Source organism: Poecilia mexicana, unplaced genomic scaffold (assembly GCF_051168715.1).
Source record: "Poecilia mexicana isolate PSO_F unplaced genomic scaffold, ASM5116871v1 scaffold_5, whole genome shotgun sequence".
Taxonomy (NCBI): domain Eukaryota; kingdom Metazoa; phylum Chordata; class Actinopteri; order Cyprinodontiformes; family Poeciliidae; genus Poecilia; species Poecilia mexicana.
This window is the reverse complement of record NW_028263374.1, coordinates 27,008,299-27,115,525: the sequence shown is the minus strand read 5'-3', so window position 1 is coordinate 27,115,525 and position 107,227 is coordinate 27,008,299. Positions and strand designations below refer to the sequence as shown.

Sequence of the window (107,227 nt, the reverse complement as noted above, 5' to 3'; positions counted from 1 at the left end):
TACAGCTCATACAGTTTTCCCGGCACCGCTTCATTGAGGCTCAGGCTCACGCAGGCTGGAGGCAGCCTGGAGGCCAGTCTCTGCTTGGCTGCCATGCTGTGAACCACAATCCCCACTCTGCTGAGGTGGTGCTCAGCCTCGCTGGCCCCACGGGTGATCCAGGAGGCCTGGAGCAGACGGATCTTGCCTCTGATCATCAGGGAGTAGGCCGGGTCTTCACAGCTGCTCTCAGTGTAGTAGTGCTGCAGTGCCTGGAAGTGACGGTTGGAGTGAAAGGTGTAGGATCGGGTGAGGAACTCTGGACCGGGCCGAACTTCACATCTAAACACACGGCAGAAATGAAGTTAGTCTTTAGAGAATAGCTTTATGTTGGTGTTTTGCATCTCTTAAGGGGTCATTTTTCATGATTCCATTTAATTTTAACCATTGTATGTCTGTTAGAGGTTAGAGCCACCTTCCTAGACTTAAACCTACTTTATTGTCATTCCACAAAGACACAACAGTAAATTTGGGAACAAAAAGTTGTTGCTTGGCTACCGTAATAAAGAGAAAAAATACTGACAATAAGTGTGACTAAATGCATATAAATATATTAAAGTGTTATTGGTGCAAAAAAATAAACAAACCTAGAATAAGTATACAAATAATAATATATTGCTGAACATATAACTTAGCATTTAGCATAACGTCGAGATCACATTTTGCACATTTTTTACTTCCAGTTGGGTTTCAACTGCTTCCAAAAAACAGCCCGAATGCTTAAAAAACCAGCCAAGTTTTGCTTTTTGGCGTCTCTAAAATGAGCTGTTACAGGGACTGTACTGTAACCATTACCGAGCAACCGCAGCCGTTGCCTAGCAACCCAAGCAGCGCTGGAGAACGTTTGGTCAGCTGGTTTTACCATTGCACTGCACAAGAGCTGCTGGAAAAGTCAAGAGTTTTGTTTTTGACTCACCATCCAGGAAGTGCTGCACTCTTGTTGGTTGTGAAAAAGGCTCTACTAATGTTTTATGGTTGTATAATTGTGCATCTTTTTGCAAACATTTTCACGTGGGAGTGTAAAAGATTGAGTTAGGGGGCGTGGCTGGCAGGGCTTAATTTTATTTAAAGTGACAAGATGCCCTAAAACAGCAAATTCTGAAAGGAGTTCACAATAGAGGAAACTGACCACATTTAAGAATAATTCTGTACAAATTGAGGATTTTTCCATCTCTTTCAATGCCAATTTTTCCTTTTTGAATCATTTTTCTCGCTTTCTAGCTTAACACAAAACAATGATTTTCTTGCTTGAGGCGAGAGCGGTCAGAACAAAACTCAAACCAGACCAAAGTTAGGACAAATTGAGACAAAGTGAATAAGGAAAGAAAAAAAAGAGTTACATGGGTGTTCAACACATTTCTACTGTTTTGCTTGAAAGAGATATTTTGTGCTGTGAGAACTTTATGAACATCTATACCTTGTCGACACCCATGTCCCATCCAGTTTGGGAGGGATATCTGCTGTGACTTTTACTCCGTCCTCCGTCCACTGGTTTTGACAGCGTTCCAGTGGGACATTCTCAGTTTGATTGGAAGAGGATGTGAAGTGACCAGTGGGCACCTCCCAAAGTTTACTGCTTGCTCCAGCTACAATTACAGCTGCTGCTGCAGAGAAGAAGAAGCGGGCAGTCATTAAAATTCGTAAATAACAACAGTTGTTTAATAAACACTGAGGCTCCATCATGGTAAATTCCAGGCTGATTTGGGACGTGGGCTGATGATTATCCACCTCCATCATTTGAAATTGAAGCTAAATATTTACATTTCTCCCAGTTACACCTAAACATGAGTCTGGCTGAGTGCAAACTGTTACAGGACTGGTAATTTTGATACATTATTCATGCAAAGAGAGCCAAGATGGTACTATAGAAGCCATATATAAATGTTGGCTTCAGTGAACATTTCTTTTCCACAGCTGCAACACATTTCTTGTATCTGGATTTGTTCTGTGGTAGGAAATGTGTGTGAACTGCATGCTTTCTGTATTTGTGTTTTTTAATAGACAAACAGCAGGCCGACTGAGCCAAACACATGTGGATGATATGATTTAAAGTAACAAAGAAATTCTTATGATGATGAATGTTTCTTTCCCAAAAGCTGACACTGAATTCAACTAAAAGCCTTTTTTCACTCTTTGACAGTTATGGCGCTCACACATCTGCAGCCTGTCTGTCATTGGAAGTCTTTTCGGAAGAAAAACCTGCGTGACGTCGGAGCGAGGCTGAGTACTGACGTCTGGTTTCAGACAAAAGGTACGGCTCTATTTTCAAATGAAAAGAAACTGCAAAGAATTTCTAAGAGAAGTAGAAATTTCTGCTGGAATGTACATTTTTAAACTTGCTACCAAGTTACTTAAAAAAAGATGATTTAAGTCAGTATAATTTGTTTTTGTTTTTCAGATACTTGTCTTGGTTTAAGCCACAACTTCCCACAGATCAATTTGGTTTTCTTTGGTCAAGCACAGAAACCTTAAGGCAAACAGGGCCGACTGAGTGGAAAGTATGCACAGCTGAATTTTCTTTAGAAGAAGCCTAAGATGGGGGCTGACTGATGGGCATTTATTAACCTTGTTAATGTCAAACAGAGGATATTTTTTTGTTCCTTTCACTCTTGGAATGCTGCTTCCCACATGCTGACCACAACCGCAGACATGTGTGCAGCACAGTTGTTCTCCAGGCTCTGCCCACCTGATCTGAACACACACACACACACACACACACACACACACACACACACACACACACACACACACACACACACACACACACACACACACACCCACACGCACACACACACACACACACACATATTGAGTTATTCAAGCTGTAACAGTCACGGACCACAGATCCAGGTTTTAACCGAAAGCCCATGTGCCCTCCATGCAGCAGCCTGTCAATTTGTTGTAAAAATTATGGCCTATCTTTGGCATCCACGGTTTTGGAGCTTTGTAATTTCTTGCATGAGGTGATGTGTTTGCTTGTGCTGCATGTGGTTATAACTAATGAACGTTGCTGGTCAGTTGAACCCAGGAGACTATTCATGTTCAATTATTATGTAATGCTTCATGCAAGTCCTCCTTGCAGTTTGTTTTTTGTGGTGGCTGCATTCGACGTGCTGCCTAGTTAGCCTCCAACACACACATTCAGAAAAAGCCTCGGATAGAGGCACATGGGTGTTTTTAAAGCATTTTTAAATTGCTTCTTGAGGTCACTTGTCATTCAGCTTCTTCCCTTCCTCCGATCTCTTCCCAACATATGGTTACATTTACTTATAAAGTGCTCATAAAAGCAGATTTTACTCAATTGCTCATTGTGGTGAATCTTCTAGAAAGAAGACCATTCTAACCACAAGTTAGCTGATGGCTTAGTACATCCAGTATGATAATGTCCAGCCCCTTCAGGCACCAGAGGGACTATTTGATTTGATTTGCTTCCTACACATGCAGTGGGATATCATTAAATTTACCCTTCAGATTGGGCCACTGAGTTCTTTTTCCACCAGGGGCTCTAAAACGTGCCACTCATGCAGTTCGCACCTCCATGTCACAGAGCAGATCTTGATTTTCTGAAAGCAGATTTAACTTATCTTTACTCTCATAGTTGATGTAAAAAGTGAAAATCAAACTGGTGCATCTGGGATTTTACATAAAGAAGATAAGTGGGGATAATTAGGTTTTGAATATATTTTAATAGTGAGGTGTTTAGTAAGATTTATAACTCAGAAAAAGCAGTCAATACAAAGCATTTCCATAGAGAGGAGCTGGACTAATTAACTCATTAAATTATTCTAAGGTCAGAATGTGAAAGACATAGTCAGCATGTAAAAATTCTGCCTAACCTTTTTAGGTTATGAGCATGTTTTTTTAAGTGAATTATAATGTAACTATTTAACTTTTTATTGATTTTAAAGTCTGTAAAACATTTTTAATAATCAAATTTGAACTGATGATATTTTCTCCATGTAAAACTTTATTATTTGAAATGATGTTGAACTTTTGAGAAACTGCATATATAAATCATAGAATTTTATTGTGAAGTCCTTGATTTTATGCAGCTTAGAGCTTGGCAATTATGTTTATTTATTTGATCAAATATTTAATTTTTGCAGTTTTCAGTTGTTGAATTGCTGTTGTTTTTTTAAAAATTGTGGTCAGAAAATGTATATTTTCACAAATAAAACCGTATAAATGCAAATCATTAGTCACAGTGACACTGACCATCTTCTTCATAGAAAGACAGAGTGTCTTCAGTCAGAGGCTTCTTCAAATTGGTTGTAATACAGACTGCTACAGGAGATTCCTCCTGCTCACAACCATCACCAGCTACAATAACTCCTTGAAGAATGTTGAATTAATATGAGTTACAACATTTAATTTCCCTTTGGGATCAATAAAGTATCATTGAATTGAATTGTATGAAAATGTAATACAGTGATTTCATCCAAGCAATGTTTCTCCTATGTAGTGTTGATTTTGGATTTATTCAGTTTATACTAAGCAAAATATTTCATGTGAACATATTCTGAAAGAATGAATTTTTTGCATTTGAGAATAAAAAACATCTTGTTAGCTAGGTGGGGATATTTATTGTATTCATATCCATTTAAATTGATTTATGTGGTGCTATTCTGCTTTCCAAAAGCTTTGTGGTAAAAACCACAATCCCTTCTTTTTTAAAACACACAATCATACAGAACATGTTGTTCTTGTGTGTTATATGCTGATTACAAAGCCATACTGTAAACACACTCAAACAGCTATAAATCCATCTGCATTGACCATATAACATGTGGATCAGGTAAACCTGAGAGAGATTAATCAACTTTAATTATGACCAAAGCTGTTAGCTAGTTTTGCAAATGAGAACCAGAGTTATTTGTGACAGTGAGATCAGTGGGAGGGAGCACCAGTCCAACACAAGTCCATGCTTCACGTCAGTTCAGTGTGAACAGCTGGACAACACACTCCTGATCCTGAACTTCTGCCAATAAACAATAATCCAGTCCAAGCCGTCTTCCTGTAATACTTCAGGCATCCCAGCAGGGGTCAGTGCTGCAGCCTGCAGCTGTGTGTGGTCTGGACGGTCAGTCTGTCATCAACAACACTGCTGCTGCCTCCGGCCCGTATTTCGTCTGAGTGATGGCCGGCCAAGGTAATCTACCTGTCTTTGAGTTCCTGCATTCATTCAGGGTCTATAAATGCACAGACAAACAGACACAAACAGACACACACACACACACACCCCCCCCCACACACACACACACACACGCATGCACACTGTTTGGCTAAAATGCACTGCACACACTGATTTACTGTGCCCTGTAAAAGGATAGCATTTATGGAAAAAAAAAATCCTCCGGGCGGCCCTCTGTTTGTTTGTTTGTATTTGTGATTACGGTTTGGCAGCCGCGGCCATCATCTCTGCTGGTCAAACACGAAGCTTTATGTGCAATCCTCCGAAAACAAGAAACAGATCCAGGGAATTTGGAATTAAAACCTGCATGAAATCAAGTGCTTGGCATGAGTTCAGGCTTCATTGAGAGAGTGGGACATCTTTATTTGCCCCATTATGAAGCCTTCTGTCAGGTAAACAAAAGAGTTGAATTTCCCATCATAAATTCAGTTATGTCAAAAATAAATGTTCACATATCAAGGTGTAATCTTTTCTCCCATTTCTCTCTGATTTAAGTCATTTAAAAAACAAAAATGATCCTTTCCTTTCATTCCTTAAACAAAAATGATTTAATGGTGCAAAATGTTCTTTCTAACTTAAGAAAAGATTAGGACACCCAGAAGCTTGGAAGCTGCGTCTCAAAGGTGTGGTTCAGTTTTGGACAGCTGGATGGTTGTGATGGAGATGAAAGGATTTCTCAAACATGCATGAAAGAATCAAGGTAACACCCCAGGTAAGTTTTTGATCAAAGAATAACATTATAACATGATGTAAATCTCAAAAAAGTTGATTTTACATGATACTGCCCCTTTAAAGATCCAAACTCTCAGGCTGTCGTTGGATCTCTTAATTTTTCACTTGAATGTTTGTTTTCCCTAAAAAAATGACCATAACCATTCCCCCATCCAAGCTGCATTTCTGAACCCTCCAAACTGTCCATGAAACAACTGCGCCCTGTTGGCTCTCCTCCTCCTCCTCCTCCTCTTCCTCCTCCTCCTCTCTGATGAAAAAGCCACGATTTTTTACGCCTCATTTCTCCTGGATGAATGTCAGATTCCTCCCCTGTTTCCCCCTCGTCTTTGTTTCTTTTCTCTCTGTCTCTCGGTGTCTGTCTGTGGTTGATGAGGTGAATGAAGTTAGTTAGAAGGCTAATGGCTGGACGTGAGAGGAGTGAGACGTCTCGGTGCGCTGGATCGACAAGATTAGTGAGGTGCATGTGTGCGTTTTTCCTCGGCAGAAGAATTAAATGCTACAGTAGCCCAGAGATGCACATATTTCTGTTGAGTGCTGCCCATTATTCACAGCTTGCAGCTGCTCTTTTATGCTCTTGAACCCTCTGAGCTGTCCTGCAGACCTTGCATGAGTGTTGCTGAGTCTATAATTCCCAAACATTGAAGCTTGTGTTACCTTAGAATAAAACCATCCATCGTCAGAAGATAATCTCTAGAAATCTGCAGCCTGAGCAAATTTACACATGATAACATCAGTATATTATGTATGATCAAACTAGTACAAGTGATACAATAAGTGAAAAACAATTGATTTTCACTCTTCTAATATGAGCAACAATTATTTTAGCTTTATTATTTTCTTCATTGCTGAGTGTGGAAGATTTGGCCTAATAAAATGCAACGTTTTTGGCTTCGCTTCAAAGAGTCTGCTTGGCTTTTATGTGAATCAATGAAAATGACTCAAACCTCGTTTTACTGTAAACTATATAAGTGTTACTTTAAACTTTAATTAGGAGCTTGGACATTTTTTAACTCCTTTAGATTTGAATTTTATCTACTGAGCATCAATTTTTTTTACTCCCCATTCAGCATTGAAATAAAGGGGAAAATGCATTTTTTATAAGCAGTTCAAGAAACTCTGAGTTTATACTCATAAAAAACATGAACAATAAAAGTAAATTGTGAAGCATCAAATAAACTATAAGATACTTTCTTTGAATGGTAACACTAAATAATTAAACATTGCCTCATCCATTTTAACTCCTTATGTCCATTGGGATGGTCATTCAGCTTCGAAAGAATCCTACAACTTAACAATAAAAAATATTTTCAAAATAACTACAAATACTACCACTGGAAATCACTAAAATTATACTGAGAGCAATTTTATTAGGCTACCATGAACTTAAATGTATGTTTTTGATGGAAAATAGAAACTTGCTCCTCCTCTGGCTTCAGAAAAAAGTTTATTCTTAATGCCTGAATCTCACATATCTAGTTAAGATTTAGATCTTCATTGGTCAATTAGAAACTAATCAGTTGCAAGAATCATTCAAATGATAAAATCCCTAAATTTCCTGTTGGTTTAAGCCCATAAATATAATGTCCAATCCAGTGGACGTACGGTCTGAAGGACGGAGGCTGTAATCACTGAGCTGCTGCAGCTTTGATGGAGTTTAGTGCTGAAGTGTAAAGGGAGAGAAGATGCTCCTTTTTTATATTTATCTTGGTTACTTTAGACATATTGAGACACGTAAATACAATTTCTTACAGAATGCTCCCTTATGGACACGCCTTATGTTTTGAGTGTTCAAAAACATTTCTGAAATATTTGGTTGCCTTAGTATAACTTAAATGTAATTGAAAAAATCTCGACAAAAGCGTAGCGATACGTTTATATATTTTTTATCGCAGTAGTATAGTGTCACATTTAATTCATATGAAAATTCATCTTATAGTTTTTTGAGCAACACATAGTAATTCCTATAAAACAACTGTAACTGTGACAAACAAGGCTTACAGTGATAGAGGGTTTTATTTAGAGTTTTATTTTATCTTAATGCAAATGTCCCAATAAAAGTATAAAGTTGATGTAACTAATCTCAGCATTTCTGGACTCAAACATTCTGGTGTCACTGCTCACATACTGACACTGTCTTGTGAAAAAATATAATTCAGACTAAACTATGATGTCGTCTCAGCCCTAAATAAATCATTTTGCCGACTAAACACAATCTAACTGTGAGTGAGAGCAAACCAAACAAAATAATCATCTTATTTGGGTCACAAATATGAGTTTCCAAGACAAACATTTCACAACTACTTCTCTGGCGACGTGAAATGTCTGAAGCAATGTCATAATTTTGATGATGATGATGATGATAATTTATTTCAGACAGACATGTCACCAACAAACATGTTTATTTATTTGCTCTCTGAATCAACTTCTGGTTTTATTTGTTTTTATGTCTACAGATGGGTAAATAATTATCCATATGGTTTAGTCTCACTGCGACTTGAAGAATTTCTCCGCTTGGAGATGAATTTGTCTCCTCTATTATTTTCTCTTAAACGTTTAATCTAACAGGCAGGAATTTTAAACAAGCATTTTAATAAAATGAACATTAATTACTGTATTATAAATGGCAATCTTTCATAAATGAGTTAAACAAAAGCACTGATATAAAGAAAGAAAAAAGTGATTTGTTTTACACTTTGACTAGTGAGTTACCCATCATCAGGTAAGGAGAGAAGATTTAAATTTACCAGTACCTGCTGCCCCAACTCCCCGCCACCATTGTCACCACAGTCAAGCGAAGGTCAGGTTGATTTAAAGAACACAGGGTCCGTTTTGTTATTCTAACCCTGAGCCCCCCTCCCCAGCCGTCTTCCTTATTTCTGCCTCCACCCCCACATACGATCGCGGCCCTGCAGACCTGCAGCATCACTCTGTCCTCAGGGCAGAGCAAGGACAACTACTGTTGTCTTTTCATCACCGCGTAAGCGCCTTAATCCGACAGCCTTGTTTATTTAGATAAGAGATCTACGGGAGTTTGCTTGGTTGAGTTGCTTTTGTGAACTTTGAATCAAACAACAGGCAAGAGTTTTGTGTCTGAAGACGACACATCCACTCATTTCAGTTTTCTCAGAGTTTTTGCTGAAAGCTAATTGAAAGAATTTGTGCGTAATGAACCGGAGTAAATCTTCTAATAAAGCGGCTCCTGATATTGTGGATGTAGTTGACGGTTCACTGTTGGAAACCGTGTTCAAGCTAGAAGGAGGCACAATCTGAACTTTGAGTAAAAATATTTAAAACTTGTTCAAGTTTACATCTGCAACACCACCTTCTTTGGATTGATTATTTTTCAGCGTTTACTCAGAATTAACATTACATCTGTTAAAAATCAAACGGTCTGGCACTCTGACATCTGTGACCCATTAAATTAATTTCAATCCAGGTCGGTTAGAGTGATCTGCTCAGAGCGAGCAACCATAACCTCGCCTGTCTCCTCAGCTAAACTTGAATTGTGACAAAGAAAACAGGCCACAGATACCATTGTGCCACTGAAGCAGTGAAAGATGGCGGAGCAGAGCACCACTGAGCTGTTAAATGATGATTAGAAGCAGACAGATGCTTCCTCCTGTCTGCATCCAGCCTCCTTTAACACTAACTTTCCCTGACGTTACCGGGAACGTTGCGTCTCTGGGTGATCGGCTGCAGCCTGCGGCGGTGTTGGAAATGTCTGCCTCCTGTTTTTCTAACCATTACCATAATGGTAACATTAGTTCCAGGGCCACACTTCTCTGCTCCCAGGGAACCATTGTTTAAACGCACCGAACGGCTCAGCCAAGAAGACTCCTCCTGTGGCCTCGGATCGCACTGAGCTTTGAAGACACACACGGTGACAGAGAGGGAAACACAGGCTGGCCATTCATCAGACTAATGTCAGCATCATTTGTGGTTTTAGCTTTAAACTGGGTGATCCACAGTTGTGAATTACATAATGACTTCCTTGCAATTATGAATTCATCTGCTCTGTCACACTGCGCTGCCATCTGTTTTCTGAGCCGCAATAATCCCACAGATTTTAGCTGATTGCTCACATGAGACAATCTTTGTTTTCACACAAGAAATTCTTTGGTTTGCAGAGAGAAAGCTGCGCCTGTTGGATTAACAATAAGGATTTGCATCTAATGAACGTAAAGTTTATATTTGACTGCAAAGAAATGGATTCTCTGCATCTTTAACTTTGCAGTAAAATGTAAATCTGGACTCACCTGGAAGGAGCAGCAGGACTCCCCTCAGCAGGTGACTGAGCTGTGCGCTTGACATATTTTCTGCTTCTCACACAAACCGCTCAAAAAATAGAAACCTTCACCTGTTAGAAATCCAAAATCAAAGAGACATTCCTGTCACCAAGAGACGAGAGAACGGAAAAAAATAAAAAAAAGACCAAGACAAAAATTCAAACATGAGAAATCCAGGATTTCCTCAGAAACTGATAAAACTTTGGTCCCTTCTACCTCCTCCTCTTGACTTCCATACTTTGATTTGCAAAATCAGTCTTTCTTGTCCATGCAGGTGTTTTCCTTTGGCTGACGAGAGGAGCAAAGATTTCTGATCTGCTCCACTCGATGTATGTACAACGAGTGTGTCTGTGCACGTGAGCAGGGTGGACTTTCTGTGTGTGTGTGTGCTCCTGTCTCACTCTTATAGTTTTGAGCTGAGAGGAGGGAGCAGACAGGGAGACAGAAAGGGAGGGCAGACAGAGAAAGTTGTAGTGTGTTTGGAGGAGGAGGAGGGGAGCAGCAGGGGTTCAGCTTCAGAGAGAAGTGAAGGGCTGACGAGCTTTTAGGAAGGTGCAAAAGGGCAACGCAGCAACCCATGAGTGAAATGTCTGAACTTCCTTACCATTCTGAGACATTCAGTACCTAATCATGATGTAAGCTTTTGTTTCATTTGCATTTTATTCACTTTTCAGATCCATTTGTGACTGGAACAGCCACAAATAATAACAAAATATCAATAATACAGTTTTAACTAAACAAATTGATTAATAAGTGATCATTTTCTTTATCAATTTGGAGATTTACTGTCTCTGAGTTTACAGTTGCAGCTTTTTCCCATCTGTGTGTTCAGTGGACCGACTCATTCATTTTACTTTTAGGAATAGCTTTACTACGATGTACTTTTCACTTTTACCTTAGTCATTTATTTTCTTATGAAGTACCTTTACTCTTACTTGAGTAAAATTCCTGGACACTCTGCCCAATGTGAGTAACTTCACTGAATAAAAGACTTACAGCTTTTGTTAAAGTTTCCTAAGTTTTATGTAGAAAGAAATTGATTTAAAAAAAAAATGTCAGAATTTTTTTTTGTTTTTCAATTTTGTTAGAAAATAAATTATTTCATCTTTAATACCAAAATGTTCACATCAATTTATATTTTGCTCAATCTGATGAATGATTGATGTTTGAATTGATTGATTTTCTACCATTATTCTTGCTTCAGTCATTTACTGGATGGCTTTTTTTTTTTTTACTTTAACTTGAATAAAAATATGTTGAAGTAGTGCTACTCTTATTTGGGTACAATTTAAGGGTATTTACCCAAGAACTGTATGTCCATAACAGGAAAAGCTGCAGAGGAATTAGGAATGTGTATCATATGATGTTGCTTTGTTATATTTTACATAATTTGCATAACCCAGCGATCAACCAGTGTTATTTTACATGGCTAATTACTTTATTATATTTAGGAAAAACAACAAAAAGACAACAGCTCAGAGGAAAGTCGCTCCACAGTGACACTCTTCAGTGGGTCCCAGGAGGCTTTCCTGGTTTCATTTACTTTCAATGAGAAGAGAGAAGATATTTGGTCTGTTAATAATGAGCTTAATTCTTGATTCCATTCATGGTGTCACTCACATTTGAAAAGATGCCTATTTTGAGCTTAAAATGATTTTGATAACCATGAAAAAGTCAGAGGATCTAAATTCAGAGCAGAAAGAGTCAAACATGTAAGGAAAAAAAAGGTTTTATTACAGCAGCAGGGTAAAAGTGTTGCAGACTCAAATAAAAGTCAGTTAGAAATCTTAACAGGGGTCAGACAAACAAAACTGCCAACTAGGATGGAGTAAGGCAATAAAACAGTTACAGAACGGGTAAAAGATCCTGGAGTGAGCAACTGAAACATTGTAGCTTAGCACTGGAAATAAACCGTATGGATTTGGATTCAAACAAGATCCAAAGTGAGAACTGACTGGATTTAAATAAATATAACTTACATCACTTCCAACGTGTTGCAAAGAGTCAATATGATTCTTCTTAAGGCCGTATTCTGTGCTGCTGCACTGTTATACTTTGTTCTGTTGTTGCTAATTTGATTGTTGGAAAAAACAACCTGCAGAGTTTTGAACATTATTAAACATCTGCATCAGACCGAAGATATTATAACTATCAAAAATTAAAGAAATGGTCAAAACTCAAAATGAGAATACATTTTCGTTAATTGAAATAAATAAAAACAGTAATTAATGGGAAAAATTATAACTATGTGAAATTATTCTGTGCTTTTATAAAACTAAAACATACTGAAATTAGAGACATAATATCCTTCATTTTTGTGTTTATGAATCTATTTTCAACTGATATGAAACTAACTTTCTAATTTTTTTCCCCACACAGGCAGTTTATGTCAGCTGTCGGTAAATTATGAGGAAAACTTCCTGTAAGATAGAAGAAGTTGTAATAAATCTTGTTTTTTATAAACTAATCTGATGTAAGTGAGCTGCATTTTTGTTTTGCAGCCTCACTGTATTTCTTCTCTGTTGCCTGTTCCGGTAATCACACACTCATGTAAACATCTCTGCAAATCTCTGGTACTTGTTGAGTTTCACATACAAAGATTAGCATATGCGTGATGCTTGCACTCAAAGTGAACTGGGATTAATCCTTAAACCAGTGGTTCTGTCTGCTTTGAGGAGCATGAGGTTTTACCCCAAAATCCTTTAACAAACACATCCAACCCTCTCAGTGTGTAAGTACTGATAAGCCTCAGTTCCAGTTGAGTGATTGGATGTAGCCCACATAATTCATGCAAAGCATCATGGGTTGTTGGAAGAAAGCACAAGCAAAAACCCAACAAAACCACGGGAGGTAGAGAATTTTTTTTTCCTGTTTGGTGAATAAAATGCATGCATACGATCAGAAAATCTGGCGCACATATGCAGACATTTCACACAAACCTGTATCACGCCGCATTAGGAAGGCTAACGCACAGCACAGTGTCACTGAATCACACTACACATGTGGTCTGTTGACACTGCTGACCACTGGAGAAGTAAAAAAAAAGGGTTTCAAATCTCCAGCCAAACCAAACCTGGCAACACATCTACGAAGAGTGGGCCGACTGGAGCGTTGGCACTCGGTCAAGGCTGCACACATTCCCAACACCATTACACATACACACTGCTAATGGTCAGTGCAACTGGACGCAGTGATTTTACCACCAGAACTGTGTTTTATATGGCACATTTGGAATACATCATCTTGCTTATTTTAATATTTTTGTGCCAGTTGTCATCCTGCCTAAAGATTTTCTTCCTGACTTCTTAAAAATACTAAAACAGTTTCTCACAACCTTTACACCACATTCTCATTAGCCCTAAGAACTACATTAACAGGCAAAGAGCATACAAATTAAAGCTTTTTTTATAGGTTTATATTATATTTTTGGTCATTTTATCATTTTTCTGCAAAAGTATGTTTTAGTATCTAAAACCTCTATCAAAACCATCCCTCGAAAAATTAAGAGATTCAGATTCGGAGAGGAAAATAACTTCCAGGCCTTAGAATAGAAGACGTCTCATACCTCTCTGATGTTCGATTTGTTCTTTTGACTGATCTAAAAAATTTGTTTTCTGGATGATTTCAATATTTTTAACGTCAAAATTGTTGAATTTACATCTTCTCTATTCAAATATGTGGGAGAAAGTGATGAACAAGTCATTTCTGGTCGGACTGTGTCACACATTGAATGATGGAAACAGTGGAGACGTGCAAAACTACAAGCACAGATTAGCTGGATCTCTGTTTAATTTGGTCAAAAAATGTTCAAACAGAATAGAATACAGTAGTATATATGCTTTTATTATTTCAGACAAATCAATATTAATAAGAACAGGAATACAAATACATTTAAACACATGCACAAACCCTACCCCCCGATGTTTTGCAACATCAGTCATTTTAGCTACTGTACTTCTTTGAAAAGGAGTGAGAAGTTCACACTTCTTATAGAATAGAAGAGAAGAGAATAGAAGAGAAGAGAAGAGAAGAGAATTTTCCAAAAGGAAATTTGTCTTTGGCAAAGTGCTGCAAACAAAAGACAAAAAAAATTTAAAAATTAAAAAAATCAGAATATCTATGCAAAATCTATTAAATCACTTCAGATTTGTATTTAGTTGTAGAAATCAGTTTTCAATTTGACATTAACATTTTTGTATTTATTTGCCAGAACAATCAAATTTAGTTAATCATGATAACGATGAAAAAAGGATTGTAATGCTTTCAAAATGAATAACTTCATCATCAACCTCAGCAAGATCTGAGTTTGTAGGGTTCATGCCATTAGGATTAATTAATCCAGAGATTAAGTTACAAAAGAAAGTATTGCTTTTGTTGTTGTTTTAATTCAGAAGTTATTTGTGATTAAACACACATGCAACCCACCGACCCCTTAGACCTACTGGATCAGATTACAAAAATAGCTTCATAAGATTTGTATTTCAGTGTGTAAGAAGGAAACCTCTTGTTTGGCCACTTTTCCTTTGAGCATTGTTATCCCTGCTGCCAAATGTCCCGGCTATAATCTGAGTGGAGCCTAATCTGATTTCTGATCAGTGCCGGTGGCTAAGTGCTAACTTGCTGTGACAGACCCCTCAGAGGGCGAAGAAGAGGATCTCTGATCTCAGATCTGACAGCTGGCTCCCTCCGGAGGACACCGCCTGAGGCCCCAGCAGCTTTCATCCATTGAGAGTCCTCCAGGGAATGCATAAACACGCAACACACACACATTTTAGGTCACACAAATAGCTGGGAGTGCACCGATGATGATGTAAATTCATGATTTCACAATTTCTTTCCCTCTCTGCAACACACGTTCTCATGTTTCCACATAAACCCACATAAACAAACACTGACAGACTACTGGGCTCGGCCCGCTGGCACTAGAGCGCTCGGGCTGGCATGAGCTGCTGAAGAGTACACAGCCAGCGCTATTTTATAATCAAATAATTTCTCAATCTTGTAACCTATACCCCTCCACTGAGCGTGAGCTATCAACCTCGGTGGGCTCTGTGTGTGGTGGGTGTTTTCTTGGGAACAAATCCCACGCCTCAGTTCACACACACACACACACACACACACACACACACACACACACACACACACACACACATACACACACGCACACGCACACGCACACACACACACACACACACACACACACACACATGCTTGATATGTTCACATGGAGAGCATACATATACGCAACCTGAGGCTGCATCCATTGATGCTGGTGGGAGTCTTCAGCGCCCTCAGTAGGGCTGTGAGCTGATGTGCATCTGACATTTTATTCTCTTTTCCTCCATGTTCACATTTTACTGTTTTATATCTAAGAACAACGAAACACACACCCACATATCTAAATTGTAAAAAGCTTCACTGTGGACCTGTTGTGGTTGAATTTATGACTTTGTGTGATTCTTAAATATCAACACCATAAAAACTAATGACATGGTAATAAATGGCGCTGCCACTGAACAGGTGGACAGTCATAACTAATGGGGAGTTGTTCTTAATAAAACTCTCTGAGCTTCATTCTGTTGCTACAACATAAACAGGTCCAACAATGGCTGAACTATTTAGGGAAACGAGGAGTTTTTAAAGGGGCAGTGTTATGTATTTTCCAGGCATTTTGTGCCATTTTATAGCACAAGCAAGTAACTAAATTACATTCAGTTGTTATAGAAACTGCTGCGTATATCAAACATGACTTACAAGAAATTTAACTTCACAATTTAAAGCTTTAAAATTGGGCCTCTGTCTCTTTAAGAACCTCCTGCTTTTTCCTACACTCCACATTCAGCACAGCACTCGACAACTTTTCTCCATTAAAACTACAGGATTCTATTTTATATCTGCTGCTATTGTTATAGTTAATCACATAAAATCATAAACAATGTTAACAGTATCGTTGTGCATTACAATAAGTTGATCTTGTGTTTGTTAATGCATATGCTGCTAATGAATTTTCTTTTGGGGCAACAAGACTATTGATCACGTACTTACATTGGCCATTTAGATTGAATCTTAAATTGGACGTCAAATAAATCAATTTCATTTTTATCAAAATATTAGTTTCACTCGGTTGTGTGAGATGAAGGACTAGGTGGCAAGACAGGTTAAAGGTTTTTATTAATAACTTTCCTGCAAGTCTACATTCCTCATTGAATCTATTTTCTTGGATAGGCACCATTGTTCAGATTCCTGTATTTATTTTGCTAAGACACAGGAATAGTCCAGATGTGCTGCTTTACTCGTGTGTCATAATAATCTTGTTGAGAGCCAATGAAAAACATTCAACTTCATGAGCTTCCTGCATACAGTTTTTGCATTTTTTTTGTGGTGCATCATAAAGGCAGTATAACAAATATGGGCTATTTAGTCTTTAAAAAATATATTAAGAACATTAGTTGAAGCTGCACTTACAAGAAAAGCATGTAAAAACATTTTATGTAACTGTTTGAAGGTTATAAAATAGCACAGAATGATCAACCAAATTCACATCATCACACTTTGATTAAACAAACTAAAATTTAATTTTTCATATGTTTGTAAACCTAATGAAAAATATGATGTTCCTGATATAATTTGCTGCCAGAAGGGTGTGGTACATGAGAAGAATGGGAGTTAGATTGGCCTAACGTTGATGTCCCATACTTTATTCTAATTAATGTCAGGATTATATTCAAAGCACAGTTTCACTTCTACAACTTTTCTTATTTTGTGAACCTTAGAAGCAGGAACATTTCTTAGTTCTTGAAGTAAAAAACAACAGAAGAAGAACATTAAACATGAGGTTAAGTCCTTTGAGAAAAATGTTTTGGACATAATTTTCAGGAACAAAAGTGTAATCACTATGGGTTTCTCTGTATACAGTTAAAAGGAAATTATTGAGAGCAAGCAAATTTCTGACCAATTTACTAACCGTTCCCACTTTGATTAAATAAATACTGTATTACACTTTAAAAAAATAAAACTATTAAGATTAAATTATGTTAAAAAGCTATAATTTTACAAACAAGCAATGATTCATATTTATAAGGCCTCCTTCCACTCCTATTTGGAGACAAGATAGTCTTTCCTTCCTGACTTTCAAACACACAGACGCTGAAACCTTCATCTGACAGCTTCTCATTAATCATCACACATTCATCTGCTTCTTATCTACAAGATGCATACCTCCAGAAAAGGACAGACACCTGCATCTATGGCACATTATTCTTTACCGTTTGTCCACATAACCGCAACGTGCCGAGAAACTCACCCATGAGCTAAACCGTGCACGACCCTTTTTGGAGCTTTGGTTATGCTGACAACGCTGGGTGGTGTAACCAGGTGAGGTCTGAGATATGACGATGTTTTGATGTTTTCTAAATGTGCTGATGGGAAGATAGGCACTGTGTTTGTGTCTGATGTTGTAATCTCACCCTTCTGAAGATGTCTAAACACGTTACAGTGTAATAAAGAGGAGGAATGCAGTGATGGCTGTTATAGCCGCCGCTACCTGGTAACACGCAAACACGATGCAAGGAATCTATCTATCTATCTATCTATCTATCTATCTATCTATCTATCTATCTATCTATCTATCTATCTATCTATCTATCTATCTATCTATCTATCTATCTATCTATCTATCTATCTATCTATCTATCTATCTATCTATCTATCTATCTATCTATCTATCTATCTATCTATCTATCTATCTATCTATCTATCTATCTATCTATCTATCTATCTATCTATCTATCTATCTATCTATCTATCTATCTATCTATCTATCTATCTACTTCTTGCTGGACTTTGTTCTGCCATTTTTCTCATCCACCCCCCAAAATACAGAGTTTCTTCTTCTATGGTGTTTTATGTGTACATGCTTCTGTCCAGGCTTCCAAGCTTAATGAAGCTGATGTTATTGGTCATTAGTGTAAATTAATTATTCCAACAAAGATACAGGAATGATCATTTATCATTTAAAATGTAGCAAAAGTTGCAAGCTCAAAGTTAGCCTGTCTCTGTAGTGATGCCAACTCTTTGTTTATACTCGTTCTTTTACATTGAAATCAGTCAAAATAGATTAAAGCTACAACAACAATGATCAAAAAATTTGGCAGAGCAAAAAGCCAACGAACAAATCATAAAACTGTCATAAATTGATTGATTTTTGTTGAGGCAAAATAATCTTTGTTCCAGTGAAACAACATGTTGTCTCATCATTATCATTTTAAGATATCTTCATGTAAAGAATCATCAGCTTTGATGTTTGCTCTTTTAACACACATAAAGGCCAAAACATAAAGGTTCATATTAATACATTATCCTGTGCAGGTCAAGCATACAGAGTTTCAAACATGCACAGTAACAGCTTCAAAACCAAACACTGTGAGCTGAAACATACTGTAGAAAGGGCAGTTAAGTGTATTTCTGTGTGTGTGCGTGCGTGCGTGCGTGTGCGTGTTAGTGGAAAGTGTTTTATGCCACTGAGTGTGTGAGCCAGATGAGTGTCTCTGGCACAAATGTGCACAGTAGAGAAAAATATTCAGAAGCACTGATTGCTGACAGATGATTGTCAACCACAAGCTTATTTATTCTCTGAGCGGCTGGTTGCCACAACTGCTCCTCTGTCACTCCAATTCTGTGAAGTTTCCATCTCAATAATTACACCCAAACACGTCAGATTTCTTTTTTTTTTTTTTTTTTTACTTTTAGAGAAGTCACCACACTTCTTTAAAAAAAGCACTCTTTATAACAGCACTGCAAAAATAATTATTTTTTTAACCTAAAAAACAGACTAGTATCACACAACAGTAGGTATATTTAGTTTTTCTGTTAATATTTAACTGTGTTTGGAGATACACTTTTTTCTGCACACACACACCCTTTACATGGTAGCTGTCAATGTTTTAATTTATTTAGTTACATTTTTTTTCCCTCTAGGATAGACTTTTATTTTTCTCAAATGATTGCTGCCTTCAAAAGCTGATGCAATTATTAAAAGAAATAAAGTGCTTTCTCTTAAATTATGGCAACAATGAAGAACAATTTTGACCAAAATGGGTTCCATGGTTCAACTGTCTTGTCTGGCTGGTGTTGGAAAAAAAAGATAGTGGCTACAGTAGAGAGAGGAGCTTCTGTGTTTGCATGTCTCCAGTGTTGTATTTCCAAAAATAAAAAAAGTCTTTTGTCATTTTTCGAGGTCTATGCTTCTTCTTGGCCTTGCTCATTCTCAAGCAAGACATGAGCAAACATAAGTTTTTCAAAGGTGTTGTCTCTGTTTTCTCCTCAGGCTCTGTCTACATGCATGAATAAAAAATAGCACCAAAGAACAATGGCAACAGCAAGCAACTATTGAAAAAAATAGACATACAGAAACTCACTCAGGATCTGATCAGCTGCTGCACAGACTTACATGCTTGATAGTGAAGCATAAGGCTCAAAGGAAGACGAAGGCAAAGCACATGGAGAAACATGCACAGTATGATCTTCATTTCACAGATGTTTTTGGAAATGCACTATGAGCTTTGCAGCACTGAGACTAAATATCTGATATGTTATGCAGATGCTCTGTCTGCACTGATGAATTTTAAGGACGCTGAATAGTCAAAGCAGCCCCATCTAACACACGCTGGCCTTCTTTCTGATTAATTAATATTTGACTATTGAAAGGACTGTGTACTTTTAACTATTGTCTACAGATCATTAAAGAAAACAAGACAATAAGACAGCAATGTTAATTAAACTGCAGAAATTTCAGCAATTCAGTCATCAGCCGAGACAAATACAGGCAGTCTAATAAATTATGTTTTTACATTGAAACCAGCTTTTTCCACTCTATGATTCATGCACATGTGCTTAGCCAATTTCCATGCGGATACCTTGTAATTCCATTGAACATTTCCTGAAGCCAGAGTACCAATGAAATATATTTCTTAAATAAAACTATTCACTTTAAAAGTACTGAAAAGCATCGATGAAAGCACTTTTAATTTGAATGTGCTGCTGCTGAAATATCTGAATGTGGAACAACATGTTTCGCACCATGTCAACATAATAAAATAGCATAAGAACATGGATGAATGGCATCCTGGTCTATCACTCAACATTGTGCTGTAAGTGTTTGATAATCTGTTGGTATGTGGCGTGTCTCTATATGTGTTATTTTCCATCTTAGAGAAGAGATAAAAGGTGGTTAAGGGATAATCTTATTGAAGAAAGCATAAAAATGCAACAATCCTCTTAGAAATGTTCCCAGAAGAGCTCCAGGTTTGTTGTCCTGAAATGTATAATCACCATATCTTAACTGGAGTTAAGCCACTGTGAAATAACTCAGATTTTATCCTGTATACAACATTACAAAACTAAATAGCATGTTTCCCCACTATTATTTTAATCTTTAAACAAGTCTGCGCATGGATTACACATGTGTTTTAATTTAGACCAAGTAATGTTTTCTTGATTTATACTGCTTTATGCAAACACCCTGCACTCTGTAATCATATTCCTGAGTAGAAAACCAACTTGTGTGCAAAGACTTGCTTGGACAGTTTCCAGGCTATAATTCATATAAATGTGTTTTTGTAAAAATAATCTATAATAACTCTATTATTACCTTTAGCTTGCAGCTGCATTATGAAGGACTTCTTTAGCATGTGGTAAAAAAATAAAAATTAAATAGGTGAAGTTCTTACTTTAAAATTGAATGAGCGACCCAAACCCAGGTAAGGGTGAGGAGTCGTGTCTGTGACAGATTTGGAGTCACATCTGGTTGGTATATTGAACAAAATGGAGCTAATGGGGTGAGAGGGTGAAGGTTCGAGCCTGGCAGATGTCAGAACAGGCTGCGTTTGTTATTGACATAGCTGCCATTTTGGTTCTTCTTTTCATCCATCAGCCAGAATTGACCAAAGATCCCCACCGCTTTGTAATCTGACCCAGATGATGGATCTCCTGTAGCAACGGGGAATGTGAAGGAAACACTTTAAAAAGAGAAACACGCTCCCCACTCTGTGGATGTTGTCATCTGGATCCATAAAAGCTGCCCTCCAAATCTGCCCACATATTATTTTACTTGACCTCAGCCGGCAGACAAGATTTCGTCATGAGCTGCAAATGAGAACCTGACATAAAAAAGTCAAGTTGGATTGAAACCACAGGCAGAGGAAGACCTTAAACGGCCTAACTGGAGTTGTTGACACCACCTGCTCTCTGCCACTGTTGATTTATGATCAATGCACCACAAATTCATCACATTTTTTTCTCCATCAGCCTCCCACTAAGCAGCAGAGGTAGCTTATTATGCTACACATGCAGCACACATTTAGAAATTACAAATGCCACATCTTGGATTGGAGAATGTTTGCTTCATTTGCATTGCCTAGCTTTTACAAATAGCTGTCACTGTAGTATATGTTGTAAATTAATATATTCTTGGGTCAACCATGCAATAGGCTGACCTTAGTAAAGGGGGTCAGCCGCTGTTGCACGTCACACCCTTCAGTTTATAACTGGTTTCTTGTCTGTGCATGAACGTGGTGGAAGAGGGAAGGAGGGAGGGAGAGATGCAGCGATGGCGGTCTCATGACTTGTCACATTCCACTGGGGGTCTTTGCAAGGTCTCTTAGTCTCAGTTTGAGAGATTAGAGAAAGACACGAAGAGGCCGGCTGAGGTGAGAGCTGATCCCGACCACAGATATCACCTCTGAGGGCAACGCCAGGCGTTTCATGATGTTGTCCTGCTTTAGAGCCTGTTTTCACAGCCATACAGCAACAAGGCTTTCATAAAGGACATTTAACAGCTGTATCTCTAAAGAAATGAGAGCATAATGAAATTAAATCTGCCTTGCAATGTGATTATTTGTCAGAAATGGAAATGCAATAGTGTCTCTTTCTGCCAACATTTGTAAATAAAAAATTGCATACAATATTATGCTTCTTTGTTCATATATATATATATATATATATATAAAACACCAGGGTTTGAAAATGGCTGACAAGGCATGTGTAATTATACTACTGTATATCTTTGAAAAGCATTAGGAGAGCCTCCTGCACAACCAGTAAGAATGTAGAAACTGGTTTCTTGATGGTAAGTCAAAAACAAAAGTCTTGTCTTTTCCAGCAGCCATTGTAAAGCGCATACAGTGATAAACCCAGCTGAGCAAACATGCTGGAGCTCAGCTGGGGTTGCACTTGAAGCCGTCAGTGTTGACCAGTTTGACCATTGGATGGACAACATACTTCTAATCAAATACCATCAACTGCAACTGAGCAACAAAGCTGCTCCAACCTGGACTCTGCTGTTTTAAACTATTTCCTTCTCAAACTCCACGAGTGATGCTTCTTCAGCTTGACTACTTGAGTTTGGAAAACAAACCCGTTCTGTCCTTTGGCTTTTCTTTGTTCTCAGCAGGAGATAAATGGCCCAAAGAGAGATTGTTGTCTTACTCTTATATTGAATTTTTAAGCAGCGAGGGTCATGGTAAAGGAAAAAAAATAAAAGGCAGCTGCAGCCTCTTCAAGCTTTGACTTGTCCCCCCTTTGAAAACAGCATGTGTTTGCTTTGAAACACCTCTGGATTGCACATCTCTTGTCTGATTGTAATCATCATTGCCTCCATTTTGTGCCACTCAAAGTCTGTAATTTAGTTGGAGATATTGATGCTGACTGATGTGGTGAGAGGCAGCTAAGGCTGGACAGATAAGCTTTGGGGTCAGGCAGGAGAGAGGAGACAAAGTGTGCAGGCTGACCCTCCCTCTCTCCCTATCGCTCTCTCTCTAAATTCATACCTGCAGACAGGTGCTTGGCAGGGTGGAACCTGCATCAGAGAGGTGGAAAACGAGCGGAGAGGGAGGAGTGGGAATGACGAAGACCTTCAGAGGGGATCAAAGAAGGTCACACTATTCCTGCACTCCTCTCCCTCCTCGTTCTCCCTCCTCCACTGATCTGGAAACGATAGATTTCATTCCTGCGTTTTGTTCCTGTGGAGGGGAAGCAGTGTCAGATTGTCTGGGTGGGGCGCTGAGGATGTGACGGGTAACTAAGATCAAAATGAAGGACTTGTTTTGATCAGTACAACAGTCAACAGGGAACAATAACTTTAGAAAAAATGTTAATAGTAAAACTAAGAAAGCACTTTTTTGTTATTAAATCCAAAGGAGTATTAGGGCCACATTAGGAAAAAAATATAAAGACAAAACATTATGATATGGCAATACGAGAATAAAGTTGAAATAATACAAGAATAATATTTGTAATAATGTGAGCACATAGTCATAATATTTTGAGGATAAAGTCATAGCATTACAAGGAGAAAGTCATAATATTGCTAGAATAAAGTCATTCAACAATAAAGAAACAATATGAGAACAAATATGAGAACAAAGCTGTGTGAAGGTAAAATCAGAATAACATGAAAATAGTAAAGTCATAATACTAAGAGTATATAGTCGTAATATTATGACTTTATTCTCATTTTAGTTTTTAATTTTCTTAGCATGGCCATAATAAACCATAGTAGTTATAACTCAGCCGTGTAATTCTAGTAGTAAATGTAGCGCTTACCATTTTCATTTTTTATTAATTGGTACATTTTACATCTTTGGCCTGTGGGGCTTGACTTTGACCCATGTGGAGTCGTTGGAACACACCTTCTTAGAAAGAGTAACAAAATCTGAAAGTTATTTCAATTAGCAACATCCTCTTCCTCTTTTGTTACCTGCTTTGCTCCAGCTCTTCCAATGGGTTACGTTGAACCTCACTAAAACAATAGGCATCCGATTTCAACTTTCGAAAGAATAATTCTTGCTGACAGGTTTGCGCAGCCATAATTCTCATCAGCGTCGTCTTTAGAGCTGTTGGATGAAATGTATTTATGGCTTCAGCCTCTTTATGATTTTCTACTGTAAAGGAGTAACGACCTGCCAAGCGGAGGTGGAGCCCCTGGCCATCATTTACTCTGCTGTTGTACCTTGGAGACACGCAGCCATGATACGGGACAGGAGGCATGCAGGAATTAGATTACACCAGAAATTTAGTGGTCCTTCAAAAGAATAGGCTCCCTTGTTGGCTAGGTTTACCCTTTTTTCAGCAAAGTGGCCCTAACTTATGTCTGTAGCAACAAATGGCAAAAACAGGTCAAACAGAGGAGTGAGTGAACCAAAATGAAATCAAGTGTTGAGGTGGTTTGTGGGGCACAGCGAGGGCCTGACATGTTGGCTCTCACATTTCTGCGCTTTTGAAAAGACTCTGCTGTAGGTTGAGCTACAGAGAGGGAACGGCTGATGTTTAATTACCTGCTGAGATGTGGTTTGGATTGAAGCAGCTCTTGTGACAGCATGTCTTTCTTCCTGATGAGGAAATTATAGCATACAGGCAGGCTCATATTCCCATGATTTGCATCTAGAGCACCTCACCTGCTCCCATTCCTCTCTGTGAAGTGAAATTATGCGGTAAATACATTTCTTCTCATCAGGAGTGAAGTGGGATTCTCTTTTACTGCTGCCCGGAGGATCAGGAGGATTTTATAAAGCGCATGAGAAATATTTTGATTGCCTTTTTAAAATTGCCCCACAATTTAGATAGATTGAAAGTGTAGACTCTTTGCATTTTACATCGGTTGTGCCAAAGCTTTTCCAGAAAGATCAAAAAGTGTGTTCGTTGTGTGTTTGCGCGCGCGTGTGTGTGTGGATGCAGAGAGGGCACGTACAGGGCAGGGAGGATTATAAGGCCGGCCTTGATAACACACAGGTGGCTGATCTTGGGGTTTAGTGTCTGAAGCTGTCCCTAAATCCACCACTTCCTACTCTGCGCTCACACAGCTAGACAAACACCAATCCTGTCCGGAGAGTTCATGCAATATCATGACAGAGCTCAGGTTACCATCCGGTTGAGCAGCTTAAGGCTTGTGCCGAGGTTGGAATGGGATGAAATAGATAGTCGGTGTAAAATTCTGCCAGTTTGTGAAGAGGTGGGGCATTATTAATGGAGGGGCTTTGTGTTTAACTGCCTCAGGATTCCTGTTTGACCCAAAGTTTAACAGGCTGTTGCTGGAGAGATGAATAGCGCCATTAATGAGGAAGAAGTGGGAAAATAGAGGATTTTTAACATGTCTGTAGTGCATTCTTTAGTGACAATGATTCATCATCAATTTCACACCCAAGTTTTTCCATGTAAGACCCTCATAAAGTGGTGCTGCGGCGAACTGAAAACCCTCTGAGGCGGCTGTTGGTGTTAGCAGCGGGGGCCTGCGAGTGAACAAGTTGACATTTATGGATGAGGCTTTCCACCGACTCTACTATCAGGTTTTAAGAGTCGTTCCCAGCAGGGAGCCAGCCCCACTGCGTATGGCATTAAAGGCTGAGCGAAGGGATTCAGCTGACAGAATCTGGGGTGGCTGCGCTGCATTCATGGACTCTGTGTAAACTGCGGCTGTGATGTGGACATCCATCACTGACCGGCGGCGTGCTGGGTTCCAGAATGAGCGCGCATTTGTTATGCTGACACGGCCAGCGGGACAAGAGGGGGCTTAGAAGGAGGTCAGGATTAGAGGGGAGAGGGACAGATTGAGCTGGGGTCAAGATTAGGGTGTCGAGATTGAGTGGATGAGCCGGAGCGGGGGATGGTTCCAGATAAAAAAAGAGTTTTTTGTGGAGTTGAAGAAGGAGAGGGCTCTTCAGTAATGAAAACTCATTTCTTCCTCCAGAAGTCTTTTCTCCAGTGGGGGGACATTTAAAAGGGGAGAGATTTTGTGTTGAGGATGCAAAAAACTGAAGTTTGGGAATTTCTTTTTAAAAGTACAACTAAACTTTGTGACAACAAAGTTTATAACTGCAAACATTCCTTCAAAAGAAAGCTCATGTTATTTTTAAATTTAAGGGCTGGGCAATCATTTTATTTTTAATATTTTTGGGTTTTGAAGATTTAATGTTTGGAAAATCTGGATTTTTTTTTTCACCATTCCACTCTGAGTTTCAGAACACCGAGGGCGGCCATCTTGTTCGACAAGCGTGTTTTACAGCTTCTACTTATTTATATTTTGACTTTATGTCAATGCTGATGCAATATTAATGCTGGACTATGATTTCTTTTTCAATTACAAGAAAGGCTGCACATTTAAATAGTTCTTTTAAAATTAAATAACATATGCATAGAAAATGACATTTATAATAACACAGAACGTGGAAGCTTCTTGGTTTAGACAAAGAACGGGTTCAATAATAGGGTCTCAGCAGAAACTATGATCACAGTAAATATGAATAAGTTTATGACAACAAAAGGAAAATGATTGTTTTGTGACTCCATTCTTCTGGGCTTCCCACCCTGTAATCTGGACTAATCAGGTTGTCTGGCGTTGGGTGTCGGAAAAGGGAAGAAGGATATTGACAAGGGACATCAAAGCAAAGAGAAGAGAAGATAAAGAGGAGGAGGAAAGGAGTGAGATTAGGGTGATGAAGGAGAAAGTATAGGTCAGGAGCAGAACTGAATGGAAAACATCCCAGGAAAACAGCAGGCCTGAGCTAATTATCTCGTTTTAGACCCAATCAGACGCTGGCATGTAGATATTACTGTCTGCAAGACGGGGAATCTTTGGCACTGCATTCAGGATAAATACAGATAAATCTCTTCCACACATGACACTGATTGTTAACTGTGGGATTCAGACTGTTAGGCAGCGCAGGGAGGCCTTTATAATCCCCAGGGCTGATTGCTTTATCACAAATACCATCTGTGAGTCAGTAGGATGTCCAGTGTGTCATACACAGATACAGTCAGGCTTTCCTCCGGCAGGCAAACCCTGCAATCACAGATAATGATTTCCATTTGCTAGCTTCAGGCAGAGAGAACATTTTTGTCCATCTCAGCACAAGTTGTGTCCCCACTGTGATCCAGAAGCAGCTCCAGGCCTTCATCCAGTGATCGCTGAAAAATAACTGCTCCCAAAGCTACCTCTTGATTTATGAATATGTAGATGTTGCTAATAAGGCATGTAAATGCTATTTTAATAAGCAATCTGACATCCATGCTTGCACTCAAATAGGTTCTGTCCAACAGTTTTGATCCATCACTGGCCAACGGTAATCCGGCGCACAAAACCAAAGGCTGTGATAGGATTTCAGGAGTTTTATTACGCTGTTGTCAGATGGAAGAGAATATAAGAAGAATCAAGGCTCCAGCTGTAATTACTACAAGTTCTTTGAAGAGCAGAGAAGCTGCACATCCTAAAAATGAATTACTGTAAATGTGAGGAGACATGATGCAGTTAAAAAAAAAAAAAAATAATAATAATAATAAAAATCTGAATCCGGTTCTGGATAAAAGTTGGGTAATTTCATACTGGTGATCTCAACTTTTCAAACAATTTCTTGTCAAGTGGCTTTGATTAACATTTGATTTGTTTTTGAAGAAACTTCAGACGTTTTCTAGGAACTTTTGAATCATATTCTGGTGTATATTTCAGATTAATGTGTTGTAGTTGTTTGTAAAGTGACTTAACTTTTACTTATGAAACATTTCACAAGATAAAATTAGACTTTCACAAGTGGAGAGTTTAGGTTAAATCTAAGGAAGATAAAACAAAGCAAGAAGCATGTAATTCATAGGGTATTTATCAAAATGGAAGAATGATGCTCTTGTCTAGTTTAGTACAGTCATATTTGACAAATTAAAATATTATTGAAAACTTAATTTATGTCACCATCTCAATTCACTTAGTGAGACTCATTATTTAGATGAGGTTGGTGTTTTCAAGTCTTTTTTTTCTGTTAATTATGATAATTTTCTGATTAAATGAATGAAAATATATATAAAAAATAAATGAATAAAGAAATTTGAGCTAAATTAAAATTATGTTTAATACCTTTAAATTTGACAAGAAATCCTTATTGGAACTTAAATGGCAGTTTAGTGAAAATGACTGCAGTAAGTTGTAAATAGTCTTTATGTTAAATTTCACCACTTTTCTTAGGAGCCAAAGTCTAAAGAAACTTGTGTTTCTTAGAGGAGAATAATTTTCTTTTTGTGGCCCTGCAAGGATAAGCAGGTATAGAGAAAGAAGAGAAGACAAGAAAAGATGTTAGAGGGAAAAATTATAGAAAGAAGAGATGGAATAGATGTGAAATAATGACTGAAACCTGGAGACAAGTGGAAAGGAGAAATGGAAAAATGAGAAGACATAACAAAGAAGACACTGTGGGATAAAATTAAGAAAAAAAAGGAAGTGAGAGAGAAAAAGGTTTGAACCTGTTTGAGATGTTTCCGTTTTGTCATGTCACTGAAACCAAACATCCACTTCTAAACATCTGTTGGATTTCTCCAGCACTTTTACCACCTTTTCACTCACGGTCCCCCTAACGTTCCTTCTCAGTCGATCTGTCTGACAAAACCATCTGACGATCTCTCCCACGTAAGGTTTTATCTCGTTCTCCCATATACCAGACCTTTGACCCAGAGGGAGGAAGACGAGGAGGCCATGTAAGGCTGAAAATGAAGAGGAGGTTAAAAATATATGAGAAGAGTCTGCCCCGCGTAAAGGAGACTGAAGGATCCTCACATATTTCTCCAAACACAACAGTGTCTGGCTGTGATGTGTGGTTATTGTGGATCATAGCTTTGCTGATTCAGAGATGATCTCATGCTCCTCTGGCAGTAGATTATCTTCCAACGATCCTTAATAGCATCTCAAATTCTTGTTTTTCTGGGCGAATGAGGCACAAAAAAACCAATGCTATCCAGAACAAACACTTCTGGGTGATGTATCATTGGAGAAAATGCTTTGCTTTATTACATCACTTAAATATGGTCAGCTAGTTTTAAAGTCCTGAAAATGTAAAAAGATTTTCGTCATTTTGCATTTTTGTTTTTAGAAATGAGGCTAAACAGAAAACATTATATGGAAAGGCTGGATGTGTTTTTTTTTTTTTTTACATAAAGTTGAAATGTTTTCCCCCCCAAAAAAAGCAAAAAAAGAGAGGTTCCATGTTTGTCAAAAATTGACTTTACACCAGCTTAATACTGCAGCACACTAATAAAATAAAACCCTGAAAGTGAACCATCATGGTTGGGTTTTTTTTTAGCAAGGAGACCTCAGTGGGTTGGTACTGTTGGGCAGCGTTTCAGGGTTCTGGTTGCTCCAAGTGAGTTATTGCTTTACTCTTTGCTGGACTGCTAACCCCTTAAACCAAACAACCACAAGCTTCAATGTGCTTTTATCAACACAAATTTATTGCAGTCATGTCTAACCTATGTCATGTGTTTGTCATGTTGAAAACTTTGGTCAGAAGTGTTTAAATGTCTTTTCTCTTGTCATTCTTACATGAAGATCAGAAATGTGTAGCACATCATTAAGGCTGCTTCACACAGCAGGCAAATGCAACCCAAATATGCTTTTTTTCACTGCAGTCTGAATGGTTTCATCACCCAAAAACATCAAATCTGTGCCACTTCCATATGTGGTGAGGATTCTGAAACCACACAGGGTTTCAGAACCATATGTGGTTTATTTGTTTTATCCAACTTTTATGTCGTAATTCATAATGCATAATCAGGACATAAACAATGGCTGAAAATTATAATTGTGGAAATATGAAAGACGTCTCTGACATTGAAGCACATCCAAACAGAAGCTGCAGTCAATACTCCAGAAAAAAACATTAGTCATTTTTTTATGAGCTTCTCCTGTCTTGTTATGATCCTGTGACAATACTGTCGGCTCTAATTCCTGATTAAATTTTAAAACTGATCCACAAATGGATCCTTCCATTATTACTTCCGTAAACATGGGACTTCTAGTGACTTCAACACTTCAACCTTCCTCTTCTGTACATGTGGGGTAACTTTAGGGTTGTAAACCATTCAAACATAAGTCTCATTACGGTGTCATTTAATTATTAGTTTATATATAAGCATTTGGATTTCAGGAAAAAATAGAAATTGAGCATCAAGATCTTCTGCAGCCAAATTCTTGTCCAGAGCTTCTCCTGCTTGAGCTTCTCCACAACTTTGAGTTTCTTGGTTTTCATTGTATTGTTTTGTTCACTGAGAGTTTTTAAGCAATCTGTTGACTTCTGATGGCAATCAGTTGGACTGAATTTGATGTCCACAGTGCGTTCCTATTTTAAATTTTTATCATTTAACAGCTCTTAACGGCCTTTATCTGCCTTTTCCCTCTTTTTCAGCTTTTTAGCTTCTCTATTCATACCAGGTCCTTGAAACAGACATCAACATTTACAGACGTTTCCACAAACAAAGTTCGTAGCTTTCTCTGAGGCCACACCTTAGTTCTGGAATTATTTAATTTTTATATGTTTTATATGTATTTTTTATATCGCCTATTTCAAGAAGGAAACTTGGAGAAGCAAATGTTATCACACACATGCCAAATGTAGCACATGTTTGATGGCTGACACTTGCGGTTTCAACAGACTATTGCTGCTTAAGTAATTTTGCCACACCTGAAAGAGCTGTGGGAGCATAAAGAGCTGAAAGCACCAACATAAAACTGTAATTTTTGCATCAACTTTGGAGCTTCAGTGTTTGTTTGGCGATCCTCTTTGTGCATGCATCATGTTTTGTTTTTTCTCCATTCAGAGTCATGAAATATTAAGCCAGAAAACGTGTTTTGCATGTGATGCATCATGAGGGAATCCACTAAAGTCTAATTCATATTGTTAATCCCTAGACTGACATAAACAGTGGCTACATGCAACGTTTCACACCATTGGTGTAGAAAGTACATGGTGAAACAGCTTGACTTGGAACTAACACCAAAGGCTTACCACCATAATTCCTTTCACTATAAAAGCTGTTTTTCATTCATTTCAAGACAGTTTTGCAACTTTTCTGTCAGCCTTCCTGAGAAGGGAGTTGGACAGGGAGTGAAAAATATGTGAGTTTCACCAGAGAAATAACAGGAGATGAGCACCAGGAGAAACACAAACCGTTGGAGGCCATAAATCCATTATTTAGGAGTAAAAATTATGCTTTGACTGCTAAACTAAAGAAAATGTTCAATGGATTCAGTCTCAGTGGCTTAACTGAAGTTTACAGAATGTCCTTTTCGTTTTTTATAGTAAAGACCATTTCTTCTTCTTAACCTCATTTGGCAGTGCTGAATCATCTGTTATCATTATCACCAAAAAGCACATCTTGGTTTGGGGTGGACAGAATTTAAACACATGCAACTCTGACATCTGAACTTCAGTTTTCTAACAGTAGATAAGTGTAGCACAATTAGAGGTATACAGTTGAAAACAGAGGTTTACATACCCAAATACAAAGACAGACCTTATTTCTTCTCCATCTGAAGTTAAATCAGACCAATTTTTTCTGATTTCAAGTCAGCTAGAATTACTTAAATTATTGCTAGCTGCTAAATGCCATAATAATTTATTTTTGCATAAGTTGGCTCAGGGCTGCACGGTGGTGCAGTTGGTAGAGCTGTTGCCTTGCAGCAAGAAGGATTCTGGGTTTGATTCCCGGCCCCAGTCTTTCTGCATGGAGTTTGCATGTTCTCCCTGTGCATGCGTGGGTTTTCTCCGGGTACTCCGGTTTCCTCCCACAGTCCAAAAACATGTCAGGTTAATTGGCCCCTCTCCAAATTGCCCCTAGGTGTGAGTGTGTATGTGCATGTTTGTGTGTCGCCCTGCGACAGACTGGCGACCTGTCCAGGGTGTACCCTGCCTCTCGCCCTGAACGTCAGCTGGAGAGGCACCAGAAACCCTCCCGACCCCACTGAGGGACAAGGGTGTAAAGAAAATGGATGGATAAGCTGGCTCAGTGACCACAGTTGCCTGTGGCTGCTGTAAATGTATTCATGCTGGTTGTTTTGTTCGCTTTAATCACCCACTTCTTGTTTACCGTTTTGCGTTTGACGCAGAGCTCTTCAGACCTTCGTCCGTCTCCAACACTTTTGCTAATCAGCTCCACAGTTGTTTTAAGTCTGGTCCCGACCCAGTCCCCCCCAGTCCTGTCAGGCATGCAGTCTAATAATAGCTGGGCCAGGTAGCTTAGCCTTGTGGAATGTTACAATGTGTCCCAGGGCATCTCAGCCCCCCCAGTGGGAGAGTGTGAGTGGGCGATACGCCCAGTGTGTGGGGACAGCAGTAGTATGTTGCATAAGCACTGAACATTTTTGGAATCATTACAAATTCAGTGAAAACATGAAGCTAAGCCACCTTGGTATTGTATATCAGTTTCTACACTTCATATCTTTTTAAAGTCCACTTTGTTCAGGCTGTACACACAAGCAGAAAGTGTGCAGCCTGGACAGACACACAAGGCAGCTTTGACGTTGCTCATATCACATATATTCATCCTTTCCTCCATCTTCCTCTCTCTCTGTGGCTTGCCAGAGAAAGCGGACGGAGTGATTCATGTGCCCAGCAGAAGGAATGCGTATGAGCTCCACATGTACTTCCATTTGGATGCCTTCCACACACGGCAACAGGTGTAGCAATGCGGGAAAATACGTGGCAGTGAGGAAGAGCTTGTTAACGTTGGCACCAGACTCTCAGCTGCTTCACATTGCTCCACTGGAGTCTGTGTAGCTATGGCCAGCCATATTAGAGAAGGGACAGCATCATATTCATCTAGTGTGTGGATTGTAACACAGATCTGTGAGCAAGTCAGACAACAACCAAAGATAAAACATTACATTTTTGAGCTATATTAGCTGCAGTGTAGCACAGCAAAACTTTCATTTAATTCACTCCCTTTCACCTTTCTACTTATTTTGTAATACTGTAGTACTACTTGGACTTTACAACAAAGCTTTTGCAATCTTGAACATATTTTCCTAGCAATTTTGCACATCTTTTGACTAAAAGTAAAGAGAGAAAAAGTCTCTAATCTCTACATAATGGTTGGTTACAACATAATATACTATATAGTGACCAAGTGGACTGTTCTAACATATTCTAGGTTTTGACCCTGTGAAATTTACTCAGGAAAAAATCTGACATAAACTGCACTGGAAAATGAAGTCATTCTTGAGTTCAGAGCCCTGTTTGGTAAACATATTTCTTAAACTTTTAAGACAATTGTAAGGAACTAATTTGGTGTATAAAGACTTACAAACCCAGGCCTTAAATTGTTTCTCAGGCTTTTGGAGAATCCCGTCTATCTCAGGTACGTTCCTCAAGGAGACCATCCGAATCAGCAGATTTAAGAACAGCAATTATTTTTTCATCTGCTATTGAACACATCTGTCCAAAACGACGTGTATTTCTGCTGAGGAATGTCCTCAACACCCCGGGTTTGTGTGTGAGTGTGTATTCATGCCTGTTTTTCATTCTTGTGTCGTCCAGAACTGCCTGCTGGCTCCGATGATCTTTTTTTGTAACATCATTCTTATTGTTACGTGTTGCCTAGCATAGCACTGCGTGTTCCTGCTCATTCATGTACTTTTTTTTTCACTCTCTGTTAAAAGTGAACAGGGAATGTTTGACCCGAATCCTACAGATTATAAAACTATTGGCCCTGATACTGACCAAATCAATATGAATGTCTGAATTGGAAGAAAAAATGTGTTAAAAAAAAGAAAAGTGGTTTAGCTAAGTTTTCTGTCGTTCTAACTAACCTAAAACAAAAGAAGTTTGGTCTAATTTAACTTCAGGCAGTGCAAAAATAATTGTCATTTTATTATGTGTATGCAAATATCTGGGTTCATATATGTATTTATGGATTTCTTTTTTCTTCTGTGGTGAAACCTGGTATTAAAGTGCAAGTAGTTTGTGTTTGCTTTGAACAATCACACATGTAATCAGTTATGTGGAACCAAAGGAATGCAGCTGTGTCTTATCCAGACATCCGTCTCTCTGTCTATACGTACATGCATGTGTGTTTGTGAGCAGGAGTTTGATTTTCATTTCAAAAGGAGACTTTATAGATCCAGCTGTTGTATGACTGTAGTGAGTTTATTATCATCACTGAAGGGATTAATGCAGTGGATGACCACACACACACTAACACACACACACATATACACACACGCACACGCATGCACACACCTAGAGGGAGAGAAAGAGTTTTACCACAAAACTTCACAACAGTGATTATCATGAAATATCATGAAAAAACATATCAAAAAGAAAATTCAGTCATGTTTTTTATGACTGGATTTTACTGTATTCAGCTTTAGTTAAAGTATAAATTATATTTTTGCATTTTACTTGGATGCATTATGGTTTCCTTGTTTTTAGGAAGCTGATTAGACAAACCTTTATTTTATGTCAGCATAAACAAAATTTACATGCAGAAGGGAAGGAAGTTCTGATTTGTCTCTTACCAAAGTTTACACACATTTTCAAAAATATTTATCCTTTTCTGCAGTTTTTATAAAGTGCAAGCCATAAATTTCCAAAGTTTTTTCTTTAACCATCTTCTGAATTCATGTTTAAAGAAACCAAACTAATTCACTGCAGCTTGGCTTTCCAAACAGGTTAGCATAACAAAATGAATACAGAACCAGAACCGGGTCCAATCTTTGATTAGCCTGCTTGGTGTGGTTTTTTCTTTCTAACTCTAAAAGTGATATCCAACCAGGCCACCTGCAAGCTGAGCTAATCTACAAATTATCTGTTTACATAAGAGGCTTTGGATCGCTTTATGATTAGTGTTTGCACTGTGGAGGTATCGGCAGAATGCCAAATGAGCTTAATTGCATCTTTTTTATTTATTTATTTTTTTACATGACGTAAATAATTTCGTTAGGAGATGTGAGCAAACATACAAAGACTATTTTAGGACAGCTGTTTGAGTTTTGGTCCCTACTGCACAAAGATTTCCTTTTAGAATAGAGAAGTATTTGTATAAAAATAGCTTATTTTAAAAGCAAACAAAACAAAAATATTAAATGTTTTACTTTTTCCATTTACAAGTGACTTCGCAGGAATAAATATAGTGTTTCTTTTCTTAAAGATTCAACAAGCAAGTCGTTAAACAGGACCATTTTAATCTAAAGGTTTTCAGGGATAAAACCAATCTTCTTAGAAAAAGTTCTGCATTCAGAATATCTGAAATCCTGTCAAAGAAAACATTGTGGACCGCCGATATTTGTGCAGGTTAGAGACTACAGCTACCACAAAAAGCTAAAATGCTTGCTGTTCCCCCTGAAGCCATTTAAAAATACAGATTTTAATAATTCAAATACAAATATACCTTAAAATGTGTCAATAAGCACAGTGGAAACCATCATAGCCCTACAGCAAAAGCTAATATCCACAGTCTTATTTGTCTCTAGGGGGTATAACCAATCAGTGCTAAGAAAAAGAACTTCGCTGGTTTGCTTTACAAACACCAACCAATATTTCTTTCAAATGTCTGAGATATACTCTGCAATTACATTCGCAAATAGGCAGGATTTCCACAAATAATTTAGAGTTACAGTCAACAAAAAAAAATTGCAAATACAATTGTTTTTACTTGATTGTTTAATTACAAAAACGTGTTTATTTTTCGACTGCGTGGCACAGGATGTAGCCTAGGGTCCATCCTGAGTCAGGAAACAATTTAGTTTGTAAGTCTAACACTTTGAGGTGAAATTTAATTGTTTTTAAAGTTTGAGATGCACTATGTTATAACGATAATTCACACTACACATGCTCAGCAGGTGCAGCCAGCTTATCAGTGACAAAGAGTGTCTGCAACTCCCTCTATGTCAAATCAAGAATAGAGATTCTCTGCTATCGTAGGTGTTATACATCATAGAGATGCATCTGTGAAGATAAAGCACATAATAAAAGGATGCCCTGAAGAGGTCCTGACTTTAGAAAGAAAAATAGTTGGTTTAGCGTGAAACGCCATGCAGCGTTAGGGCCCAGACTTTGAGTCCAGGCATTCCTTGACCTGTACTGATTGCTGTCTGCAGCTGCAAGATTCTGGCTCGCTGCTTACTGAGTCGGTCGCATCCTGGCTACTTGATGAATAGACCAATAGAAGATGATGAATAACAGAAGAGCGAACAGGCGTGGGACACATCACAGTCTCACTGAGGCCCCAAAACACGCAAGCGGGAGCAGGAATTTAAAATACGGGTAAAGAAAGAAGTGAAGGAAGATGGTGGGAGATAAAGTGAGACAGTAGAGACAGGTGGAGGAAAAGTGTGTCTTTCCGTGGTGATAAGTGAGGGCGGGAAAAGGAGCGAGTGGGAAGATTAATGTGACAAAGTGTTTGCGAGGGGAGGTGAGCTGACAGAGGAGAGGAGGATTTATGAGCAGTTGAACGAAAATGGAAAAAAAAAAAAAGAAAAAAGTTTCTGCTGCCACATTCTGTGTGACGGCACAAAGCATATTTTACCATGACAGAGGTGAGATTTGAACTGGCTGCTGGATTGATTGTGTTGCACTTTTTGCTGTTTTGAGGCATTTTTATAATTTAACATTCAGTATGAATTAATTTTTCAAATAGCTAAGCTTTGTTGAACTTGACTGAAGTTTTAACTTTGATTTTGATTATGGAAACCAACACTTTTAGTCTTATATTTTAGCTTTTTGATAGTAGCAGTTAGTATTTCTGGTGTTTATAAATGTATATATTGGGGATAAAGTTAGTTGATGAGTTTACCAGTAGAAGCAGAAAAATTCAATGTGGATAAACAGATAATTCCTGAATGTCTACCTTATGTTGGATGAGTTTGTCATATTACAGTGAATGTCATTGCAACATTAGATAGCTCTAGTGAAAAGGTGTTATTTCATCTTATTATTTTTTCATCCTATTTCTTGCTTTTCGTGTGTTCTCTATCTGCATAATATTGTGTCTGATAATTCTTCCTGCTTTATGAAATTAAATTAATAACCTCTTTCTTAAAACTTTAAATGTGTAAGAAAGTTAGACTTTTAGCTGCTTCCATTCGTAGCAACTACACAGCCACACCTTGCAAGTGCAATATACTGAGCTGACACAGTTCTTTAGACCAACTGATTTAAAAAATGGTTTATATTTTCTAAGACATTTGGTATTTTACCGGATTCAAACTCATAAGTGCTTAAAGTAATAGGAATACAACAGTACAACATATATTACAGGACGTGCACAGCATTTCCATCTTCTGTTACTAACACAACTGTGCTGAAAAAATAACAGCAAAGACAGAGGTTTGCCTAGCAACCATGAAAACAGATTATCTCAAACAGGAAGACTGTTTGCTGTACTTCTTGGGCTTTAAATCTGCTAAAAGAATCCATTGAAAAGGGATGGAAGAGTGTCAGGTTACACATGGAAGCTCCTTTGAAACAGTACTGAAGAGAGATTAAGTTCTCCGCTCCGTCTGTCATCAAAAACACTAGAAAATGCGGGACATATTTTGAGGTCTCTTGAAGATGTTTGCAGAGTTTTTCATGCATATCATAACCATCCTAACACGGCTCTTACTGTCACGATAGAGCTTAGCTTGAGGCAAAAAAGAGAGAGAAAAATCTCCTGCCAACTCGACTGTAATCAGTAATAACTTCAGGGCACAACTTTGTGCCACAAAGATCTTTGCACACCCGTGGCAACTTGGCAAGCAACAAGTAAGGTCGTAATGCAGGTTGAGATCCAAACAGCTCAACAACAAAGGAAGACTGATTAAAGTTTGGGGCCCATCTGCACACCTGTTCATCCTCTGATATCAAGAAGAATATCCTGTTACTGTTCACAAGCTGTGCAGAGTCTGACCGAGTCATTAAGTGCACAAAAGAAACTCCAGGGATTGTTCGCACACGCAGCTGAATGATCTACCTGGTGTTTGAAGTCAGTTGATGATGGAGAACATGTGCCTCTACCTCCTGAAGTGGCTGTTCTGGTTCCACATGAAGAATATCTCACCTAATACCAAGAGGATAACAGAGGAAGACAGATTAGGTGAGTAAAGATCAGAGGTGGGTAAATAAAACAGGAGAGGAACCGTTAAAAAAATGATGGTGGTGATTTCAAAATAACCAACATTACATATTTGTGATCTCATGTTTTCAGTCAGATGACTGAGTTTCTTAATTCTGATATTTCTAAAGAAGGTGTCCAAAGTGTGGTCCGGGGACCATTTGTGACCCTTGGACTGATATTTTTGTGACCCCAAACTGTAGTTGAAGAACGATAGAAATTTGCTTATTAAACTTTGTTTTTAATCAGAGTAAAATTATTACTGAAATAATTTTCCTACAGTGGAAAATGTTAAGTATAACACAAAGTATTTATACTTTTACAACCAAACTTTTATAATAAGTAGAAAGACATCTATCCAGAGACTGAAACGCAGAGTTTGCTGCACCCAAATCATCTTTTATTTACTCTATTAAACTCGACTAAATACAGCGAACGTTTAGGAAGAAAATGACAAAAATCCTGTTTTCATAACAGAGATTATATTTGTTCAGTTGAGCCTAAAAGAATTTGAAAACTAGATGCCTTTCTGTTAATACAACAAATTTGCAAAATCATTTTAAATGTTTGGATCTATGATGGATAACCTACATAAAAAAGGGCTACTTCGTTTGCTTGATTTTAGTTTGGTTTTCCTGAACCTCTTAATTGTCCAAGTTTCACAGACTTGACCTTTCTGTGAACTCTAGGATCTGACTCTCTGTAGGTTAAAAGGTGTCTTTTGATTCATACTTTGATACCATCTATGTAAATTCTATATATTATATATCTATTTATGTTCTGAGTGACTGCACTGGCTTGAACATAAACAGGAATAACAAAGAGGCTTTTTTATATTTATATGTATAATTATTGGTCAGTAATTATATATCTTCCCACCACCACCAGGATTGTTGCAGCCTGTCGCAGGATTTGGTGCTTTGAGAAATGATCCTCTCTGTAGATGAATTGATGAAAACTTGCCTGCTTTGTCTGAAATTAAACCTCTACTGTAATATAGTTTTTTTTTTTTTCTTGCTTTCAGCTTTGGGCCAGATGTGAAATTATTTATTATCTGCTTGCATCACAGCTCATTCCAGTTGTGGGCATTTCTCTGAGTCTTTCAGTAATTTGAGAGGAAAATAAAATAGAAAGTGTTGGTTCTTTTATTATTCTTTCACCACAACTTTCTACGTGACGTCATGCAGCTTAGGATGCAGCTGTTCCACGATTTTACATTTTGTTTGATCTAATTTTGCAATAATAAATTTGTAGGATATTAATCTGATCTCCATTGCTGGTTTAAAAATGCTCCATCCAGTTCCTTACAGAAGTATTGATACCCTCTATTTTTTTCTCTTTTTGTAAGATTACCAACACAAACATCAATGTATTTTAAGTTTTTAAAGTTGGAGCAACAAAAAGCAGTACAAAGAAAATGGCAAAACGGATTTTAAATATTTTTTGCTGCAAATCGAACTGCAAGACATTTGTGATATTTTTGCACATCTAGATAGCAAAATTCAGTCATTCTTGCTCATTCATTACAAAGTATCTCAAGCTCAAGCACTTCCAGCAGCAAGCGGCTCGGATATCCTCATATTCTCCAACGTTCTGCAGACTCACTTGGGACGGTTTGAAAGAAAACAGCAATCTGGACCATTAGCAGGGGGAAAAGAACATGACAAAACATGACTATTATCCTCCTCCTCTCTGAGGTTGCCATGCTTCTGTCACTCTAATGAGATGAAAACAAACAGAAACTGTAGCCCTGTGTGTGCGGGTGAATGTGTAGTCACTGTAGATTCTGCCGTGCTCTCTTGTCTGGTATCAGTGGTAGCCTCTTAAAAAGTGTGAGTCAGTGTGTTTACTCTTTTCACAGATGGAGCTCTGACACTGTCTGGATAACTGAGATAAATGACTCTCAGTGCAGCTCAGCAGATGGGAAAAGCAACAGCCAGAAACACACACACACACACACACGCACACACACACACACACACACACACACACACAGATATACTGCACGTGCTCAAGCATGCCTTTGCATTCATGGATACAGATATGCACAACCGAGAGAAAGCTAAAATATACACACGCAGAGGGATGCGGAAAAGTTATCAGTTGTTAATCTCTTTCTGGCTCAGGCACTATATAAACATCCCAGCTTCATAATACATGGTGAACTGTTGGAAATGAGGCACATGATCAACAATTTGCTGCTAATCACAGCAGAGTGGAAAAAGCAAAGTAGTAGAGAGTCATTAGCTGCAGATCTTCTGCAGCCAGTTGGTTAAATATGGCCTCTGATTAAAGCCGTTATCAGTAGAAGTCAGATTTTTTCTGACCTTCAACACTGAGCAAAAGAAAAAGTGAACTCTGGGCTCACATCTTGAATTTTAGGTGGAAGTCCCACAAGTATTATTTTATGAGAAATGCAAATTTGACTGCAGTGCATCTAGTCAAAGTTTGGTGAATTCAATCAGAGGCGGCAGCGAAGCAGGTGGGCCGCAAGCTGGTGCTGCTTGAACAGCAAAGGCTCCTTAGAGCTGACAAATGCTGCCCCCAAGTGGACAGATCTGTTTTCAGTCAAACATGGCGTGACCAGCAAGAGCCGCTTTTTTTTTTAACTTTCCGTCCTGTCAATACATTTCTCAAGCTCTGAAAAGCAAATTAGAAAACAGTTGTTTTTATTGTCATCAAAACATAAGAAATAGTGAATATCATGACCATTAAACACATTAGGAAAAAAATGTTAAAATGAGTATCAGTCAAATGATCTTCAGTAAAATGTTTCATATAAAGTTGACGAGTCTTCATCTGGCTGATCAAACTGCCTGGTTTACAGTAAATACAAGTGACAGAAGCATCTGTTCCCTTGGATGCTAAAGATTTTGGTGAAATTAAAGATTTAACCCGGTCAAAATACATGCATATTATGATGTGCAACCGTGGCAACAAGGTAATGTTTTTATAACTAGGAGCAGCTGATTAGTTTCTCAAAAGCTCAAATAATATAATCTATGACCTCAAATCCCAGAGGAGTTGAAAATGAGTTTTTATGGATGCAGAGCAGAGCCAAAGAGCAGCAAGAGAAGAAGGAAGTTTAAACCTTCTCTTCCATCAGCCAAACAGTTCATTAATCAAATCAGTTTAAAATGTTTTCCATCAAAACAAGCCCAGCGGTTTGCATTGAATCATTAACTTGTAGCATTCACTCCTCCTGGATAAGCATCCAGCGACAGTAGACAATCACTTCACAGTTGTGTTGTTGACTTTACAGCCTCTTGCATATAGAGCATGCGTGTGACGACAGTGGAGAGGAAAAAAAACTCCCCTTTAACAGGAAGAAACCTTCAACAGAACCAGAGCCTGGCTCAGCACAAGCAGCCATCTGTCATGACCAACTGGGGGTTTGAGAAAACAGAGCAGATGTACAGTAAACAAATGGAAGAACTGATGTAGGGGTGTTTCCATGCAAGAGAAAAGTAAAAAGCTTAACAGCAGGAGAAAAAGCATTTAGCTGTTGGCAGCATTATCTCAGCTGATGAGGTTTAAATTGAGGGACAGTGTTCAAAATGTGCAAATAAATGATTTATCATAGTAGGTTTGTAAGATAATATTTGAGAAAACTTTTTTTGCCACATGGGATTATTTTAAGATTATTTAATGCCACTTGGTCACTGATTCCTTTACATTTACACCTTCAATTAGAAAAACCTACGAAAACAAGCTCAGCTGCTCACCGACATCAAGACAACTGGATGCTTAAGCTTCAGCTGGTGTGTCCATCCAGGCGGTTTCTCTTCATCTCAGCTCTATACACTTTAATCTGTGAAAAAATTCAACCCTTTAAGGAAAGCAACGGGTTTTAAAACTTCTTCTTTTCAATGTACCTAGTTCCCTGATCTGATGATTTTCCCATGACTTGTTAAATTCTCTAAACATTTGACCTGTGAGACAACCCGTCATGCAAACTGTAAACAGTCACCAGCACACACCCTTATCAAAACACATTTCAAATATAATTTATTGCACATTTAAAGATCAACATAAAGTGGCACAATACCTATATCAATCCCGTTACATAAAAACAAAAATAGATGAAAGAAGTCCTTACAAAATGCTCACACCGTCATTGATCATTGATTTTGACTTTAGAACAAAAAGTCTGTGAAGTTGCAGGAATGCAAGACTGAAACTGCATAGATTTATAAACAATTGAAGTAAATAATGAAGGGAAGAATGAGACGCTTATTTAAATATGGCACATAAAATCCAGTCTGACCTAAGAGTTAGTCATTCTGTCATAAGCCTGCTTACTTCCCCATTGCTCCAGTGACTTACTGGTGGCTCAGTGTCCACATAGATGGGGTAATTCCCAGTCTAAAGAAAGGAAAGCACAGATTACACAAAATGCTCTCGCCCAATTGTGAATTTTCCGTTGAAAGATAAACAGAAGTTTCAAAAACTAAAAGTGAAAAAACATTTTTTTCCAGCCCTGTTTACAGTAGGACATCAATATCAGTTAAGCATTGATTAGGCGTGTCAGTGTAAAAACCTCAACAAAGAAGCAAAACGGGAAAAAAAAGCTACTCAAAAAACATAACATGATCGTCACAGTCATTTGATTAAGATAATATTTACATCTTTGACCTTATTATTAATATCATATGGTAACATCACAACCCACACCACTTCCCTGTGGTTTCAGCATCAGACTGGTTGTTGAAATTAGTCATTGTCGGTATGGTTTAGCAACTGTTGGCGGGACTCCATGTCTTATTGCTGCATGGTTTATGTCGACTCTGCAAGCAAAACAAAACAAAACAAAAAAACAGCTCTTCTGCTCTAAAGTGAAGTGTGAAGCAGCCTGCACACAAACCTGCCTTGTGAAAGATGGGGTGCATAAACCCAGCCTAAAAGCTACAATATGTACAGCAGTGGAGTGACCCAGAAAAATGAGAATTTTCTCTGTAAATGATCCCAGAGTCTCAGCAGAACTTTTAATGAACAGAAGGATATAAAGCCTAGGCAAAAAACCAACCAATAGTCAAGGAAAGACGAGCACAAAAGCATGCTAATAAGCTTCAAAGTAAACTCAAACACAGATTTATTAGTTTTACCTGATCAGAGGTTTACCGGTTTCTTTAGGGCTTCCAAGTTGCATATTTTATTAATGATGCATGGTTTAAAAAAAACGTCTGTTACTCAGCTAATGTTATAAGGTTGTTCTACCAGCACAACAGCTTATATGTACATAAGCAAGAAATTCATTCCTCATGTTGAGTTAGATATTTACTACTAATATGATTGGTCAGATACCTACGCACAGAACTGCTTGACTTAAGTTACCCAATTCATTTCTTAGAAACTTGTGCTGTGAAATCTATTAAAAATGCCCTTTAGCGCCTCTGAACGCTGATCCTTTGAGATTTTTTTCCAGCTAATTGAGATCAATGAAAACAATACGCATTCAGGCAACACCTGCATCAGAGTCGTTTTAATGGAGGTTTGGAACCAGCATGATTAAGCAGGAGAAAAAGGCCTCAAACGTCACAGAACCTGACCGTCTGTCCTGCCAATCACTGATTGGGATTTTACCAATTTTGTCTATTGAAAAACACACACACACACATACAAAAATAAAGCAAACATAGCAAGTTTGTCTGATATTAAATGCTTTCCGCCACAGGAAACAGGCTGGCCAAATAAACTGAACGATAAAGATGCAGAGTTTCAGAGCTGAGACACTTTAAAGAAGCAGCACTTGAAGAAAACTGAGAGGGAGAGAAAGAGGAAGAGCGGCAGAGCAGATATAGAGAAGGAGATTTCCTTTGGCACCTGAGCCACAGTGGTAGCGCTCTTGTGTGGGTGGAAAAGGTATGACATGATGGTAAAGAGATGGAAAAAGGGCGAGTTCACTCAAAACAGCTCATAATTAATTTGAAGTTTCTTCTCTTTCCTTCTTCTCCTCAACGTGAAGTTGTTCTTTATGCACCGACTATCTGTGTGTCCTGATTTGGTTCCTCTTCACATCCGTTGCACCTCACATAAACATTTACCTGCAAGTCTCTCAGTTTGATCCGAGTCGGAGAATAACCAGCAGGAGAACTTGGGTCGACTGTGATGGCTTCCAGAACACCGGTTTCTCCGGGTTGTTCTGCAGCAGTTCCTGTACGGCACACAGAGGGACTTCTGCAGCTTTCGGTCTCGGTTTTGTTTCCACTGAAGAAGTTCCTCACAGATTAGTTTCACAGTCTCAGATCCTCCTCTGAGGTCGGTTAGTGCAGATCATTCAGTGCTGAGGCCCCACTCCCCATTCGGGTTCGATACAGTTTGCGGTTCTATAGGTTCTCCCCAGGCTGATACTGGGGTTCTGTGGAGGTGAAGTAGTCCTCTAGGAAGCCCTGCAGGTACTCAAATGTAGGCCTCTCTTCAGGATCCTTCCTCCAGCAGGAAAGCATGAGGTCATGCAAGGAAGTGGGGCACTCTGCTGGGCAAGGCATCCTGTAGCCACGCTCAACCTGGTCAAGCACCTCTCGGTTAACCATACCTGCAAAGAGAAACAAGAAGTCACCTCAGCAATTCTTACACCTAATTACAGTAAGTCTAGGCTAACCCATTTAGAGTAAGTCTAATGGATTCAGTTAGTTCCATCTGCAGCGTCAACATATGTTAGAGGTTTATCTGCACGTAAAACTGCAATCAATTCAGTTATTCTTTTCTAATCGGAAACGATTATTGTAAGGGAGTTCTCACACCTGACGGTCTTGTAGACTCTGATTGATTGGGGACCAAAGTTCCAACATTTGTTACGTTTTCAGCTGGTGTGTTTGCTTTCACACTGCGTGACCCAAACTAACTGAAAAACCTGTCCCCCCCTCGCCTGTGGGGGCGCTGCACCAACAACCACTAAAGGAAACTACACAAATCCCTTTGAAGAAGACACAGAGCGCAAAATGGAGCGGCATTCGATTTTAACGGTTGTAGGATTTCTTAGACTCTTGTGTTCGTTTTGGTTCTATTTACAAGAATGCTATGCAAGTTGGTCCACTTCCTGCTTTTTGTGTGCTCTCTGGTCTGCTTGGCGCTGATATGTTCATTCGAACTGAGTCAGAGTTGACTTCAACTGAACCGAGACCAGAGTTAGCTTCGTTGGTCTGCATCAGAGTTTGAATCCTGACCTTGCGTTGTTATGCTCTCCCTGTTCATGCACAGTAGAAAACATCACTGGTCTCTCTAAGCTGTTCTTGGGTAAAGTATGTGTGTGTATGGTTGTTTGTTCTTTGTGACTATGTTGCCTGACTGGAGACATGTGCAAGGTTACCCCCCTGCTTGCCCAATGATGCCCACCAGCCCCCAAGAACTCTACAAGGATAAGTGGAGAACTGATGAAGGCAAGTCTAGGAGAGTTTGATCTTAACCTGGATAGGGAACTCGGCCTTTGGTTGCGAGCTCTGTGAGAAGCACCCCAAAGGACCAGACGTCTGACTTTATGGTGAAACGGCCGTACAGCGCTGCCTCTGGTGCAGTCCATTTGATTGGAAACTTGGCACCTGAAAAAATGGAAATTAAATTAAATACTCAAAAACACAACATTCAACATTGTTCCAGTGTTTGATTTTGATGGTAGTGATGACTTACCTTGCCTTGCTGTGTACTCGTTGTCTTCAATCAGTCTTGCGAGACCAAAGTCAGCCACCTTACACACCAGGTTGTCTCCCACCAGGATGTTTGCTGCACGCAGGTCTCTGTGAACGTAGTTCATCCTCTCCACGTAAGCCATCCCGGCAGCAATCTGAGGGAACGTACAGGACCTTACACAGACTCCTCCCTCACACGAAAACAAAAGAAAACCTAATGGACGTTCAGGGGTTTACCTGAGCAGCCATGTCTACCAGCTGTGGCAGACGGAGCATCTTTCCTGCATCCCCTTTAAGGAAGTCCAGCAGGCTACCTGTGAATGCAGAGCAACACGGCATTCCTTAAAGCTGCAAGAATATTCATCTGCATTGCCAATTATACGGTTAAACTGCTTATTTCAAGTGTCAGAAACATAATTGTCAAGGCTCTATAGCCCACTTAAGTTAGAGTAGTCCTTCCTGAGTTACCTTGACTCATATACTCTGTCACAATGTAGATGGGCTCCTCAGACACTACGGCATACAGCTGGACCAGCTTCTCGTGCCTCAGCTTTTTCATGACCTGTGCTTCCTGCAGAAAGGCCTCTGGAGACATAGTGCCTGGCTTTAGGGTCTTAATGGCTACCCGCGTTGTACCATTCCATGTTCCTGTCAACAAAACAAGAACTTCAACTCATAAAGAATAGAATCGGTTTGTTTTACAGAGCTATACAGTCTGTGTATTAAAGGGGATGTATTATGCAAAATTCACATTTTGCATGTTTTTTGTTCTTCCAACTGGGTCTCTACTGGTTCTTAAAACAACCCAAGTATTGAAGACACCCAGCTGGCTTTGGCTGATAAGTTCATGTTCGCTTGGTATCTGGGAAAGACCCGTTTAAAAAACCTCTGAAATTTTTTCAGTCAAGTTGTTTACAGCCGTTCTCTGGAGCGTTTCACTGAGAAGTAGTTCATATGATGAGGTCAGCAGAAGCCCAGTTCCACCAGGTGTTTGCTAATTGCTACTACCACTAGCCTGAAGGAACCAGGCATTTAGGATCCCCAGAATGGCTGCCACGGGAAATTAAAGGATTTCTCAGTCATGCATGAAGGAATCAAAACACCACTCAACATATTTTCAATGAGGGAATAGCATTATAACATGACGTAAAGCTCAAACAAGTTGATTTTACATAATACACCCTTTTAACGACTCTCCTTGGATATATATTAAACCATGTCTGGTACAAAAGAGATTCCTACCCATCCAGACTTCTCCAAAGCAGCCCTGTCCGAGTTTAACATCCAAGCGGAGGGACTCTCGAGGAATCTCCCAGGCATCCCTGGCCAAGCCTTGCGTCTGAGGTTTGGCCACTGGACACACATCCGTCAGAGCATGACACAACCCATCTGAGTGCTCTGAGGAAAAAAGGAAAGGAGACAAGGTGAAAAGGCAGAGTAAGGACAGTACTGTGTTGTAAGAGGTGAACCACCAGCACTGTCTGAATACTCACTGCGGTAGTGGAAGACTAGTTGCTGTAAGCTGGTGAACTGGGTGCGAGAGGTGATGTAGAAACCTCCGCTATCCAGCTTCCTGATCTTGTAATGTTTTACATTGAGGCCTTTGGTGTTGTCATAATCCAGCACTGACAGGCAGTACGCCCCTGTGGGCAAAACCAAAACAACAGACGGAGATGGATCAGAACAATAAAACCAGGCAGCTCTGAGACGCCCCGACAGCTGCTCTGCGGAGTTTCCTACTGGCAGTGCCAAAGATCGCCAACCATCCAAAATGTTGTCCATTCACGTCTCTGTACTGAGCTGGGCCAGATACAACTCAGTCCTGTGGGACTGGGGACAAGATCCAACTAAATATGAAAAAATTCAACTTTACATGAATAAGAATGAGAAAGAAAAGGGGCCGAGTAGATACAGAGTAGAAATACTACTGCAAATCTTCACAACAGTAGAGAAAAATGCATTGAAGTCAAGGAAAGGCAGAAAAAGAATATAATGGAAAATAATGAAAGCTGTAGGTGGATCATCATTAGTAAAAAACTACAATTCAGTAATAATAAAAAAATATTGCACACACACACATTATATATATATATATATACACACACACACTTTTGGAGATTTTAAACCCACAGCATTTACTGAGGCAATTAAATAATTAAAAACCACTGCTCTACAGGATTTTGATCCATAGACGAAATATCCAAGTGTACACTTTTAAAATGTAAAATATCATCTCCTAAACACAATTTAATTTTTAAAAGAAAATCTTAAAGAAAAGCCACATTTTAGAAAGAGCCTTTCAGTGCACACACTTATGTTTCTGACCATCTATTCCACATGAATTCCATTTTGTTTGAGGGTGAAAACAATCAAGAATGATTGTGAATGCTAAGGCTGCAAGGAATTATGGGAAAAACATCATCTCCTTTGATTGCATGAAAGAGGAGCCAATGCTAGCGGAGATGACAAAAGGAGCCGCTGAACCTCCTTTCGTTGGCATTGAAAGGATTGGAACAGGCTCTTATCACGGCTTCCATACAGATACTTCTGGGTCATTATGTTTCGCTAAGGTTCTTTGAAAGCACAGGAAGCAATTCAGCTGCATCCTATATTTACTTACACAGTCGGTTCCTGCTTCTCAAACTAGCATTTATTAGCACATGAATTCGAACTGCACTAAACCACAGATCATTTGTCTGGCACTTGTGATCTTTATTACTTTAAGAAGGTTAAGACGAATAAAACATCACCTGTGCAACTGAGTAGCAAATATAATGGGACAAAAAGCAGAACAATAAAATTGTTACTGAATATTTAGAAGACTTCATTGCAACAAACAAAATGTATGAAAGATCTAAATTATATTTGCAAATAACTATCCTCCATTTTGGAGTCTTGAGCAGATTAAAATCCATCATCGGTGGTTTAGCACCTTCAGCTACTGCTAAATATTTCAAAAAAGTGCAATCTCGATTTAAATCCATTAAATATGTGGGAATTTAGAAAAGATTCAAACAGATAAAGTAGCAAAGAACTAGTAAATGAAAGATAATTCAGATTTTAAAAAAAACTTTTTGGATCCGATTCAGACACTGATTCATCATTGGATACCTTCTTTGTACAGGGAAGCTAAACAGAAAACAAAATCAATCACTTTTTATCTCAAGATTTGTTGACTGATCTCATCTCCCTGGCAGAAAATAAAAATATCTAGGGCAGAGAAGTTAAAGCTCCCAGTGTACATCCAGCCTGCACACCACATGGCGTATTCAGAGCAGCACGTCTCCACCAGTTCAACACTCACTTGCCTTCCGTGTCGCTGTCCAAATGTAGCTTGAATTTAATTTTTCCTGGAGTGAGGCTTCAAGCAATTTACAATCTTGGCCAATCGTGAAACATTTGGATTATGAAAATAGAATAAGTTTCCAAAAACAAAATAAAAATCTAATAAAGCCTAAATGATTGATGTAGGTAGTGTGTGTGCAGCGTGTGCAGTGCAAAGATCAGATTTTTGTTGCCGTCTCAACATGTCAGCAGCATGCTCCTGCTCATTTCGGTCACACAGAGAACCTAACATTTGACAGCTAATATGGAACTTAACCTGAGGCAACAAATCTCCTGCCAGAGCTCCTCCTGCTCCTCTCGATCCTCCCCTCTTTTTTCTCTGATTTGCTTATTCGAAGTTCTACACTCTCTCCTCAAGCCCCTCTGCCACTGTTGTTCTTCTTGTGTGTGTGTGTGTGTACTTCGACTTACAGCCAGAGGGGGGGAATCCAGCACCCTTCAAGGCTGACCTAGTTAAGGGTGAATGATTCACCCCTATCCATTCACAGGTCCAACCCACTCCAGTCCTTTTATTTATCCCCCCAGACTTTCTGAAAAACAAGCCTTTCAAGAGCCCTCCTACATCAGCGAGCCCAGATCTGACTGCAGATTTTAAGAGGAAGATGCAACAACTCCGTCACGAGCTCAGATAACAAAGCAGTGAGCCAAAGGCTGAAAGAAAATAACTTAATTACGAGCTTCTGCCTCTTAAACGTAGTCCCTTAAGATTTACTCATATCATGTTAATGTAATCTGTTGGGAACAGTTGCCTTTTTCACACTGTTTTAACACATGCCAACTTCTTAACAACCTACTTTTTTCAGATTACATTTTAATCTGTGCAACTCATCAGGGAACAAATGAATGCACACTTATAACCAACCAAAATGTTTTTGCGCACAAACAGCAGTGATGTTGAGGAGAAGGTGGAGAAGATTCAGGCTTTTTCCCACACTCTCCATTCATACCTTAATGGTAGGGCATATTCTGCTGCAGATGTGCTCTCAGTGTGAAATAACAAGAGGGGCTGCAGGGCATCACTGAAAAAACACTAAATCTTACCAAGTATTTTTGGTCTCCTAGTGCAAATATCCTAGTTCAACTGAAATCAGACAAAAACTTACTTACAAGTAACTTTTTAGCAAGGTATAAGAGTTTGTTTTAAGTAAATAATTCCTTAATATTGATTTTAAGTACTATTTCCACTGGTATGAGACATTTTTCCCATGTTATAAGTGAAATAATCTGCCAGTGGAACCAGTACTTTTTATTAATATTCAAGAATTATTGACCTAAAATAAACTGGTGCATCTTGCTGAAAAGCTTCTTGTGAATTAGTTTAGTCTTATTTCAAATATTCTAAGATATTTGCACTAAAAACTGAACATTTGGTAAAATTTTGTGTTTTTTATATGATAAGTTGAATTTTGGACAAAGCATTAGTGAAAATGGCTTTAATTTACAAAAATTTCACATTAAACTGAATCTTTTTTTTGGAGAAAAATGTTCCACACGTATATTTCTGTCCAATTAACACCACATTTAAAATATTTATTTTAAAGACTGCTTCTTGGCTTGAAAATATAAGAGTTCGACACTTAAAAGAGCTGACAACTTATTTTCCCTCTTAATTGTCTTGTTGCTACCGGACTAAACCTGACGCTCAGCATTTTCTTAATGAGATCTCAAAATGTAATATTGAGTTTTAAGCAATCATTTGTGTTTTTCAAGCTTTTGCCATGTAACATGCTCTAAATTGGGCAGTATATACCGAAAGCGGCTGATTTATGACATCATTATGAGTCGTTGCAGATGAGGCCATTAGGCCTAATCCTGATGATGGATCTTAATGACGACTGCAGCCAGTGAAGCAAAGCCAGAGCCTGCTCTCTCACCTTTCGTGGTCTCGCTCTCCCTCACCAGGAAGGTTCCTCGTCGGTTCTGCGGGTTCAAAAGGAGCCTCTCCGAGTCACGTCGAGTGATCTTCCCGAAATACCACCTGCCGAAGTCGGTCAAAGAAAAGGAAAGATCAGAGGAAACTCCGGCTGAGAGACTGAAAAGAACAGGAGGAGCTCGATTTGCATGTATAAGAAATGCTGTCAGAACCATCTGAATTACAAACATGCATGCATTCATTACTATAATGCACATATAACCACTTTCAAGTAATATGTATGTGGGGTAAAAAAAAAATTGAACTGCGAGAGTGACACAGAAAAGGTGTTATACTCTTCAGCTTGGATGGAGTCGGACGGAGCCACGTAGTTGCTGGGGATGTAACCGCTTTCTCCTGTTGTGAGCGAGCGAGCGAGCCACCAGTCCCCTTCTCTACGGGACGGAGGAGAGAAAGAAGAGCCAGGAAGTTAGGACACAAAACCAAAAAAGGAACAAAAAATTTATGAGGAGCGGCACAAAATAAACCTTGGAAAAAAAAAAACCTGCATGGTGTGACATAAAGGATGTTTTTTCCCCCCTTAAATTTAGTTATTTTCTTCTTTGTATTGTTGTATTTAAGATGTTATCATGTTGTATAGATGCTACATAAACAGTGTCTTTACAACAACTTCTTTGACTGTGTTTGTACATCTGTTAATTCAGTTCAATACAAACTATGATGAGAGGAAGTGCAGACCTGAACTGGAGCATTAAGTGGTTCCCAAAACGTAGCTTACGTTTTCTGTTCAACTACCAGTCATATCAAATGTCTGCATGAAAAACGTTGCTTTGCTCATATAGGGATTATCACATGACTATTAAAAATACAAGTGTAGTTAGCATTACCTCCTCTGTAACTTTGTCAGCGTTCGCTTTTGTAAACTACAAATATTTGGAGTTCTGGGTGAATTTCACAGAAATTTATAAAAACACTTGAACTTTTTCCACATTTTGCTACGTTACAACCACAAACATGTTCACTCTATTGTGACAGACCAACACAAAGTAGTGAATGTTTGGAATGAGGATGGAAAATGATGCACTGCTTTTCAAAAAGTAATAATAAAAAAGTCTAAAAAGTGTGGTGTGTATTTTCTGTAGTTACAGCTGCAGGTCCTCCACAGACTTTCTTCTTTGTAAATCAAACTGGATGGATAGTATTTGTGAAAAACAATCTTCATGTCATGACACAGCTATATTAGTGCAAATTTTTCACTGGATTTTATTTATTTGTGGAATTTTAAAACATGTAAACATAGACGACTTTACGCATTCTGTTATTTATTGAAAAAAAAGGTGAAATTTCCTTCGACAACTATGAATTACTTCATGTTGGATCATCGTATAAAAAGTCCAAAAGACTACACTAAAGTTTGTGGATGTAAAAGGACAAAATTTAAAAACGTTCCAAAGGTTTTCACACTTTTTGAAAGTACAGACACTGACCTGGTCTTTTAAGAAGCAGGACTTCATCATGAGTGCCTTAGGGGCCATTTTTATGGATTATTTGTGAACAATTTCTGCTGGGTTTAGTAGTTTAACAAAGTTTCCCTCTCAATTATTATGTTCCAAACTGTCTTACAACTTATACCATATTTTGTGACACCAGGATAGTTTTATCAAAGTAAGAGTGAAAACATGCTTATGTGAATAAACCAAAGTTCAAAGAGTGAGGAGAAAAAAAAACATAACCGAGGAAAGCTTTTACTCCGCTGATTTACATAATAAATCTTTTTATATTCAGGAGCATCCACTGTGTACAAAGAAAGTGACACCGCAGAAAACTACTTTAGGTGTGATTTCAGACAGAACTTTGTGGTCCAACAAAGAGACTATCCATTTAAACCCACGAATCAGTAAATAAATAAACACAGAAAAGGGACAGAGCAAAAGGTTGCATGAGGTAACAATACTGACCTGAAGCTGTACTTTTTCCTAGGAGAAACCATGAAGCATGAGAAAGGAAGAGAGAAAGAGAGATAACAGACACAGCAGATGCATCAAAACACAGCAAAGAGACAAAGCACGGCGAGCAGCACAGCAGAGGAAGGAGCTGGACACGCTGCAGGACTGCAACGTCCATTTTATTCTGGTTTTAATCTGATCAAATAAAACAAAACCTTCATAAACGCAGAGCAGACAAATGCTTTGTTTTTTTGTCCTTAAAAAACATTTGGCTTTAAAATGAACTGGTGGCACATTTTGTATGCAGAACAGATTTTATGGCAGAAGATGATAGAAAAAGTACAAGAAAAAAAAAATAAAATTAAATTTAAACATCTGTATGTGGACGTCTGGAATGTCATTTCTTAATTTCAATATTCACTTTCTTCTTTACTTCTCACTAAAGCAACTCAAGAGTTCAATATGTGCTGGGAAGTGAAATTTTCAGGTGGAATCTGCACCGAAGGACAGCGAGGCTGCATCTCAGCGCGACACGCTCTCTTTGAAGAGTCTTAAAGATTACGAGGACGGCTGCGGCCCAAACGGAAGCAGGACACATTAGCAAAATGCTCTTTCTCCTCCACCTCAGTAAACAGAGGGGAGGGTTTGCTCCTCGGTTCCCAGCTCCAGCCCTTCACTGTGGCTGTCTCTGTTCATTTCAAAACAAAACGGCTGAGCTCACAGGTACTGCCTCAAGAATCTGCATCAGAACAAATGCATGAGGAAAATGCAAGCTTTAGAGAGTAAAACCTGCATTCCTCAGTTTGCTAAATGATAGCTTGCTGTTATTAACTGTCTGGATGACTTTTGGAGTCTACCTTAGGATAATGTGTGTGTGCGTGTGTATGCAATTATCTGTAATAGCACACATCCAGCATATGAGAGTAGAAAAGTGGAGTCGGGCATCTCATTTTGTGGCCTAAAATCAGCTGGAAAGCCAATCATTCAAGCGACAGACTAGACGAATGTGCTCAGTTACTGTAATGATTATTCCCATCATAATCTGACCCAAATGTGTCACAGAGATCCCGTCGAAACCTCGAGAAATGGTGACAGCTCATGAAAAAGAGGCATACCGTGTCTCTTTTCAGGCATCTATTTATTTCTGCGAAGGAGTGATGGAAATGGCTGTAGACGCTTACGTGTTGTTCACAATCTGCAGCCGGTCGCCTTTCCTGAAGGTCAGGTCGCTCACTGTCCGCGACTCGTAGTCGTACAGCGCCACAAACGTAGTGACGCCTCCTGCAGGAAAACCAGGAATGTTTATTTAAACAAATGTAACTGAAGACTCAACAAAAGGACAGAATGGTTTTGCCTGAAAGCCTTGAATGATGTTTTTTTTTATTTATTTAGACTTGGTTGTATCTGTGAACAATAACTATTTGCCAGTGTTTAGTAGACATATTAACACTCAGACTGCCTCTGGCTCATCTTTTCTACAGGACATTGATATAATAAAAGTTAATTTCTATATTTGAATAGGATTTTGTGCTTGTAGGCTTTAACAAATCAGTTATCTCAACCCAAGCCCTCCAGGCAATCATCGATTAGCTCATTAGATGCATGACAGGCCGTAGTAGTTAGGAAGGCTGCTGCTGATACACCAGCAGGTCATTTTCTCTGCATGAAGCAACATTAACCCAACCACCTGGTTGGTCCAGACAGCTTAAACATTCCTGGGTGAAAACTGGACACTGCAGCAAATCAAGCTAAAATGTTAAAAACCAGGTTTCATGTCTGCTAGAAGAAAAAATAAAGATTTAAACCATTTTTTTTATTATTTAGTTTTCTGAACAGATTGTAGATGGTTAATTGGTCAGAATGTATATATTTTTTTTATTAAGTGACCTTGTCACATTTTTTTTGAAACCTCTAAAATGACCAATCACCAATAAGCATTTTTAGTCACTCGCTGTAATATTCTGTGCTTTTATTTCTCCTTTTTTACTTCTACTTCTTTGCGCTCTGGTTATCAAATATAAGCTGTCAGCAGAAATAAACTCACTCTAATCACTTTTTAGATTTTAAATATCTGGACAAAGGCAAGTTGGTCCTGGCTAGGCCTGTCACAATAACAAATTTTCCTGGGCGTTAAATTGAATTATTGCATGATTACGCCACTTTCAAAAAATCTATAAACTTTCATTTCAAAATAACTACTAACAACTGAAACAACAAATTAAATGGATGCTGAAGTTTCTGTAAACAAAATTGTTCTTCAAAAAGGGGGCTAGTTGAGACCACTGCACGAGACTGTCCAGTCTTTGGTAGACCGAAACAGACATGAGAGAAAACAATCATGCAAATGCAAATTATCAAGATCATTTAAATTTATTAAGCAATTAATTAATTTATTGCGACAGGCTTAGTCCTGGGCTCAAATACCAGATGGGAGTTTCTGCATGAAGACTGCATGTCATCTGGATGCATCTGTAGGTTCCCTTCAGGCACCACAGAACAAAAACATGCATGTTAGATTAATTTAAAAGTGTGTGTTTGTGTGTGTGAACGCGCACATGGCTACTTGTCTCGTTTCTTTATGTTGTAAATTAGCAACCTGTCCAGAGTGAGCCTGCCTTTCACCCAATCACTGCTGGAGATGCACGACAGTCTCTGTAACCTCAACAAGGATTTTTACATTTCAGGAAAACAAAAAATGACTTTATTTTAGCAACTTGTCTGCTGCCATCTATTCATCTTCTGCTTATTGAAAAGGTAGACCCAGACGTCCCTCTGCATTCTGTGGCTCTTTGGACCTTCCACAATGGCTCCAAGTAATTTGGTTAAAACCCTTCTGTATGTATATCTTTGCTTAAATATAGATACAACAAATGCATATTTCAGCAGTTTTTAATTCTTTCATGGCTATTTTCTGCATTACATTTCCACAACAAAATTACACCATAACTACCAATGGTATTTATTTCTTGCCATTACATTGGAAACAAAGTACTTTTGTTTAACAATCAGCATCCAATAGAAGAAAATGGACCATAATGTTTTTGCAAGCATTTTATGTTAATCTTTATATTAAAACCTAAAAGTATTTTTTTCCTCAAAATGTGATGCAGCATTTGCTGGCCTCGGGGATAAAATGGCTTTTTTTGTTGGTAAAGATTGGAGACCTCTGCTCTGTCCCGTTTTGATGAATCCCAATGTGTTCACAAGTCAAAGGTCTCTACAGCATCAGCTCTGTCTACTCTGGGCTCTTATTAGACCACGACATGAATTTAATTAGGATGCAGTTTTTATATTAACTGGGGAACTTTGATCCTTCTGATTTACAACCATTTTGAATTTACAACCAGCTTTCCCCCCTAATTTCAGCCAAGCTTCAGGACTTAAATAGCTTCACATTAAAGTCCAGAACACAGAGGAATTCATGGCAGAGTTAATGATTACAAGGTGCTCCACTTCAATTGTTGTGAAACGAGTTCAACCAAAACCTGTCCAGCAGCATGACGTGTTTCGCTACCTGACAGAGGTCCTCTCTGAGGCGACGTTACTGTTCCTGTGTGGTCCACCCCTCCGAAGAGACTCAGTTCTGGGGTGTTTGTCGGGGCGTGTTGGTGCTGCCCTTGGTACCTCGGCCTGCCTGTGCCGACAGCAGGGCTTCGGTTGGGGGTCTGCGTCTGCTGGGAGGGGCCCAGGTGGTGGAAGTGTCCGCTGTCGGAGCCGGTGCCTATGGTGCCATCCAGGCTCATGGAGCGCTGGCCTGGCTCCTTGGGCTTACTCTTGCCCGCCCCCATGTGCAGACCTAGGACGAAAGCCAGTGATGAGCAAGGAAGCAGCATTTAACATCCAAAGGCGTCACAGTGTGTTTATTTTAATAATGGACCAAATAGATTTGACAGGGTTATTTATAAAATGGTTTTTTCAAACATATTCAGTAAAATTCAATAGGATGCTTTCAGTTGTAGAACCTGAAATAAGAAAATACAACCTAAAAAATGTTTCTTTAAAAACACAAATAACCCTCGTCGGGTCATGAAGAATGAACTAGTGTTGCGACTTCACTTTTAAATACAGTTAATTGCAAGGTCTGCAGTTAATCACATTTTAATCAAAACGATATGTCGGCAAAATAAGCCCCAGTTTCATTTTGAAACATTTTTGCTGCTAAATTATTGAATAAACTGACATACGAGATCATCAACAAAGATTTATTGTTTTTAATGTTATTCAGGTTTTTCAATCATCAACCTTGTTACAGGTTTCAAGTTTTTCATGATCATTCACTTGGCTTCTTTGAAAAAATACTTTCAAATAAGTTTTTTCTTTTTCAAAGAAATGTGGACTGTGATCGCTGACATTAATGTTGGGGATGTCTGGGCTGCTGCTTCATGTTTAGCATTGAGATGCTACTTTAGGCTACAATAGTTTCACTGATAGGTTAACACAACTTGAACAAAACCACAGTTTTGGCCAGTTTTCCATCAGATCGTTTTTTGAAGCAAAATTTAACCCACAGTGGGACAAAAGGAGCAGTTTTGTTGTCCGACCCTGTTGTTGTGCGTCAGACTTATGGCTGTACTAGAAACACAATATAAAGGTTCTGACTCAGAATTGTTGTATGTAAAAAAGAAAAATGTAATTAATTGCGTTAAAATGTTCAACGCATTAAAGCCCATTAGTAAATTAAAACAAACATTGTTAAAGTCACATTAAATCCAGTTCTTATGCTCCACCTTTGTGCATCCCTGGAGCTTTTCCACTTTCAATTAAACCCAGTTGGCATACAAACACTCGGAGCTGAACAAATTACCACACACGTTTACAATATTCAAGGTTATTCCCATCAGGTTACATCTGGTCTGAATCAATACCCATCACCAAGGTAAACACAGCGGTAAACAAAGCGAGCCATGAAGACCAGGGCTACAGCCAGTGAGCTGGCAAGGACAGAAACGTGTCCAACACTTCTGCTGTGTCCTGATAAAAGCAACAAGTTGAGAGTGTGTAGTCATCAGGAGGACACAGACTCAAAAGTTCACAAAGTGGATGCACTAAAAGTTGGAGTGCCTTGCTCGCACACCAGGTCCGCTCCTCCCCTTCAGCCGCGGAGCAGTGATTCATCGTGAGACCGGCTATTTCAGACCAGCAGAAACAAGACAGTCACACACACATGAAACAGCCTGGTTCCTTTGTGAATCCCAGCACTCTCAGTTCCAGACAGAGTGGATTCATATGCGTAGGTGTGTATGTGCGTTCGTGTGCATTAGCAGCTGTTCCGTGGCCTCTGGGAAACAAGGCTCAACTGCACACCAACATCCCCCCCCCCCCCCACCCCCAGCACAGTTGTGTCTCACATCCTTTTTTCCAAACACATGCAGGCAGCCTGGTGAGACTTTCCAACACACAGTGTCTGACAGACAGGACAGAGGAGGGTTATTAACAGACATGGAGGAAGGAACTGACTGTGGCTCTAAAAAGAACGTGTAGGTGGTTGTTACGTACTGCGCGGACAGCTGAGGCTTAGTGGGTGTTTAAAGTGTGATGTGTGAGCATAACATAATTACACAGGTATGGGGATTCTCAAAGACATGGGCAGGCTCCCACTGTGAAGATGTGGGGGCGGGTAAGTCGAGTGCTCGCCAATGTGCACACTGATTTCTGAGCAAAGGAAGAATATAGGCCAGAAACCTTTGGTTCAACTTTTGCAAGAATGTAATCCAGTCCACTTTGAGTTAATATATCTAGAAGGGCAAGGTAAAGTGGGCAAGAAACAAGACAAGTCCGAAATTATACTGTAGTTTAACAGCAGCTGCATTTCAATTGACAATATAGTTGCGCAAATTGGAATTATGAAAACAGTTTGCTTTGAAAAAAACCCACGTGTTTCGGTAAAAAGTTTTTGTGCTAAGTTGAAGTGGTTTTCCAGCTGCGTCAAAATGAAAGTATTTCGCAAAACTGCAATGAAAACACGTTTTTTGCATCACCTGAGTTGTGATGTTACTGCTGGCAAAAAAAACCGAAGACAAAAAGAAGTGGGAAGAGGATTATGGTTTTTAATGACTTATTGTGTGAGAATTTAATTGCATTTCTCATGTATTGGAGACACAGCATCTGTGAAATTATGTTTTTTTTTCTTTTTTTTTACAGCAGAATATTGACAAAGTTTTGATCACATTTGTAACAGAGGCACTTATACAACATCTACATTAAGGCAGTAAATACTGCAAGACAAAAGTAAACATGTGGTGGTCAAATCTTGGACATATAGCAGACTTTAAGTAGATTATTCCTGAAATAACCATAATAGGTGACTATAGTTTGAAGGCTACAGAAAGCTCAAAGATCTCAAGTCTTCATGAAATCAGATTAAAAACTAAAATGTTCTTATATTTATTCCTCAAAGTGCTTCACAATTATCTTACAAAAGTATTATGTAAAATATGTAGAAATGAAAATTGAAGCATATTTTGTGTAAACATGAAGTCCTGTCAGATAGACAAAGCCTGTGTGCAGTCATTGATGCACTCTTGTCTTGCATAATGCATGTGTAGCGGGATTAATGGTGTAAATCAAACACGACTGCAGCAGGACGGGGAAAATTATTCTGGTTGAGATGTCCAAGACCCCTGTTTTTTAATCTTAATGGTCATTCAGTAGCCTGTTAAGCAAAGGCCACTGCTGCAAAAACAAACAAAAAGAAACTGTGCCCCACATCCTGGACCATTGACTACTGACCAGACAGTGCAAGTTTGGGTTGCTTGGTAGTAAAATAATATGTTTCTAGTTTTATGCTCGTGCATTTTTGCCAAGCTGCAACACATATGATCGTTTTCAATTTTCCTACAAATCTTTGATAATTTCTCTTAGCTGCAGACCACACTACTGCATCAGAGCGTAGATAGTTTACACTAAACAGGATTTGCCTGAGGACAAGCAAGAAGACATACATCAACCCAACAAGGATGGAAAATTGTTTTATAGCTGCGTTCTTTTGTGGCAACCTAGAAAACAATCTTGGTCAAGACTCCTACAGACACTGTTTTTGTCTAACAAAACTTGAAAGGTTTTTCTTCTCCTTTTATGTACACCCACAAGAATATCAAGATATACCACATATTTTGACCAAAAACCTGCAAAAATCTCAACAAGCACCAACAATAAGAACAAAACAGTAAATCAGAAAAGTAAAAGATACTCATTGTCCTTACAGCTGTTGCACACTAAACCATAATTTCCAGACAACCCTGTGGGGAGCTGCTACATAGTTGGCAATCTATGTAAAAGTCTTCATTATGCCAGACGCACCTGCTTGTGTGAAAAAAAGATGACCACACATAAACGTATGAGGGGCAGAAAAAAGAGAACTGATGGCTATATTGGTCCTCACACCTGTGCACAGTCGGTGGCTTGCGCCTACAAGCCTGCTGACTAAAAGCTGTTGCCTAAAGCTAGTCAGAGATCATCAAAATAGAAAACCCAGGAGAGCAAGACTGGGTTTTCAATAACAGGGCTACTATGCAGCCATATAACACTTTACAGGAGTCACAGCCGTGAAAATCTGCCATAAGCTCTCCCCCAAACCTCCACCCTAAAAAAGTATATCGATGATAGAAACACAAATGGATAAAAAAATAGATTTCCACTCCAGGATTTTTGCTAAATAAAGTTTTTCAAAACAGCAGAGATGAACAAGCTAGTTGATGACATCACATAAATTCAATCACTTTGTTTTTTTTTTTGTAGAAAAGTAACTTTAAATGTTAAAAAAAAAAAATCTCATCTTTTAAAATCAATAATCTGCTGTTCAAGGCTGCAGTGCAGCCAAATTCTGCAAAATAACCTCTGAGTCATTACTTAAACTTCCTCTTAATTACTGCAGAGAAAAGCTTTTTGGATGCACAGTAGGGCCCCGTGAGCAAGAGGAGAAAAATCTGTGAATGGACCAGTGGAGATGCTGAAAGATGTTAGGTGAAAGCCAGACTTGGGTCATGCAGAAAATTTTGCAGCAGCATTTATCCAAGAGCTCAGTCTGTTTGTTCCAATTCGTCAAACAGTTTTTTTGTTGTTGTTGTTTTTTTAGATTCAGCAGCACGAGTGGCCTTCACAGTAATCAGACAGAAAATGGGTAGAAAGAGAAAGATATGCAGCACATCCCCGAGGTAAGGAATCAACCTGGTCTGCAGGCTGCACCACGGTCACCTCCATTAAGGTCTGTCCAAATGTCCAGGGTTCTGTGTGCTTCATATCACATTCCTAACTCCTCTCAGCAAAAGCAGAAGGAAAGTGAACAAAACAATTTACCTGAAAAAACCCAAAACATTTAACAGGCTCAATTTAACCATCTTTAGTCATTTCCAAATCACTTTTCCAAAATTGCAACCACAGATTGGTTTCCTACGCATGTTTATATACCATCTTTTGACTGCAGGCTTTTATCATCTGTACACAATGGCTGTTCAATTCAAAGAAAATATTAACTTGCTTTATGTTTACATGGCAAATGATTACATGATTAGCTTTTTAGTGGTTTCAGATGCTTGAATTCAACGGTATTAATAATGTATCAATTTCTCTGTCCATGGAGAGGACAATCAGGATGGAAAACAAGCACATCAAGTCGAAGGAAGACATTGTAAAAGTAATGCAGCACAAAGGACGCATGACTGAAGACACCATTTAGGCCTAATTAAACAATCTGTTCTCAAACTGGAAAGAGGTAATGATCCTTAAAATTATGTCCTAAAATACCTCAGAGTCCATAGAATTGATCATTTGCTCCGGTTCCCTTCAGGATACTGGATCAACCCGAGTGCACTTGATTTTCTCAGCGACTTTGCATCCAAGCAACAGAGCTGCCTCTGCAGCAGAGTCTCACACCTTTTCCAAATATGGTAATGCAATTCCCTGATATCTATAAGCACCAACATAATGTAAACTACACTCCGTGCACAACTGTTAGGCAAGTGTTATTTTAATTAATCACCAACCACAGTGCTGTCGCTTAATCTAAAATGTCAATAAACCTCCAACACGAATGTGTAAACAAAAGGGAAGTTTATCGTAGGAGAAAAAATTAGCCATCCTTGTTTTCAACAACAGCATCTGTGTTTCCATTACAAATGAACTCAAATGTTTGTCTGCTAATGTAAAAAAATAAATAAAATATTTTGAAAATGCGGTATTGCCATTAAATAAGCAATTAAAATCACATGTGAATAAGTTTGTTCATGCGATAAGTCATTAAAAGCACGCTATGTCATAATCCTCCAACTACTTCCTGTTATCCTCTTCATTTTTTCAGCCAGTAGCAACTTCCAGTTATTGATCATGTGACTCGTATGACGCAAAAAAGGTGTTTCCATTGCAGTTTTGTGAAATAAACCAATTTTGATCTTATCCTAGCACTTAAACTTTTTAATCAGAAAACAGCATATTTCCAGTAAGCAAATTTATTTTCAAAATGTAAAATTGCACAATTATATGGTCAATGGAAAAGCACCTAGAGATAAACCTTCGTTTCATAAAGTCTGTCAGTTTTTTGGTCTGTTGAGCACAAAGGAAGGGGTCATGACATAATGCCTGGTTTGCCACACAGAGGAGTACTAGGATGCATCTGATAGAGCATTATCCTGCAGAAAATCATAGTTTGAAACAGAGACCGCTGCTTGAAGAAAGAGTCTTCTTCTTTGAACCCATCTTCAACCCAAAAAGGTCTAACCAGCTCACCTTCAGCAATACCAGCCCAAACCAGCACCACAACTCCATCTTTCTAACTCGAAATGGAAGTTTGTTGGACCATTCATGTGGTCCAACAAAAGTTGTTCTCATTCCATCCATAAAACCTTTTAAAAAAAATCTGTCATTTGTCTTGGTCAGGGGTGTTCAACTCTGGTCAAGCTGCAGGCTGGTGTCCTCAGTAGGCAGCCATGTTCTCCAGAGTCTTGCCAATGACCTCATTATTTAACTCAGGTGTGTTGAAGCAAAGACTCAAGTAAAAGTTGCAGGAAATTAAAACTTAAATGACTGGATTGATGGCCAACTTTCAGCCTTCCTTGCCTTGGCCACGTCTCAGAGCTCTGGGCATTTTGTATTTCTCAGTGTTAAATCTAGGTTGTAGTTCTGGAATATGACAGAACTGGAAGATAACTGGTTCCTGGTAGTTGTAAACTTGATTCTTCTCAAATCCTTGACAATTAATTTGCATCCTTTTTCCTCAACATGTTTCTTGTGTCCCTGTTGACCAACTGCACCAAAATGTTTAATGGTTCTGTGATCACGCCGCATTATCTTAGCAATTTCAAGATTGCTGCATCTTTTCGAGAGACTTATGATAATTTTTGACTTTTCAGAGTCAGTTAAATCTCTGTTTTGGCACAGTTTGACTAAAAAAACAAGCTGCCTAATAATTATGTACACCTTGATATACGATGTTTACTTCCATCCCTTATTACACATACATCACCTGCTATGCGTAAATCCATAAGTATTCAACTTGGAGTTAGAAAATATGCCTAAAAATGCTGATGGTGAGAATTGAATTTTTTGACCCCAAGAACACAGTGCAGAGGAAATGGGATGAATGGTGATTTAATAGGGTATACTGGATAGTGTAAAAAATATTATATAACAACTATTTTGAGATATGGTCTCAATAAAAAGAATGACAGAAATAAATCTTTAAAAAAAAAAACTCTCCGTCTCTGAGCTTTTCCATATATAACAAGGGTGCAGAGGAACGTGGGAGAACAAGCCTGCATAGCACCGCTTCGACTGCCAGCGACTGCAACAAGAACAGGCACCTGAGCAGCAGGAGGGCAGGGGGGAAGGAAGTAAGGAGGGAGATGTGTGTGTGTGTGTGTGTGTGTGTGCGCGTTGTAACAAAGAGAGTGGATGCAAAACAAAAGCTCCTTCCAGCTCCTGTTGCTTTGATTGCTTCATATTTTTCATCTTATGACACTTTCAAGTATAAATCTCAAGTAACATTCAACATTCTTAGATACTTAATATTATATTTGGGTTTTCTCTGCAATCTTCAATGAATAAACTATTTTTATAGACATCAATTATTCTGGAAAAAAACAATTATTCATGTTGCAAAGTAAACAAACATGCTTATTTCCTGTACTTTTACTACGAAGGACTAGATTAAACAACAAAACAAATCATAGTTCGCTTGGAAGATTTTCTCCGAGTTGTATCTATCTTTAGTTCACAATGGAGTTCAAGAGCTGTTTGATATCGATTCACGTTCATCAGTCCCCCGTCTTCCTCACCGTCTCAGACCTGACTGCGTCTTATAAACTCGATGACCCATTTCTGTACATGAACTGAATACTGAGAGTGAAGAATAGAAATAATGGGAAGGAAAAGGAAGAGTGTTCAGACAGCTGAAAGGAATGCAGGTTAGGAAAGCAGGCAAGTACGAACACTTATCAAGTATTGAAGATGTGTGTAGATGAGCCTAATAAATCCACGCCATTTGTATTTGAGCATCAAACTGACATTTCTTTTTTAAAAGTCATTACTTATAAGGCATCCTTAAAAATAAAAAACAAACACTACAGCCTTGTTCAGTGTCCATCAAGCAGTTTTCTGCTCACATTTATCATCTTTACTGAACATAATACCACAGCAGATTTAGGACTAATTTTAAGGATCTCTAGATCAGTTTAATGGTACGAATTATTTAACGATTAAGAGTGACTTCTATAAGGTGACATCTCCAATATGGAGTCATGGCGAAGGGATGATGACGGAGATTATTCCACTACGTTTAGCTGCGCTGACTCAAATATCATTGCAAAATAAGACATGTTTAAACAAGTTGTAAGGTCATGGTCTTGGCTTCCTTTACTTCAGTTTCAACAAACTGTTTCAGTTCGGTGTGAGCTGTAGCATCCAGACAACTTATGAACAATGTGATAAACACGATGATGCAGTCCAATGAAGTAGTCGGTTTTCAAGGTTTTTAATCTAACAAATTAGATGTTTTTGTTTAAATAGTGTTACAGTTAGTGCCTGTTGTTCAGCAACATTTAGTAACATAAACTGCAACTAACTGAATTCCTTGACCTCTGCGTCTTAAAATTTACTACAATGGTCTAGAAAAGCAAACATACGCAGTGTAACAACTCAAATATAACATTCAGCTCCAACTATTACACGGCTTGTGCAGTTCTCCTAGAATCCTTCCAAAGTCAGCAACCATCAGCACATTAAGTAAAGATTTTGAAAGATCAATATATGCAAAAAGTCTTTAAACTGTGGGGATACTGTTGCATTTAAAGGATGATGGAAAGACCTTTAAGTTATTCACAGATGACATGAGAAATCAACCCCTTTCTCAAACCCAGATGGAAAACGCAACCAAAACCCACAGAAGTAAAATAAATGAATCAATGTAACATGGCCAGTTTACACTGATTTATAGAGACATCATTTGTCCTCTTTTTTTCTGCTCATATTTAGGCTAATGCTTTGTTTGAAATCTTTAGTGCCACTATTTTTGTCTCACTACTATAAGAATTTAAAGCATGACAGGAAAGAAGTGAAGAGTACTCAACTCAATCACATCAGATCTTACTGTCATCTGATCCAAACCAACACACAATGCATTTCCTTCAGTAGATCTCAGCAATTTAGAAGCTTAAAGACGAAACTTAAAGACAAAAACATGGAACTTGCACGAGTAGCAAATTCACCTCATCCACACAGTAGCAGTTGCCACTTTGTGCTGCAGACACTAAAGAAGCACGGCACAACGTTTCAGCTCAATGGGGAAATTACAGTTTACCCCTGGGAATGGGGGAGAGGGAAGGGAAGTAGGATTGGTGTCCAAAGATCCAAACAAGAGGAAATGTGGACATTAGCAGAGCTTTACTCTGCTTCAAGATGCACAGAGACACAGAATACAGCAAAGACAACATCAGAGTAAGCCAGACATGGACAAACTGTCCTTTAAGATCTCTCCATTATTAACTCATGATGGTTTGGGGAAAGCAGACCTGGATGGCTTTTGGTGAACACACACATGAAAGGCAAAATGAAGGAGAAGTAGAGGAGGGACTACAGCACTGAGCTGATAAAATGGAAAGGAAAACTCTTCCATTCCCTCCATCTTTGACTGAAGGCTCCGGCAGCCGGTCGCCTTCAGCATGATTAATTTCACAGGACAGGACGGCCGGCTCATATCAGAACGGACCACGAGTCATTAACTCAACAAATTCTTACTGTAATGACAGCTTGTCAGACAAACCGGTGGCTTAACAGATCTCACAATTAATAATTTTTGTGGACTCATAATAAAACTGTTTATATTATATTTATATATACAACAGAATATTATGTTAAGTGAATTAAGACAAAAGCTTGTTTGATCGTTACTGAAACAATTAGGAGATAAACCAGAAAGACTTTTATACACACAGAGAAGTCTGCCAAACGGGTAGCTATTTTTAAATCATCTCTAGTCAGAATATTGCTGGATAAAACTAAATGCTAAGTGAATTAGGGAAATTGGAAACCATTTCATTAAAGCATTTAATTGATATCAAAGATCTGTTGTCACTTTGGCTCTGATTCTGCATCTCCAGAATCAGAGCCAAACACGGAGAAGCAGCATTCTGTTTTTAAGCTCAAATAACCTGGAACAAACTTCCAGAAAACTGAAAAACAACTGAAACAATGAGTTCCTTTTAATGAAAGCTAAAAACTTGCCTGTTTAGAGTTGTCTTTGATTCATAATATCTAAAATACTGATCAATATATTTGATGTATTTACTTAATGATGTCATTTGACAAATTTTAATGTTTATTGCTGTTCATAATTGGTTACTGTATTATGTGTCTACGGTGTAAAACAATTTGAATTGTCTTGTGGCTGAATTGTGTCATATAAAACTTGAATGCACCCTAAAGCCATAACAAATAAATTCTCCAACAGCTTCAAATATATTTGTGAGTAATTGTAACAGTGAATTTGGCAGCCCAATAAGACGCAAGATGTTACTCATGTTTGTCTGATCAGACAAACACATTGGCGTCTAGATCAACTCCAAAGCTCTCCAACTCATTCATAGTAAAACCTGAACCAAGTGGATTATGGATATTAGCCACAACTAAAAAGCTCCCAAAAGAAACTGTAAACAGATAAACTACATAATTAAAATTCTATTTCCACTAGATTAAACACCAGTTGTCAGCAAAGCTGCTTTCAAAGAAAACACGGGGTGGGGTGGCAGCTGCCTACGGGAGCAGCAGCTGTCAAACTGAATACGGGTTTGATAGAGAAGGAAAATGGAAATAAATAACATTGTACCCACAGGAAGACGTACATAGTCAGTGTTTGCTAAAGTGATTCCTGCCAGGTACGTAAAATGGAATTTATGAATGGGGGACATAAAGAAACGACGCTCATGTGTCGGTCGCGGTTCCCATAAACAACGTTATTTGCGGCCTGATGAATCAAAACAGGTGCTGTTTCTGCTCCATTTTGAATTTCGACGGGATTGTTGGCTTTAATTTCAGCGCACAGTCGGTGTGTTGCTTTTCCCCTGAGTATTTGCTTTTGAAACAACGAATCAAACACGAACGTTGCACAGCCGCTTTGCATTTGAAGGGGTGTAGAAAGGCGTCCAAGACGTAGCCCCAACACAGATTGAATGGCACTGGCCAAATGTACGATCCACGCTGACTGAATGGCCCGTATAACAATGAAATGTAACTCGGTGTGGGGGTGTCATACGTGAACATGCCTTGGATGAAAAGCCAAGGTTGTTAGGTGAAAAATACAACATATCCTCTTGGCAATATAAAAAAGATAATAAGAAAACCCCGCTCCAAGCTGAAATGAACTAAGCTTACCTTTAACGCGTCTTCAGATTCAGCCCAAAAATCAGAGACGCACCGCCAGAAAACCGCTCAGATCCCGGACGGCTGTCCTCATTAAAACAATAATGGAAACCTTGGGCCAGCCGCAAATCCCATTTAGCGAATTTCACTGGAGCCGCAGAAGGAGGAGGTCATGACGGGGGACTGCCTTCTGTAACAAGAGGGCAAAGCAGCCGGTGTTGTGCTACGGTGGGCCGGGCAAACGCCAGACTGTTCAGCTGGAGAGAGCCGACGGCGCAGGAAATGCATGCGTCGAAGCAGGAGTGGTGTAGTGAGTGAGCAGAGGACAAGCCGCGTTGGGGGGGAAGCCAGTGGATAGCGCATCACTGATGAAACATGGGAGCGAAAATTTAAACCGACACGATTGAGGTTTTTTTTTTTTACGCAGTAGCGTAAACTTCGTTGGGAATTAGCTTTATGTTGCGCAAGATACAGAAGAAGATCTCTCCTGCGTTGGAAGGCAGGAGCAAACACGGGATGTAACAGTCACGATCGGCGTAAAATTGTTTTATTTTGCTGAAATAAAAGTTCCACACTTCCTAAATCACTTCTTTCTTACGGAGAAAGCTGTTAGCTTCCTTTCTGGAGAGGTAAATTGGTTGCTAAGCAACACGCTGTCCTTACGCTAAGAAACGTGACGCATTATCATTAAACTGGTACATTTTCTATCGGCTATTTGATCAATACATTTTATTTATAATCATAACATTTCCTAAAAACATAAGACTATGTTGCATGCTATATATTTAAATTTTTCCACGCACTATAAAATGTACTTTCAAAGGTTGCATAGTTCAGAAATGCATTCTTTTATTACATAAATCTCTGCTTCAATTGGATTTACACATAATTTCAGTACCCATGTTTTTTAAATTGGAAACATATCCAATCTCTCAGGTTAATCATATAATTTATATGCTATTATGATTATTTTTTTAAAGTGACAAAAAATGTTTACCAGTTTTTTCCCCTAACAAGCAGTGAACTGTATCAACCCAGCACAAGAAAAGTAAAAATAACCAAATTGACTTACCTTACTTATAACATAATGAAAACATCAACAAGAGACTTTAGCAATCAAATTTTATGTTAATGTTTTTCTTCACACAAATACTTATTTTAAGCAGCGATTTAAAAACATCAATAATAAGGAAACAGGCTGTTATTTTCTACAAAACTGGTTTGATGAGAAGCTAAAATGAATTCTGACCCATTTATATAAACATAGGATTGATAATAAATATAGTTATGGGGGTTATTTTATTTATTGTAATACACATACAATATGAAAAGCAGATAAAGGAAAACCAAACACTGTCAAATATTTATCAGCAATCATTAACAATCAGCAAACACTACGTCATTTAGTGTGTTTGTGTTGAGTGTAGAGATTAAGCTGAGGGTCATTCTGAAGTGACTCAGATGTAGTGTTGTATTATGATGTTAGAACCTTAGAACAGGTATTAAAGACAAAACACACAACAAAAGGGCACATAAACATCTATCTCTTCTTTTTGCTCTCCTTCTTTTGCTTCTGTCGAATCTGAGGTGCCGCTCCTTTTGCTTTCTTCATCTGTTCTCCAGTTTTGCTTTCAGTGGATTCGGTCTCCTCCTGTGGAGCAAGCAGCAGAAACAATAAAACTCTCCAGGTGAGCAGGAAGGCTGGGGTGAAAATATATAAAATCAAACAATTACATAAGTGTAGTCTGAGGATAATGCTCTTACTCCTGCTGTTAGAACAACTGGGACATTTGAGCTAATAATTAGTTTCTTTGTGATGCTCTTGGTGACCGATTTTGTGCAACTTCATCTCCACCACAGAGACAGCTGAATGAAACGCTAACACGTGTGCTCTGCTCATCCAACAAAAGCAAATCTGCCGTACGCGTTTCCTCCTGTCAGCACTACCACTGTGAACGCAGCCTTTGTTCTCTCAAGCAGGCTGCTGCTCAAGATGAAACAGTGACAGCATGTGCATTTCATTCAGGCAATCTCATCACCTGAAAATAGAATAATTAAAAAGAGGATTTAATTGCTTGAGTCTATAAATAATCTCTCTCGGCAGTGATAGTATGAGGAGAGCTGCTTTTGGTGGTTTTTCCTTCAGATTTTCAAGTAAGATAGGTTTTAGAAATATGCTTTCTGTTATTGTCGACATTTGTCAAGTTACTTAAACTTAATCATACATAAGTGTACATACAACTTTCATGGGGATGTGATTCATGTTTTATCTGAATTGTTTCTTTTCTCCAGGGTTTCACGACGAAATTAAAAGTCAAAATTCTTACTTTTTATGCAGAACCTGAGAGCAACCATCTTAAATGCTTAACAGGCTTAAATGAAACACTTAGGTAGAGATAATACTTTATAAATCGTCTCTTAGCAACCTGGAGCTCAACTGCATGCTTTTTAGTCCTTAACAAAAAGCTTCTGACATAATTCTGGTTGGATATGTATAAAAAAATGTTTGCAGAATTGGTAGTTCATTTACATGGGTTGGTTTCCTGTTTTTCTAGGGGTCATTTGAGGTGAATTAATCAAATTTGTAGGCAGTTCCCTCTAGATTTATCCAACGAGTTTATCAAGGGCTACAAAAAGCAGGTTTCTATGTACGTTGGTAATATGGGTGAAGAGATAAGAAAATAATTCAAAATAAATCAAAACTTGAGCCCGACTCTTGTTTTTAACCGTCAGTAGAGGCTGTTTTCACCAGAATTGTTTTATGTTTACCAGCAGATTACCAGGGTCCATTTCCTTATTATAAAGTCTTGCAGCTGAATCAGCAAATTTGACTTTACAGTGTCAGTGCACAGTCTTAACAACAACAGTCATCTGTTTCTTAGAGTGACACCCAACAAAAAAAAAAAAACAACACAACTAATTTAGGTCACTGACCTCAGCCACAAAAAGCTTACAAAATAGCTGATAATCTTAAAGGATTTTCTGACTAAACTCCATCTAATGTGGCTGGATTTGGATTGGGGCTAAAAGACGTGGCAAAGAGAAAATAGACGGTGCTTAGAGTACAGCACCGCGAGTACAGCGTGAGCAGGTTTGAGGTGTGACATTTAGAAAAGAGAAAGACAAAACACTAATATCTCCTCAATTTAAAGCAACTTTATTGTTCTGTCCCAAACAAAGTGTGGTTTATACCATGTTATGTTGTGAGAAGAAAAGAAAGCATGTACAATGACCTCAACACCAATGGGCAAAAACCTTGGTAAAAAGATGCAAAAAAATAATAATAAAAATAATAATAATAATAATAAAAATTTATAAAATAATAATAATAATAATAGGCATCTTTTTTCCCCGGGGAGCACCTGGACCAAAGTCAAATTAGGTTATTTTCTTTTCATCGTATCCATCCCTTGTTTTACACCAGTATTTGTTATCAGAAACCTCAATCTGACCAAAGCAGCTGGTGCTTATTTTATAGCCTGAGATATGTATGATGGGATGGTAGGGCTGAAAAGGCTTTTTGAAAATTGTTTGCTTTAAGTTATATACATTAATGTACATGTGTGTAATGCTGCAGAAAATGTAGATGTAGAAATGTAGAAACTATATTATATCTTGTAAAATGGTACAAAATATATCTTGTAAAATGGTACAAAATATAACATAGTATAATGGATAAATATTTGTGAAAAAATCTGAATGATAGAGTGGAGAGCTCATTATTCTGTTACTGTCTACAAATGATTACTGCTCAGTTAGATAAAAAAAAAATCTATTATCCAGTAGGCAGTTTAGAAAATAGCAGAAATAAATGTAGACATTTTGTGACAGCATTATCTTTCTTGTTCAAAAAAATAATGTTTCACAGTCTAAGAACAAAGCAATTATTTCAACGCTTAAAACGCATATCATTGGATTCTTGTTGTCCAGATAACAGGAAAACATATTTTTTAGGATGGGAACAACATTGAAGTACTGGATCGTATTCCTGCTCCTGCTCCTCCCAGTGGAGTCCACTCACCTGATCATGACCCTTGGATGAGGGCATTATGATGGCCAGGATGCAGATCAGCTGGAAAATGGCACCCAGGAACAACCCATAGCGCAGGATGCTTTCCAGTAAGGTGGGTTCAGGTACCTCCGGAGGGGACAGGTCCAGCTCTGCAGACATGATGCTGCTGTGTCTGGATTTATTTCACCCGACGAACTTCCTGTCCAACCAACAGCAGTAGGATTAATTAACAGTGTCTAGAAATTAGCTGGTTAAAGCTAAAATTGGATCTGCAAAGCTAACACACAGTAAGCCAGCTATTGTTCTGCAGCAAAAGACATATGCAGTGCAGCTTTAAAGCCGATCTGTAAACACAGAGAGGATATGATAAAACAAAGAGCTGAGTAGAAATAAATCTGGGTTAAATGATGACTGGATGAAAAGCTCACCAGCAATGACGGATAAGCCCCGACTGTTTATTTGGTCCAAAACGTTCTATCGCCAAAATCGAGAAAAGAAACACATGGAAAGACTTTGCACTCTAAGAATAAACGGAGAGAAAATAGCATAGTTATCACAAACCAGGAAAAAAAAGGAAAGGGGAAAAAAAAACGGAAGTGACGCATTCAAAATGCCATCTACTTCCTTTGTGGTAGAAGATTAATTTGAAAATGTCGCCCTCTAGCGTTAGTATTTTTTAAGAGCTTTTTTAAATAAAAAATTACAGATTAAATAAATCAGTATATTATTATTATTATTATTATTATTATTATTATTATTATTATTATTATTATTATTATTATTATTATTATTATTACACTAATGATATGTTCTTTTTATTATTTAATCCTCTTTTTAGGTTTAACTTTTTTTCTCGTAACAGTAATAGGACATCATTACTCCAATTATATCATCATTATATTTGTTCTTTCTCTAGGGCTGCAACAACAAAGTTATGTAAAAAAGGATAAACTCCTCTGCTTTTGTGTAGACCCTCAAAATGGCACAGCAGAATTTAAAAGCCTAGAAAAGGCAACAAAATATCAGAAATTAAAAATAACTAAATTAAATGAAACATCTTATGTAAGTATATATTTTTCATGCAGTGTTTAAAGGTAAAAAATTTTAGTTCACACAGAATGAATAAAATACAATGTAAACCCTTTGTGGCTCTGGGAATGTATGATTTGTGGTGAAACTGCCTCATTCAGCTGATATTTTCTCGTGGATTCTTCTCCAGCTGGGTATTTCAATGAGGTGCAAGCTGAAGCTCCAGTATTACCATGATTTCTGTAAACTGCTAAATCTGTGTTCATGATACATAAAAACTCTAGCTTTTCAGTTGGCACAGATAAAAATAGTGTCGTTCAAACTGGAGCTGACAGTATGTGTGTGATCTGAAAAATAAAACAGTGAAAATGTTACATCTTTAAAGGTCATACATGCAAAACTAAGATATTAAAGTATTAAGTTTGTGATTCTGATTCAGTGTTTGTTTCCTTCAGCCATTCAAATTTAAAATAATAACATTTCACACCCAGACTCATATAAACTGAATTTATTTCATATAAAATAGTTTCTACATTCTTAAAAGAGCAATTGTACAATGATATGAACAGAAAGAATTAAAAAGTGATTAAAGGCAAAAATAGATACATAGTCTATCTTTATAAATGGCTGTTTTTAAAGCTCTTACAAAGCTGAACCACTATTCTTCCTGAATCCAACAGTAACATGATGCTGACTTGAAATTAAAAAACATACGAACCAATATTATATTAGCTTGCAATATATTTCCAATAACATTTTAGAAGTCTTGGTCTTCAGAGATGCTAAAGTGTTGCAGGATCAGTCTTCACTGTGGCCTTTCATGTCTCTTCTTATGATGTCATTTACTAAAAAACAGAAAACAAGAAGTTCATGCACAAACCCAAGTGAGGTCAGATTGTTTTATTCAATGCCGCCAATAGGTGGCGCCAGAGTCTGGCCTTGTTCTGTTATTTTGTAATGGCTCAATGTAGACTATGAGAAAATGATGAGTGAGAAATTGGGGGGAGTGAAACAAACGTCCTTCACAGGACTTGAACCAGGGATGTTGAGGTTTGTGGTTGGCGCCTTTCTGACCTCAGTCACCAAGTTCCCCCTCTGTGACATGATTTAATAAAACCTACGTGAGTCCATCAATGATTGATTGACAGTGAATGAAGAACGACTGCAGTTATATTATTGTCCACTAGATATCCTTGACTTTGCTCTGGCGTCAATAGCGCTGGTTTCTAAATAGCTTTGGTATATTTTATATCACAGAATATAAAAACAAAATTAATTCTCCGCTTTGTATAAAAGACCAGATTGAGAACTTAGGTGTTTTATTATTGTTATTTTTCATCAGCATATATTTGCATGTGTACTGTTTACTTTCTGTTTTTGACTGCCTCCAAAGAGATCCAACCAGACATTTTCTCACTTTACAACAGTGTAAGCTCTTTCCCGTCACAATTGTTAGGTTAGTTATAGTAGATTTGGTTGAAAGGAAACTGGGTGTACTCATTACAATTCAGAAAGTGTGTGAAAGAGACAGTGAGAGTGAGACTGAAACAGACAGGAAAGTGGATAGAAAGGCCCGTCTGAAAACCACATGGAAGGATTTGCAAATGTATGGTTGCATGGTGCTTGTTTGCACTGCAGACTGGGCCACAAACACCCATCCCCCAGGCTACAGAAACTTCTCCTTACACAAGCTATTTTGATGATCTGTCTTTTTTTTTTTCTTATAGCTAATTTATTCAATAGTCCTTAGGCCAAATTTAGTCATGTTTAAAACATTTTTTTATCAAAATATCTACATTTCCTGAGGCTCGTCTCGCTGTTAAGAAACATGTTACAAGATGATTGATTTAAGATGAGTGCAGGATCTGGTCTTTGGGGTTTTTCTTAAAATTACCAGTCAACTGTCTGTGTATCTGCCTGCTAAATATGCCATTAGTTCTCTCACTTTGTAGAGTATTACATCAAATTCAAACTTATTTTCAGTGTAAACAAACAACTTTTGTTTACTCTGAAAATAAACAAAATTATTTTCAGTTAATACTTTAACTGAATTGTTAAATTCAGTTAAGTTATTAACATATCCATCCCTTTATGCTTTGTTCAATAAGCACAAAGGAGATAAAAATAAATGATAGATGGGGTCAAAACAAGGTCACCTTTCCAAGTAAACCTCATCTTATTTAGATGTATGAAGGAATAAATGATGGGCACCCAATTTTTTCACACCTTTATGTTTCTCCTAAGACGGCAAATAACATTAAAAGAGGATTATCAAAGGGAAGGTAAGCAGAGATTTAATAAAACAAGACTGGTTTTCCAGAGCTACAGTATGAGGTTTTCAGTTCAGAGCAAAATTAGTTCTATGTTTCCGGTGAATGCATCTAATTTTTATTCTTAATTGATACCTTTGACAAATCTTTGTTTTGCTTTGTGTAGGGTGTATGTACAGCATGAGCATTAAGAAGGCAAGGCCAAACTGTAACACATATAAAGAGCTATTTCAGTAAAACACTGTCACATTATTTTACCCCTGGCTGGTCTGTCACAGCTGCCTGTCCCTGCATATCAACATGGAGACATTTGAGACTTGATAAATATACGCATCATCACAGCTTTAGACATAGTTTGCATATAGATATGCAAACAAACTGTGTAAAATACTCTAGTATTAGCCTTTGGGGACAGGGTTCTGAGAAACTGATGCGACAAACTGCCCTCTAAACTATAACATAAGGTTCTCTTTGAATTGCAGGTTTTCTTCAGTTATCAAGTTTTTCACTGTCTGATCCACTGTATTGTTTAATATTTCTACAGACGGTATATTGTTGCTGATTGAAATCGGACTTATAAAGCTCCACACAGAAGTTTCCTTTTGGGCTGATTGCCTGAGCTACTTCATTATGCAGTGTATAAATATGTTTGTTAGTTCTTTATCTGTAAGTGGGAGATAAACTACAGGCTGGTTATTAATTTTTGTATGTATATGTGGATTTCTGTTCTTTCAAGTGAGATATTAATATTGTCAAAATGTTTACAAACATGAAAATATAACATTTATAACTATAATTATGGCATTATTTAGGTCTGATATGGCAGCTCTGTGTTTCCATATATTTATTTCATATGTTCTGGCTTCTGTGTTTTTTCTTCTTTTTATTCTTATGTTATTGACTTTTTATATTATCACTATAAAAAAACAAAATCTTAGCAAGTATTTTGGTCTAGTTTTGAGTGCAAATATCTTAGTATGCTTGAAATAAGACAAAAAATAACTTTTAAGTAACTTTTCAGCAAGATTAAGAGTTTGTTTTAAGCGAATAATTTTTAAATTATTATTTTTGCACTAAAAACTAAACCAAAAATACTTGCTAAGATTTAATGTTTTTTGAAATGATCCTTTTTAATTGATTTAAATGCAGCATTTCTGTTTGTTAACATTTTGTAGAACATCTGGGCAAATAAAACTTCACACACATTAATACTCACCATCCTCCAGGTAGGCATAGCTGAGATTCTCTTGTTTAATGGTTATCTTCTCTGGAGCCTTATCGTCATGGTTTCCTTTAGCAGATCCGATCTGGGTGAGCGGCTGCCCGACTGGCTGAATCTGGCTTCCTGCCTTCACTTCAACGTATCTGGAAGGTGGCGACTTTCCCAGAGGTGGCACAAAACCCTGATGCCTCGGCACCAAACAGGCTTCGAAGGAATCCCCGACCTGCGGACCCTCGCCCAGTTTGCTCACGGGGGTTCGGGCGCTGACACACTGACCGGGACCGGAGGCAGGATGGTTGGTGCTGTAGTTGCTGTAGAGCTGGTTTGCAGAGTGGTACATCACTGGGTTGTTGACGACATTCCCAGCTCTGGACTGGTAATAAGCTGGCTCCTCGAAAGAATCGGGTGGTAGCATATGGCTTCTGGGGTCTACAGTGGCTAGATGGTAGAGTGCAGACGAAACATTCAAGGCTGGAGGGTTGATGTCTTGCTCAAACTGATGGTAAAAGGACTTCATTGAAATGGCAGACATGTGATGATTGTCTGAGCAGTTGTATGAATCCAGATGGTAGTCATCCCGAGGCTCTGCTTTGATTGCTAGAAAATAAAGACAATTTCGACACGTGAGAATGTGCTGCTGACATCACAACACTGCTTAGCATAAGCGAGCACGACCCAGAGGCTGCAGCTGTGACAACATACAGTCTCATCAGGGCTGTTTTTAGCCACAGTAGGTTATGAACATGTGCATAACATCAAGCAGCAGCTTCTGTAACTTAAAAATGAGGCCAGAGCTTTACTAGCAAGAAGACTTGTTTCTTCAACATGTGCTTGGTGTAAGACTGAGTCAACACTGATGATACAAAATTACTTAGGTTATTTCACTCCATAATAACAATGTGTTTCTCCAAAAAATAAGGAATGCATGTCAAAAATTAGTGATATCTTTAAATAATATTTCTAAGAAAGGAAAGTTCTTCCATAGATTACATTATCCTAGATTTGTCAGTCTGAAAAACATAGATATGTGCAGTATGAGATCACTATCAGTTATTCAGAATGTTTAGTCAAGTTTGATTTAAGGGCAAGAAAAAGACAAACACAATAAAACATTTCACTGAAAATCAAAGTAAATCAGTAAACAAGACATGGCAGCAGTTAAAATCCTTGTTTAATAAAAAAGAGACCCTGAAATGTAAGAAAACATTTTCCTCCAAGGAAACAGTTCCAGTAGCGCCACAAAAGATGTGAAAATATATATAAATTCATGCCATTTAGTCTGTGCCAAATGCGTATCATAAATTAATGGGAGGATTACAATTTGTGAAATGCTTTTCAGCAGTGGAGTGATACATTTTCCCCTAAAGGGTTAGCTTTTCTCTCTCAGTATAAAATGTTTATTCTGCCTGCTGCTTGTTGCTGCAAGCTCAAACTGTCTAATTGCTCAGGTCGTTATCAGGTCTCTGGATGTTAACTCCATCTGCTTATTTTTAGATTGAAGTTATTTCAGTTTATCTGTGTAAAGTGTTGCAATTTCCTGTATTGCTCTTGACTTAATATGAGAAGTGTATAATTGACCAACATTGTTTTAGTTTTAAGTCACATCAAAACAAACAGCATTTTATTCTTATTATTATTCCAGGTCATAAATGAAATGTTATTTTGTCATTTTATTATACTTAATGTTATCTTTCAACATCAGGCTTCTGAGGCAAGTCTCGTACCATTACTAGTTTTTTTTTTTACCCCAACTGAGCTTCAGCTGGTCATGATTTAACATGTTTTGGTGATAAACAAGCAGATAAACCTGTTTCTCCTTCTAACGTAAGAGAACTGACGGTTACACACCTATAACAGGAGTGTAGATGAAATGCTGAGGCTGACTGCGCTTCTTCTTTCCGTTGATGACATAGAAGTTGACTTTAGCCGGCTGGCAAATGTTTCGGTCTCGATAAGGAGGAACCTCAACGAACAGCATATTCTAGGAAAATAAAGATAAAATGAATCAGATGAGTAGAACTTGGAGAATGTAAAAGACATGGACTACTACTTAGTAGTTATTTTTATGTGAATGGAAAAAAAAAAAGAACTTCAGTTGCTTTTTGTCAAATGAATTGTTACAGAAATGGTACCATCAGAGAATAAATATACCCCAAATGAAATGGTTGCATTTAGTTTTGGGCATTTCTACTGTAGTAAAAGATGAATTTATTTGAAGACTTTTTGCCCGTCTTTACCAAGCCTACCAACAAATGTTTACTGGCATAAACATGACAGTTAATGTGTCAAAACCAGCAAGTTGGCCGACTTACAGCTTGGGTTTTGTCTCTGTCCACAGTGGCCTCCACCTCCCAGATTTGCCGACCATCTAAAAGAAGAGAGAAACACAGTTTTATCACCCTACTTGTTTTTCATGTTGTCAGTATAAATTAGCACAGTATTGAACAATCATGTCAAATCACCCCTTGTTTCTTTATATTTCAATTTTAAAACCCCATAAAATTAGTATGCTATCTTGATCAACAGTATTTATGTTTCTTTTGTCCTTGTTTTCACTTCACATGATCAATTCTAAATAAAGTTCTGACTTGTTGGCGTTTTAAGCCTTTTTACCCTGACTTATGAACCTTTTGGTCTTAGAAATGCTCCTAGATGTTTGGTTGTCAATGAATGACAAAACCTAAGAAAAGAATCTTTGGGCACTTCTACAGCCATTCATAAAGACACAATTTGCTTAAATATATTTTTTAAATTCTATAAAAATACCAATACATTGGTTCCTTTATCTTTTCTGAGGAACCTGAAAGAACCAATCAGATCTTTTTTTCTTTTTTTTTTCCTGGAGACATTACATATTTTCACTCATTGGAGTGAAAAGATGTAGAAAAGCTCCTAGCTTTGTTGCCAGGAGATTGATAACATCAAGAAACGTAACGCTTAGATTTTAGAAGTGTGTTACTTTATCTGGTGTTGGTAGAAACATAAAACAAGCCTGCCTCTGTGAAAATGTAAAAAAAAAAATACAAAAGCAACTTTAAATATCTAAATGAATAAAATTTTGACTCATCTAATTGACACAAAATGTGTATGTAAAAACTAAAACTATGTAAAAAGTGAGGGAAAGTTGAATTTGTAGTCGTATTTGTTAACAAGCAGTGGAAAACAGAGTATTGTCTGCTTTAGAGTTACATTCCCACCTCTGTTTGTACCTCTGTGTCTCTGTGCAGCCCACGCAGTGAAAAAGAAGAAAAAAAAAAAAACAAAGCCTCTGCTCTAGGTCTAAATCTTTATCAGCCTGTCTAACCACATCCTGTTGCACAAAACCCTACGCCAAGCAACAGTGAAGCTTTACATGCTACCGACTGTACCTATCCAGCTCTTAAGCCAGGCAGCCAGGCAAATTTGTGTGGGCAGAAGGAGCGCCAAAGGCGTGATAAATTTCCATTTAGACATAAATAAAAGTTTTCACTTGTAGTGCAAAATGTAATAGTTTGAAAATGCGCCTTTGCTTTGTCAAAGCTAAAAGTGTGGGCTGGCGGCGGATATGCGTCACCGAAAGGTGATGTTTCCCAGGTGATATGCAAATAATCTAAAAATAAAGATACTACAGGTGTAGGTGGGAACCCTCGGGCAGAATACTGCAAGACCACAGATTATGATTATTAGTCTATTTTAATCATACCAGTAGTTTTAAAGCCAAAAATAACCACACGAGAACTGGAGGTCAACAGAAAAAAAACACACATCGAGAAACTTTGTAACACCCACCACTTTTTGTGTTAAACTGGCTTTTCTAGGTTTTGGGAAACACTGTATTATTCAGTATTATTCGAGAGTAAGCACAGGGAAATATAAAACGCGAGATATAGATATGCCTTCACCCAATCCCCTCAACGACCACACCCCAATTTTTACACAAATTTAAATTTTTAACCTGGGGACTGTTCTACGAGAAACAGAATGCTAAAATTCTGCTCAGTGAATAATTTGTCTTTACCAAGTTTTGTCATGAAATGAATGTTTAACCCTTCTTATAAACATGACTGCATCATATTTTGTGGCTCACACTTTGAACCACAAGAGTCGATTTATATGTATTTTGAACATACATAATCAAACACATGCATTTGGGTCATTACCTAACATTCTATACATATTCCATCCAGCTTGTTATCTATCTTGTCAGTGGGTAAACGTTTACTGGCTTACATAAGAAGCTCTCACCTTGTGTCTTTTCAGAAAATATCACTTTGGAGTCAGACGTGAAATTCTGTCCAGTTAGGACCATCTGCTGACCGCCAAGTACGGAGCAGCGGTCCAGGTCCTGCCTCTCGACCGCGGGAAACTCCTGTGCCGAGCGTTGAGCTGCAGACAACATGAACGCAGCTGCATCACCACCAGCAATAACGATAATAACAGTAATTGTCTAATAATATAATTTTTGCACATGTATTCTTCTTACAGCATTCGATGGGGTTGGAAGCAACTTGAAGAGACACAAAATGGCCTCCAGGTTCAGGGATGTGGACACGAAACACCAAACGGACGCGCGTGTTCTTCCGTCCGATGTCCGTCTCACCGTTCCGCAACTCAATGTCGGCATTTCTTAACTTCAGAATGCCAACGCAGTCAATCCTGGACAAACACAGATGGAAAAATGCTAACTGCCAGATTTCTTGGATGAAACATGTTTTTTAATCCGTTCTTTTCTTTTGTTGAGCCCTATTTTGGTAATAGTTGCAATATTTTTAAGAAAAATTAGTTTATTCACATCTGTTTTGCAAGTTTTTTTTTATTTGTATACTGTTTATTTTTATTCATTTTGGTGATTCTGTGGTTTATGCTTCCCTTACAGCAATTTGCCCCTTGTGCAGAATAAACATGTCCCTGACCTAGATTTGTTTTTTAAAAAATGCTTTTTTTTGCCACAATTTTGTTGTGACTCATCACACATTTCTGCCACTTCAAAAAAAACAACAAAAAAAAAACACACACACACACACAGTATGATAGGTGTTTCTTGGAAAAACTCTCCAACACACAGGAAGTGATGCGTTTCTTGTTTCCGTCAGCAGTAACAGCATTTGGAGTGAAAAACGTTGAAAAACCTTGACACTCTCCCAAGCAACCAGGGTTTTTGTGGCTGATTTTTCAGAACGATCTGAACTTTCATTGCAATAAAACGTCAGAAGAAAACAAACTAAACTACTCTGCTGTATCTCTCCATTTGTAGCACTGTTAAGTATGCAGAGACTCTGCACAGTGATGTTTGCAGATTCACTTAAAAAAAATCAGGTCACACACAACTGAATTGCAGTAATGTGTTACTACCATGTCAGGACTTGTAAGGCTAAGTGTGAATTGTCTAATTTTTGCTTTAAAACCAACTTTACTCACACCACTCTCATGTGGCTCTTTGGCTCCAGAAGGATCTCCAAAACCTTTGTCCCACTGATCATCCTTTCCAGGCTTGGAGTGGTGACGGTCTTCCCAGTGATGCGGTGGACCTGGTAAAAGGCGTGCGGTTTCAGGAGCTTCTCATCTGCTGTCCCGATGAAGACCTGCAGCCCCAGCGGGATGTTGCCTTGGTATCCCCGAAGCTTAGGAAGGCGACACAAGAGGTTACACACATACTTTATGCTGAATTCAAGCTGCCTGACATGCTGATGCAGCAAAGAATGACTCTTTGTAGAAAGGATTCAGAACTGCTTTGCATAGTACTGGGCAGCATTGCCGGGAAAGCCAGCAGTTAGCCATTATTTCAGCTCAGTTAAAGCAGTAAGCAAAAACCGTGTGTCAATATTTGTTTATCATGCTAACATATTTGTTGTCTGGGCAACTTTCACTTTAGCAGACTGGAACAAAGCATGGCTTAAACATCATCACTGGTGGAAGCAGGGACTATTTCTTTATTTGCATGGCTGTTAGCTCTACATGAACACCAAACCACCCACACCCCACATATACAATCTCTTCCTTATTCTCATGCTTTTCTCCTAGTAATCTGGAAAACAAGAAGTCTACTTCTTTCTCACTAGATGGTTTTCCATCACAAACATGCACAAAACTTTTTTTGATATTCTGCTAATGCCAAAAAATAAATAAATTTCCATTAAATAAGAAATGCAATTCGCATTTGCACAAAAACTGTTTCCATTGTAATTTTGCGAAATATACAAATCTTGATACAGCTGAAAAGCCACCTCATCCTGGCACAAAAACGTTTTATCAGTAAACGTTAGTTATTTTGAAATTGGCATGTTTCCATTAAGCAAATGTATTTTTTGTAATTTCAATTTGTGCAATTATATGGTCAATGGAAACTCAGCTTCTTATTCTTGAGTTGTACTTGGTCGTACACACCTGAACTTCAGGATGGCCTCCATTGGGTGTCTTGACTGCTCCTCGGCTGCCCTCAGTCTCATAGTGAGCTCTGTGGTGGGACCTGGGCTGCTGCTGGATCAGAAGCTCGTACTGGCCAGACTGACTGGGCAGTCCCCACTCCAAGGACGGGAGTGGAGAAACAGAGAGGCCACTGGGAATAAAATGAAAACATTTATTGCAAACATTTGCAAAGCTTCTAGCATATCAGACATTCTGATATCTACTAAAAATAAATATTTTATTTTAACTAAGAAAAGAGGTTAAACCAAGCACCTGAATGTGCATGTTGTGGGTTGATGTACAGGCTGAGTGGGAGGCCACACAGATGGGAGAATGTAGAAGGGCTCAGATTTCACCTCAGCTCCAGACCTGCCCATCCTCTCATGATCAATCGTCCAGTCATACCTTTCTTCATAAACACAGTCCTGTCTAGGGGGCTGTGTGTGAGTGGCTCCCACCCCTACAGTAGTTCCAACTCTAGGCAAAACTGAACTGAGGTTGTTGAGCACTTCCTCCAGGGCCTGTGGTGCTGTCTGAACATGGGACTGAAACTCTGCTTGGGCCGGATATGGATGGATGTAGTAGGGCTCGTGGGGTGACGGGTTGGGACTGGGGCTACGGGAGCGCTGCTTGATTGGCGTACCCCCCTGGCAGGGTTGGGTCTGGTCAAAACAGCGTTTGCCTTGTGGTGAGGTGGAGCGGGAACGTTGGTGGGGAAGCGGAGAGGTCGAGCGCTGGTGAATCGGCTGCAGGAAGGTCTCATCCGTGATGCTGTTGCGAGGCGAGGCCCCTGGAGAGGAGTGTGCAGAGGAAGTATGGATGCCCTGCAAGCCTGGGCACAGGTCCAAGGCAGAGCAGGAGATGCTGTAGTTGCCGCCGTTTGGAGGGGAGACACTGGGTGAGTTCAAGGGAGAGTAGGTATCCGCCGGCCAGCCAGAAGAGGAGTTACTGCTTGCGGGGCTCACACAATCCCTGTATGCACCCAGAGCTTTAGAGCCAGGGCTTGGCTCCATGGTGTGAGAGCTGAGAGAATCACCCGACGGAGTGATCTCAATCCTGGGGCTGGGGGAAGGGATATTACTGGCCCCTGATGTCAGCTCCAGACACTCAAACACGGCCCCTGGCAGGTTGTCTGAGGTGGGACTTTGAGGGAAGTTGTCATGGCTGGATGCTGGATGGGCCAAAGTGGAGACGTTTGCGGTGTGATGATCGACCACCAGCAAGGGAGGCTGGCCGTCATTCTGAAGGAGAGCACCTGAGTCATCTGTTAGCAACCAAAACAAAGGATTTATTAAGTCAAGAATAGCCCTGTTTATAATGACCGTGTTACATGGCTATCACACGGGAGTTCATTTTCATTTTGACCCATGAATTGCAAATAAAACTGATCTCCAGAGAGCACTCTGCAAGCCACATGCAAAACCAAGACCTGCCTCTCACAATTTGGTTGTGCTATGATTTCATTTATCTGTTATAACTACACCATATTGTTATTAAAATACCTGCAAAAAAGTTGTACTAACTAAACTTGTTGCACACAAGTCCATTAGGGAAACTATAAAATAAAAGCAGCACATAATTGAACGAACAGTACAGTTTTATGGCAGACATTTTTATCCCACAATTAGGTAAAAAAGAAGAAGAAGAGTGAATTAAACGACATAAAACTGAAGGCTTTGTGATTTAAACAAATACTCACCTTTAACGCAGCCAACGGGGAAATCTTCTCCGGGTGTGTTGTAGAGAAACAGGTCCGAAAAGTCTAACTCCGCTTGGCTTATGTCCTGCCCCAACCCCCCGAGCCTAATGCCCCCAGAAGTCATCTCCAGCTTTCAACGAGTCACTTTTCTCAGTCCTTTTCAGCAATCTCCTTTCAAACTAGACTTTTTCAAAGTTGTGCGTATAAAGTTGTGGAAAGAGAAAGGAAGCCGAGTCACAGCTATAGTAAGATCCGCCCGAAATATTAGCGGCTGCTCAAATAAAACCTCCAACAAGAGTCGATAGAGCGTTTCTTCCTGTCAGCGGTGATGATGAGAGGCAGACAAGAAGGTGTGGACCTGTGTGTGTGCGTGTGTGTGTGTGCAAACATGCACAATCTCTTCCTGTGTGAACTCAGTAACCTAAAATAAAAAAATAAAAAAAACGTGTATCAAATGAGATATTTTCCTCATGCATTCCTATCCGCTGCGCAGTTAAAAATGATGTGTAGATATAACGTGATTTTACTTATTAGATCACTGCTGACATTTTCAACTATCATTTTATTTCTTCAGTGTAAGGCCAAACAAGTTTGTATTTCTTTGAATTATTGGATCTTGTCGCAAAATTACATAATTAAATATATAATTGAATTAATAAACATAAAAAACGTTTTTAAGATTATCTGATGCTTGCAGGGTTTGTCCACTAAGTGGCAGTATTGCACAACTGTAATCAAGCACTCAAGTTTTATTTCATTTTCAAACTTTTGTCGTTATTATTCAAAGGGCCATCATCCATCCATCCATCCATCCATCCATCCATCCATCCATCCATCCATCCATCCATCCATCCATCCATCCATCTTTTGCCATTTATAGATGCTGTAATAACTTCGTGGACATGTGGCTAATTTATTTTACGTTTTTCCCTGGACAGTCATGGGGAAGCAGCTTTCCTATCTCTAGACAGATGAAAATTGTCATTTTACTTGAATTTCACCTCATATTCACCTCAATTCCTAAACAGTGTACTTTACTTCCTCCTCATCCTAGAATTAAATATAAGCTGTAATCTGTAGCCTTAATTATTTCCTTTGCTACAAAGAGCTGACCTTATTTTGCTTTGACTCACTCTGTCTGCTTACATCACACACTTTACATGGAGGTGTTTGGATACGGTGTCTGTATTCATATAGCTCAACTCTTGAAATTACTTGGGCCTTTAAACTTTAAAATCCAGGGATTGACTGAATTCACCCTTTGTTTGTTTTTCTCTTTGCATTATAATTGATTATTTACATTCAGTAGATTTTGTACCAGATGTAGAGACATGACGTTTAAGCTCCTGAACTCATAACTCACTTTCTTAGCGAAAGGTCAGCTAACCAGGGTACCGAGAGAACAGACTGTGTTGTTTAGCTTATTTTTAAAGATTTTAGGATTAACTGAGTACAGTTAATCTGACCTTATAGTACCTCAGGACTAAGGGTAAAATATCAAGTATGGTTTAAAATGTGATGAAAACATAATAACATTTCTGTAGACAAAGTGCTGTACACATTACTCACAAACACACATTTATACAGAGGATTGGGAAGTTCTTTGAGGCCTTGGCAGAGGGCTCGGGTTCAATCTGCGTCAGGGAAAGAAGCGAGAATCTAAACCCACAACTTTCCAATTGCAAGACAATAGTTGGAACTCTTCTCGTTGAAACATGGTGACAATTTGGCCGTTCATTTGGTTCTGGTGAAACCTCTGGACTTTTAAAATGTTTTCTCACTATGTCTTATGTTCAGTTTCACCAACGTGAGAACCCCCAAGGCTCTCAAGGCCCACTTTAATGATTTAATCAATTAAAAAGTACATTTTCAAAGGACACAAAACAACATGTATTTTACAAGTGAATTATCTATGTTAATTATTTATTCCTCTTAGAAATACATCTGGAACAAATAACCCAGAGCTACAATTTCATGGAGGTATTCAGACAGTTTTTAGTAAAAAACTATGAAAATCAAAGGCAGTTTGCTTTTCATCATCAAGTTAGTTGAGTCCAAGCTGCAAGTGGCTGTGTTCGAAGATGTTAGCTGCAGTAAGGAGATGTCAACTACAGAAAAGAGGATGTTGTAGGTCTCTTTCTTTCTTAACTCCTCACTATATTATTTTGCAATATTATTTTTGTGATCATAACAAGGACTTTTCCTCTGATTACCTAGAATTTGCAGACATATAATGTAAATAATAAAGATAATTTTTGGTCAAACGTTTTACACCTTTTTTTCTGTTTTCATATCTTTTGAGAAATTTTCATATAATTTCCTTGTGGAAACAAACTTCTTTCTTGAAAGAAAACTAATTGTATAAGTAAATCAACCCAGAGTTTGCATAATTTTCAAATGAAATTATGATCCCTAATTATGATGATTAGTGATCATAATTCCCTCTTATTTCCCCTCAGACTGACAGAAAAAAAGTCTAATGTGAAAACTGTCACTTGTGTCTAGATGCTGAACTTCCTGAGAAACCATTGAGTTCACTGGAAAACTACATCTCAGCTTTATCCCTCTGATCACTGAATCCCTGCATGGTTCTGTTCTCCATCCACTGCTTTTCAAGCTGTTAACAGAATCAGAAATGAAGCCTAGGCGCAAATTCAAACTGGAAGACTCTTGCCTCACCTGCCTCATCAATCAGCACCTCCCTCTCATCAACCTGGACCTATCAGGGCTGGACCAAGCCTCGTCATGGCCAATCATCAACCAAGCTCCAGTTCATAAGGACCTTCATCCATGGCCTCCTCCGCTTACCAACTGCGATCAACCCACCTCCACCCCATCTCCACCTTCACATTCCCGGCTGCTCAGGCACCCATCCTTCTTCGACCTCCACCACCAGTACAGGCCCCGGGGCGACTACATTCCTATGCAGCATCAGGAATGTCCATCGAGTTTATCGCAGTTCCACCTCGACGTCCTCGGCTGGGGCCTGAATGCCAAAGAACTTTAATGTTTGCTTGTTAATAAACCTTTTAATCGCTTTCTTTCTCTATCTGAGCCTCTCCAGATTGAATCAGCTTTATTGGCCAAGAGTGGGTGTTAGACTTCAGTTTTCAAATTCCTTGTTTGTGCACACAATCGTGGCCCTGCAGATAATAGTGACATGAGATCAGAAGGTTATTGGATTGTCCTCCTGCTCCACCCATAATCTGTATGGGAGCTTGTTGCAGTAAAACCCTTCATCATCGTCTCCAACAAACCTTTTGACTGCTGGTGTCAGGTAAAGGTTACCACGATATCTAAAGCAGAAGTATCAGACTGGGACACAATAGCTTGACTACTGCCTTGCATTTGTATTATTTACTGTGAGTTTTATGTTTTTCATCCGAGTTATTTTTTTATCCTAAATTGCTGTAGATCCAGATTAATTGATTTTTTGCTTTCGTTGGTATATCTTGCTAATGCAGAGTTTTACCCAGTTTGTCCATCAAATCTGACCAAATTCTTTGATTCAGGAAGGTGTCAGAAACATTCTTCTAAGATTCTGGTCAAGTTGCTGCTGATTTGTTAGCTGCACTTTTCAGCCCATCATCACCCCACCAGCAGCGGCCTGAACTATTGATGCACAGCAGGAATGAGCAATGCACTCTTACCCTACAATGTGGATGAAATCAAGACTGATGCTGTGTTGTGGAAAGATGTAAAGAGACTCTTTGGGCATTCCTGTTAATCAGACCATTTTATGTGAACCTGAAAGATGATTGTAAAAAAAAATCTCAGTGAAGAAGCAGTTTCTGAAATTGTGACTTACTCCTGTTGAGTTTCTAATGAATAAAAGTCACTACTGCCAAAAACAAAACACTTTTTTTTCCTTTTTTATCCATCCTGACACTTGGTTCTTAACCACACCTAATCAAATATCCAGTAATAATCACACAACTGTTACTGATTGCTTTCATTGTCTTGCCATTCAGTACGTTTGTTCTGGGATAAATGATATTTATTTTTACTCACTACTGATTTGCTTCCTAATCTTGCCTGAAGGTTTTGATACTCAAATGCAAAACAGTAATCTCTTTATTTAGTTTCACCCTTGAAGCTGCTAAAACACCAAGATAATTTTACTTCAAATTACAAGTTTAAAAATCAAGAGTGTTTTGATATTTTTTAAATGGATTTATTTAGATGAATGAAATATGTACAATGTACAGAAATATAGGAGAGGCATACCTACACTAATATATACAAAAAATACACATTAGTGATGGCACTTATGTACATACATATATATTTATATATAAAGTTAAAAACAGGGAAAAGTATAAAGTAATCAGTATCTAAATGTCAGACATTTCAGGACAGCTGCCTTGATACAATATTCAGTCTGTAAATTACAACTGTTCTTTATGTCTTTAACATGTTTACATATTAGTTTTAAATAAGTTTGAGGTATTTATGGCACAAAATTACAAATATTTATGTCTTTATGTACACAGCAGCAATGCAGGGAGTCACTGGACCATCAGGAGTAAAATCTTTCTTTCATTACGTCCAGAGGAGAAGAGCATGAGGCCTAAAAAGAGAAATAAAAGGAAGGGATTATTGGCAAAATTAAAAAACATGTATTGTCCAGATTTTCTTTTCAGTTTTACACTGTAAAATTTGATCTGTATCATCCTTACAGATCTTTTAAGTACTAATTTTAATATCCTTTTTGCAATAAGTAAGCCAGTGAGGTCTTGATGTCAACACCTGGTGGCCAATAATAGGTACTGCACACTGAAGCAACCCTTCTGCAAAAATGAGGATTTTTTTCTGAGTACAGCAGCAGAAAATTAATATAATATTTTAAGCTCAAGAACTATTGACATATCTATTACTTTACATGTTTCCTTGTTAAGCTAAAGTTTTGACAATTCAACTTTCAGAAACAGGGCTGATCTTCCTGACTTCCCAATTGCTTTGTGAATTACACAACAGGGTCATTTCAATGAACTGGTACCACACATTGAAATGTAAACTTTTATCTTCTCACCTTATCTCCTGACAAAGGCCACTGGCAGTTCTCTGTTAGGAACCAAAAGTCCAGAATGAATCACATCAACGGGCTCATTGTCTGTTGCCACGATCTCGTAGTCTCTGACCAACTGCGATAAAGAAAAACAAAAATGCATCAAGGGCGGAAACTTTTTTTTAGAACAATCTGTGGCTGACTGGTTTAATGTTGCTGATGGAGACCATACCCAGCACATGGCCAGCTGCAGCTGCAGCTCCGCCAGCCGTCGACCGATGCACATCCTCTTCCCGATACCGAAAGGAACGTGAGCGAAGGGGTTGATGGTGCTGCTCTCCCGCAGCCAGCGCTCAGGTTTGAACTGCTTTCCATCATCAAAATATTCCTCATTGGATCCCAGTGCATGGCAGTTAATCATTAACACTGTCTGTAAACAGAGAACAATAAAAGTTAAGTTCCGGCTCTGGTTTTGTCACTATTTTAGAAACAAATCAATCGTGTACCTAGAGGTTGAGAGTAAGTGCCATGTGCCAATAGAGTGGCCTCTATGTGTGCCAGTTGTTCAGTCTAGATACAGACTGAACAAAATCTATTCAGATATTGTCTGGAACGTCCCAGACAAGTAAAATGTAAATGAGAAGGTAATCTACTCATATAAGGTGCACTGAGAAGTAAGCCACTTACTCCTTTGGGAATGGCATAATCTCCCAACACAGTGTCTTTGTCCAGGGTCCGGCTGGTGAACGGAACAGATGGCGACAACCTGTAAGAATTACAAAAACAAACAAACATTGGAACATGACTTATTGCATGTCACACAAGCTTAAGCTATTTAACAGAAGCCAGACATGCACAGTGCTTGTTGAGGTGAGAATAATCTGCTATCCGAGGTCATTTACATTCCCTGTGATGTGTGCACGGTGTTCGCCTTAAATAACCCGCCCCGGCTGCAACTCTTGTGACTGCATGAGAAGACGGGGGTAACGTGTGTGGAACAAAGGCAAAGGAAAAATATTTGAATGTGACCAAAGGACAAATTTAAGCCTGGTAGTCATGCCACCATCTGACTGCCAAAAACTTCCTTGAAGCTTGTTTTTGAGGCAGTCATGTGTGTAATTTCCTCCGTCCTAATCTCGGTGGTACTGGTGGGAATGGTAATGTCAGAAAGTCTGAGCATGTAAGCTGTAACGCTTTGGAAGGCGATCAAGCAACCAAACATCTGAACACAATATTACCTGTGTGAAGTTGTTAAAGTGCGTAAATCCAAATGACATTTTAAATGACTTCTGCTAATACAAACCTAAGTTGTATCAGTTTAATTAGTTTAAATGACTGGGTGCAGCCTGTAATAAGAGGGAGTGTGTGGAGTATGTAAACCACTGCAGGTACGAACACTGTGTTCCACCTTGATCTTTTATTATCTGCACTATGGACATCCCGCCCCCGGCCACTTGTGACGGTGCAGCGCTGTACCTCATAGACTCCTTCAAGCAGGCCTTGAGGTAGGGCATGCTCTTGATGTGCTCTCCACAGGGGTCTTGGTCTGGAGGCACCACATCTCTGATCTCCTGCAGCAGCCTCTTCTGAGCAGCAGGGTTACGTGACAGGTTGAAAATAACCCACAGCATGCTGTTGGCGGTCTGTACAAACAACAAGAGAGAACAAAATAAGGAGGGAAGAACAGAGCACTCGGAAAAGCAAGTAGCCAGAGCATTCCTCCGAGGACCGGAGGAATGTTTGTGGTTCCTCAAAGGCTCCTCACTTATTTCCCCTCTACATTTATTTTGCGCTTTGGAACGACAATAACTGCAGGAGCCGCTTGCGTAAGAGATTGAACTTATTTTCTTGTATGAAATAGGCATAAGTTGAAAACACCAAAGAAGCTTGCATCCTGCCAATTAATGTTAGCATGATACCCAAGATTAATGGAGGTTAAAAACAACAAAAAATTATGATAAAAACTTTTAAGCTCTTTTCTTTAGAAGATTAAAATAATCATTTGTATCATAAAATTGAAATAACTTGCGCTATTTGCTTAGCTCCTCCCAAAAGTGGGAGGTAAAAGGTCGACGAGTAATAGAACATATTTCTTTCAACTTTAAGTCTTCACTGGTATTTTCTTTCTTTCATATGTCTACAGTGACAAGCTGCTGTTGAACCACTATCTTCAATAAAAAAATAAATATATACAGATATATTTATACTAATTAAATTTTTTGTAATATTTCACTCTATAAAAATATATTTTCTACATATGTAGCTATCTTTTATTCAATTTAGTTTAAATTAAAGAATTAACTCTGTTTCACACAAGTGAAAACAAAAAACATCTGCTTCCTGTTCTAGATTTATTTTTTAAGTTGTTTTATGTTTTACACAAAAAAAATGTATTGGAGGTGGAAAAGTGTGAAAATACAGTATGTTTAACCATTTTGTGACTTACTGTTTCGACTCCTCCAATCTGCAGTTCGGTGATGGAGGCATACAGCTCCTTCTTGGAGAGGCGGCTTTGCTGCAGGATGTCATCGATTAAATCATCCGGATCTCTGTTGGCATTCCTCTCCAGTCTCTTGTCAATGTAGACTTTGGCTGAGCGAATACAAAGCAATCAATGTGTGAACACAAGAATACACAAAATGCTGTTCACACACAGGAGACGTCATTTCCAGACCTGTTTTTAGTCATCGGTGACAAATGATCACTGTTCCACTTTATTGGGGAAGTGAATGGAGAATTCAAAGTAATACTTGCTGAATGAAGACAGCTTTCTTTGATTTATTAGATACTGGAATTCAGTAAGTCTTGATGAATCTTGGTTTGTTGCAAACAATTAAAAATTTTGTTTGATAAGATACTTTTTGGTTATTTTTATCCTAAAGGACATTTGTTTAAGTGTGTGCTTTATTAACTGTTTGTCTCTCTCTTTTTTGCAACTACTGGAATATACAGTGTGGTTGGATATATTTTATGAATAGTTGCACTTTAAAATATATAGTTGTAGTTTCGTCTGTTAAACTAGAGAACACAAGGTCACAAAATATACAAATTGAAATGTTTGCAAGAATAAAATACTAAAAGAAGGATTGAAGTGAGCCTAAGACAGGTTTTAGGAAAATAGTTTTGCTTGCTTCGTACATCCTACAAAATTTAACCATCAGACACATCACTTAAGGTCTAGTTTATAGAAATATTTGGCATATTTCTTCATCCCAGGTCAGACGGTTTTCTACAATACTGAGCCGTTATTTACACAAAGTGCCAAGTCCACAAAACACCAAGACAGCCAGTTCAAATCAAACCTCCTGCCCTCCCACTTGCTTATTTTCCTATCTATCATCTGACTTCTGACTGGAAGTGAACTCAGAATGGCTGGTGTGTCACGCAGAAGAGGAGAATATTTCACCAAGTACGACAGCTTGATGAAATGAGAGCAATAGCTTGGACTGTGCTTGTGTGATTTATGTGTTTGTACCTGTGCTGAAAATACAGTCCCATGCCGCGGTGTGGTCCTGCCACGTTTTGGTGTTGAGCTTCTGGTGGAGCTCCACCGGTGTGATCATCATCTTACCAAAAGTCCTCATCATCTACACAGAACAGAAAAAGAGGAAGAAAGGGATCAGGAGTCGGATGTAGCTTTTTCATCCTCACTCAAAGCCTCTTACTCAGTCCTTTTTCAAGTTTATTTTTACTTATTCTTGAACCCATTTCCCTTATAAGACTCCCACTTACATATAATCTCTACACTGAATGATAGGGTAGGTTTGGTAATCAACCTCCTTGCAGACAGAGTTGAATTGCTTCAACTCTGTCTGCAGTCTAGCCTCCTGACACGAACCCGATGAACTGTGGTGTTTCTCAACTCTCCGGGAGAAAGTCAGCTGAAGAGCGACTCACAGATCATCACAAATATCATCTTCTAACCTTCAGAGGCACTGAGAGAGAAGGTTGATACTCACTGTTTTCACAGCTGTGATGAAGTTCATAGCTTCCTCGTTGACTTCGTCCTGCAGAAGACCAAATCGGTTGTCGTACAGGATCAGACAGATTGCTGAGGGGGAAAAATGAGCAAAGGTTTAGAATATCAACCAAATTTGGATGCAGTTAATTTGAAATGAAGTTCTGGATTTCATTTATGTTGTTATTATTAATTCCAAAGTATAATGTCTGTTTTAGATCTATTTCCCATGAAACCATCAGTCCCAACAGAATGATATAATTACTTTTTGAAGCAGACAATAAGAAGATATTTGAGAATATTTTCATTCGTTTTTTAAAAGTAAATCCAAACAGTCGCTGTTTAATCAGGTTATCGCATTTCTTCCTTTTTACTTTTATGATAGAGTAAATTGTGAATTTTGGAGCAGGATTAGATCACGGTTGGGTTCAAAATATTAAATTTTACATGCATTAAAAGAGATTTTAAATTATGTATGAACAAAAAGTTGTTTTTTTCTGCAGTCATAGTGAGTGTTAGAATAAAAATAACTTGACTTACTCTCAAACGACCATTTGTTCAGTTCGAAGTACAAGTCTTCAATCTTCCCGTTGTTGCTTACTTTTCCAATCCTGTCAACGAAGTCCATCAGCACCTGTTTCCAAAAACAAAAAACGCCAAACCCATCAGTGGATGATCGCAGAAACTTTGGCATAAACTCAGCCCTGGTCTGTAGTCCCACCTGATTTATTTTGCCATCAAGCTTCACCACCTCTGTCGGCTTCATGAGTTTCTGCTGAAACGCGCTCCTGACTCTCTGCCAGTCCTTCCCCTCCCTGCGAAGCAACAACAGAGCGCTTTCAGCGTGTGCGCTCCTGCTTCAAACTGCGCGCTGTGCAGGCGGAGATGATTTCAGGGAACAACAGATGATGGGTCGAAGGTCTACTTACAGAATGAGGAGTCCGTACGCTTCGTTTCTCAGGTCTCTGTATGCTTTCCAGGGTTTGATCTCCAGCCTCTGGGGGTAATTACTCTCCTTTCTGTAGAGCGCCTCCAACAAGCAAGGAGCGCCAATATGCACCGACTCAAAGGATCCCAGCTTGGTCCGGAAGATCTTCCCGAATTTCTTATGATAATCAATCTGAAAATAAGAAAATAGTCATTGAAATGATTATAAACGGGTAGATAAAATAGGAAAAATACTGACTCTCATCAATGAAAAAAATAATACTTTAAAGAATGTTATATAAAAAATACTCTACCAGAGCTTCATGTTGTCTGATCAGGCCTCCTTTTAGAAGGAGCTCCACCAGACTGCCGACCAGGGGCCAGTTGGTTGGCCCCGGGATCGCGTCCAAACTCCGCGCCTTCAAGGCAGCGTGTGGGCACCGCGCAGCCTCCACAGCATCCTTCTCTTCCAGGACGCACACGGAGGATGTGGGCTTGAAGTGCTGCAGCCCCACAGACTTCTTCCTCAGCAGCTCAACAATCTGAGGAACTTTTTGGATCTGCGCCCTCATCCTGAATCTTTGGCTGATGGCAAATTGCCGTTTTTCTGTCGCAAGCTTTCTAAGAGGGAGCTGTCTTTTTCTTAGAAGTGTCACACCTTGCAGCAATATATATACTCTGAGTGTGTTTATTCCTGCCGCGCACCGAACCAATCAGGGAAAGGTCCTCCATGGTGTGGCTGTCGAGCCCACCATTCATTTATGGATCCACGTTGAAGAGGATCGTATGACCCCAGATAGACCGTGGAAATGCCCGCACCCCTCCTCTCCTTGAAAATAAACAGCTGCGGAGGTGAGGCGGTTCGCTTGAACCGGGTCTCCCAGCGATAAACCGAAACTCTGGCAAAGCAAATACTACTGCCACACTTCTGCGCCTGGAAAATATTTAACCTACTGGAAATTACACGTTTGCTTTGAGTCGATTTTAATTAGCTCTGATTGGCTCAAAGAGTTTCTAATTGCAGAGTTCTTCCAGTTGAGAACCATTTGTTGTGAATGTAAGATTTTGTACATTTTCCATTTCGTTTATTTATTTATTTATTTATTTATTTATTTATTTATTTATTTATTTACCAAAAAGCAAAAAGTGACGGAAAGATGCTTGGTGTAAAGCTGCAACATTAAATCCACCGATTAAATTGGTGCAATTATTCGTTAAATTTTATTTTGAAATTCCCACAAGATGACTAGTATATGTGTGAGGGAATCACGCTCTCTTATCCGTCACATGCTTCTACCTTAGTGTGTATTTAAGCCCTTGTCATCCCAACTAATATCTAAGTTAATCAAAAAATTAAACCTGGACTTTCATTCTTGTTTTTATGCAAGCATTTACATAATTTTCTTTAAGTAAAGTGCATTGACCTTCAAGAAAAGTCCTATCAGAGATAACTTGATGCTGCCCTCTGACAGCTGGCATAATTTAACGGAGCCTCATGTTGTTACCCTGTAAAAGTGATCACTCACAGACTCTCAAGTGGCATCAGAATAACCTTGAACTCGATGTTTTTCAGCACTATTCATGTGTAACACACACACACACACACACACACACACACACACACATTATTCACCCCTCCCATAGAACAAGAGTAAAAAAAACAAAAACCAACCCACGTACCCATTAATGCACAAAATGTTCCTTTGCTCTCCTCTCAAATTCAAAGCACACTACTCAATATTGTGTTACATGATTTGGAGCAGCTTTAGTAGTTTGTATCTTGTTTCAGTTTATGTTCAAAATACATAACTCATCTGTTTTGATGATCACAAGAGCCGTAGTTCAAAAAGTTGAGAAATAACACTTTGATGGGAAGATCAATACCACTCGAAAAATGCAGCAGTTGGGTTGGAAAACATGGGGGGGACAAGCCTGTATCCCTACATACAGAACAAAATCTTTCCACACATTTCTGGTATTTACTCAAGCAACTGAAGGACCCGGATAGCACTGCAACACTGCACAGCCGTCTTCCCGCTGAGATCAACAGCAATCAGGTGCTACATCCACTCCAAAAGCAGAGTGGCAAAAATTAAACATGCCAACCTAATGAATTTAGACTATTTTCTAATTGCAGCATTTATTTAAGTTCTGCTATAATCACGATGAAGGTAGTGAAGGCTTTTATGATTCCTTCTGTAGCTTTCAGCAGTGCAAGCCACAAACTGTTTAGTGCTCAACTTGCTGCTTGTACTCTACGTTTTCAGTCTAATTTGAAAAAGGAAATGTTGCAATTAATCATGAAAGATGACAGGAAAGACACAAACCACCAGAAAGAGTCTTATTGTAACGTTTTAGGTTGCATAAAAAACATCACACAACCAGTACTGTTCGCTCGAATGCTTGAATTCTGTGGTAGGGTTTTCTTTGCTGTAATTCATTTGATCCTTGTTAGGTTAGGTGTGTTCTCTTTGCCTTCAGAAGTCAGATTTTTGAGGTTTCCAGTCGGATATATGACAAGAACATCCAGTAAAGTGGTTTAAGTCTCGGATCAGCCCAGATTTCAATATCCAATATGGCTTTTAACACACAACAAACATTCCTAGAGTTTTTAGCATTTCTTAGCACTTCTTCCTTTATTTGTAACAAGGAAAACTTCCTTTAGTGTTTGAACACTTAATATAATCTTGAATTGTGGTTCAGTGTTCATTGCTGTAAGATATCAAGCTGAATGTAGATCTCAGTTCTTGTTTTATTTGAATAATTTATCTCCCCTTCTGCTTCATGTTTCATTTGTGTTTTTTTATTATCCAAGGATTTTAATTTATTTGGTTGTACTGATTAATTTTCCTTATCCTTCATCTTACTCCACTATATCTTTCCATATTTGTGCCCACCCACATTTGTATAATAGTGCCTCGGTTTATTCAGGCTGTTGTCAGTTCCTCTATAATGCTTCTATTTTGTTGCCTTCCAGTGCTTCGTTTCCACTGAGATTGTTTCTGCCGCCAGTTAGACTCTCACTGGGCAGCCAGAGTTAAACCCAATCACCTAACGCACGAGTATGTCTCGTGTTTATTGCAAGCAGTGACGTCTTGTGTCTCTCAATCAATGAACTGTGTTCTGTGACACCAGTAGCTCCACCCTAAACATATCATACCATTGTCCTATGGATTTATAGCAACTGAAGGGGACCTAGGAATGGTGTATGGTCGGTTGTTTGGATGGTTTTTGCAATGAAAACAAAATAGTTTACCAAACTGCACCAGTCCGCACCGTATAGCTCAGAGGAAGCAAGGCAGAAGTTTTTTTTTTTGTTTTTTTTTACCAGTTTGTCTCCTGTTACACTCTCTAGTTTGCTTTTGTGTCTGACGACTTCACACAACATGACATATGCAGTAATTTTTATTTTATTTTTTTTATTTTGTGGTGTGATTTAAAAAATGTTAAGAATTTATGAGCTACTACTTTTATGAGTCAGTTATTTTTTACCTCCTTAACTCTCATGACGGCACCGTCCTCATGAACCCATTGACCTACATGTAAGTGTATTAAGGGTGACAATCCTTAATACACTTGTGGTAATGAAAAGTAAGCTATTTTATATAACTTATAACTTAATGTTCTTCACAAAATGCTAAAATAAGTTTATCTAGATGCATCTATAAATGCATAAAAAAATTTAAATTTGAATTTTGAAATGGTTAGAGTTGGAATCTGCCAAAGTTGCACATCGATTCTGTTCATGACCTTTATGGATAGAATTTTAAGGGTGGACCAAGGTGTTGATGGGATCCATTTTGGTGTCTCAGGATTGGATGATGTTCTAACTTTTCTCTGGAGCAGTTCGCAGACCAAGCGTGCAGCTGCCAGGATGAAAATCAGCACCTCAAAATTAGAGACTTTGGTGTTGAGCCAGAAAAGAGTAGAAGTCTTATGCTTCATTTCCAAAGTCCACAGAAGCAGCTTCTTTTTTAAAGGTTTGGTTGGCTCTAGTGGCCTTTATTTGAAAGTAGTTCGACAGGAAACAAGGTAATCAGAGAGGAGGAAGACATACAGCAAATGTCACCAGGCTGGGAATCAAACCTGCAACTACCACCACAAAGACTAAGGCCTCAATACCTGGGTTGTGTGTCGCCCTTGCGCCGCCACAGCACCACCAGAAGCAGCTTCTTTTCCCTTAAAGAAAACATTTGTTCATTGAGCCCCAACCACAAGATTGCATTGATAAGAGCATTCATTCACTCAGGTCATGGAGAGATAAGGTGTATCCCAGCATTCTTTGGAAGAAAGGGTGATTCATTCTGCGACAGACAAACAATCCTAAATGCTTACTCATAAACAAATAAGTTAAAACTACCAATTAACATAACACTCATTTTTGGCCTATGAGCAAATATCTATGTATTTTGAAGACACCCACTGTTAGAATATAAATATAAAACACAAAAATGGAGTCAAACCAACCACCCTACAGACTCAATTAAAAACATGCAAATTTAACATTTTACAATAGTGAATGCATAGTAAATATACTGAATTTCTTTACAAAAGTCAACCTGCACATTCTAGGCTAGATCATCTCGCATCAGTTTTTCCATTTACCGAAATCTTCACTTTCTTTCACGGACTTTTTTAGACGTTTTAGCGCAACGAGTATTGGCAGTGCTGCAGAGAGGTAGTGCAAATCGATTTGGACATAAAACAGAAAACACGTTTTCACATGATGTTCTTTGTAGGCAAACAGGACTGTGCAACAACATCCTCCATGACCTTAAATACAATGAAAGACTAAAGGTTTTATTGCGATATATTTATGTTGGTTGTCCATTAGTCCCAATAATCATTAAAGAGAGAACACAAGATCCAGTTATAATCGAACAATTTTGGCGTTCAGACTCTTTAATCTATTCATAAATCTTAAACTACATGTACTAGACCAGACCATCTCCAATTAGTTTTTCAGTGATCCAAATCTTGAATTTCATTTAATGCCTTTTGTAGAAGTTTCAGCACAATGAGTTTTGGCAATGCTGCAGAGAGGCGGTGAATGTAAGAGAGAAAACATGTTTTCACATGATGTTCTTTGTAGGCAAACAGAACTACGCAACAACGGCCTCAGTGACCTTTAATAAAAGAGAAAGATTAAAGGTTTTACTGTGATATATTTATGTTGGTTGTCTGTTTGCCACAATCATTTTATGGAAAAACAAGATCCAGCTATAAACTGATCATTTCGGTGATTAGATTACTAATATTAAATCTATTAGTATGGGATATTTAGGAATAGTTCTTTATTTTGATTTCCTTCCTTGTTTAGCAAGAGAAATGAACCGCCAGTTCCCGCTTACAGTCTTTGTGTTGGGTTTTATTTTTTTTATCTATTAATTAAACCCTATATAAGTATTGAAATATCCAAACAGACTATCTGTAGCTGCAACTTTACAGCCTCAGGAAGGAAATAAGCAGAAGGTTTCAGGCTTGCACAAGCAAATAAATTTATCAAATTACCCAACCCAGCTCACCATTTTCAGTCTTTCTCGTCAGTTTTTTTTGGATGATGGTACTTGCCATATAATCTTTTTCTTGCAGGACTCTGACTTGTCCAGGAACAGCTGGAGAAAGGCACCAGCTCCTTCACAACTCTGCATGGACAAGTGTGTATAGACAATGGATGGATGACTGACTTTTTATACTTATCAGCAAATGAGAGCATAAATAAATAAATAAAAAAATTACAGAAAAGAAATTTCTATTTTTAAGCTGTATTTGAGAAAAAGATTACTTTATTCTCCGACTTTTGCATATTTAAGATAGAGACTGCAATATTACATTCATAGCAGCTACATGAATTAATTTGCTCCGTGAGAAATCAATAAAGCTTCTAATAAGGACAATTGGCTTTGTGTTCATGAGAGTACAAGCATGTGGTGAAGATGTGACGTGGGACAACAGCATTGAGGTGTTTTTTTTTTTATTTCCCTGCAGGAGACATCCTCCTTGCCTTGTGCAAGTCACTCTGTACACAGATGTACACCGAAAAGAACAGGACAAGAAGGGAAAACAAGCATGTGCAGATGCCAGCTGCAAGGCTGAAATCAAACCATAACAAGATAACTTGTACAAAAATATTGAAATTATATAACCAAGTAATGATGTTTTCCAAAACACTTTTCTTCTCCCTCACTGGTTTCCTGCTCCCTTTTACAGGATAGAGTGGGTGCAGTAAAATGAGAGAGATAAAACTGAACGTGGGGAAAAATGAATAGCTTCTTCTAGGCTACGGTGTGAGTGTGAGCACTTTTATTTGCTTGTTTTAATTTACCTAAACATTGTTCTGGGTCACTTTTGTTCAACTCCTTTTGTTTTGTGCCACATTCCATATTATATTGTTCATTAATATCAGGTAATAATGAACATAAAATAAATAGACCATCACAGTTAACATATTAAAAGTTTTAAGGTTTTGGTTTTAAAATGGTATAAAATTATGTAAAATTTCATTCACAACAGTGTTGAGTGCTAAGAATCTTTGGATTTTGTCGACATGAAGTACATGATGGTGATGGAAGGACAGAATGTTGGAGTTCTGCTCTACCTGTTTTGTTTCCTACCAAAATGCTGTTTATCAAATTTAGTGGTGAATTCCACAGGTGGATTTATCCTGCAGGGACTTTTTCAGTGAACACACTGAACCAGACTTTTGTGTGAAATTCCAAGTAAAATCAGCTGCGAGCAACATGGGCCCAATAATGCTTTCACCTTGGTTCTGGTAGAGTATACCTACGGTAACCTTGATTTGTGACCCACAGACCAGCCAGTCTCTTAATATTGATTACTGTAGGGGTCAATTGTGTGTCTTTCTTAAATTGAGATAAATAAGTTCAGACACCTCTCAAATTTCCCAATCAGCCATAGATTCAATGCATGTACCAGACAAATATTATGACCCAAAGTTGTACATTTCCACACAGACTGTTAGGTCAGTGAGTTCAGCAATTGGGTTTAAAGTAGAGGCTCTGTTGTTCATGGGGGTCCAGGCACATGCAAAGAAAAAACACAGCCATGCACGCTCACAAAGCTGAACATTCATTCGTGAAAAACACCAACACATGCATGTGCGTGGCAACAGACCACTGTGTTCTCAGAAACATATAATACGGAGGCCACAGAAGAAAGAGATTAGCTGGAATCCATTGTGTGGATGAAAACACAATGTACAGTTAGATCAGCCTGGGCTGTTGTAACGCCACTGACCCAGAATGTGAGGTGGCCCCTTCCTCAAAGCCCCCCCTTACACAGAGACTGGAAAATATTTTTAATAGACCAATGGTGAAATAATTCAGAGTACCTCCCCACCACATCCTCCAGCCTCTACGTGTTGAGCCTCTTTCTAAACCGACTTGCTGTGAAAGAATGAATCCTTCACAGGCTTTCCTAAATAATAGTAATAAAAAAACATTCAATTATGTTTTCATTCTTTTCACAAATTCTGTCAAATAAAAACTCTAACTCTTGGCAATTGAAAAATGAACAGAAAAACAATCCTATTGCAGCTGTTGTCTGGATGTTTCATCACAGAAGTGAATAGATTATTGGCTTTGTCCACAAAGTAGGTCGTTTCAGGCCAGAGCTGCAAGGAAGGATACATCCGTGAACCTGTTGGCCTCTCCTTATAGACTGAGACGTCTGCTCCTGTGGAAGGGAAGACAAGCTCTAAATCTGGGGCAGGATTCCCTGAATGGCTTCCCGTGTCTTCTCTGACATAATGAAGTCAAAGTGATACAATAACAGACGGAAAAAGGGTAAAGCTGATACCAGATCTGAGGTTTACAGTTCAAATATTAATATTGAAAAACAATGCCATATGCTGAGTCAAAATCTACTATCATTTCCTGGCTAAATGTTTCAGTAAACAGGTGCGTCTTGTCGTGGTGTTGCTATAGCATAAATTTTAATGACATGTAGTTGCATCAGAGGTAACCAGGGCAATCTTCTGCTCCAGATAGAGGTCATGGAGAGCATGCACTTGAGAGAACCATGTGACCCCTGAGAACAAAACGTCCTGGGAAACAGTACACTAGAATCTGACTCCACGTTCAAGAACTGGGACGTTCTTGGATTGCAAAAGTACAAAATCTTACCAAGTATTTTTGGTCTACTCCCTAGTTCCAATATTTTTGTACAACTGAATTAAGACAAAACTAACAAGTAACTTTTCAGCAAGATGTAGGACCTTGTTTTAAATTGAAGAAAAAGTACTAGTTCCACTGAAAAGTTTTTTTCACTTATACCTTGGGAAAATGTCATGCAATAATGTGAAATAATTTGCCAGTAGAACTAGCAGCTTACTAAGAACTAAGAACTGAGTTAAGCATTGGCAGAGGTGATTAAATCTGAAGACGAATAGATCTGAGAACAATCACAACATTATTTACCTGTTCATCCATGCAAGGTCGCAGAGGTCGACTTGTGCCTATCTCCAGCAGTCTGTGATGGCCTGTCCAGGATGTAACCTGCTAATATGATGCACCCTGGACAGGACAGTCTCCACCATTCTCTTAAGACTTTTGACCTCCAAAAGGGGGATGCCCAGGGAACATCTTCGTCAGATGCCTGAACTACCTCTGTCAAATGCTTTCAGTGCAGAGAAGCAGCAGATCTATTCTGACTTCACCCAGATGATGGAGATTTGTAAGGCTGAATGAAGCCGATGAAATTCATTTCAGCTGCCTACGTCTAAGAGCTTGTGATTATCCATATCTCCTGCACATAGGAGGCAGAGGTCCAGATTAGCACTGAGGTATGGAAGTAAGTGACTGTCAGAAATGAGAAATGATTAATAATGTAATTAGAGAATGGAACTTCCTGTTGGAGGCAATGAAAGACTTTCAGAGAAGATGAGTTTTGTCCACATGGCCTGAGTTTGAAAGGTGGTGGTGAATGGGAGTTGGTTTGAGAGAAAAATCTGTCATCTGCCTCAAGCTAGGTTTATTGTTTTGGCATTGAATTGGGTGCAAGGGGCCAAGTCCCAATCGTACTCCTTCACTGCCCCTTGCAACTCCTTGTTGTGCACCTGCAAATTTTTGCAGCGCCAGCTTTTAATTAAAATGGTGTTCTTGCAGAATAGGTTCTGCAAGGACACCTGAACAGTCTGTTAAGCTGCTCTGAATTGTTGTAAAAATGCAACCATAAAAGCTACCACATACTGTACATATGTGTGACCTGTGCAGACTCTATGAACAATGTCCATGAACAGTTAAGATTTCATAGTCTGGTGTACCAATTACCTAAATTTATCTTGACAAATTCCTCCTTTTCCTACAATCCACTACACCTACAAAGAGTTCTTCTCCACCAGGGCAACAACCGAACAAGTGGCAGTTGGCCATCTGGCTGATGTGCGACCTTGTGACTGATTCCCCTGACTCTCAGCCTTATCAGCTTGGTGAATATCTTTTCTTGCCGAGTAGTTTACTGAATTTATCTTTGTGCAGATGTGTTTGGTGGACATCCACTCTGAGTCTGCAGTGAGTCTACGTTGAGAACACACGTACCTCTGCGGAATGAAGTACGGCCAAGTAAGTTGGAGATTTAACTCAGATTTGAACCTAGCTTCACTCAGCCTTCAGGGAGTCTGCTCCTCTTTCTGCTTCTACTGATTGGGCTTAATAAATTGCTGCTGCCAGTAACACATAGTAGTGCGAAAAAGTGAGAAAAACCAAACTTACACACTCGTGATTGATGAACTAGTAAATCAGGATCATTGATTTAATAGTTCAGTTTACTAGTCATAGGAGCAGTGCTCTATGACTGTAGATTAAGTCCTGAACAACCTCTTCATCTTTTGCTCAGCTGTGGTATTCTTCATCACCGTCTGCAAATATGAGTACAATATAAAAGTTCTCGGTCACTGGCCATCCAAAGTACCTCTGCAACTCTGTCAGGATAAAGCTACTCAGTTTCAGTAACAGATCAAGAATTACTCTTCTCCTTTTGGAAGAGTAAATCAACAAACACTTTAGGTCTTAAATTATTTTGAAAGAACATGAGAGTTGGTGGAATAATGAGTTTATTTTTTTCAAAAGTTCACAGGCATGCATTCCTGAGGATACAGGTGGTTTTGGCACCAGTACGTTTTCTGTCTAAATGAGTATCCAGTGGCACAGCTAGCTCAACTTTATCTGATATATGAAGGTTTTGGGAAATGTTGGGTAACAATTTATTTGAAGGGAGTTGAATAAGACTGTCATGACACTTTCATAAACATGACATAACACCTGTCATGAACATGAATAAGCCTTCATGAATATTTATGACTGTTGTCATAAAGCATCATTCGGTAAATTATGACACTTTTAATACAAAGTTGACATTATTCAAAATGTCTTTGTTATGACAACTTGACATTAACCAATAAATCATTACTGTTTAAACTTTACCTTTAATAACATAAAGTTACCTAATTTTTAAAGTGCAATCAGTAATACTTTTATAACAAATTTATATCAGTATTAAATATTCATGAAGGCTTATTCATGTTCATGACAGGTGTTATGTCATGTTTATGACAGTGTCATGTCAGTCTTATTCAACCCCCTTCAAATAAAGTGTTACCAAATGTTGTTTTCATGCTTATTTCATCAATATATTGCAAGAGGACGTTCTTTACATTCTCCAGTGGTGAGGCGCCAGGGTTGAGAGTCCAGAAGTCTGATGAGCCAACAACTACAAAAATAGATTCACTGAATTGCTTACCAGATTAAATCATTATCAACGAACAGTGGTAAGAGATTTAGCTTTCAGACCTACGTTAGTTGCTGTTGTCATTTTCCAAATTCCAACAAAGAGTTGATAAAGCAAGAAAAACCACAATGCCTGGGGAAACACTCCCCAGTCTCACATTTCTGAAAATGTTGAATACATAGCTGAATATTTCGTAAAAAAAATAATAATAATAAAAAAATATCTGTTGATATTTTGCCTTTGGCAGCTTTTATCATAACAAGGTAAAGTTTATTGTCATTTTGTAAAGACTTGATTGTGCAACTCAAAACAAGATAAGAGGAACTAGTCAGACTGAAGGTAGTTTAATCCGACTAAAACCAACTCAAATCCTAGAAATGTGCTGTTTGTACTACAATGGCACCTCATATTGCAGCCTAAGTACTACACTGTCTTTGATTTTTTTATATATAATTCAGTTGTGTAAATGTTTTATAAAGTGTTGTTTGTGAAACAGTGGCCTTCTGCAGGAGGGCCCTTCGTTATCAGGGAACTGTGTGGGAGATGTTGTGAAGCTTCAGCTATGATGTTTTTTGAACTTTGTAAGCCACAGGTGTCAAACTCCAGTCCTGAAGGGCCACTGCCCTGCAACATTTAGATGTGACGCTGCTGCACCTCACCTGCATAGAATAATTAGGTCATTAGCACAGCTCTGGAGAACTGATCTACACAAGGAGGAGGTAATAAAGTCATTTCATTCCAGTGTTTTATACCTGTGGAACATCTAAACACTGCAGGACAGCGGTCCTTGAGGACTGGAGTTTGACACACCTGTTGTAACCTATTATTATCTACCAAGCAAAGTGGAAGAGCTGCTACTTCTCAGCAGGATGAACAACAGGTCCTGCTGCTGGCATAGGAAACCTGGCTCAGTGAATCCAGTCCTAACACTTGTTTTCATTTGCCAGTCTTTCATTTCAGCAATGCAAATCGAGTGATGGACCTCATAGGAATAAAACAGGTATTGGAATTTGCTTTTGTGTCAACAGAGTTAGGATGTTTGGATTGTCAACCAGCAAAGCCATAAATATTGAGCTGAATAGAGCAGTGTTTCTCGATCCTGATCCTAATGGCATTCTGCTCAGCACGTTTTAGGAGTTTCTCTCCTGCTTCAATTGATGTCTGATTAACAGGATTTTGCTGAATTGCAATCAACTGAATCATGTGAGTTAAAGAAGGGAACTATCTGAAAAATGCAGAGCAGTGTGCCTTGAGGACCACGGATGGGGAACACTGGAATTTAGGGTTAGGGCCAGTGACTCATATGTCCTTAATCAGTGTTTCTCATTTCTGGTCCTCAGGGTCTACTGCCCTGCATGTCTTCCCTTCTGCCACACACCAGAGTGTGTGGCAGAAGGGAAACACTGTTTATCACACAGATGCCTGTGTGATAAACAGGCGTCTGTAGGACTTGATGGCATGGAGAGGAGGTCATGCAATCATCTGAATCAGGTGTTCTGGAACACAGACACATTTAAAACATGCAGGGCAGTTGGTACCTGAGGACACGCTGTCCTAAACGCTCCACTTGTGATGTTAATGACCGTTTTAGTGTGATTGTTCTGACTACAATTTATAAACCTGCTACTTCAGCATTTAAATGAGAGATGAAATTTCTCAGCCAAAAACTCCTCAGCCTCAGTAAAATTTGAAGCAGGTTCTGGAGTTTCTCAATCATCACCAACGTCACCAACAACAATCTCAACCAACACATCCACTTACGGACTTTGGTTTTAAAGTCAAGGTTCAGGATGTTTTTAGTTAACTTTGGTTGACAAACACAGAACAAGTGATCACTATAGAACTAACTGAAGATTTTTTTTTTACCTTTCTTTACTAGTAAAGGAAAAGTGGGTATTGCCGATGGACTGATGGATTGATCGATCAATTGTAAAAATGTGTATCTTGAATGCACTATTAAAAGCACATCTGCTGGGAAATGCTCCATTTTGGTTGGAGGTACTATTCCACAGTAATGTTGTGTTGATCCATCTTAAATGCTGTCCAGCATTTTGAACTGGTTAAATCCAGCATTCAGTTGTATTTGGGCTTTGACTGATTTTCTCCTGTACCACTGATGGTTAGGTTCAGCTTAACATTATTTTAGGTTGGTAATTCAGTCAGTTTCAGAGCAAGTCATGTACCTTATTACAATAAA

At 38.6% G+C, this 107,227-nt stretch overlaps 5 protein-coding genes across 9 annotated transcripts in view; all 5 read right to left on the bottom strand.

Moving 5' to 3' along the window:
* apcdd1l (APC down-regulated 1 like) overlaps window positions 1-10,655 on the bottom strand; it is a 13,887-nt gene extending 3,232 nt beyond the window's left edge. The window contains exons 1-4 of one of the 3 annotated variants that reach the window (XM_015005669.2): window positions 10,465-10,654; window positions 10,219-10,319; window positions 1,457-1,643; window positions 1-321 (exon numbers count right to left, since the gene is read on the bottom strand). The exon at window positions 1-321 is cut by the window's left edge and continues 199 nt beyond it. In XM_015005669.2, the coding sequence (XP_014861155.2) occupies window positions 1-321; window positions 1,457-1,643; window positions 10,219-10,273 (563 nt within the window). In that variant the 5' untranslated portion in view covers window positions 10,274-10,319; window positions 10,465-10,654. Of the gene's footprint in view, window positions 322-1,456; window positions 1,644-10,218 lie in introns of all 3 variants that reach the window. The other 2 variants (XM_015005670.2, XM_015005668.2) reach the window with 2 other exon arrangements.
* A 31,469-nt stretch (window positions 10,656-42,124) lies between these two features.
* On the bottom strand, window positions 42,125-68,145 carry LOC106929012 (proto-oncogene tyrosine-protein kinase Src). Of its 2 annotated transcripts, XM_015005662.2 has the most exons (13): window positions 67,788-68,145; window positions 56,446-56,727; window positions 54,113-54,212; window positions 52,944-52,961; window positions 51,321-51,419; window positions 50,987-51,090; window positions 47,261-47,410; window positions 47,010-47,165; window positions 46,236-46,415; window positions 46,005-46,081; window positions 45,769-45,922; window positions 45,549-45,680; window positions 42,125-44,677 (listed from the first exon to the last, which is right to left on the bottom strand). In XM_015005662.2, the coding sequence occupies exons 2-13, from the start codon at window positions 56,717-56,719 to the stop codon at window positions 44,469-44,471; spliced, it is 1,653 nt and encodes a 550-aa protein (XP_014861148.1). In that variant the 5' UTR covers window positions 56,720-56,727; window positions 67,788-68,145; the 3' UTR covers window positions 42,125-44,468. The 2 variants fall into 2 exon arrangements, with proteins under 2 accessions (XP_014861148.1, XP_014861149.1); XM_015005663.2 differs by lacking the exon at window positions 52,944-52,961 and having other exon boundaries at window positions 67,788-68,144.
* A 738-nt stretch (window positions 68,146-68,883) lies between these two features.
* Window positions 68,884-72,385, bottom strand: manbal (mannosidase beta like). 2 transcript variants are annotated; one of them, XM_015005673.2, is made up of 3 exons: window positions 72,216-72,385; window positions 71,797-71,982; window positions 68,884-69,426 (listed from the first exon to the last, which is right to left on the bottom strand). In XM_015005673.2, exons 2-3 carry the CDS (start codon window positions 71,944-71,946, stop codon window positions 69,316-69,318), a joined length of 261 nt encoding a protein of 86 aa, XP_014861159.1. In that variant the 5' UTR covers window positions 71,947-71,982; window positions 72,216-72,385; the 3' UTR covers window positions 68,884-69,315. The 2 variants fall into 2 exon arrangements, with proteins under 2 accessions (XP_014861159.1, XP_014861157.1); XM_015005671.2 differs by having other exon boundaries at window positions 71,797-71,986; window positions 72,216-72,383.
* Window positions 72,386-73,309: 924 nt separating this feature from the next.
* Window positions 73,310-84,870, bottom strand: nfatc2b (nuclear factor of activated T cells 2b). Its single transcript, XM_015005674.2, has 10 exons — window positions 84,392-84,870; window positions 82,966-83,956; window positions 82,672-82,843; window positions 81,706-81,908; window positions 80,771-80,943; window positions 80,533-80,673; window positions 78,621-78,676; window positions 78,157-78,289; window positions 76,303-76,905; window positions 73,310-73,661 (listed from the first exon to the last, which is right to left on the bottom strand). The coding sequence occupies exons 1-10, from the start codon at window positions 84,513-84,515 to the stop codon at window positions 73,615-73,617; spliced, it is 2,643 nt and encodes an 880-aa protein (XP_014861160.2). The 5' UTR covers window positions 84,516-84,870; the 3' UTR covers window positions 73,310-73,614.
* Window positions 84,871-88,543: 3,673 nt separating this feature from the next.
* On the bottom strand, window positions 88,544-95,014 carry cyp24a1 (cytochrome P450, family 24, subfamily A, polypeptide 1). The gene is made up of 12 exons (XM_015005675.2): window positions 94,599-95,014; window positions 94,287-94,477; window positions 94,079-94,172; window positions 93,898-93,991; window positions 93,359-93,450; window positions 92,875-92,986; window positions 91,846-91,991; window positions 90,876-91,042; window positions 90,087-90,165; window positions 89,632-89,829; window positions 89,424-89,535; window positions 88,544-88,961 (listed from the first exon to the last, which is right to left on the bottom strand). Exons 1-11 carry the CDS (start codon window positions 94,854-94,856, stop codon window positions 89,425-89,427), a joined length of 1,542 nt encoding a protein of 513 aa, XP_014861161.1. The 5' UTR covers window positions 94,857-95,014; the 3' UTR covers window positions 88,544-88,961; window position 89,424.
* Between the last annotated feature and the right edge of the window lie 12,213 nt (window positions 95,015-107,227).

Bases quoted from the DNA above. Each gene is read 5' to 3' on its own strand.
- LOC106929012 (XM_015005662.2), bottom strand. From the start codon at position 56,719: ATGGGGGCGGGCAAGAGTAAGCCCAAGGAGCCAGGCCAGCGCTCCATG. The intron at 45,681-45,768 runs GTAAGTCATCAC...CCATTTTTTCAG, and splicing joins CGAGTACACAGCAAGGCAAG to GTGCCAAGTTTCCAATCAAA. The intron at 44,678-45,548 runs GTTAAGATCAAA...TTCTCTTTGCAG, and splicing joins AGGCCGAGTTCCCTATCCAG to GTATGGTTAACCGAGAGGTG.
- manbal (XM_015005673.2), bottom strand. From the start codon at position 71,946: ATGTCTGCAGAGCTGGACCTGTCCCCTCCGGAGGTACCTGAACCCACC. The intron at 69,427-71,796 runs GTGAGTGGACTC...CTTGCTCCACAG, and splicing joins CATCCAAGGGTCATGATCAG to GAGGAGACCGAATCCACTGA.
- nfatc2b (XM_015005674.2), bottom strand. From the start codon at position 84,515: ATGACTTCTGGGGGCATTAGGCTCGGGGGGTTGGGGCAGGACATAAGC. The intron at 81,909-82,671 runs GTGTGTACGACC...CGCCTTCCTAAG, and splicing joins GAGGCCATCCTGAAGTTCAG to CTTCGGGGATACCAAGGCAA. The intron at 80,674-80,770 runs GTAAGAAGAATA...TGTTGTCTGCAG, and splicing joins TTCCAACCCCATCGAATGCT to CTCAACGCTCGGCACAGGAG.
- cyp24a1 (XM_015005675.2), bottom strand. From the start codon at position 94,856: ATGAGGGCGCAGATCCAAAAAGTTCCTCAGATTGTTGAGCTGCTGAGG. The intron at 94,478-94,598 runs GTAGAGTATTTT...TCTTATTTTCAG, and splicing joins TCAGACAACATGAAGCTCTG to ATTGATTATCATAAGAAATT. The intron at 89,536-89,631 runs GTATGGTCTCCA...TCTTTATCGCAG, and splicing joins TGCAGCTGGCCATGTGCTGG to TTGGTCAGAGACTACGAGAT.